Below are 130,172 nucleotides of genomic sequence, written 5' to 3' on the forward strand. Positions count from 1 at the left end.
CCTCATCTGGGTCCAGTGACAAGATACAGATCAGGACAACTGGAGATGGCCCCTTGCTAGCTGTATGAGCCTGCACAAATCACCTAATCTTGCCTCAGTTTCCTCAACTGTAAAATGGAGCTAATAACAGCACTTACTTTATAGGGTTATTTTGAGGGTTAAATGAGATAAAGTTTGCAAAATACTTACCACTTAATAGATGATTGTTTCCTTCCTATGGTCAAGACACGCTAAGAGAAAAAAACAAATAGACTGGTCTATCTATCTGTTGGTTTCCACAGTGAGACAGTGGATTCTCCATCACGGGAGTTCTTCCAGCAGAGGCATTAAAGAAGGTCAGTTTCACTGTGATGGAAAGAGTACTACATTTGGAGTTTAAGGATCTGAGTTTGAATTGTGGCTCTACCACTGACTAGCTATGTGACCTTGGGCAAGTCACTTACATCTCTCTGTGCCTCGGTTTCCTGAATTGTAAATAAGGCAGTTGGATTAGATAACCTCAAAGGTCCCTTCTAGGGCTAAATACTATTAATCATATCATCCCATCTCTCTCTCTCTCTCTCTCTCTCTCTCTCTCTATATATATATATATATATATATATATATATATATATATATATATAAAACTATTCAATAGCATTATAGGCAAATGCCCAATACCCTCCTTCTAAAGGAATAAATCATATAAAATCAGAAAGAATTCAGAGTAAAGGAAAATCACTATGGGGTAGGATTAGTCAAGAAAGGCTTCATGGAGGAGATGGATCTAGAACTGAATCTTAAATGAAGTATAGAATTGGAATAGAGAGGAGAGGCTATCAGGAAGACTTTTAATTTTATTACAGGCAAAAAGAGAAACAATGAAGACTCACAAAGAAGAAAAACCAATAGGCTCATGTAGGCAGAAGATAAGGAGACCAACCAGTCTAGAATGGAGAGTTTGTCCTATAGTGAGATAGGAAAAGGGAGAGTAGTTAATAAAGATTCTCAGCTAAAGTTTCACGGTGGACTCTACAGGAACTAGGAGCTCTGTCGGCTCTTGAGCAGACGAGGGTTAGGAAGAAAGTCTTTTAGGAAGGCTATTTGACTTTGTTTGCTTGCTTGCTTGGGGCTTTCTTCAACAATGTGCAGAAGTTCACATTGTAGCATGGAAGTGATCCTTGACCCTCAAAAGCTTAACAGAAGAAGAGATCAAGGTCTTGAATATTTTGGCAAAGTAAAAATACTGAGGACAAACCTGGTACTAGACTGCAAGTCTGTTGTCCCAGGCCCAGCCTGAACTTGGAGAGGCTATCCTCAAAGAGCTGGCCACGTGAGAATGAATTTGTCAGCCACCAAAATTCAAGAAGACCATGAGGAAGCATTTGTAATCAGCAGGGCCAGATAGGAGACAAGAAGAACAGAGGAGAAACTGGAAACAAGACCAAGGCAATGTCAAGAGCTCTGGATCAGGGGCCAAAGTAACTTTTAATCCAACAGCAGGATTGGCACTGAGGACGGTCAGAAAGGCTTGATTCTGATTAATGATGGGGAAGAACAATGACTGAATGGCTGATAAGAGGGGACTTGGTACAGTAGCAAAGAGCACTAGCCCTGGGATTGAGGAGCTGAATTCCAATCTCACCTCTGCTTACTAACTTGGGTAAATCACTTAATCTTTCTTGAACTCAGTTTCCCTATCTGTAAGATGAAGATGTTGGACAAATGACCTGGGAGGTACCTTTTAGCCAGGAATGTGCTGGAACTGACTTTGGAGGGCCTGTTGCTGAATTTTCTGTGTGTGCATTTATACCTCAGAAATCAGCAAATGCTACAAATCAGGGCTTAATTTATTGTTTCATTAATCATCTAGATTTAAGAAATAATGTTGTTCAGTCATTTCCATTGTGTCTGACTTTTCATGACCCCATCTGGGATTTTCTTGGCAGAGATACTAGAGTGGTTTGCCATTTCCTTCTCTAACTCATTTTACAAATGAGGAAACTGAGGCAAGCAGGGTTAAGTGACTTGCTCAGGGTCACACAGTTGGTGAGTGTCTGAAGCCAGATTTGAACTCAGAAAAATGAGTCTTCCTGACTCCAGGCCTAGCATTTTATTCACTCCACCAACTAGAAATAATGGAAAAAACATTAATAATGCAAACTAAATTTAAGAGTGTGTGGTGCATTTCCCCCGGAGAGCCAATTGTTAAACATTTACCAGCATATTGCTCCTCCTAGTTATAAATTTGTGATACCATGATCCTATGAGATGTGGGAGAGAGGTCAAGAAGAAAGAGGGCCCAGAGTCCAAAGAAGAGTCTGGAGCTAATTCCCTACCCTAGCCTGTCTCCTCCCTCCCCCTACTCCCTCTCCCACTCCTCTCCAGCTCTCCAAATCCTACCTAACCTTCAAGACTCAGATCAAGTCCTCACATTAAGCACAGAGCATCTCCTCTAACTATTTCAGCTCCCCTCTTCCTCTGTCTCTGACCTCCTGCTACAGAACTGACACATGCAAGGTTACAGCTGGAAAAGACCTTAAAAAATCACTTGGATTAGGAGTTCTTCACCTTTTTGTGTGTGTCCTGGATTCCTTTGGCAGTCCAGTGAAGCCTATGAACTCTTCTCAGAATAATGTTTTTAAATGCATTAAAATAAAATACCTTAGTTCAAATCTGACCTCTTAACTAGCTGCATGACCTTGGGCAAGTCAATTAAACTCCAATTGCCTCCAAATTAAGATAAAATAAAATACATAGGATTGCGAAGGAAACCAATGATATTGGATTTAAAATTTATTTTGTTTTCATCCAAGTTCTCAGACCTCCTGAAATCTATCCACAGACCCTACTTGAGTCTTAGGTTAAGAACTCTGCTCTAGATCAACTACTCTTATTTTACATATGAGAAAACTGAGACCTAGAGCAAACTAAGTCACCCAAAGTCACCCACTTAATCAGTGGACTACAGGGGGAATAGAAACTAGATCTGATTGTTCATGCCAATAAACCACAGCTGGCCTCCCATACCTACTGGTGTGTTCAATATGGTTTGTCATTGGCCTCTTACTATTTTTTTCTCCTTTACTTTTGTTTCCCCAACTAGAACAGAAATTCTTTGAGAGTACTGAGCATGACTTAGACTTGTAAAATCTTAGAACTGGGGAGAGAATCTGAGAAGCCCACTCATTTAGGTTAAGAATCCCCTTTACAAGATCCCAAATTAGTCATTCAGCCTCAGACTGAACATGTGAAGCCATTTCTGCTTCTTCTTTATTTTCTGTAGTACCTAGACCAGAGCTGAATGGATAGTCTCGTGGTGTTATGGAAAGAATGCTGAACTTGGAGTCAGAACTGGGTTTGATTCTATATTTACTGACCCTGTAAAGTACTTTGGTTCATCCATTCATTCGATACGCATTTAGTAAGGATCTACAGTATACTACGGATGTCTAGGAGGTGTAGTGGATTGAGTTCAGGACCTGGAGTCAGGCAGACTCAGCTTCCTGAGTTCAAATCTGGCCTCAGACACTTACTAGCTATATGACCCAGGGCAAGTCACTGGCAAACTCTGTTTGCCTCAGTTTCCTCATCGGGGAAATAAGCTAGAGAAGGAAATAGCAAACCACCCTAGGATCTTTGCCAAGAAAACCTCAAATGAGGTCATGAAGAATCAAACACAACTAAGTCATTTTCACTCAACAGCAGCACAGACTATTAAGTACTAGGGATGAAGAGGCACTAACGCTAGGCATTAGAAATAAAAACACACACACAGAGAAAAAAAACCAATGGACTTCCTGCCTTGAAGGAGCTTCCATTATAGTAGGGAGAAACATGACCACGGATAAGCCAATATAAGTTATATATGTTTCTCTCTACATAAGATGGGGACAATGCTTATACTCCCTACTCCCTAGTATTGTTGTGAAGGAAACGCTCGGTCATCCTCCTAGGCACTCCACAGAATCATGGACATCAGTGTTAGGAGGAACCTTGTAAATCATGCAAACCACGTCCCTCAATTTACTGAGCAGAAAACCGAGTCCCAGAGAAATGACTTGTCTAAGATCACACAGTGAATTCATGGGCAGGGCCAAGATTTGAACTCCCAATCCAGTTGTGCTGCTGCCTCACTGTTTCCTTTCCACCTCTGATGATTGATTTGGGGGTGTCTGTCTTCTCTCTCTTTCTCTCTCCCTTGCCTCAGATCCAAGAACTCCCCAGAGCTGCAGGAGCTACAGCCTCACTCACATCCTTAATCTCTGTGTCCGTAAAATGAATTCCACAGGGCAGCTAATTCCCCTGAAACCCTTCACACCCGCCTTTGAGCTGCTGGGTGGTCTCTTCCGGGCGGCTGGGGCCAGCCTGCCCTTCCTTCCACTTAGCATTCCCCCGTGAGCTGCGGACTCCCCGGGAACTGCGCGTTTGCTCCCCCAAAACAATATCCAGATAAGACCCAGCTCCCCGCCTCCCGCCCTCCCTTTTAGGACAAGATCATAAAATCCAGCCGAGTGGGCCCTGCACCCCTGGACAGGATCTTTTGTGTGTGCTGGAAGCGGGCTGAAAAGATGAAAGAGGCTTCCACTCTGACCTCTTCACCTCTTGTTATCTAGTACCCACTCCCCTTAGAATTTCCAAATCAGTCAGAAGCATTTTCCCATGGTCACTGGGGTTAACAATGTCTCCTCAGCTAATGGACGGTGGAATGTGAGGAATGTACCTGTCCAAGGGGCAATTATTTTCATCAAGGACAGGCTGCTATGTATAATGAGGTCAAAAGCAAACTCAGTCTTATTCTCAAAGGACTCTCTAAAGGAAGGCTATTAGATATAGTTCATTAGCTGGGGGTGGGGGGATGGGGTAGGAGCAAGGAGAACTACTTTTCAGACTGAAGCATGAAGATAGATGGGAGGGAGGGCATCTCACCAAGTTTAGATTCTCCTCTGGGTCAGTAGGGGGCTAAGTTGTCTCCAATTCAAGACTTTGTACATCTGAGTTCCATTCAGGTACAAGCAACATGTGATTTCCTGGCTCCAAGGAGGGTTTGTAGTATATTTGGAATATACATGAACAGGGGAAGGTGGGCCCGGCTTTAAGCAGATCCATATATGGCATTCAGATTTATAGGACTGATAAACTGGGGGAAGGGAGCTTTCCTTCCTCTTCTTAGCCAAGAGAATCATTTTCCCCGTTACCACAGTGGTTCAGGCCCTCTTGCTCTTCCATCTGAATAATAATATCTAGTACATATGTAGGGCTTTAACATTTGCAAAATGCTTTACGTACAGTAACTGATTTGTTCCTTACAACAATCCCAGTGAGGTAGGTACTATTATCATCCTTATTTACAGATGAGGAAATGGAGGTAGACAGAGGGTAAATGACCTGCCCAGCATCACATAGGTAGCAAGTGTCTGAGGCAGGATTGGAACTCAGGTCTGTCTTCCTGAATACATCATAGTACTCTCTCTGCTCTCAGCTTCTACCCTCCTCCTATACATCCTACGCACTGGTGCTAGACAGATCTTCCTAAGGCACTGCTTGTGATCCCCACCAGCAGATCCTTGCTAAAAATCCTTCAGTGCCTCCCAGATACCCAGAGAAGAGAGTTCGAACTCCCTAAACCTAACCCAAAAAGCAGTCAAAAATCTTAGCTATATTTGCTGACACTAGCAAACTAACTGTAATCCTAGCTTCCAAGCCCTCTACTATCTGACCCCTATCAACTTTTCTGGAATTATCTTCCCCTACTTTTCCAAATCCTATACTTCAGCTAATCTAGAATTTGCCAGAAAAAGTGTGTGCTTCCTGCCTCCATGCTTTTGCTCACACTGCTCCCCTAGCCTGGTATACTTTCCTCTATCCAGAATTGGATCAGCCCATAGAATTAAAGGGTACCTTCATCTACTTTGACCTCTTCTTTAGGCAAGAGAGTTCAGGGACTTTGTTTGCCCAAAGTCAAAGTTTGCCCGAAGTTTGTCCAAAGATAATAATGGCAGAGTAGGAACTAGACGCCTCACTCCAAAGCAGACTCAACTCATCCATCATTCTATCAGCAGAAATCCTACTTGCCCCTCAAGACCCAGTTCAGATACTTCTTTCATGGGACCAAGAGGCAAAGTACTGGATTTGCAATCAGAGCACCTAGAATTGAATCCGGATTCTGTTACTGCTACCTTTGTGACCTTAAACAAATTCCTTCACTTCTCAAGGCCTGTTTCCTTTAAAAAAAATTTGTGGGGACTTAGAGTAAAAAGATTCCACAATTCCAATTCCACAGCTTGTCATCCTTCTCTGTTCAACCCTTAAGGAAGCAATCCTCCCTACTCTCTTGGCAATCTAAAAGCCCTTAATTGCCCACCCCCACCCCCACCAACAGGAGCCATTAATGATGTACTGCCTTGTATTATCCAAATCTAGGTATGTCTATGTACCTTGCTAGACTTTAGGAGGGCAGGGTAGCTTATACAACTTGATAAATCCTTCAGTGCCTAGAGGACTTCCTTCCGGGTAGGAGGAAGAAAGAATCAAGGAAGGAAGGAAGGAAGGAAGGAAGGAAGGAAGGAAGGAAGGAAGGAAGGAAGGAAGGAAGGAAGGAAGGAAGGAAGGAAGGAAGGAAGGAAGGAAACACATTAATTATCTGCTATGGGCCAGTCATCGTGCTAAAGGCTTTACAATTATTAACTCATTAGATTCACACAACAACCCCGGGACATAGGCACTATTACATCCATTTTACAGATGGGGAAATTGAGATAAACAGAGATTAAGTGACTTGCCCACAGTCACACACAGATAGTGTCTGAGATCACATTTGAACTAACTGCAGGCCCAGCCTCCTACCCACTGTGCCTAGCTACCTCCTATACAATGTTGTATTGCAATACAGTCCTAAAAGTGTATTTACAATGCTAATAGCTCACATGTAAATAACATAATATTCCTATGACTAAGCCAGTTACATATGATTGTCCCCATTTGACAGATGGCAAAACTAAGATTCAGCATGGTGATTGAGTATACCTGGATAGTGAAGTAGAGAATCCAGATAACCGGCCCTGTAATTACAATTACCTCTGTGCTAACCCGAGTGAGTCTCTCAGATTGCTTCTCTGTCAATGAGGAGGCTGGGCAAGATGACCTTTAAGGGCCCTTCTAGCTTTGACATTCTATGATTCTATGATCTTTAATCCATGGCAACCCTGAGGAACAAAGTGTTAACCATGCACTTGGGCTTGTTTGTGCAGGCCTGGTGATAGATTTGCCAGGCTCCATCCACATGTCCTTGCCTCTTCCCCTCCCCCACTCTCACCTTGTGACTCAGAGCACACATTTTCGAGACAGCTGGCCAGGGTTAGGGGCACAGTCTGTGGCCATGCAACGGAGGGAATTGAACTGGCCTACGCAGGGATCTGGAGCTTCACCTTGACCTCCTTAGCACCTGCTCTGGCCAACTGAACTAATCATCCACAGGCAAGAACTGAGGGGGGATGCTGGAGAAATAACAGCCCACTGGGCAGGATGAAAATAAGGGAGCAGAGTCCATGGAGAGAGAAGAGGGGCATTTGCATTAGTAACAGCCATGAAAGGACAGGCATGAGCTAGGTGGAGGGGGGCTTCTGTTTCCCTGTCCCTCACCACCAACATTATACTTTGTTAACAAGGAATAAGGAAAAGGAACAAACATTTATTACTATGTGTCAGGCACTATGCTTACAAGTAAAAGTTCATTTGATCTTCATGACAACCCTGTGGGGTAGGTGCTGTTATAACCAATGAACTGGCCAAGTTGTTTGAAAGCTAAAGGTATATTTGCCTATAAGACGTTTTTATGGAGAACTCACACAAGGCAGGCACTTACATGGAGGACAGAAGAAGCAATACAAGGACACTCTCAAAGTCTCTCTGAAGAACTTTGGAATCAATTGTGAGACATAGGAGGCATTGGCAAAGGACTGCCCTTCATGGCATCCCTGCATCAAAGAAGGTGCTGTCCTCTACAAGTAAAGTAGAATTGCAGTAGCTCAAAAGAAATATAAGACATGCCCATTAAGAGACATTTCTACTCTAAATGTTCATATGAACTATTTATGCCTCACCTGGGGTAGAACCCTCTGAACTCATATTGGTCTGATGGACACACACCATGACCCTAATGTAGTGACATCATGTTGATCCTCTTCAAGAATGGAAGACAAGGACCAATTGTGATCCCCACTTTATAGTTAAGGAAACTGAAGTAGACAAAAGTTGTGACTTGCCCAGGATCACACAGTTAGTATTCATGTGGATTTGAACTCAAGTCCACTTGACTCCAGACCTTCTGTTCTATCCATTACTGCCTAATGAGACAGAACTACAAAGTAGATGGGTAGATGTAATGACATCATCATTCCAGGTTTCCTGGTAAGCACCATCTCCTCTACCTTTTCCCTGTCTCATATCATCTCCCATGAATAGGGATAAAACAGAAGTTGCCAAATTGATCTTAGAACTGAGAGAGCCATGCACTTTTATGAGATTATGAAGCCACAGGGGTTCAGAACAGACATGCAAGAGGAAGTTAAAAGAGCACAAAGTTACCTGGAGTGGAAAATGAAATAGAAATCCATGTAGTCAGGATCTATTTAGTCAAGGCAAAGCATATAGGTCAAGAACTCAGTCAATATGCAGACAAAAGGCAGGCAAGATGTTTGAAATCTAGGCAAAGAGAAAAGTTAGGTGGGGGTTCCAGCAATCAAAGTCCTTGTTATAATGCTCCCTATCAAGAGAGGGACTGATCTCTAGAGACTGGTGCATCACTGTCCCTGAGGAGTGGTAGAAGGGTCTGACACCAAGCTTGTCCTTGGTACACCCATGGAACTCCACCATAGATAAGACATTAGTCTCAAGAAGAGTTTGAAGGAAGAGACGGACAATTAGATGTTGAGAAAGGGGTTCCATGCTGAAAGATTAACCTTGGGGATAGGAGAGGCAAGTAGCTCAGTTTTGCTAAAGACAAGAGTCTGAAACTGGGAGTAATTAGGAATAAAGGAAGTTAGATAAACAGGAAGGCAACTGAAACACCTTGAAACCTATGTGAAAATAATATAATCAAAAAGAGCCTGTACCAGGAATCAGGTCTCTGACTAGAACTTCCCTAACGTCTTCAGGTTGCTTCCTCTGTAAAATAAGGTAGTCACACTAGAAAGATTTCTAAGGTCCTTTCCAACTTTAAGATTCTATGATTGAGGGAACTGGGTACAACTATAGATTTTTGTGATATTGACTGTCTAATAAAGCCCTTACCCACAGGAAGCTCCCATTCTGATAGAGGAGACACAGTACTCACACTCAAGAGAACTTTCAGTCTAATGAGAGAAACAAAACACAGCCCACATACACACTCAGAACCCTGGCTAGGGGCAACTATAAGCTGAATCAGCACTTTGCAAGGGACAGCACCCAGTAGCAGACCTTTTTGGGGGGGTTGTGGGGAGGTGGAATTTAAGGAAGAGGGAAGGTGGATCATACCACCATTATTGTGGAGCTTTGCAATGGTGCCAACACAATTCAAATAGGGCTTTCAAGGTTTACAATGATGCATCTTAGAATTCTGTGAGAAGTGTTTATTACTATTGCCATTTTGCATAGCAGCCAGCTGAGACTCAGGAAGAAGTGAAGTCACTGTGACCACCCTGCTAGTAAGGATCTGAGCTGGGATTCTAACTCAGATCTTGTAGCAGTTTGGGTTATCTTCAGAAAATAGCCAGAACCTTTGTGGGGAGAGGGGAGAGATAGTAGGGATAATGGGCAAGAAACTCAGGAATGGCAGAGCATCTTTGCTAGGATTTCAAGGAGACTTCCCTGATATGGGTGTAGATCTCCCCTAGGAAGCCAACTCCTGGGAAGGTAGCCAAAGAAGCTTTGTGTATGCCTGCAATTTCTCTTCCTGCTGAGAATCTTGTGTGCCATAGCTTCACTTGATATGTCTTCCTTGGCTGAGGGTCAATCTTCCTGTATTAGGCAAACCTATAATAAGGTATTCCTGAAACATCCTAGCCATGCATCTTTGATACATCTCTGATAGTGTCTGAGAGCCCCAGATATAACATACTCACACAAGGAATACACAAAGAAGGGAGAAGATTCATAAACAAGTGTAGATTAACATAGATTAATCATGCTTGTAGCTTCTACTCAAATAACACCTTTAATGCTTGGGAGGCCCAAAAGGGGAAGTTACACCCTCTCCCACCCTAGAATATTACTGACAGCACTAGACTAGAGAGCAGTGATTTTGAAAAGTTGGATTTGTGAGATACAAAATTTGCTTTAAATATGTGTGGTTCTAGGTTTGAGAAGTAGCTCAAAGGAACAAGGAAACTCAATCTTTCTGGAATTCCTCCCCTCCTCTCCTCGGCTTTAGATGAAGGCTGGGACCATTCATCATCCCCGTGATGTCCAACTACTGGGGAATGGGAAAACAAATCATTGTACATTAATGTAATGTGATATTACCTTGCTGTAAGAAACAAGGAATAATATGGAGAATTCAAAGATATGAACTGAAACAGATGAAGTAAGCCAAACCAGGAAAACAGTATTTATAGTGACTACAGTAATATAAACAGAAACAACTCTCCCTCCCCCCAAAATTAAAAATTAATTCTATAGAATCATAATGGTCAAGGTGGATCCTCAAGAAATCAGTCAGTCAATAAAGAGCCTACTATGTGCCAGACACTGTGCTAAGCTCAGGAACACATAGAAACGTAAAAGACAAATAAATCCCTGCCATGAAGAAGCTCATAGTCTAATAAGGGAAACATCATGCAAACAACTATGCACAACAAGCTATATGCAGGATAAATTAGAAATAAATCAATAGAGGGAAGGCATTAGTCTTAAGGGGAAATTGGAAAGGCATCCTGCAGAAGGTGGGATCTAAACTGGGACTTGAAGGAAGCCAAAGTAAGCCAGGAGATGGAAAGGAGGAAGAACATTCCAGGGATGAGACACAACCAATGAAAATGTTCTGAGTTGGGATATGGAGTGAGAAAATGTTCCTCCCTTTGTTCTTTGCAGAGGTGGGGGACTATGAGTACAGAACATTGCATGACATTACATGCACTATCAGATTTATTGTGTTGGCTAGTTTTGCTGACCTTTTTTTCCTTTTGTTTTTATTCTTTTTTAAAGGTATGACTTTTTGTTTTTTATTCTTTTTTTAAGGTATGGCTTGCTGTGAGGGGGGGTATATTCAGAAATTAAGGTGAATATAAAAAAAAAATCAAGAAAAATTAAGAAAAAAATGAAAGAAGCATGTACTTGAGTATCTAGGGCCTACAAGGTTTAGTGCTAAGGCAAAGGTAGAAGTAAAGAGGGGACAGAGAACAAGATGGAGGGATCATGGTACAGAGGTAACAGGACTAGATTTGGAATCAAAGGTTTAAATCCTAGCTCTGACACTTGCTAGCTGTGTGACCTTAGACATGTTGATTTCCCTCTCTGGGTCTCAATTTCCTCCTCTGTAAAAAGATGATGGACCAAATGACCTGTAATGTCCCTTCCTGCTCTAAATCTACAATTTTATGATCCTTTCACCTCCCTGTCCTATGATCTGTGACCACTTCCTATCAGAGACTCTCCCTGTCCTTGAGAAATTGACAGCCTCGTTGAAGGACTGAAGGGTTTAAACACATGAAAAAGTATCCATAATATCAAGCCATATATAGATTAAGTGCTCAATTGGGCATCCATACCGTAAGTGCTCATGAAGCTCTGAAGCAGGAATGATTACTATGGTCTGGGATGGAGCCAGGACTTGAAGGATGGGAAGGTTTTTTTATTTTATGTCTTTTTAATATTTTGTGGTTTTCATACAAAGGTTTTCTATAGAGCAGGCAAAATAGGCAGCAGCCTCTGAGTGTGGTGTGTGATTTCAGTGGGAAGGGAAGGCCTCTCAGTCCCCTATATTTGTTCCCTGAATTTTTTTAGCTTGGGATGTCAACTTTCATTTTCCAGTGAAAGATAAGCCTTAAAAATAATAGCTGACATTTACGTAATGTTTTAAGATTTAGGAAGTGCTTTATATATATTATATTCCTTGATAAAAATATAACTAAGATATTATGAAGGGGGAGGTACTCATAGGGTGAGTTAAGTGGGGAGGGGGGAATATATCCTGAAAGCATCATAATGTGCAAATGGCAAAAATAAAACTTTTTGTTAAATTAAAAAAAAAGATATATGACAGATCTGAAAGGGACCTTAAAACATGAAATGTTAGAATAGAAAACATAAAACATCAGGAGAAGGGACTATAGGAATCACATAAATCAGTTCATTCTTTTATAGAGAAGGAAACTGAGGCCCACAAAAGGAAAATTATTTACCTGCCCAAGGTTACATGACTAATTAGAGGCAGAACCAGGACTGGAATGAAGATCCTCTCCTCACAAGTTTGTGAGGTACGTAGTGTAAGTATTACTAGTCTCATTTTACAGATAAAGAAACTGAGTCTCAGAAAAGTAAGAGCACTTGTAACTCAAGGGTCATCAAGCTAATATGGGTTATAGCTGGGTCTTAATCTGGGTCTTTGTATTTAAAGACCACTGAGTGATCTTTCCATGATAACCACACAAACACACCTGGAAGAAATTGCACTGAATTATATTTCCTCTAAGGGGATAATAAACTCTTTCCTCAGATTATACCAAAATAAGGGATCAGAGAGAAAAGATTGGGAATGCCCTTGGCACTGGACAACGGAGAGAAAGGGTGCCATGGGTAGTGGGAAAGGATGCAGAAGGAAATGGCTGGAAGTGTTGAAAGCAAACTATCTTTCTCACAACTTTGCCTGGCACTAGCCCTGACTTTCTCCAAGAACTGGAAACTAGGGAAAGTCCATTCATGTTGTGGTAATTTCCAATTATTTCTTGGATAATGGAATGATGGGGGGAGATGGTAATAAACCTACTCCTGGGCTGAGAAGGTTAGGGGACAGGGGATTTCTCTCAATTTCAGTTTATAAGGAAAGACACCAATTTAATCAACTTCCCATCAATCCTTTGAGAGCAAAATGAGGATTATTCTCTCTGGTTTACAAATGAAACCAGAGCCGAAAAAAGGCAAATAATTTACTAAAGAACACACACAGTGAAGTACTGGCAGAATGAGAAAAGACCCATTATCTTCTTTACTTTTTATTATAATTTTTATATTTTTTTCTTTTTCCAATTACATATAATAACAATTTTTAACATGTCTTTTTAAAAAATTTGAGTTCCAAATTTCCTCCCTCCCTGTCTCCCCTTCCGGCACCCCGAGAAGAAAAAGTAATTTGATATAGATTATACATGTGCAGTCATGTAAAACATATTTCTATATTAGCTATGTTGCAAAAGAATGAAGACCAAAAAGAAAAAGAAGGTAAAAAAGTATGCTTTGATTTGCCTTCAGACTTCATTGGTTCTTTCTTTGGAGATGGATATCATTTTCATCCGAAGTCCTTCAGTATTGTCTTGGGTCATTATATGGCCGAGAATAGGTCCAAGTCATTCACAGTTGATCAACCTTACAATGTTAAAATGTTATTGTGAACAATGTTCTTCTCGTTCTGCTCGCTTTACTTTCTATCGGTTCACGTTAGTCTTCCCAGGGTTTTTTGAAACCAGGAATCCTGCTCATCATTTCTTATAGCTCTATGGTATTCCATCACAATCATACATCACAGCTTGTTTAGTCATTACCCAATTAATAGTAATCCCTTTAATTTCCAATTCTTTACCACCATAAAAAGAGCTACTATAAATATTTCTGTACATACAGGTCCTTTTCTTTTTTTTCCCTTTAAATCTCTTTGGGATACAGACTTAGTAGTGGCAGTGTTGTTCAAAGAGCCTAGTTCAAAATTGCTCTCCAAAATGGTTGGATCAGTTCACGACTCTACCAACAGTGCATTAATGTCACAATTTTCCCATATCCCCTCCAACATTTGCCATTTTCCTTTTCTATCATATTATCTCTTTTTTCAAATATACGTGCATATGTAAAATATATGTGTATATATCTATGTATATATGTATTGATAAAATTTAACTTCCATGACCAGTAAACATTGAAATATGCAAACATGAGAAATAGCTAAACAAATTCTGGTGTATGGATGTAATAGGATATTATTAGGCCTTAAGAAATTATGAAAATGACAGATTTGAAGAAACCTAGAAATATTCATGTGAATTGCTACCAAGAGAAGCAAAACCAGGAGAATAAATTCTACATTGACTTCAAAAATGCTAAAGAAACAAATTTGAAAGACAAGAATTTTGATCACTGTTGTTGTTGAGTCGTGTCCAATTCTTTTTGACCCCATTATGGGATTTTTCTTAACAAAGTTACTGGAGTGGTTTGCCATTTCCTTCTCCAGTAGATTAAGGAGAATAAAGGTTAAGTGACTTGCCCAGGGTCACACAGCTAGTAAGTGTCTTGAGGTCTGATTTGAACTCAGGTCTTTCTGACTCCAAGCTCAGTGCCTTCAGAAGATGGATGATAAAATTTGTCTGTTACTTCCTGGCAGAGAAGTGAGGAACAAGAAGAGTAATAAGAATCATGCATTCCCAGAAGTGGGCAAGATGTGTATTTGTTTTTGTTAAGCCTACCTATTTGGTACAGGAAGGACTTCTACTGGGGAGCAGGGGAAGAGATGTGAATAGTGACAATGATGAAAAAAGGAAAATTAAAAGATAAAAAAAATTGATACAGACATGCATATCTACACATACATATGAAGAGACAGAGAGAAAGACACACACACAGAGAAGAGAACGGAAGACCACATACAAGGACACAAAACAGGGCAGTTTTCTTCTATCATAAAATTTAATATGCACTTTTTAAAAAACAACGCATATAATAGAAGTTCACAGTTTCATATATTGTGACAATTTTCTTTCTATTCTCTGTATGTTTATGTCTTGATATTTGTTAAGCTCATGATAAAAAGAACATTAAAAAACAAATTTAATGGCAACAAAGTACAAATTAAGGCAAAAAAATGTAAAGTATTCAAAAAATGTAAAGCATTCAAAAAATGATGCAAAAAATGATTTGTAAATGATGGTATCCGAATACTCCTGCTCTGATTAGAAATGGAAACAAGGTCAGCTAGGCCACACAGTGCCAGGTCTGTATGGTCCTGGGCAAGTCACTTCACCCTGTCTGCCTCAGTTTCCTCACCTGTAAAATGAGTTGGAGAAGGAAATGGCAAATCACTGCAGTGTCTTTGCCAAGAAAACCCCAGTGAGGTCACAAAGAGTTGCACAGGACTGAAAAAATGCCTTCCACAACAAACGGAATCAAGATGAGTATGCTAACTTTAACAAGATAGTAACAAAGTCTTCCATAGCATTTAATACGGATTTCGTTGTTGTTTCATGTCATCTTTATCGATGTAGTTGTAATCTATGGGTGTATATTACTCCTTGGATTTTACTTTTCTCATGAAGTATCTCTTCTTACATCCTTCATCTTCTTTGCCCTATAATAATGGTCAACACCCTTCCCAGGGTGGTCCTGGGAAGGGCACTGGGCTTGGGATCAGAAGACACCCAGCTTCACATCCCATTTCTGACACATACTACATGTGTAACCCCCAAGCATGTCACTCTCCCTTTCTCCCTCTGTAAAATAAAGATGACAATAAGACTCGTATAACCTGCCTCACAAAAGTACTGTAAGGAGAGTGTTCTATCAGTCTTAAAACTCTCTATAAAACTGCGTTATCAAAGTACCAGAGAGATAGCAATCAATCAGTCAACAAGTATTTACTAAGCTTCCCACTAACTTAACCATCCCTTCTTGCTCTCTCATTCCCATTCACATCAATGCCCATCCCTTTGGTGTCCCCCGTCCACTCTCCCTACCTTTCTGCTGTGCCTCTGGAACTCGTGTTCTGTTTAACAAACTACCGTTCATGTTAAACCGGTACACTAATAGCTAAGATGGTAGGGAAAGTTCTCAGGACGTAACTTTTGAGCTAAGCAGAAAAGAAGCAATAAATTGGATTTGAAATTAGAGGACTTGGGTTTGAATATCAGCTCTTCCACTTTTTACCTAACTTTGGACAAAATCATTTAACCTCCTTGTGCTTCAATTCATCTGTAAAATATGAGGATTAGGTAGATGGTCTCTGAAGTCCCTTCTAGCACTAAATCTATGATTCTATAGTGGACAGAGTCCATCAATGGGAGTCAGTAGACAAGGGCATTAGCCTTAGCTTTGTCTCTAGACCTAACAGTGTGATTTTAAGCAAACTCAATTATTTTCTTTCTCTTGGCCTTGATTTCTTCCTTTGCCTTCAGCAAAACTCCCAAGTACAAGGGAACCAGATTAAACAGTAATTGGGCAATGTTTAAGAAAATTAATAAAAACATGCTACAACATAAATAATGTTAATTTATGGTTTTCTAAGTCACTGTGTGACCTCCTAAGGAATCTGTTTCTCCTTGAGTTTGACACCAAATAGACCAGTTCTTGCATTCTATGCTTCAGGATATACTTATAGATAGTATAGTATACTTATAGTCCTTACTTCCAAAATAAAAATCTTCAGGTCTCTGTTTTGATGTCACAGTTTCCAAATTATTTTTCTTATTCACCAGGAGCAATAAAATGAAAACAAAAAATTTCCTAAGTAGAGGAGCCAAAGATGTGCCTATAAAAAAAAAAGAATGAAGAGTCCTCACATCACACACACACACACACACACACACACACACACACACACACACACACACACACACACACACACACACACACAATCCCTGGGGGGTGGGGTGAGGAGGAAGGGTGTTACTGGATCACAGAAGGTCTCACAGCTCCTTTCCCTCTAGGGAATTCTCTCTGGCTAGCACTGTTACTGATGGCACAGCAAGGATAAATAAGGCCCGAGGAGATCCCCGGGCAGCACCTTAAATGGCCATCCCCTCAGACGCCTGGAATTCCACTGCTAGCACTGAGTTCTGTACAGCTCATAGCAAGTGTAGGTCACCTGCTCACCAGCCACACAAGTGTGCTTGTGCCCCCCTGGGATCCTGGCTGTGACTGGGGGATTTTTAAATAGAAGGACAGAGCTCACAAAGAAGAAAATGTTTCCCTGATGTCACACTTGCTAACAATTCATCAGCTAGGGTTAAAGGTCAGAGAGAGGGAAGCCATGGTGCTGGGGACCTTCCCTCTCCCTCTCCACCCAGCTAAGCAGCCAGATCTATTATGCTGGGTTTCCTTTATATTAGGCTCCAGGCCAATCAACCAGAGAATCCACAGTCTAAATTTCGGAAGCTGGGACTTGATTGTATTTCCAAAGAATTCTACTTTGCTCAGGTCTTTGTTTATCTTTTTTTTTTTCTCCTCCCCTCTGAAAACATTAATTAATTTACCCTCAAAACACTCTCCCCTTCTATTGCAGAAGCCCACGTTGGATGGGACACATAGGGATCACTCCTTCCAAGGGTTAAGTTTTTTGTGTTGTAGATTCCTTCGACAATCTGATGAACCCTATAGATTCCTTCTCAGAATAAGGTTTTTAAATGTATGAAATAATGTTAATAGGATTACTAAGGAAACAGGTTATATTGTTAAAATAAGTTCATGGACCCCAGGTCAAGAACTCCTGATTCTAGTCTGAACCCTTCCCAGGCACCACTATAATTCCCCCGAAAGCAGAGTCTTTCAGGCCAGGCTGGGACTCCTTTCCCCATGTAGGTTATTCTTATAATAAATGTGACCTAGGTGGGCTATAAAGACCCTTCAAGCTCTAAGATTCTATGAGGTTAAAATAGCTGAGCAGTGAAGTGATTACTGACATGCCTCAGATTACACTGAGGCAGTCATTGAAATCTGAGTCCCTAGGTGGGTACCTACCACTCCCTGAACCTTCTTCCCCTTTGGTCTCATCTTGGACAGTTCCCTGTCACTAGCTCACATAACATCTAGGATAGGAAGATTGCCTCATTTTCCTTCCTTTATGCAGTTTCCCCTTCACTACAGGTAACACCAGGATTTTGCCCTACCTTGACAGAGGCAGTTCGGTTTTAATCTGATGTGTACATTTTTCCTATAAATCTGTTAACAACAGGGACCATGCCTTAACCAACTGTAAATACCACAGCTTTTGACTGGACCAAACTTGTTATTTCACTGAGGGAATTCACAGTGAGGAAATGACCAATCAACACAGGTAGGTACCTCATCCATAAGTCTTAGGGGGTTAAGTAAACTAAGAGGTTAAGTGGCACAAAGCCCAGGCTTCCTAACTGAAGGCCACCTCTTCAGATCCATTATACCACACTGTCTCTCAAATAGTATTTAGGTCAAAATAGGAGGGGCTAATGACTTAATATGTTATTTCTAAAGTGTCATTTATATTTCAACTGAGGAATCTACTTAAAGAGAGTTTTTAATGGTAGAATTTGAGTGACTGGGAACCAGCCTAAGAAAATGAGAATTTTAGGAAGGAAGTCTTCCTGCTACCTTCATCCCTGAAACCACAAGACAGAGGCAACTGTCTTCCAAAGTATATACTAGGCCTTTAGACTAATCTTGATTAGATCTAGAGATCCTTCCCAAATCTACTGTACTTAGTGATATGGGGAAGAAACTTTAACCTCTCCTATCTTCAACTATCATTCCACTAGGTAATTATTAAATCTAGACTTGTTTTGTGAACTTGACTGATGTAATATTCCTACTGGATTTCTGCACTTGGCTATATAACCATCTCAAATGAAACATTCCTAAAACTAGATTTGACACCTTTAATAATAGCTTACATTTTATTCTTTATGGTTACAAAGTATTTTAAATGCCTTCCTTCATTTACTCCTCAGTACAATGCTGCCAAGGTAAAGGGATATATAGAGGGAATTATAATTCCCATTTTACAGATTTGGAAAACTGAGACTTGGAGAACATCTAACCTCTTTGCCCTTGAATCAGCTCCCTCTCCAGATAATTTCTGTTGATCATTCTCCCAATCAACCACAATGGAAAATTGAGAGTTATGACTTGGATCTTCCTCCTCATTTTCCCTTTCCCCCAGTTATCTAGTTAGTCCTTTTTATTCTTTTTTTTTAATAGTCTCTCTTCAATCTATCCTTTCTTTTCCATTCCCCTACATCTTTGGTTCATGCATGCCATGTGTTGAAGGAACTACGGGTGCTTAGCTTGGAAAAGAGAAGACTCAGGGGGAATATGATAGCTATCTGTATTCACTGTCAAGTGGAAGAAAGTTTTAGACTTCCTGACCCCAGAGGTCAGAACTGGGATTGGAGTGAGTAGAAGTTGAAGAGACATATTTATACTTTACATAAGGACAAACTTCCTTAACAATTAGACTAAAGTGGAATGGGCTGCCTTGGGATTTAGTGGGTTACCTTTCACTGGACAGCTTCAGTCAAAGGTAAGATCACTACTTACTAACTATATTATCAAAGGAATTCTTGTTCAGGTAGACATTGGACTTAATGACTTTCCTTTCTACCTCTGATTCTGTGATACTGAATTCCTATGAACACTGAAGTATCTAGCACTATAATTTGCCTGTAGTAGGCATTTAATAAAGATTTGTTGAATTTAATTGAAACCCAGCCTCAACTCTCACCTGTGGCTCCAAGAAGCTGTAGCAGGCCCAATGGCCACACCCCACTAAAACTGTCTGGGCATATGAGCTAAACCAGGTTAAAGGTAACCATCAGACTTCAGTTCCTTTGGTGAGTCAGGGGATGTCTACCCCAAGCATATGAAGACTTTCCCTGGCAGAATAGGTGGATGAAAACAATTTGTTCCAATGGCCATAAAGGTGGCTAGAGCAGGTGCTGCAGACACACAGACCTTAGTTAGACACTGAAGATGCCAAAGTCATCCACTGTATCCCAGGCCTTTACCAGTGGTCCTGACTTTTGTTCTGCCACCAGACTTCCATGACTGGGAGAGAGAGTGAGGCTGATGACTGTGACAGCATTGGCCTCTTCATGAAAGAAGAACAACAGTAGGCACTTAATCAAAATTTGTTGAATTGAAGTGAAACCAAGCCTCCACTGTCTTCTACTAGGTTATAAGCTTCATGAGGGCAGGGATCATGTCTGACCATATCTCAGTCCTTATCTTTCTTGACCTTTCTGTAGTACTTGACAATGACAATGGTACTCTCCTCTCAGACAGTCTCTCCTCTCTGGCTTTTCACTGCTGTCTCTTTTTTTACCTTCATGATTCAACCTTCTCAGTCTCCTTTGCTGGATCATCATATATAACCTCTCCTCTAAATGTAGATGTACCACAAGACTAGGGTACTGGGCCCACTTCTGTTCTCTCTATACATTTTCTCTCCCAGTGATCTCATCAGCTCCCACAGGGTCAATCATCTTTACAAAGTTAACTCCCACATCTGAATATTCAGCCCTAGTCTCTCCCTGAGCTCCAGTTCCAAATCAATCTACTGGACATTTCCAACTGGATGCCCTGTATTTCAAACTGAACATGTTCAAAATAGAATTCACTATTTTTCCTCTCTTGTGAACTTTCCTATTTATATTAAGTACTCTTATTCTTTCAGTCACCCAAGCTTATAACTCCGCACACCCTCATAAGTCTACTATAATAACAAGTCTCATATCCATACCCTTCTCTCCACTCACTGGCCATCTTAATTCAGGTTCTTTATCACTTCTCACCAAAACTATTACAATAGCTTCCAAATTAGTTTCCCTGCCTCCAGTTTTTCCCTTCTCAATCCATCTGCCATACCACTGCCATATAGATACACCTAAAACATAGATCTCTGCATTTCACTCAAGAAACATCCATGGCTCCCTATTGCTTACAGGATAAACTACAACCTCCTCTGTTTTGCATTTAATGTCTTTTACTATCAAGATCCAGCCAATATTTCCAGGTTTATTAACTAACACAGATACTCTCCATTCTAGTCAAATCAACCTCCTCCACCTCACTGCCTTTGTACAGTCTTATCTTCAGTGCTTGGAATGCTCTTCCTCTTCACCTCCGCCTCCTAAAATTCTTACATATTTTCAAGCTTCATCTCACATGCTACCTTCTCCAAGAGGCCTCTCATAATTTCCCCAGTTATTAATATTGCCCCCACCCAAAAATGCTCTGCCTTTCTTCTCACATCTATCTGCCCTTTGACCACCAGACTAATGAATCTCCTATATTATATATAAATCTGGTCCTATAGCTGCTCTTGTCAAGAATCTTCACTGGCTCCCTATTGCCTAAAGTTCAAACTCTTTTGCCTAGTATTCAAGGTCTTCTACAATCTGGCACTTCCTTACTCTTCCAGCTCTATCATAAGCTTTATCTTATGCACTCTAAACTCTGGCCAAACTAGATAACTCTCAATCCTCTTAAACATTCCCTGTGCTTTCCCAACTCCATATCTTTATTGACCCTGGGTCTAGAATGTCTTTCCTAGCCCTCTTCACCAGTTGAATTCTTAACCATCCTTTGAAGTCTTTAAAGCATGTTGTCCTCCAGAAAGCATTTCCTGACATAAACCTTCAGACCTAACAAAGAACTTTGTTTTTTGCTTCTCAAATGCGCACATCAGGGAATACTATGTATTATGTTCATCAGCACTGGTGTCCTCCCCACTCCATCCTTCACTGTAAATTCCCTACCCTACGAATAGTGACTTATCTTCACCTCACAGTTTAGCTCATAGTACTCAACACGAAGTGGGTATTCAAAAGCAATGAATTTGGAACCAAGGTATCATGATTCTGGCACTTAATTGGGCAAGTCATTTAACACTTAACCATTCTAAGCTTTATTTCCTGGCTATAAAAATTAGAGAGTAAGACAAAGTGAACTCTGAGGCCACTTCTGGCCTTCTACGGAATAAAGAAAATGAAAACGATTCATATAGTATTCTATCAAAGAAACCTTTGCATACAGTAGGGACTAAATATTTTAAAATTTTAATTGAGTAGAGTCAGGAAGACCTGGACTCAAATCCAGCCTCAGACACTGACTAGCTGTGTGACCCTGGGCAAATCATTTAACCCCAATTGCCTCAAAAAATTTTTTTAATTGAGTAAGGGAACTAAAGTTCAAATAGAAGCTTTGACACTTACTGGTTTATTTGACCCCAGGCAATTTTTAAAAACCATAAGCCAGTCTTCATTGATAGAGGAAGTTCCTCACAGTAAATTCCTTGAATGGTTGAAATCACAGGTCAAAAAAACCAACAAAAAATGCAGTTGAGTCTCCTATATGTCAAGTGCTATGTACACATGTGTACTTTGAAATGACAATTGTCAGATCCTGTCAAATCCTGAAAAGTCATCTAAATAATCAACAACTGAATTATGTTCATTATGTTTTTAATGTTGAATCTATTGTATTACAGTTCTTTGACCCTTAGGAATCTCTGTTGTACTTAGCATTTATAGATACGTTTGGCCTCAGTTTCCCTTTCTGTAAAATAAGGGAGTTGTACGTGTTCATGTTTAAGGTTCTTTCCAGATCTAAGATTGTATCATTTTATAATACATAGTGACTTTCCATGATAACAGAAAACTCTCTTGTCCAATTGCTGTAGGAATATGGGATTCAGAATTGGGAGAGACCTAAAAAGGAGCCTTTAGTCCAATTCCCTCATTCCTCCCAGAAGAGGAAACAAAAGCCCCGTCAGGTTGAATGATTTGTCCACTGCCACACAAATAGCTAAGTCTATATATGCCCTTCGATTCTCAATCCCAAGCTCTTTCCACCTCACCTTGAGACCACCTGCCTGCAAGAGCTATTTAATAGCTACTTACTGAACTTCCACCCTCTGCAGGTTGAGGGAGGATAAATTGCATTTCTTTGCCCCTTGCTGAGTCATCCACCCATCTTCATCTCCCAGGTTGCACCTCACTACGCTATCAACTCCAAGATCAAATATAAAATCCTCTGTTTGGCTTTTAAAGCCCTTCACAGGGCAGCTAGGTGTTATAATGGATAGAACACTGGTCCTGGAGTCAGGAGGCTCTGAGTTCAAATCTGATTTCAGACACTGAACCACAATCACCTCAAAAAAATAAAGCCCTTCATAAACTGACCCCTTCCTACCTTTCCAGTCTTCTTACAGCTTACTCCCTACCTCATAACATCCAGGGACACTGACTCTTTGTTATTCTTCACAGAAGATACTCCCCATCTCCTCACTCTGGACATTTTCATGGGTTGTTCCCCATTCCTGGAATGCCCTCCCTCCTCATCTTCATCCCCTTAGTTTCCCTGAATCCCTTCAAGTCCCATCTTTTGCAAGGCCTTTCCCAATCCTACTGAATATTATTATCTCCAATTTATCCTGTATATCTTCTTTGTTCATACAGTAACTGTCTGCATGTTGTCCTTGCTCTCCCCTCTTCTCTGCCCACCTCCCTGTGAGCTCCTTGAGGGCAGGGACTTCATCCAGTACCTGGTGAATAGTAGGTACTTAAGAAATGCTAGTTGACTTGATGTGACTGGACACATTTTTATAAGCCTTTCCAGGCAATGGGTATTCCATTTGGAGGCCGAACCTAATGTAGCTGTCCTGTAGAGTGTCCACCCTTCTCTGAGAAAGATCAACCACGTTTGGCCAGACCCTTAAGAAGTCATACAAGTAAGCCAACAATACTTGCTTATATACTGAGCAGTCAGTATATGTACGTACCTGCCTCCCAACTAGAAAAAAAAGGATCCAGGAAAGCAAAGAGAATTTGGAGGCACCAGGCCAAAAAGTCCTGATTCTGATGGAGAAGGGCCTTGACTCACATTCAACCATATTTGAGGTTCTTCCTTCCCTCCTTCCCCTTATTTTCACTCACCCAAAAGCATGCTTTGCATGCCCCGGGAGTCAGACCAAAATAAAATCCAGGCAGGGCCCAGCTCCCTCTGGGAGGCCAGAATTTGGGGAACGACTCATCCACCAGAGATATCTCACCTCCCCACCCCTTTTTCCCCTCACCCCAGGAGGGTGTTCTGGTACACAGCAGTCACTTAGTAACACTCTTTAATCAGTCGCCTTTGGGCTATTATTCATCACAGACTAACCTTAAAACCAACTCCATCTTCACAGGCCTCCCCCTACTCTCTCCTCCCCCCCCCCACCCCAGAAGAGAGGAAATTCCACAGCTCTGATGTTATGTGAAACCTGATCTGCCATCCCCAGCAACCTCTCTCTCCCTTTCTCTCTCTCTTTCTGTCTCCCTCAGTACCAGTTCCCAAACTGTTTCCTTGCTCCCTCCCGGAGCTGTCTTGCCCTCCCCCTCCTCTTTTCCCTCCCTCCCCCTCTACATTCCCTCTGTTTTATACATTGTAACCTGATAGGCTGGAAATACAGTTTCTTTCATCTTCCATTTCCCACATCCTGAAAGTCTGGAGAGAAAGAGCCCACCCAGATAAAGGAATTCCAAGTATGTGTGCCCCCCTCCCCCTCTAACTCCATTCACAAAGCAGATTAGAAATGGCCCATGACTCCAAGGAAGCTGCCTTCTCCCTAACTCTACCCCCCAAAGAGCCTTCTCTTGCCATAGCTTCTCTACACGTTACACACACAAAAAAATCTTTGGTCCACAAATGTTGGGGGTGGGAAGGGGAGACCCAGGATTAACTCATCTTTTGGTTCCAAACCCAAGAAAAGAATTTGGACCTCAGTTCAATTCTACCTGCAATGGCTAGGAGACTTTGGTTTCACACACACACACACACACACACACACACACACACACACACACACACACACACACACACTGTTCTCACCCAGAATCATTTCTTTTCACCATAAATTCTAACTGTTTCCCAGCTAGAGAAAAAAAGATGCTTGTTTCTGGGACCAGTGACCGGGAGGAAGGGTAAAAGGGGTGCAGCCAGGTACTAATTACAATCCTAGATTATCAGGGCTGGAAGGGGCCTTAGGGATCTAGTTCAAGCCCCTCATTACACAGAGGAGAAAACTGGGACCCGCAGCAAGCATCTTGCCCAAAATCATTTGGCTAAGAATTTCTTTAAAAAATATATTTCTTGCATCAAAATAAACAGACAGAATACCCAATTCCGCCATTTGGCTCCTTGCTACCTATAAATAAGCGCCTAAGTTATTAATATAATTTGGATAGATCAGTGCTCTATACAGTGTTTGGTCTCCCTTGGATTCACCAAGGGACAAAGGCAGTATGTGTCACACAGTGGAATGAGCACCAGTCTTGGAGCCTGGAAACCTGGATTCCAGTTCTGGCTTAGCCAGTTTTTAGCTCTGTGACCTTAAGCAAGTCACCTAACTCCTCTATACTTGTGCCATATATAAAATATGGGAGTTGGAATAGTTCATTCTTGTGGATATGTGAGAGCTAGGGTGAGAATTTTCCATGCCACCAACCAAATGTACAACTTAGGTACTGAGACAGAGTACACAATTACATAATTGTGACCATAAAAGTGGCCATAAAAGATCATCTCTAATCCTTACCAGCTCAAATGCTCTATAATTGAAGAGAGTTTCCCCATTCCATGCCCCCAACCCCGTGACCATTCAAGATAAATTCTCACCTGTCTAGAAAACGTAGTGTTTTAGGTGTGGTCATGCCAGAGGACAGCAGTCTGCCTTAGATTACTTTTTCAAGGCCTTTCTAGTCAGAGATTCTTTGACAGATGGAGAAATAGAGGCACAGCATGCTGTGTTAAATGAAGTGAGAACAGAAAATTTCAGAAGTAGTGATTTATACCCCCCCCCCATGGTATTTATAAGTTTGAAAACACTTTTCTTTTCATGTTAAAAGAAGGGAGAGATGGGGATGGAGAGGTGTTTATGGCCTTTGTGTGTGGGTAGATCTACACACCCACCCACATACAAACACATTCTGTAGATAGAGATAGATATAAAAATAGACCTAATAATGGATCTAACAAGATTCCCAGTGGCATTCAGTGGACTCTTTACATTGCAACGTCACTGAGAAAGGAATTCCAGGTACTTGTGGACTGAAATTACTGAAGCCATAGAGGCAAATACCAACCATTTTCACCTATCTGTTCATCAAAGTGGCTAAAACTCAGAGGTTGAAAGCATCTTAGGAACTCATGCCAGGAAAAGGGAAGGCAAGACTGAAGCTAAGAAATAGACTCTGCAGTTCAGAATATCCAGCACAACAATCAAGGGATAAAGCGGTAATTAGGCCTGATTATCATGCAAGGCAGCCCCAGTTAGATTGGAATGCAGTCAGAGAGACTAAAGACTGGATGGGGCTTTGGCTACGCTGGAGACATCCTTTGATGTCTGCAGGGAAGGTTGTGATCCATTCAGCCAACCAACCAACCAAAAAAATGTTGCAAGGGCAATACGAAACCCTTATGAAGCCCTCTGAAATGCAACATACGGCAAGCAGAAGTGGGAGAGATGGGGGCTGGATCCCAGTTGGGTGTGTTTGTACGTGTATGCTGTCTCTTTGAGATTTACTGGCCCAGTTTGGACTGTCAGAGGAGAAATATGAATAGAGAGGGCAGACAGGCAGTAAACTGTAGTCATACAATCAGAGACCAGCAAAGGGACTTCTTTAGATGCCCTGGTCCGATCCCCCTAATTTTACCGAAAAGAAAATTGAGGCCCAGGGAAGTAACTTGCCTCCAAGGTCACACACAGTGAGCAGAACACACATGTGAGTGCTTCCCCGTCTCAATGCACAAGGGACTGGCTCTCTGGGGCTCAGTTTCCTCTTCCTTGGGAAGGGCTTGGATGGGGGTGTGGGGGGTGGTAAGAGATGGACTACATAATCTCTGAGGTGCTTTCTTTCCCCCCCAAACCCTCCCCTCCCCCCCCCAAATTTCCTTCCCTCTGTGCCCCCTGGCATCCTCCAGTTTGGTAAGTCTCTTTGCTCAGGGCAGGTCTTCATACCTGCTGTGAAGAGGATGCGGGAGATGTGGACAGTAAATTGCACTGTGTACCCCTGAGACGCAATGAACTGCAGTAACAATTGCTGATGGAGTCAGGAGGCTGCGAGCCACCTCAGCTTTTACTCCAGGTGGTGTAGGATGGGGAGGAAAACCAACCAGAAAAGTAGGTTAATCTTCCAGACAAGCCCCAAACAGGTAGCAAGTGGGACTTTTACATCTTACACATTTTAACTGCTCCAAGCAGGGAGCTGTGAAGCGGAGGAATACAGTATATATTAAGGCAACCTCTAGTCCGTCCCCCCCCCCTCCCCCCCCGGCCCTTTTTCTCCCCTCCCCCACCTCCATCACACACAGCAAAACAAGCCATTTCTCAGAAAGGGACTTTCACATACAACTCAGTGAATTTGGGACAGACATATACTTTCCATTGAATGTCAAAAAGGGAACCACTGACTGTCAAAGGAGTAAAATGTTGTGATTTGATGTTTTAGGCGGAGAGAAAAGAATTTGATAGAGCATATAAAAGCAGAGATGCTCACTTAAGCCCTGCTTTGCAATAAGAAAGTTTATAAACGTACATAAATCTTACATGGGACGCTAAATGCAATTTAGATTCTTTAGGGACCACCAAAATAAGGTCCAGTCGCCATTTTGCTATACCACCCATGAACATGTTTCCACACTTCTTTTCACAAGTGATGAAATGAATTGGTCAATAAATTGGACTCCCATGATCCCTGAGGAACTGGATCCCATACTCTCTCCATCCTTTCCTCCTCATGTCTGGGATGTCCTCTTTGCCATGGACTTGGCATGCCCAAAGACTTTATTCCTTCACTGATTCCTTCTACTATTCTGGTATCCATTTAGGACCCTGTATGAAAAAATAATGATCCTTATCTGCTCTGGGGAAAGAAGAGGTAGAGTGATTACTGATGCAGGGCTTTCGTTACACTGATCGTTACTAATATTGTTAACGCACTTGCAGAAATGATTCGATGGAAGGATATCTTTCCCTTGTTCCTTCTCCCAGAGTCCCTTGATTTAGAAGAAAACATACTTAATCCTGGCTATAAAATTTCCTGAAATTACTCCTGCAGTGTGCAGCCTGAATTCAGGATAAATAGGTTGCACAAGATTGAAAATGCCCTTTCAGCTATCTTATTCTGCAAAAAATCTTTGAAAATCAATCTTGGGGTTTTGTTTTCACTCAGCAGAAAAAGGGGGAAAAAAGGCCTAACAGCTGTGTATTTGAAAAAAATAATTTAAGAAAACAGCACTCCCCAGAATTTCCAGTAAAACCCGTATGATTTAGGCAATTCATTCCTAAAGTATGTGTGGGATGCTGGGAGCTCCCTGGTCTTTCCAGGCAGGCTCTTCTCCCTCCCCCCCCCCCAAAAAAAACCCACACAAAAAAACAAAAACAGATGGACTGCATCTGAACTAATCAAACTCCCCAGAGGCTTAAGCTCTTTGCTCTAAATGCTAATAGAGTGAGTGAGTAATCAGAAACCTACATCTCGTAAATTATTTATCTTATCTCTGGAATTCAGCAAAGCATCTAAGACAGCAACTTCTGTAGAAAGATGTTGTTGGTCAAGAACTCCAGCTGGAATTTGCACTTTTACTAGAAAAGGGAAAAGTTCAGACATCAGTGTGGCTCATGGAGTAAGGATTTAAAAAAAAAACCCCACAGGCAAAGCCAAGGAAAACTGACTTCACAGTTCCCTAGAACAGGTCTGGCTCATGTTATTGATGATGCTGCTGTCTAGCTGAAGTTCCAACCCTATTAGGGCAGTGTTACAGCAAACTAGCACTGGGGATCCCTAAAGAGTTGAAGAGGGAGGGATCCCTCATTCCCTATCCCCACCCTCCTTGGCTAAGGGCAGCCAATTAGGTTGTAGGATGAGCTCTTTCTTCCATTAGTGCACTTTCCAAGGAAATCAGGGTCTCCAGCCTCAGGATGAGGTATGGGACAATACAAACATGCTGATGACTGTATTTCCTTGAGGAATGGGCCAATTTAGGAATTAGATGCTTGGAATCCCTAAGAAGGGTATAAAGTAGCAGTCCTTCTCCCTTTGTTTACAGGCAGGGAGAGAAATGGATGGATGGATAGATAGATAGATAGATAGATAGATAGATAGATAGATAGATAGATAGATGGGTGGGTGGGTGGGTGGATGGATGGATGGATGGATGGATGGATGGATGGATGGATAGATGGGTGGATGGATGGATGGATGGATGGATGGATGGAAAGGTAGACAGACATTAGATAGATAGATGGGATATAGATAGATGTACATAGATAGAGATAAAATAAAACTCAGCCCATGAAAAAATTCAACAAAGGTATCAGTGATTTTTTAAAAAGTATGTATGTCTATCAGCTTCCCAGTTAAACTATAAATTCTAGGTGGCCAGGGATCCATGTAGTACATAGAGGGAAAAGTACACTGTACTAGGCAACAGGATTCCTCCATGCCCTAGTCCTGGCTGAGCCACCCCACTTTCACTTTTCCTGCCTCAGCTTCCTCACTTGTAAAATAAGGGAAATAGACTCTTTTAAGGCCCATTCTGATTCTAAAAACCCTTCTGGATGGTCTCTTCTGTAAGGCCCCTTCCACGTTTAAAAGGTCTCTAACTATACACTTAATTTATATCTCCAAAGACCTAGCACAGTAGTAACCACATAGTTAATAGGCTTCAATTTCATTCAAATCAAGTATTTACTATGGGCAACATGCTGTGCTAAATAAATCCTGGGAATTCAAAGATGAATAAGACAGAATTCTTGCTTTCAAAGCACTTACAATCTAATATTCAACTTCATTAAAGAATCTAAAAAGTGGAGGGTTTGGGGACACAACCTGCGAGTTCTCTGGAAAAGGGAACTCCTGACCAAGGAAACTCCCTGCAATTTATAGGTTTAGAGATTTTGCCTGAGGGTACTAAGAGGTTTTAAATTACAGCTGGCTTGAGGCAGTGAATTAAGTAGCATTGATATGGCACTTCAAGATTTACAAAGTTCATTACAAATATTATCTCATGTAATCCTCATAATGACTGGAAGATAGGTACTATTATTATCATCATCCCTATTTTATAAATGAGAAGACTGAGGGTGAAGGAGATTGTGACTTGACTAGAGTTACACAGCTAGTATCTGAGGCAGAATTTGAACTTGCATCTTTCTGACTCTAGGTAAGCAATCTAGTCACTTCACCACTTTGTTGTCCATCCCTACAGAAGGGATATTATAGAGAGGATTTTCTAGAAACTTCCCTCCAGTCCTAAAATCCTGTGATTCCAGATCCCTGTTCTTTTAACTTACTGCCTGTGTGTCTTTAGGGAAGTCAATTCTCAGTTTTCTCTTCTCTCTTTTTAATACTTTATTTTTCTTCAATTACTTGTAAAGACAATTTTTAACATTCCTTTTTTAAATTTTGAGTTCCAAATTTTCTCTTTCCCTCTTTCTCCTCCCCCCTCCTTGAGACAGTAAGCAATTTGATATGTTCTACATGTTCAATCATGCAAAAGATATCCCCATATTAGTCATATTGTGAAAGAAACAGACCCAAAGGGAAAAATAATCATGAAAAAGTAAAAAACAGCATGCTTCAGTCTGCATTCAAACTACATCGATATTTTCTCTGAATGTGAATAGCATTTTTCATCATGAGTACTTTGGAATTATCCTGGATCATTATACTGCTGAGAAGAGCTAAATTTGTCAACGTTGATCATTGTACAGTGTTACTGCTACCATGTGGAATATTCTCCTGATTCACTCACTTCATTTTGCATCAGTTCATATAAGTTTTTCCAGATGTTTCAGAAACCATCCTGTTTGTCATTTTGTATAGCTCAGTTTTCTCCTCTCTAAAATGATGCTAACATCATCCCTATATTTTTTCTAAGGGCATTTTTTTTTTCCAACACTAAAAACTACATCCCTAACAAACTCGCAAGGTTAGATTCTTTGCTCATGGTCCTTCAGATTCATCAGCATTATTTATTACAATCACATAAGTGATTGAATTGGGAAAGAAAAAGAATCAGATTAGTTGGTAGCCTCTCCTTTCCATGTTCCTTTCTGCCTTTCTTTCTCCCCTTCCTTTCCTGTTTGCCTACGATCTACCTTCCCCTCCCATGTCTGGAGTACATGTCCTCCTCACCCCCAAGTCTTAGAAGCCCTGCCTTCAGGTTCAGTTCAAGTGGTATCCACGCAAAATGCTTTCTCATTCCTGACACTCACTTTGTCAGTTTTGTGCCTCTTAAATTCACTAATATTGGTATATATGATCTCCCTTCAGTTAAAAAGTAAATTCCTTGAGGGCAGAAATGATCCTGATTTGTTTTTTGGCTTTGTTTTGTTTTTCTGTCTGTCATATGCCCAGTTGATTGCACATAGCAGTCACTCAATTAATTTGGTCACTTGAGTTAGTAAAGAAATGGCAAAACATTTGCCAAGCACCTTCTGCATCTAAGATGCAGTTTCTTTTCCTCTAGGATCCACAGTCTAATTGAGGGAGTGAGGAAACGACAAAAATCTGGATAGCCACAATACATATCTTATGAATGATATATATCTTCAAAGGAGAGATCATTTCCAGCTGGCTGGCTGAGCTTTAAGGGAGAGGTAGCACTTTCTAGGCCTTGAAGGATTTCTATAAGCAGAGAAGGGGGTGGGAGTTTGGGGGGGGGGGCGGTGTTGAAGAGAAGCTGTTTTGGGTTAACTTGGAGGAAGGTTCAGATGCAGATAAACACAAGATGTGTTCCAGAAGTGGTGAGTTTCAAAACTGCCCTCACCTTTTCTCACACACAGAAAGCCTGAAACTCACACACTTTTAAACAGGAGAAACTGAGACCGAGAGTGTGGGTGTCACGTATCTATTCCAGTGCCTTTTTTGGGTATTGACTCAAAATCATCCTCATTAATAAAAGCATAATGTGACTCGTGTGCCAACTGGGGATCCTCTAACCGATGAACTATGTTCAATCTTGAGAACTTTTCTCTAAAAATGTAACAATCCACAATGTTCTTATTTGTTCCAGTTCCTGGGATCATTTGACTTGGGGTCATGCCTAACTCTTCTAGGTATATTTTCTCCCTCTTACAAGGGATGAGTTCCCAATAAGCATTTAATACAGACCAAATTTCTCATAAAGGTGTGGAAAAGACAGAAAAGAGGTTCACATCAGAGCCTAATTAGCAAGGGAACAGTAACATTTCCTTCCTCTTTCTCTGGAACTTGTTCCTCTGGAGACAAACTCACAAATTCACTACTAGGGGAAGTCCCAGTCAAGCGCGGAGGCTGGAATCCTGTGAGATCAGATTTTCTGCTACCCTGTCATAACTTCCTCTCTGGGGTTTGCACTCCTTTTGCTCTGGTCTTGCCTGACTTTATCCTGGTTCCCAGTCACAGATGCCATCTTTCATCATGGTCCTACAGCTTCCAGCTTGTCTTAAGAGTCAGCTTGGCTACCACCAACTGCTGCTGCTGGCTCCAGTTATAAGAGACTCAGGTTGCTCAAAAATGGCCTCGGAGACCCTATTATTCTGTAAAATCAATATTTTATTGGTCCTACCAAGCTGAAAAGGTTTAGGGTCTAGCCAGGGGTGGGGAACCTGTGACTTGGAGGCCAAATGTGGCCCTCTAGGTCCTCACAGGTGAAATTTGGATTGGGTCAAAGGACCACACAGGTTCTCAACCCTTGATGTAGGCTGTGCCTACTCCTAACCATCCTCTCCACAGCCTTACAAGCTGCCTTGTATCCTCTTCCCTCTCACTCCATGATCAAATCAACTTGGTAACTAAGAGCGTGTCAATCTACTTATTTTAACTAATCTCATCATCTTTATGCTTGTTCAAGTCCATACTTTCTCAGGCCACCATTTTCCTATTGTGTATTATTTCCCCTTGTCAGAATGGAAGCTCCCTGAGGGTAGGAGTTATCTTGGCTTTTATAATTTTATTTCCATCACTTAGTACAGGATTTGACAAGCACATTGGTTCTTCCTTTGGGCTTTCAGATCCACTCTTCTCCAAAGAAGTTGTTAATCATTCAGTATAGCTTACTAGGAACTCTATCCTTTAGTACAAAACTAAAAGCAAACAATTAGGATGCCAACAATCCTTTTTGAGCTGTAAATGTTTATACCACTTCTTCCACAGTGATGTATTTATGCTGGCATTATATACTCTCCGAAGATCCCAGATTTAGAGCTGAAAGGGCCCTTTAGAGGTCATCAGTGCAAATTTCCTTATGTGACATACGAAGCAAGTTGTTAAGTCATTTCTAGTGGTATCTGACCCTTTTTGAGGGGTTTTCTTGGCAAAGATAAAAGTGGTTTGCTTCCTTCTCCAGTTCATCTTACAAATGAGAAAACTAAGTCAGAGTTAAGTAACTTGCTCAGGGTCACATAGCTAGTAAGTATCTGAGACTGGATTTGAATTCAGGTCTTCCTGCCTCCAGACCCCAAAATCCATTCATTGTACCACCTAGCTGCCCATACCAAAGGATACACAAGTAGTAAGTGACAGGGACAGGTTTGAACCCCAGACCTCTATGTCCAAAGCAATGGAAAGGTCTTAAACTTTGAATCAAGAAACCGAGGTACTATTCCTGGGTTTCTCCTTAAAGACCTATGGGATTGTCAGCAAGTCACTTTGACCTTGAGCCCTTGCTATATATAAAATGTTGGAGTTTGATAAGGTTTCCAAAAGTTTCTCTCAGCCTCTAAGGGCCTATGAAAGCTTCTTCCTTCGTCAGAGAACGCTATCCCTGGGCAGAGAGACTTTGGACCTGGCAAATAAGTCAATCAAATAATCAACCTATCCACCTATAATCATTTCTTAAATACTGGCTGTATGCCAGTGCCAAGGGCTAAGGACACAAAAATAAAATCAACTGTCCTTCAGGCAAGAATTGCAACAGGGCCCTGCCCTGACTCCACAATCCCATCAGGTACTGATAAGAGAAATAAAATTTGTAGTGCTGCTCAGGTAGAGCAGACAGCTGTTAATTTATAGGGTTCAGTCACCCTCTACCCCTAAATACCTCCCTGGCACTTCCAACCAGGTGGGTGAAATTCTCCCATTTCTTATTCTTTCAAGGTAAGGCTCTGTTAAAAATGCAAATGTTATCCAAGGGGAATAATGCATTAGAGCATGACCACCAGCAAAACAACTAAGTCCAAATTAGTTTTTCAGATTAACTAGCAGAAAGCAAAAATCATGGGAAGGGGGATCACAATTCAGATAAGTAATGATGGTAGAATCCAGGGAACAGGTACAACTAGAACTATGGGAAGGAAGGCTAGGCAGTATTAGGGGAAAGGGCAGCATGGGGCCTTCTCACCAGCATCCTGAGAACTCTGTATAACTGGAGGAGGGCCTCTAAAAAGGAGGAGGAAAACACAGAAAATGGAAAGATGTGTGTAGAAAATAAATTACTGGCTTACTTCACAATTATGATTAGACTAGAGGTTGCCCAGGTCTTCCCTTCCCCTACTTTCTCCTCTGAATGGTAGAAAAGATGACCATCCTGGATCCCAGTAGTCTCTTCCACTGATTTGATTCCAGATGGCTATCGGAGAGCAAAATTATCCTGACTATGAAGTCAGGCTTGCTGACTTACAAGTTCTTCCAGTATTCTGAACTTGAACCAGATTAATCATTTCCCAACCAAACCAAATGGTAATCAGTCTTCAATTTTTTCATCAACTATGGGTATACCATATTCTCCTGTATCCTATATTCCCCTATTCTGACTTTTATCCTCACACTTTGATTATTAGAGGCTATTGATTTATTAACAAGATTGAAGAAACTCATTGAGAGTCTACTATGTACAATCAACTGGGCACATGACAGACTAAAAAAAAAAAAAAAACAAACCCAACCAAACCAGAAATAAACTGCCTTCGAAGAATTTACTTTTTAACTGCAGGGATATCATGTACCCATATTAGTAAATGCCAGGTGAACTAAGAGAGACAGAATTGTGACTAATGGAGAGTGGGGAATGAGAAAGGGTTTTGCACAGGGGATGCCACCTGGAAGGAGGGCAGGGCTTCCAAGAACTGGAGGTGAGGAGGACATGTACCCCAGGCATGGGAGGGAAAATCACATACTGAGGAGTATTCAGGGTGTAGCTAGTTTTCTACTTTGGCTAGAATTTAGAGGTCATGAAAGGGATTAATAAAAAACATCTTGAACGGTAGGTGGGCATCAGATTACAGAGGGTTTTTAATGCCAGGCTAAGGAATTTCTAGTTTATCATAGAGAGCTGCTAAAGATTTTTTTGCCCAGGGAATGACGTGGCTGGTTAGACTTGTGCCTTACCAAGATAGTGGTTGTGGAAGGATAGATTGAAGAAATAGGAATCAAGGAGAAAAGTTGGAAAGCTAGTTTGTCAATAGTTTAGGTATGAGGTGAAAGACTGAAAAAGACCCCAAAGAGATCAGAGAAAGAGGAAAATGTATAATGTATATGTACAATTATATGTATATTATATGTATATAAAAATACTTACAGCACTTCTTTTTGCAATGGCAAAAAATTAGAAACTAAAGGATAGCCCATGAATTAGGAAATGATTACACAATTCCATAAATGTAATGAAATGTTATTGTGCCATAAAAAGGGGGTGGTTTCAGAGAACTCTGGAAAGACTTTTATGAATTGATGAAGTATGAAGTGAGCAGGACCAAGGAGGACAAATTTATACAATAATTATATTGTAAAGACAAGCAACCATGACCAATGAGCAACCATGCTAACAGGGGCCCCAAACTAAAGCATGGTACCTACCTCCTCACAGAGATGCTAGGGACTCAAGACATATATTTTGAATATAACCAGCATGAGAATTGTTTTTGCTTGACTGTGCATTTTTTTTCACCAAAGATTTTCTTTTCAATGTTGGTGGGAGCATGGGGGAGTTAGAAAGGAGAGAAAATAAATGCCTGTAAATTTAAAGAATTAAAACTTTAGAAGTAAAAAGTTTAAAAGAAAAACCAAAAAGACTATTATGAGAAATGCCATAGAAATAAAATCCACAGAGCTTGAGAACATGGAATTTGAGAGGTTACAGAAAAGGAAGACTCAAGGCTGACTAAAGTTAGGAACCTTGGTAACTGGGACAATGGCAATGCCCTCCACAGCTACTGGGAAATCTGAAGAAGGGGGGAGGGTTAAGTTCTGCTTTAGATACACTGAGTTTGAGATGCTGGTCACACATCCAGGTGGAGGTATCTGCCAGGACACGGAACTCATGAGAAAGATCAGGGCTGGATGCGTAGATCTGAAGGTTCATCTGTATAGCCAAAGAGCATGATAATTAAACCCATGGGAAGTGATGAAATCCCCAAGGAGTGGAGTGAAGATCATAGGAGCATGAACTTAGAGCTAGAAGTAGCCTTAGAACTTAATGTATTAGTCTAACTTTATTTTGCAAATAATGAAAATGACAACCAGAGTAATTAAATAACTTGCCAAAAGTAATATAGGTAGCAAGTAACTGGGTAAGGCTTTGAACCTAAATCTCCTAACTTCAAAATCAGCACTCTTTCTAATGATCAATCTATCTCTAGAAGGGAAGGAGAAAAGGCAGAGCCTTGGGGGCCACCTATATTTAGAGGAAAGAATGCAACAAAAGAGACAGAAAGAGTAGTCATAATACTACTATCGTATAATATAAAATAAGTATAGTATAATAATAGCAATAATAAGAGTAATATGTGCCAGGTACTTTACAAATATTATTTCATTGGATTCTCATAACAATGCTGGGGGGTAGGAGCTGTCATTATCCATATTTTATAGTTGAGGAAATTGAGGCAAAGAGAAGTTAATGACTTGTCCAAGGTCACACAGCTAGTAAGTATCTGAGGCTAGATTTGAACTCAGATCTTCCTGACTCCAAGATCGATAAATCTATATACTATACCATCTGGAAAAAGCAATGTCTAATTCCATCACCTCCACTAGCCTCATTCCTGGTAATAGAGGGAGAAGAAATGGAAATCATGTCAAATTTTATATTCTTGGACTCAAAGATCACTGCAGATGGTGACTGCAGCCATAAAGTTAAAAGACACTTGCTCCTTCAGGGTAAGCTATGGCAAATCTGGACAGCATACTAAAAAGCAGAGACTTCACCTTGCCAACAAAGGTCCATATAGTCAAACCTCTGTTTTTTCCAGTAGCAATGTGTGGTTATGAGAGGTGGCTCATAAGGAAAACCGAGTGCTGCAGAACTGACACTTTCAAATTGTGGTACTTTTCCCTTGGATATCTTGGAGACCAAATCAGTCAATACTTAAAGAAAGTAACAGACACTGAAAGCATAAAGACTAAAACCGAAGCTTAAATATTTTGGCCACGTAATGAGAAGATGGAGCTCATTGGAGAAGACCAAAGGGATGGCAGAATGGATAGTGTCATAAAAACAATAAACATAAAAAGAAATTTTATTAGATTTATTAGATTGGAAGAAGACATGACTCCTCATCTTTGACTCATCAACCCTGTATGATAGAGACATGATCTCAGATTTTGGAAGACTTCGAGAGAGTCATTCTCAGACTTTTGAATGATGGAGAGAAGATCTCTTTGAAGCCAAAGACACTTGGGAAGCTGGCCCTAAATAGGTTCCTTGACTTATAGCAGTTGCAACCCTAGAGACTGAGAGTGGACTCCCCTTGGAGGAGACAGGAGCTAGCAGAGCTTGGTAGTCTCTAGGGTCATAAGCTCTCGAAGTCAAAGCACAGGTTTACTGACCAGCTCCCCATGTTTGCAGCTAAAGGAGGATCTCCCATCCTTCTCTTAGTGTTACATATTAAGCAAGACCTATAGCTATCCCTGGGATATCTGATTATTTATACTTTTCCATCTAGAAAAGTTCTCATCTATCTCTACCCTTTACTTCCTGTATTTAGTCTCCTTTCATAACAAAATATTTTTGTCTCTATTGTACAACCTAGTCAGAATTTTTTTTGAAAGTGTAAATAAATAAATGTCCACTGGATTTCCCCATTTATGTGCTTGTTATATATGCCCTTAGGGAACTCTAAAAGGTTAGGGAAGTATTATTTCCCCTTTCAGAAACTATATTGCCTTTTATTTCCATTGGTTATACTTGCATCTGTGTCCAGAGACTGTTTACTATAGATTCAACCAACTTGTTAAGGAGGGAAATGGGATTTTTAGTTATAAGGGTCATTTCAGGAGTCAGAAAATTATACAGTGTCAGAACTCAAGTAGGCACTAACCTCCCAACCTCTACATTTTACAGATGAGAATACTGATGCCAAAATAGGAGAGTGACTTGACCTAGTGACAGAGCCAGGAGTACTAGCTCCCAGCCTAACGCTCTTTTACCCACACCACACTGTCTTCTAATCCTCATGAACAAGTGAGATTTTGACAACCTGATCCCTTAATACAAGGCTAGCTTTTAAAGGCAACATCAAATCCATATTCTAGCCAGCATTTCCACAATTTCAACCTTCCATTTCTTTTTTTAGTAGTATTTTACTTTTTCCAATTACATGTAAATACAAAATTTAACATTCTTTTTTTTATTTTGAGTTCTAAATTTTTTCCTCTCTCATCTCCTCCCTTCCTAAGACAGTAAGCAATTTGACATAGGTTATACATGTGCAATCTCAACCTTCAGTTTCATGAAAATTCTAGAGTGAATGTCATATAATGCCTTTTAGGGGTCACTATAATTTGATTTCAGATCTACACAGAGAGGCCAATTGACTTGCTCAGAGTCACAAAAACAATATAGGTCAGAGACAGCACTTGAACCCTGGCCTTCCTGGCTTAGAGGCTGGCTCTCTTTACCTGCTCTACCACCTGCCTTTGGTATTACAGGTAATACTGATGCCCAGTTTGTCAATTAAATCTAGAACATCCTGTGTACTGTAACAACTCTGATCTAATATCTCCAACTTATCTGACTCAAAAATAATTTGGGTGTATGAATGTTCCTTAATGACTTCCTCAATAAAGAATAAAACAAAGTCTATGCCATTTTCGTTTCATGCAAGACTTTTATACCATGGTTATCTTTCCTTTCAATTGGTCCCCAGGAAAAGGCAGAGCACCAGGAATTGAGGACAAAGGGCAGTGAACTGTGTGATGAGCCATGAACTGAGTGATTGAACAGTTAGCATAACTCAGGTTAGGAAGGTGGGAGCTTTCCCAAGGGCCTAAGAAGGGAGGGGGAGAGCAGGGCACTCAGTGAACTACCCAAGAGACAGCAGTGGAGGTGAGAAATGAAACCAATTCTTCAGTGAGAAGGCACTTTCCCTTGGGAAATTCAGAAATCAGACCTGCCCCTTTAAAGTCCCAAGTGAAGGAGAATTATAAAAGAGAGTGCTAAGATAAATCCTCCCCTCCCTCCCACCCCCACCCTTTTCTGGGAAACCTTTCCCCACCTCCCTTCCCTGAAGTCTTTCCCTTCTTCCCTCCCTCCCCTCCCCCCAGGACCTCTCCCTCTAGTTGGTCATGGACTTGTTGGCCACTTTTTCACCCAAGAAAAGGGCCACTGAAGGTGAGGGACTGGAGAGGAGGAACTGTCCCCAATTTAATGTAAAGATGGTCAATATAGCAAATAAACCCTGCATTTTTCTTTTGGAGATGGAAGAGATGGGGGTGCAGGGTGCTGGGTATGGGGACAGTAATCTGTCAGCCCTCCTGAGGGCCTGCCTTCTACTGGATTCTCTTGTTTAACAAACAGGAGATCTAGAACACCCACTCAGGCTAGGGTGACAAGACAAAATTACACACAAAATTACTGCACAAAATTACAGACAGCTAGTCTGGATTAGGGGTATGAGAAGCAAAATGTGAACCCTTTACCCAGCAGTGAAATACAGAGGCGTCCATTTTAGGGAAGCAGGTTTGGTAGTGGTGAATCAAACTGATCCTCTTCCAGAGTCTTCAGAATAAAGCCATCCCAGACTACTAATATTCAAATTGCTTCAGGAGCTAGTCTAGTCCTGGCTCTCCTTCTATCATCAGAGGGGATAGCTAGCACACAGGACCTAGAATCAGGAAGACCTGAGTTCAAATATGGCTTCATACACTTCCTAGTCATGTGTCCTACAAGTCACATAACTTCTGTCTGCCTTCTACCTCCCAGGGTAGCTGTGGAGATTAAATAAGATAATGTTTGTAAAGCACTTTGCAAACGTTAAGGCACTGAAAAATGACCAGTATTGGTATTATCTCCCCTCCCCACCCCTCAATGCTGTGAGGCATCTCTCCTCAACCGACCCCATACCTAGCTAGTTAGATACCTTGCATACAGTAGGCAATTAAGAAATTTTTGAGCTGCATTTTAAATTAAATCAGTACCCTAAGGATAGAGATGAGTGGGTATCTGTGGGCTTGACAGAGGGGAAACTGGCTCCACCTGGAAAACATTAAGAGGTGTTAGGGGTTATAGTAATTTGAATAAATTCCTTCTATTAGAAAGTCAACTCGAAGGATGTGACTGTGGCTGATTTCCTTATTATTTGCCCCAGAGCTGAGCTCAGAGCCCAGTACTTAGTAGGTGCTTAATCAAGGCTAGTTAATAAGAATTGTGTTGCATATCAATGAATCCTCAGGTGATCTTACTCAAGTTTTTTTTTCCATTTTTATTAACATTAGGGGTTTATAACCCTGGGGCTGAAAATGTGTGTGTGTGTGTGTGTGTGTGTGTGTGTGTGTGTGTGGAAAAAAAAGGTGTGTATGTATGCTATACCTAGCTGTATATGTACATGTCGATACTTATGTATTACATGTATACATACGCAGATATGTATTTCAATATAATTGATTTCTTTTGCAACTCAATATATTTTCCTTTATGCCTTTTAAAAACATTATCCTGAGAAGGGGGCCATAGGCTTTACCGGGCTGCCAAAGGGGTTCAAAAAAGACCAAGAAATCCTGGTTGAAGAATCTTGTATTCAATCAGTCAGTTAAGTAGTATTTATAAAACTATTGGCACAGCTTACTGGGCTCTGGAGTCAGGAGGACCTGAGTTCAAATTCGACCTCAGATACTTGACACTTACTAGCTGTGTGACCTTGTTAATCCCAATTGCCTTGCTTTCCCCCCTCCAAAAAAAAAATCACAAACAAACAAAGAAAACACCTATTGTTTTCTGGGCACTAGAAGGGTCTGAAACTTGAGGCCCCAAGCTTCCCACCCTGGTAGGGATAAAGAGAAAGGCAAAAAACAGTCCCTGCTCTCAAGGAGTTCATCGCCTAAAGAATGAAACCAGGTAAAAGCAAATACTTGCAAACAGTATTTATGCAGGATAAATAAATTGGGTATCTTCAGATTGGGAAAGGCATCTTATAGAAGGTGAAACTGACTGGAAAAAAGAGGAAAAAAAGAAAAGAACAAGGAGAAGAAACAGAGGCAGGAGAAGGAAAAGGAGGAGGAGGAGGGCATGTATAGCAGTGCTTTAAGGTGCACATGGCACCTTATAAAAGTGTTTGATTCCCACAAACAGCCCTGAGAGGTAGATGATCTTATCAGCCTCATTTTGCCAATATGGAAACTGAGAATGAGACACTCGCTCAAAAGTCAGATGACTAGAAAGAATCTGAGACTGGATTTGAATTCAGGATCTCCTGAGCCTAGGTCCAACACAGGAGAGCCATTATACTACCAGCTAACTGGGACTGAAAGAAGCTAGAGAAATTTGGAGGCAGAGATAAGGAGGGAGAGAGTTTCAGGAATGGAGGACAGCCTTTGGAAAAGATTAGAGTTAGAAGACAGGATAGAAAAGTCCTGATACCAGATCTGGGGTTTAGAATAGATGAGTTCAAATCTGGCATTGGACACATACTAGTTGTATGACTGCTGGGCAAGTTACTTAATGTCTGTATAGCTTGGTTTCCTCATCTGTAGAACAGAGACGATATCACCTACTTGGCACAGTTGTGAAAATCAAAGAAGTTAATATTTGTAAAGCACTTAGTAGCATAGTGCCTTGAACATATTAAATTCTGTATGTTTATTATTATTACTATATAGATGGTCCTGTTCATGGAACAGCAAGGAGGTCAGTATCACTGAACTGCAGAGTGAGAAAATAAGGTATAACAAGACTGAATAGATAGAAAGGGATCAGGTTATAAAGAACTTTAAAAATCCAAACATGGGATTTTATATTTGATTCTGAAGGTAAATAGGGAGCCACTAGAGTTTACCAAGTAAGGGAGGAGAGGTGCTGACAGGGTTAGATCTGTACTTTAAAGATCAACTTGACAGCTGAGTGAAGGATGGACTAGAGGAGGAACAGACTTGAGGCAGGGAGACCAACAAGAAGTCTAGGAGTGAGGTAATATGGGCCTGAATCAGCCAGCATTGTGATGGTGTCAGAGGAAAGAAGCAGGTATATACATGGTGTCCCAAAAGTCTTAATTGGAAACTCCACTAAGTTATGAGAATCAGAATACTGCAAACTTTAACTTTGCACAATGACTAATTTTGATAGACTCAGCTCTTCTCAGCAATGCAAGGTTCTAAGACAAGTCCAAAAGATTCATAATGGAGAATGCTATCCACATCCAGAGAAAGAACTATGGAATCTGAAGGCAGATGGAAACAGACTATTTGCTCTCTTTTTTGTTTTTTTCTTTCTTCTTTCTTGTGGTTCCTCCCATTGGTTCTAATTCTTCTTTACAACATGACTAATGTGAAAAATGTGTTTAATATAAATGTATATGGAGAGCCTATATCAGATTACACGACATCTTGGGGAGGCGTAGAAAATTTAGAACTCAAAATCTCATGGAAGTCAATTTCAGTTGAAAACTAAAAATAAATTAATTGAAAAAAACTACAGTAAGACTTTTGTGGTACCTGTATGAAAGATGTTAGGAAGGGGGAAATGACAGGCTTGACAACTGATTGGATATGGATATGAGGGGGAGGAGAACGAAAGTGGCAATTCAAGAATAATGCATAGCTTTCAAGCTATGACTAAGAAGATGGTGGTACCCTGGATAGTGATATAGAAAGTAGGAAGAGGGGAAGGGTTAAGGAGAAAGATAATGAGATCAGTCTTGGATATATTCCATTTATTGATTTTTTTGAACAGGTATTTATAAAGGACTCATTATGCATAAAGGTTTGTGTTAGTCACCTGAAGGTGATATGACATATACATCATATATTTGATATAAAATAATAAGTTACATGGTGTCTTTGTTCACCCCATTCTCTCTGGGATAATAACACCCAGCATACAATAAAACATTTTATGTGTGTAATGTTTTACAATTTATAAAACTAAAATTTCCATGGAATTTCTCCTTTGTGGTGTCTGCCTCTGCCTCTCCCCATCCAAAGGGAAAGGGAAAGAAGAATGGATGGTAGAGAGCATTTATTTAGGACCTATTATGTGCCACGGGCTATTCTCAACACTTTTTACAAATATTATCTCATTAGACACTCATTCATCAACTCTTCTATTTGTACATGTTTTCTCCTTGCAGGCAGGGATTTTTTCATTTTGATCTTTGTATCCTTAACACTCAAAACCAAGTTCTTCCTATCTTTCAAAGGTCAGTTGAAGTCCCACCTCCTCCATGAAGGCAGTAGAACATAGTGAAAATCACAACTGAATGGAGTTAGGAAACATGGGTTCTGATTTCAGCTTTGCCACTAACTAACACTGTGGCAGCTAAATGTCAAAATGTAAAGGGCCTGGGCCTGGAGTCTGGGAGACCTGAGTTCAAATCAGACCTTAGACATTAGCTGTGTGATCCTGTCTCAGTTTCCTCATCTGTAAAATAAGATGGAGAAGGAAATGGTAACCACTGCAGTCTTTGCCAAGAAAACCCCAAATGGAGTCACGAAGAATGGGACACAACAGAACAACAACATTTTGACATTTAACTTCTCTACAAACTCCTTCTGTGTAAAATAAACGGACTTGGGGAGTTGACCTTAAAATCAAGGATTCTTAACCATTTTTATGTCATGGACTCCTTTATCAGTCTGGTGAAGGCTTTAGATAACTTCTCGGAATAATGCTTTTAAGTTCATTATTTAAGTGCACAGGATTACAAAGAAAATTATTTTATAATATGGTTATCAAAATATATTAAAAGTTCACAGATCCCAGTTAAGAACCTCTGCCTTACAGTTTTCAGAGAAAGAAATTAAAGATATGTATACTCATATGAAAAAATGCTCTAAATCACTATTAACTAGAGAAATGCAAATCAAAACACTTTTTAGGTACCACATTATACCTGTCAGGCTGGCTAAAATGACAAAACAGTAAAACTACAAATGCTGGAGAAGATGTGGGAAAATTGGAACACTAAAGCATTATTGGTGGAATTGTGAACTAATCCAACCATTTTGGAGAGCAATTTGGAATTGTACCCAAAGGGCTATAAAATTGTGTATACACTTTGACCCAGCAATACCACTTCTAGGGCTGTATTCTAAAGAGATCACACAAATGGGAAAAGGATCCACATGTACAAAAATATTTATAGTAGCTCTTTTTGTGGTGGCAAAGAATTGATGGGAATACCCATCAATTGGGGAATGGCTGAACAAGTTGAGGTATATGAATGTAATGCAATACTACTGTACTCTAAGGAATGATGAACAAGAGGACTTCAGAAAAACCTGCAAAAAACTGATGCTGAGTGAAATGAACAGAACCAGGAAAACATTGTACACAGTTACAGCCACGTTGTGTGATGACTAACTTCGATAGACTTGACTCTTCTCAGCAATGCAAGGTTCTAGGACAACTCCAAGAGGATCATGATGGAAAGTGCTATCCCATCCAGGGAAAGAATTACAGAGTTTGAATGGAGATCAAAGCATACTATTTGCTTCATTCCATTGGTTATAATTCTTCTTTACAATATGACTAATGTGAAAATATATTTAACATGAATGTATATGTAGAGACTATATTAAGACTGCACGCTATCTTGGGGGAGGAGAAGGAGGGGGAACAATTTAAAATTCAAAAGCTTGTGGAACTGAATGTTGTAAACTAAAATAAATAAATATATTTTTAAAAGAACCTCTGCCTTAGAAGGTCTTTAAGATCAATTAATCAATCAATAAGCAATTATATAGGGAGACAAGCATAAAACACCAAACCTGGAGTCAAGAAGTTGTTATTGTTGCTTTTCAGTCTTTTCAGCTGTGTCTGATCCTTTGTGATCATTTGGGGTTTTCTTGGCAAAGAGACTGGAGTAGTTTGCCACTTCCTTCTCCATCCAGTTCATTTTAGAAAAGATGAAACTGATGCAAACAGGGGTAAGTGACTTGCCATGAGTTACAGAGCTAGTAAGTGTCTTAGGTCACATTTGAACTCAGGTCTTCCTGACTCCAAGCCCAGCACTCTATCCCCTACAGCATCTACCTGCCTGAATTTATGAAGAAGTATATACTAAATAAAAATCCAGTTAATTGGGGAGGACGCCCCAGCAACGGGAGGGATAAAGAAAGGTATCATGTAGGGGATAGACCTTGAGTCAGACCATCATCATGCATTTATTAAGAACTGTGCCAAGTGAAGCTGAAACTAAGAAAGGCAAAAACAGTTCCTGCTCTGAAGGAGCCTACTTTCTGATGGAGGAGATCAAGTTTTAAAGAAAACTGGGAATTCAAAGGGGCAGAAGTAAGAAGGGAATCTCTCCCACCCAGGGTGGTCAGCCCTATGCAAAGGCTGTGTCAGCAGATAAGAGAAGGAATGTTGTATACAAGGAAGGCCATCTTGGCTAGACTCAAGAATTCATGAAAGGGAAAAATGCAAAATAAACTTGTAAAGGTAGTTTGAAGCCAGTTGGTAAAGGGCTCCAAATGACAAACAGAGGAGTCTATATTTTTGTGTTAGAAGTATTAGGAAGCCACTGTACTTTACTGAGAAGGAGAGTGACATGGGCAGACCTTTTCTTTAGGAGTATTTTTCTTTAGGTAGCTTTGTGAAGAATGGATTGAATTGTGGACAAACAAGACAGAGAGACAAATTAAGAGGATATTGAAAGAAAAAAATAGAGATGTAATGAAAGCCTGAACTAGGGTGTTGGCCTTGTGACTGGGAAGAAGGGGATAAATGTGACTCATATCCTGGTAAACATTTAGCAACCAGCTCTCAAAAAAAAAAAAAGAATGTTAAATTTAAACTGCATTATTAATATTTTTTCCATCACTTCCTTAAAACTAAACAACCAACAAAACAATAAACCAAAGATTGACTCGTAGAGTTTGCTCATTTCCAGTCGGCTCTCTCTAGAGCAGGTTCAAGCACCCCTCCAGCAAAGGAGAAGAAGGAGGAGACAGATCATAGCAAAATCTAGAATGGGAGAGTGTTCAGGATGCATGGGAAGGTGATCCAATAGGGCTCTAAAATAATCTGATTCCAACCTTTCCTTGACCACTTTAGGTCACATTCCTTTCTCCCTCTCCCGAACTCACAAGCACATATCATCTGCATTATTCATCTAGATCTTAATCATATGTATTTGTTTAGAGACCTGTAATTTTATCAGCGTGGGGAAACGCTCTCTTTTAATACAAATAAGTAACTCATCTCTAGCCGAAGGTCTTAGAAGTCCTATGTGATATATATGAATATGACTAGCCAAACTGATAAATATTACCTAAATAAATGAATACCCATTCTCCAACAGAATTTATACTTTAGCTGAACAGAGGAGAAAAACTCAAGAAAAAATTAAAGTAATGTGAAATGTAGCACCAAGCGAGTCAAATGGACAATAAGTGCTTTTTTTCTCTTTTAAAACTGACTTTGTAGTGGTTTAAAAGATGCTCTATGAAATCTTTTTGCCTTTTTTTCTTTCTCTTTTGCACCTGGATATACTTTGTGGCTTTTCCTGTTCTCACATGGGTAATTTTTTTCCATTTTAAAAAAGATGGCTTTTTTCCCTATGATAGCCCCTTTCTCTTTGTCAGTTAGACATGCAGCGTTTTTGTTCACACACTTGGTCTTTTTGATCTGTGGCACATGTTTCTCCTGGGCTTCCAATAAGGTGTTTTCAAAAAGTCCAGGTTTCCTGTGGGCTTTTACTTTTTAAATCACTCCTTTCAATTTTTTCCCCCTAAGCAGCAGTAAAGCTTTGCAACCTTGTCTTCTCTGTGTTCTGTACAATAAATAGTCATTATTCAAACTGAAACAAGATAACAAAAGGTGACTTTTTTTATCTAGCCCCTTCCTTCAGAGTTTGCAAAACAATTTACCTATATGAATTACACATATGCATGCAAGCATATAGCTCTTTGCATCCATTTTCTCATTTGGGTCTCACAACAATACCAGTAAGGTATTACAGATAACATCTCTGTTTTATAGATGAGGAAACTGAGGCTTAGAAACTCACCAATGGTCAAGCAGCTAGTAGTTGTCAATGGCAGTTTTTGAACCCAGGTTTTTCAGACAGGTTCTGGAATTCAAGCTACTATGCTTCCTACATATGACTGAATGTTTAAAAAAAAAACAACAAACCAAGTTAGTCATGCTTCATTAAGGAAAATAAAAGAGTTGGTAATGGAAAAATATATATTCCTGGTTGTAGCAGCAAATATACTGAAAACATACTCTAATAGGCTGGGGGAAAAACAATTTTTTGCTTTTCCAGTCATGATCGGGGAACTAGACGTTGTCCAAAGGGGACATTTGAAATAAGTTTTATATTTGATCAAAGAGATAAAATTGGTGAGTTCTTTCCTGATCTCTAGTATACTGATTCCCAATCATCTTATTATAGGTGTGACCATACCTACTCTTCCTCAAGAAGGCAGATTTTTATAAATGACTTCAGTACTGGATTTGCAATTAGACCTAGGTTCACACCCCAGTCCTAGTAAGTATTAGCTAGGTGACAATGGGTAAATTCCTAAGCCTCAGTTTCCTTATCTGAAAAAATGAGAATGGTAATAACCACTGAACATTTATGTGCCTCATAGGGTGGTTGGGAGGCCAAAATGAGATAATGGATGTAAAGAGTTATATGAATGTCAGAGATTCCTATTATTATTCCTTACTATCCTGCTCCGAAAGAAGTGCTCCAGGGTGACCCTGTTTTCTGAACCAAAAATTAGAACACATTGTCTGAGAAACGATCTTGCTTTTGCAAAGCCTGATTAACAGGCATACTTCCTTTTCTTGAAATTGAGACCATCTCCAAAAGAAAAGCTAGTACCTATGTGCATGTGTGTGTGTGAGTGTGTGTGTGATTTAAACTTTAAGATGGTGAAATAAGTGATTTAAAATTAATTAGGGGAAGGGGAACTTTTGTGGAATTTCAGGATATCTTTTGAGAGTATTGAAGGAAAATTGCAAAAGTGGAGATTAGGAGTGTGCTCCATTTGAATTTCCCTTCTTCCCCTTGCTTCATCAGATTTCAAGATGAAACTTTATACTTGAAAAAAGAAATCCTTCTTTTGTGGGAGAGAAATGCTTGACTGCGGAATAAGATTGGGTAGCCATTTGTTTTCAAGTATACTTATTCTCCAAAGTATAGGTATTCTTTATTGTATGAATATAAGTCTTGCTGAAGGTTTTTTGGCTAATCACCTGGTCAATTACAACTCAGTTTAAAAGTAGAAGGAATGGTTTGGCAAGTTGTTCACTATCTTTTATTATCACCAAGGATTCTTCTTTTGCCAAAATGATTAGTATTACCTTCTTCCTCTATCTTCAGGCAAGTTTAGAGGGCTACCAAATCACCTAAGCAGTTGTCATCTTACTATCATTAGAGAAATTGTCTTTGAAATGTATCTTTTTTAAACATTCCAGATTCAGATGTTCTAATGATTAAAACTGCATGAGAGACAATTGGAGTACAAGAAATATCAGAAAGATCATTCCCCTAGCCCACAAAGAGTTAATTCTGAATATCTAGATATAGAACAGGTATCCTTGAAAGCACTTTTATATAACAGGTCCTTTTCAAATAAGGTCTGATTTTGTAGCCTCCTACTTGGAGTGGCTTTATTAAACATTCATCATTTTAATTCTAATTGATGACATTCCTAGCATCTTCAAGAGAAAAAAAAAGTGAGGTTGAAGTTGATTTTATATGTATTAGCTATTTTGAATCATTCTCATAGGACATATTTAAACTAAAGTGTGAAAATAGTGCAACAAAATTTGGACCACTTTTAGAAAGACGGCTCACATCTCTATAAGGCACCACAGATAGTACTTTCCCCACAGAAAAACAACAACAACAAAAACCCCATTATTTCATAGGTAGTGCAGGTATTGAGGTAGACAAGTTGCACAGTAGATAGAGTGCTGGGCCTGGACTCAGGAAGGAACTCATTTTCCTGAGTTTAAATCTGGCCTCAGACATTTACTAGCTATGTGACCTCTGGGCAAGTCACTTAACCACGTTTGCCTCAGTTTCCTCATCTGTAAAATGAACTGAAGAAGGAAATAGCAAACCACTCTATCATCTTCGCTAAGTGGGACACACCTGAAAACAACGAAGGTACAGGTATTAGGGTCAGGACTAAGGTTTGTGATTTCGTTGACATAGAAAACTCTCAAGAAGGAATCTCCATCTTCCAAAGTAGATGAACACCTTTACTGAAACTTGGAGTCTAAGAGGAAAACTGAGAGTGACATGTCTAAGGTCAAACAGCCACCATGTGTCAGAGGAGTCACTTGAGCTAAGGGAGGTCTTCTAGGCTTCAAGGCTGGCTCTCTACGTACTACTCTATGATGCCTCTCCTACAAGCACAGTTAGTACTCCATTTTTGATGCTGGGGAAACTGCAGCTCAGGAAGTTGAAAGGAGTTAGAGAGTAATTGATCATGAAGCTGGTAAAGACTCATGCAAAAGGGCTTACTCAGACAGTAGGATCTGCATAATACACACAACACTGCAACAAGGTTTAATATTGATCCTAAGATTTCTCTTAAAAGTCATCCTGTAAAGCTTCACTTTCTCCTTTCAATGAAAATAGGCAGCTTTAGTGAGCAGGGCTTTTAAAGGGTCTAAAAATCTTAGCTTCAAGCTCAGCTTTGATACAGGCTGGCTGTAAACCTGGATGAAGCCCTAAACCTCAGTGCTCCAGGCTACTCTCAATCAAGGAATATTTACTAAGAGCCTACTGCCTTCAAGGTATTGTGCTTATATGCTATTGAAAATGTAAAATAACAATAAAATGTAGCTATATACGCAAGGACAAATGGCTCATGTTTATATAATCTTTATAATTTACAAAGTTTACGGTCGCACACTTGGCAAAATACAGTGAGAACTCAAATCTTTATCATTTGAAGAGCAGTGCACTTAATATCAAAATCATACTGCCTCTGAGGCGGTTATGCTGGAGGTTAGGCAGACAATGGATAAAAAGTAAAACAGCAATAAATAACACAACAGTACAAGACATGCCACAAGGTTTATTTTTTATTATTATTTTATCACCAAATATGTAGAATAGGCAATAGGAGAGTAGAGTAGGCTAGGAAGGCTCCATGAAGGAGCTCAGAGCTGAATTTTTAAGGAGTAATTGTTTGGAGCAGCTAGTTTGCTCGGTGAATAGAGCACTGGTACTGGAGTCAGAAAGACCAGAGTTCAAATCCGGTCTCAGACACACTTACTTAGCTGTGCCCCTGGGCAAGTCACTTAACCTCCGTTTGCCTTAATACCCTGGCGGGGGAAATAGCAAACCACTCCAGGATCTTTGTCAAGAAAATTCCATAGACAGTATTGGTGTGTTATGGCCCACAGGGTAGAGAAGTCCCGACAAAACTCAACAATAACAGTACTTGATTAGGATAGAGGAAGCGATGAGGTTGAAAAATGCAAAGCATATTTAGGAATATAATAGGATCCTAGGAGATAGAACAAATCCAATTTAGATTGAAGTGATAGGCCCTGAGATCAAGGTTCCTGAGAAATAAGGCCTGTCTGGAAGGCTGGGCCAAGTTAAAGAGTTTGGAGTCAGTTAGTCTTTTAGTGTATTCATTCATCATCCATTTTAATAATATGTACAAAGGCAATGAATGTTGGGACAAACTATGTCTCATTGTCTTAACATCAAACATTAGATTTCAGCACCAGTGTGGTGGATTGGGAGTCGAAAGACCTGGATTTTAAAATTCTATTTCAGACACTTACTATCTGAGTGCTAACAGACAAATGAGAACCTCTCAGAGTTTGGTTGGATACTATTTGTACTTAAGTCAAGGGATTGTTCTGAGGAAATGATACAAATGTGAGTTATTCTTAATTAATCCATAACACACAAACAAGAAAATGAAAGGAAATTGACTAACAAATGTGCTACATAAATAACATGAGCAAATAACAGCGCCAGGTTTTTAGTAAAATATGTAAACGTTACAGTTGACAGTGGTTGTCCGTCATTCAGACACTTCCCTATTTTTCCTTTCAAGCAGCAGCAACCTAAGCATGAAGTATTTAAAATAAAATCCTGCTCACTAAACAGTTTTATTTTCAAACCTACTATGTTCAAGATATGTGAAGGAGGAATTAAGGAAAAAGTGATAGTGCTATGCATTTAGACCATACAAAGACAAAACAGCTCCTACCCTCAAGCAGCTTACTAACGTAAGTACTGAAGGGATAAAACACCTGTGCCCACAAATGAAAATACAAAGAAATTTCAGAATGGACTAGAGGAATGGGATCTGAACTTTTGAAGGAAACCTGGAATTCCAGAAAGAAATAAGGGGAGAAGTGCATTCCAAGCCCAGCAGGGCAACCTCTGCAAAGGAGATGCAGATTATACTAACAGAGGTAATAAAAGGGAACAATATGAAATAAATTCAGAATCATAGGTGGGAGCCTGATTTTGGAGGTGCTCTTTCATTGGAAAATCCCTGCCAGATGGAGGAATTTGTATTTTGTCCTGGAGGCAGCAGGGAGCTACGGAAGACTTTGGAAGAGAGGAATGGGGAAACTTAGATCAGCAGGATGGAGGCTGGATTGGAGAAGGGTGACTGGAAGTTGAGGAACGAATTAGAAGGGATGTGACTGGGTGATAATGAAGGATGCTGAAAGCACCAGGTGGAGGGGAGCAAAGGGAGGGAGGTGAGTCCACGACGTCTGGAGCGAGGTGGGAACCCGGACGCCTTCAGCAGAAGTAGAGAAGTTTGCGGGATGCTTCGGGGCGGTGGCACGCTTAGTGAATTCCGTTTCGGACCTGTGGAGTCCGGGTGGAGGTGCTCCGTTCTCATCCGCGCTCCCCCCCGTCATCTTAACTCAGTGTGTTTCATGGTTAGACATCCTCTTAAAGGAAGGAGGGAAAATTCAGTGGCTCCTTTCGCACTTTGTTAGCAGTTAGTGCACGGTTAGGAAGGTGGGGCCGGAGCAGGCTCGGGACGAGCAACATAGTAGCAACAAAGCTGGGTGTGGCCAGGGTGGGGGAGGGAGGTGAAAACTGTGAATGAAACCGGGAGCTTCCGATCCAGATGGGCTGGGACTCCGCTCGCAGGAGCGGGATGTCCCCGTGCCACCGCACCCTGCGCAGGACCCGGGCTGAACCGCGTCTGGAGCGGAGGCGGGGATGACGGCTACCCTGGCCCTCTTTTCTTCTTTTTAATTGTACAAAGTATCTAAATGCCACCTCTTGTAGAAAGGCTGAAATCATCCGGATGGATAAATAACCCTTCCCTTGGTTTTTGAGAGTTCGGAGCCCACTTTTGTTCCAAAGACCTATGAGACATCCCCATTCCTTTGGTGACTCACAGCCCTGCAGTGCCACCCTCCACCCCCTCACCCGCACCGATGGGCGCTTGCCCTTCAACCGCGGGCTCCCCGGGAGCGAAGCCCGCGTCCACTGAGCCAGGCAGAGCGGGCATGGAGGTCACGCACACACAAACGCACACACACAAAGACACTCACCCCCCGTCCCCGACCACCCTGCTCGACATACACACCCAACCCCCTCCGCTGCCACCAATCGTCCCCGAACTTGGTCTACGGCAAGCCTGACCCCAAGGCTCTACCGCATAGAGAAAGAGAACGGGGCAGAGGAGAAGAAGAGACAGAGAAAGGGAAAGAAAGGAGAGAGGGGAGAGGGGGGAAGGTGGGGGAGAGAGGGAGGAGATGGAGAGAGAGAGGGAGGGAGAAAGAGGGAGAGAGAGGGAGAGGTGGGCAGACCCCAAGCTTCCTTTGATGGCTTTTGTTATTGTTTGGGTTTGAATTGATAAGCCCCTCCCCATCCTTCCTCCCCGTGGCCCTGCACCCGGCTCCCGCCTCCTCCTCTCGGAGCCCGCACTTCTCTCGCCCCTCCCCCTCCATTTTGGCGCCTTTTCCTTCCCGCCACGTCGAGGCGGCGTAGCTACCATTCTGACGGTGGGGGGAGGGGGCCTCTGGGGGCGGGGCATTTGCTTTATGCAGATCCGCTGGGCTCTGGTTGGCTGGGGGCGGCCTTGCGGGGGCGGGGTTTGGTCGTGCCGGCCGTGCGGTGGGGAATTCTCCTTCCCAGCTGCTTTCCCCACCCTCCACCCCCCCTTGTCTTCCCACCAGCGACTCGGCAGCCGGGCGCCCCGCCCCCGACCGCCCCGCCCAGCCTCCCGGAGAGGCCCCGCCCGTCCGCTCGCGCGCCCGCCCCCCGCCCCCCCGCTCCCGCGCGCTACGCCCCCTTTACTCCTGGCTGCCGGGCGAGCCGGGCGTCTGCGGCGGCGGCGGCAGAAGCGGCGGCGGTGGCGGTGGCGGTGGCGGCGGCGGAAGAAGTCTAAGAAACAGCAGGGACGGCGGCGGCGGCTCCCGGGGCAGAGGCGGCGGCAGCAGCAGCGGCAGCCCGAGCAGCCCCAGCCCGAGCAGCCCCAGCCCGAGCAGCCGCAGCACCAGCCGCAGCAGCAGCAGCAGCAGCGGCAGCGGCGGCGGCGGCGGAGGCAGCGGCGGCGGCAGCAGCGACGGGCCGGCTTCTGCAGCGGCGAGCTCGGCACCGCAGCGCCGCGGGCTCCGCTGCGGCACACTGATCCCGCCAAGCCGCCCCGGCAGCGCCCCCACCCCAATCCCCGCCTGCCCCCCCACGCTCCGCCCGGCCCCAGCGGCGTCCGCCCCATCGCCCTGTCACCCCTGTACCCTGGGATGCTGCTGTCCAAGATCAACTCCCTGGCCCACCTGTGCTCCGGGCCCTGCGTGGAGCTGCACCCGGCCAAGCTGCCTCCCGGTGAGGACCCACCCCGGGGTGGAGGGCGGGGACCCGCACCGGACCGCACCGGACCTACGGGGCAGGGAGGACGGCGGGGTCAGGGGCGGGGAGCCGGGGCAGGGTGCCCGCCGGCAGGGCAGAGCCGGCGAGGACGAGGACGCTTGGGGAAGGGGCGTCCCGGGAGGAAAGGAGATGCGGGCACTGACGGGGGGGTGCCGGGATGGGCAGGGGGCCGCTTCCAACAGTCCCTGACGGGGCTTTTTCCTCCGTAGGGAAAGAAAAGGAGCCCCTGGAGAAGCAGTACCAGGTGGGCCCGCTGCTGGGCAGCGGTGGCTTTGGGTCGGTCTACTCGGGCACCCGGCTGGCAGATGGCGCGCCGGTAAGCGGGCTCCGAAAACGCCGGGGAGCCCTCCCTCGACTCCGCCTGGCCCCGGGTCCGGCTCGGAGTGGAGGGGGAGGCGGAGGGAGAGCTGTGCGGGGGCGGGCCTGGGGAGGGGGCTCGGCGCTAACCTCCGACCTTCCCCTTGGGGGCTTTGCAGGTTGCTATCAAGCACGTGGACCGGGACAGGATCTCGGACTGGGGGGAGCTGGTAAGTGCCTGGGACCCGTGTCTTTGGGGGTGGGGGCGTGAGCCTGGCTGTGTCCCCGCGTGTCTCCTGACCCCCGTGACTCTTGTCCGCAGCCCAATGGCAGCCGAGTGCCCATGGAAATTCTCCTGTTGAAGAAAGTGAGTTCGGGGTTCCCGGGGGTCATCCGACTTCTGGACTGGTTCGAGAGGCCCGACAGCTTCATCCTGGTGCTGGAGCGCCCGGAGCCGGTCCAGGACCTCTTCGACTTCATCACGGAGAGGGGAGCCCTGCAGGAGGAGCTGGCCCGGAGCTTCTTCTGGCAGGTGCTGGAGGCTGTCAGACACTGCCACAGTTGTGGGGTGCTGCACCGAGACATCAAGGACGAAAACATTCTCATCGACCTCAACCGGGGGGAGCTCAAGCTGATTGACTTCGGGTCCGGGGCGCTGCTCAAGGACACCGTCTACACCGACTTTGACGGTGAGTGGAGACCCCGGGAAAAGGCAGGTGCTGCCCTGACCTACAACTGTCCCCCTCCTCAGGGGCCTTCTTCGCCGACCTTTTTCCAAAGGTCATCTTGCCTGGCTGGAAGAAGCGGGGCCGCTTCCAGAGGGTGGGGCGGGAGACAGCAGACCTTGGAAGTTGTGCTGTGCGCTTAGAGGAGACCCCCGACCTAGCCTTTAGGGCTTTGATAGGCTCAGAAAGGAGCGAGCTTCTGCTGTCTGTATCGAGAACCTGAGTTGTGGCGTTCCCCTCCTAACCTGCCCGCTTAGTTCACGGGGAGACCGGCTTCCACCAAACCTGACTTGTCATAGCCCAGATTTTAAAATCCTGACCCACTTTCCCGAGCACTGAGGGGGTGTTGAGGACAGAGTGATGAGGGGAGGGAGAAAGGGCTTTGGAAAGGGAATTTGCTGGTAGTTTCTTGTGGGTGGTCTCGGTTTATTTTTCTTTTGAACTAGCTGAGTCAGTCAGGAAGGAGAAACTGTTCTCTTGTCTTTTCACTAAATTATTCATTCTGCTGGTAAAGGTGGTAGTGGTTTGTTTTTGTTTTTCAGTTCAGGGATGAATGTTGTGAAATAAGATCTGTAGATTTTAAAATGAGTTCATTCTGCCCCCACCCCCTCCCGCTTGATCTCACCACTCTCCCCTCGCCCGGTGCCAAACAGAGGCATTAGGGTAAGGGGAGGGGTTTGGGGCTGGTCCTTTCTGCAGCAGGGAGGAATGTGGGAGCTTCCCTGCACTTGACATCAAAGAATAGGAGGGGTGGGGAATGATCTGAGAGGTTGAGGCGAGCAAACTGCTGACTTTCAAAACCTGTGACTCGGGCTTGCGGTTTGTGTTTATTTGCCCTTGGAAGATGCTGGGCCTGGGCTGCATTTTTTGTATTTCACAGTTAATGGCTGGCAGGACCCTCCCACCTTTCCAGGCCTCTGCTGCCCCCTGGTGAGCGAGAAGCAGGGGTGTGCCTTTTTTTTTTTTACAACCCAAAGTTTGTAAACAGGAATCACGTGGCCTAGAAACCAGCCCTACTGCTCTGACCTCAGCCTACTCTTCCTGCCTGGGGAAGAGGAGGTGGTGGCCAGGAGAAGAGGGCGTGGGCTTGGGCTAAGCACATGCTCTGGGCATAATAGCATTTACTAGGGCATGGGAGCCCAATTTCTGATGTCATGGAAGTGTACCAATTTGGATGAGAGTCAAGTGTTGGCAACATTTGAATTTACTTTTAAGAATAGTTGGTTGTAAGTATGTCAGATTTCCTTAAGACCTACTCTGATTTTTATTATGGGTGGTCTCCTGAAAGGTGGGGGGGCAGGTTCGACCTTGGCATTTAGATTTGAAAAATGGGCTTAAGAGATCTAGTCCAAATCTCCTTTTTTACCAAAGAGGAAACGTGAGACTCAGAAGAATCCCTCATTTACCAGTTCTCCGAATGTGGTCAGATGCTTTCTGAGCATCAGTTTCCCTGTCTGTAAAATGGAGCTTTTATTTGTACATCTGCTTCAGCACAAGGATATTTTAAAAGTTTTTTTAAATTATTGAAATCTGAAATCACATTCTAGATTACTTGAAAGTTTTAAATTCTTATATTTAAACATAAGCTTAATGTTTTCAGTTCTGGATATGGTGCCAAAGAAGAAAGGAACCTAAAAGCAGTGATAGCTTTTTTAATTGTTTATTTTTAGCATTTTTTTAAAAATTTTGAGTCCTGCATTTTTTCCTCCTCTCCCACCCATTGAGAAGACAAGCAAAAGGTAGCAGTTATACTTAAGAAGTCAAGTCATAGATATTCCAAGTGGTAGTCCAGGTTGTCTCTTGGAAATTATTAATTGTTCATAATAAGTGTTTCTGTCATAATAGGTTCTGTACCCCCAAAAGGAAAAAAGTTGGGATTCAAACTCTATTCCCTATATATTCTAGCATATAAATTTGGTGATCTGTTTGTGTTTGGTGTCTATCTTCTTTACCAAAAAAAAAAAAAGTCCTATTTCTTGAAGCAAATTTTTACAGAACTTAAGTTTATTGTTAGACATCCAGGAAATATCATGAGCCACCTACTATTCCCTTATTAATCCTTAACAAACACTTAGCACTCGCAGTATGAAATACTTGGGTTAGAAAACTGTATACCATTTTTTTTTCTCTTTGGTTAGAAAAATAGCATGTTTTCCCCTACTAATCTCCCATGATGTATTTTGCAGGGACGCGGGTGTATAGCCCACCAGAGTGGATCCGTTACCACCGATACCATGGCAGGTCTGCGGCAGTGTGGTCCCTGGGGATCTTGTTGTATGATATGGTCTGTGGTGATATTCCCTTTGAACATGATGAGGAAATTATCCGGGGCCAGGTGTTCTTCAGGCAAAGAATCTCTTCAGGTAACTTAATAAATAAAGCATAAAACCAGAACAAAACTCAAATTTTGTGTAGACAATTTGTATATGTGTGTATGTCTTATCTCTAGCTAGGTATTATTTAGATATAGGTTCATAAAAGGACTTGTTCCATTTTGAACTGGTGGAATTTTTGAGTAGAATCCAGGAAGTCAAATGGATATATTGTCAGGCTTCTTGTATTAGATGGTTCAAAACAGGCCTGGGACCTCAGGGATGGTGCAACACTAGACTTATGATTCATATTTCATACCTGGGCCCAGGAAGAAACTAGTCTGTTTTGCTTTCTTTTGGAACTGAAAGGAATAGTCCATGTGGTTTGTTCATTAGCACCAATGAGTCACCTTAACACCAATGAGCGTGTCAAGAAGAAAAAAAAAAACGCATAACAATATCATAGATTATTTGAAAGTTTAAATTCTTATATTTAAACGTAAGCCTAATATTTTCAGTTGTTGATACAGTGCCAGAGTAAAGGAACTTAGAGGCAGTTATAGATTTTTAAAGTGATCTGGGTTGTCTTTTGAAATTATTAACTGTTTATAATATAGCAGTGTTTCCACCATGAATGATTAATTTCATCTTATTGGTGCTTGATCTAAAGTCCTTCCTGTGGGGGTAGAATTGTGGGCTCAATGATCTTTTGATTAGCTATATCGATAAAAATTTGGAAATGGTTGACTTAAGGGAAGATGCTGTTCCCCCCCCCCCCCCCCCCCCCCCCAACTAAGGCATCTGTAGGATGCAGGTGTTAATTAATACCTTTTAAGTAAAGAACAAACAGGGGTAATCATCCAGTAAGGGTAGCCTCAGCAACAAGGCTGAGGGGGTCACCACACCCAGATTTGCCTTTTTATACCTGTCCTCTTATAACAAAGTGGGCAGACTGCATTGCTAAGCTAAGTTGTCACTCCTATTAATCACCACCTGCCTCCCTTTGCCTTATGCAGAATGTCAGCATCTCATTAAGTGGTGCTTGGCTCTGAGACCATCAGATCGCCCATCCTTTGAAGAGATCCAGAGCCATCCATGGATGCAAGATGTACTGATGCCCCAGGAGACAGCAGAGATCCACCTACACAGCCTGATGCCAGAGTCCAGCAAATAATAGCTTCTCTTCAGGCTCCCCCACCCCTCCACCTCCTCACTTGATGATGTTCAAGGGGCAAAGAAGCTTCCTCCCTTCTCCCACTTCCCAAGTACCAATGACTCTTGGAATCAAGCAGGGCCTTGCTTGTTACAGGAACAACAATTCATAACTCATTCCAGACCCAAGCTCCCTGGAGGCTACCTCCTAACTAGGAGAAACTTCTCCACCCTAGGTGGTCTGGGCCTCCACTTCTTAGGATTTTCCCCTTACCACTTCCCCCCCAGGTTACCAGTGTTTCTCAACACTGCAGAATCCTGGAGGCTTCAGCCCTGGGCTGACTGATTTCCTAATCTATAGAGTTCTGTTGAATGCTGGGAGGGTTGGAGAAAAAAAAAGGGGGGGAGGGGGTTGGGGGGGAGGGTTGGAGAGGGGGGAAAAATAGGATAGGACTGAATTGAATAACATTGTATTTCATCACTGTCACCCCTTCCAACTCCTCAGAGTGCCTTTTGTGGTGACTCCGGCTGTGCTGGGAGAAATACTGGAATTTGCCCTCTACCTGCTGCTTCTCCAAAAATCTGCCTGGGCTTGGTTCCCTTCTCACTTTTCTTCACCCTCCTCCCAAATTCCCCTCTCCCTTCTCAATTCATAAGAAAGGTGCCATGGAAGAAGCTGTGGCCAAACACTGAGCCACCTCACCTGCCCAATTTCTGCCTCCTGTGTAGTAAAACTTTAGAACTGGTCTTCCTCCTCGCTTGTTAACTTTCATGTTTCAAAGCCAAGACCTCAAGAGAAAAAAAAAAAGCAAAATGCACAGACAATGCAACTCAGCAGGAAAAGAAAAAACTGTAAATGTGTGTGTACATTGGGCACGTTAGTGTAAAAAAGATTGTAGTTGTTTGGAATTTTTTTTGTTGAATTTTGCCTTTTTAAGTTATTAATTTTTTTCCTTTTTTTTTTTTTTTTTGGTTTAAAAAAAAGAAAAGAGAAGCGCATCCTAACCTGGAGGTCAATGTTATGTATTTATTTATTTATTTATTTGGTTCCTGGCCTGTCACCCTCTGTTCCCTTCCCCTCTCCCTGGGCTTTCCACGGCTGTCAGTCCTGGTCTTTTTCCCTCCTTTTCTCTCCTCCAACTTGGGGACCTTCTGGGGATAGGGATTGGTGTGTATATTTGGGGGGCAGGAAGAGGGGGACAGCCAATACTTGAGCTCTGTATGTGCCTCCACACTGCATGGAGTAGCAGGACCCTGGCCAGACAGCTGTCTGCAGCCTCTGGAAGGGTTGCCTTTGTTCCCCTCACCTGCACACATGTGTCTAGTTTCCATGGGTAATGGGGGAGGGGAATTGCTTGTGTATATAACCTTTCTGGATGATGGTGTATGTGGTGTTGTGTGCACGTGCTCGCCTTCCAGATTCGGGGGCTGTTTTCAAACAGCACGTAGCCTGCGGGTTTTATCAAGTGTAATACTGTACAGGGGGATTAAAGAAGATCTTATTTTTTTTTTATACATGCTGTTTTTAAATAAAAAAAGATCCTTTTGTCTTAACCTATGGCTCTCACCGTTCATCCATTCCATGCCCAAGCCAGCAGAGTTCATTATGATCCATCCCAAACCCACAAAGTTCATTAAGTGATCTTGGACTAGTTTCCAAGGCTGAAGAAAGTACATTTTATCTATACAGGATGGAGCAGACAATTTAAACACAGTATGGTAGTTGTGGGACCTTGGCAGCCAGGCCAGGAGTTGGGCAAAGGGAAGACAGACTAAGGGTGATAAAGATGTAGCAGCAGCTATAGGGTGGTAGGGAACCTGCTGCCTTGAGGCCACACATGGCCTAGGTCCTTAAGCGCAGCCTTTTGAGTGAGTACAGGTTTTACAGAACAGATCTTTATTAAGGAGATTGGTTCTGTGAAGTTTGGAAGGGCTGAACTTGATTCAGGGTCACAGCTTCCCCACCCTTGCCCTAGCCTCAAAGTTTGGTTGCTTGGGGAGGAGAAGGGCAGGAATGAAATCCATGGGGATAATCCAGAATAATTTGTCACTCCTGGTATGTTGGATTGGAATTTGACAAAATGGATCGCTAGAATTCACAAGTTCATTGAAACCTTCAGCATCATGGTGCTGGTGTAGTGTCAGACTGGAGATACAAAAAAGGGTTTAGGATTTTTAAACCTCCCTCTTTGGTCTAGAAACTCTCGTTAGGTTGCTTGGGAATCCAACCTGGGATATTCTGGGGTTCAATATCTTCATCTTCCCCTCCTTTTGATTCTAGGGTTTACCTACCTGTAAGCTTGGGCCATGATGCAACAACCCTGCCCCTTAATGTGGTTTTAATAGAGGAAGGAAGTAAAGTTAATCTGGAATTCTATATCACTTCTTTCCTGAGCCCTTTGGGTCCAGGAATCTTGGACCTTCTCAATGGAAACAGTTTTTCCAAGTTTGCCTGTCTCCTGGGGTACGTGTTCCCTGTTCTAGGTGATGCAACAGTCTCATAGATCCAGGTGGAGGTAGCTTTTGACTATCAACGGCTTCTCAGAATTAAAAACATTTCATTTGGCTTGTTTCCTCTCTCACCTCACTTCTCGGTCAGTAATAATGTGATAGGCTGCTAGGGGGCGCTGCAGTGGATAGAGTGCTGGGCCTGGAGGCAGGAAGTCTCCCCAAGTTCAAATCTGGCTTCAGACATTAGCTGTGGGTCCCTGGCCAAGTCACTTCACCCTGTTTGCCTCAGTTTCCTCATCTGTAAAAATAAGCTGGAGGAGGAAATGGCAAACTACTCCACTATCTTTACCAAGAAAACCTTAAATGAGGTCACAGAGTTGGAACAATAACAATAACAGGACATTTACATAACATTGTAAAGTCTGAAGAGTCCTTTTAATATGTTACCTAGTTTGAGCCTTGGCCCTGAAAGGGAAGTGCTACTGCTTGAGAGTTAGGTGATCTGCCAGTGCTCACAGGCTGAGCCAGGAAATGAACTCCAATCTTGACTCCCAAGTCTCAAGAGTCAGGGACTGATGCACTAGCCATTTCCCACATTGCTGACAAATTGATATTCCCAGATCACACGTCTGATCCTAGCATTCTCCATTGCCTTTAGGAAAAAAATACAACATGATTTTACCATTTAAAACTCTTCATAATATGGCTGCAGACTCTAGTTCCAGACTAATTAGACATGAGTCCCTTTCAGACTAATCTATATTTTAGCTAAATTGACCTTATCAGTACCTTCATCTCCCACCTCCATGCCTTTGCAAAGGCTATACGTCTCTATATCTATACCCTTCCTATCTATCTATGCCATTGGTCCTCTTGAGAATGATAACAACCCCATGTTGGAACTCCTAACCTCTTTCTAGGCTCAGCTCTGTTGCTACCTTCTAGAGGTCTTTCTTGATTCCCCCAGTTATTTTATTCATTCCCTCCCCAATATTTTTATTTTGTTTATATCCTGTATTCAGTTCTCTAAATATGTGTGTCTCCTACCTCCAGCAGAACGCAAGCAGGGAAGGTCTCATTTCTTTAATCCCCAGTACCAAGAACAGTGCCTGAGTCTTAATAAATATTCATTAATCAGTTGATTTGCTGCAGGAGCAACTCCCACAGCCTGCATTTACATTAGGGATTCTCAGTGATTTCAAGTATCAGGACCCCTTTTGAACATCAAAAAAAGTCACATCCCCTTGTGCCAAATATTTGTGGTTGTCATGTCTGATTCTATGTGACCCCATGGACTCCACCACCTTCGAAAAGATATTGGACCATTCCATTTCCTACTCCAGTGTGTTTGTATTTTACAGATGAGGAGCTGAGGCAAATAGGGATTAAATTAATTATCTAGGACTACGAAGCTAAGTGTCTAAAACTAGATTTGAACTCAGATCCTCCTGACTCCAAACTAGGTGCTCTATCCACTGCATTATCAAGTGCCAGATATATTGTCCTATTAATATTTGTAGATTCAGTAATGCTTTTAACTTAATTTGCATTTTATTAATTAGAATAACTTCAATTTTTTTTATTATTTTTGACCAGACCTGTGATTTCATCAGTGCATGGAGCTCTTAATGAAGAAATTCCACTACCAATGTCAGTTGGCACCTGCTTCTCCACTAGAACTCTTAAAACAGATTCCTAGCGCACTGAGAGGTTAATTCAGGCAGTTAACAAGCAATTATTGAGCACCTACTATGTGCCAGACACTATGCTAAGTGATGGGGGCTACAAAGAAAGGAAAAAGACAATCTCTGCCCTCAAGGAGTTCCCAGTCTAAAGGAGGAGATAACATGCAAACAAGCTGTAGGCAGGATGAATTGGTTAAATGACTTGACCTTGAGCACATAAGCATAATAGCATCCATGTACCTGTGTGTGTGAGGCAGTCTAGGGCTGGCATGATTTCTTATCTGTGGCTTGGCCTGTGGTTTCTTGAGCCTTTTGCAAATATTGCCACTACAGCCCATGATTAAGATCGGTGAAGGAGCAGGTTCAAGCATTCCACAAGACTGAGTACTAATTTGCTCTAGGCTTTTGTTAGGGTCCATGTAACAGATCGCACTTAGTTTTCAAGGACCAGTCTAGCTAAGTAGCAAGAGAGTTTCTTGCCACTGAGTTAGCCACCAGCTGATGAAGTTTGGGGCCCTGACAACCTATGCAACCTAGGTATGAGACAGCAGGCCTTGGAGCTTTAGAAGAACAATGAATAAATCTCCAAAATCTCTTTTGTAACTTAATGGTAGACAGAAGACCATTACCCAAATGCCTAGAGTATGTGACAATGGGTCCTGAGTAAGACTTGGCTGATCAGCAAAGACTCCAAGAAGGAGAAGGTATTTATTCTGGTTTGATTTTTGAGGCAGTCAGACCCCAGGGTCACACAGCTAGTAAGTGTCTAAGGCTGGATTTGAACTCAGGCCTTCTTGACTCCAGGGCCAGTGCTCTATTCACGGCGTCACCTAATTGCCCCTCACATAGTTATTCTTGATCTGGGCCTTAAATGATGGACTTCTATTTTCTCAACTCTAAAATGAGAGGTTTGGATTAGATGTTCCCTGAGGTCCCTGTTACCATATAAAGAGCGGTAGTCATAGAGTGAGAGATCCTGAGGTTAATTCTTATCTCTCTGATGTTTATTAGCCGTGTGACCTTGGGTAGGGACAGCTGGATGGTGAAGTGGATATAGTGCCAGGCCTGGAGTCAGGAAGACTCATCTTCCTGAATTCAAATCTGGCCTCAGACACTTACTAGCTGTGTGACCCTGGGCAAGTCACTTCACCCTGTTTGCCTCAGTTACCTCATCTGTAAAACAAACTGGAGAAGGAAACGGCAGATTACTCTAGTATCTCTGCCAAGAAAGTCCCAGATGGTGTCACAAAGCATCGGACACAACTGAACAACAAAGACCTTGGGTAATTCAACTTCTCTGGGTTGTAGTTTTCTCTTCTGTAAAATGAAAGGGTAGCTCTACATAGCTTCCTGAATTTCCTTCCAGGTCTAGTCCAATACAGAGGAAGTCAAGGCAGGGGTGACGGTCCTAGTGAGCAGTGGGATAAATGGAGACAGGTCATATTTCCTTGGAGTCACTTATCTTGTTAGATTTGGGCTTAACTTGGTTCTCCAAAGGGTAGAGGAGGGACCGGGGGAGAGGAAGGCGGGGGGGAGCATTTCTTGTAAATGTTGCTCATCTATTTCAACTGCTCCTCTACTTCTTGGAAAGCCCCACCACAAAGGACCTATCGAGACCAGAGTGTTAGAGCAGATAGGGCCTCATCTCCCCAATTCATTTCCTGCTCAAACTCGTATTGCTGAAAGCAAAGGCTGCACTGGCCTCCTAGCTCCGCTGAGCCCTAAAGGAAATGAATGCAAGGAGCTAAGGGTCCCCTTGGCAGGGAGGAGGGGGAACCCACCTAGGCAGTCACCCAGGATGCCAGTTTACAGAGCAAGGCTTGGGCCAAGTTCCTCAAACCTCATTTCTGGGGGAAAAGAGGCCCGGCAACCAAGATAGGGAAGGAGAGAAAGCTCCTGTTTCTCTAAGAGTGAACACAACTGGTCAGGGCCCCATCTGGAATGCAGGATTCTGCAAATGGCAAAACAAAGAAAAAGGCGGGAAGACCAGAGAATAGGGGTAGGGCTGAAGCACCATGTGTGGGCCAGTCCAGGCAACCTCTACCTGTCTCTGGATCCCTCAGCCTCCCTGAAGCAGCTCCCTCTGACCCCAGCCTGCTTTCCTCTGTTTTCTCACCATCCCATCCTCCCATAAGCCCTTACAATTTGATCAGTGCTTTATAGTTCACAGAGCACTAAAGAAGAACTTGCATTTATGTAGTGCATTCATTTTAGTAAAATGCTTTTTTTTAACGTATTGCTTAATTGACGCTTATTTATTTAATTGAGCCTCATGGAAATTCTTCAAGGGAGGGACTCAGGGAAGATTATCCTCATTTTATAGATGAAGAAACTGCGACTCATGGGATCCTAGAAGCGCAGATTTAGAACTGCAGGGCAGCTTCTGTTCAGTCATTTTTCATTTGTGGTCTCTTTGTGACCCCACTTGGGGTTTTCTTGGCAAAAACGCTGGAGTGGTTTGCCATTTACCTTCTCCAGCTCATTTTTCAGATGAGGAAACTGAGGCAAGTAGATTTATGTGACTTGCCCAAGGTTACACAGCTAGTAAGTATCTGAAGCCAAATTTGGACTCAGGAAGATGAGTCTTCCTGACTCCAGGTCCGGTACTCTTAACTATTGTATCACCTAGCTGTCCCAAGGGAGCTTAAAGGCCCCTAAATGCAATCTCTTTTTATTACAGATGAAGAAACTGAGGCAATTAAGACTTATGGTTAAGTTGACCCAGTCTTCATAGCTAATAAGTGTCAGAGGGAGCCTTTGAACCCCAGGCTTCCTTAACTACAACTGAGGCAATCTACCCAGTATAGTTCAGTACATCATATTGCCTTTCACATACATAAGTTCACTTGGTTCTCACAGCAGTCCTGTGAGATAGGTTAAGTCAACAAGCATTTATTAAGCACCTACTGTGTACCTGAAAACACTGTGGTGATATAAAGAAAGGCAAAAGAAAAATAACTAGGTGCTTACAAGATAAAGTAGAGATAACCAACTGAGGGAAAGCACTAGCTGCCTTTGGTTGGGTAGATATTGAACCTATTTTATAAAAATTGCTAAGGAGCATCTAGGTGGTGTAGGACATGGAGCACCGGCCCTGAAATGTGGAGAAGCCGAGCTCAAATCCAGCCTCAGACACTGACTAGCTGTATGACCCTGGGCAAGTCACTTAACTCTGATAATAATTCACATTTATCCAGTGTCACTGGCCTCTTTGCTGTTCCCTGAACAAGAAGTTTCATTCCCAACTCCAGGCATTTTCATTGGCTGCCCCCCATTTAAGGAATGCTCCCCTTCCTTATCTGTATCTCCTGGCTTCTCTGGCTTCCTTCCAGGCCAGCTAAAATCCCACCTTCTATAAGAAACCATAACTGATCTCTCTTAATTCTAGCGCCTTAGCTCCATTAATTATCTCCAATTTATCCTGTGAATGAGCAGAGTCTGTTTTATGCCTTTTTTGTACGCTCAGAGATTTGAACAGTGCCTGGCATATAGTAGGTGCTTAATAAATGTTTATTGTCTGGCTGACTGCTTTACATTTATGAAGTACAACATTCCCTCACTTCATCCTTACAACAACTGTAGATTTTGTTTTAGCCATCAGTTTATGAATGAGGAAACTGAAGGGAAGAGAGATGGAGCAACTTCCTCAGTCCCCTCTCTAGTGAGTGACAAAGACAAGGCTAAAATCCAGGTCTTCTGGGCTCTGGGCTCTTTCTGTAGCCTATGCTGTCTCTCCTAACCCTTTGCTTGCCTAGTCTCTGTCTTAGTACCAAAGACAAGTAAGGACAATAAACATTCGTAGATGTAGAGAAAGGAAAGGCTGCTGTAGGCTAGTGTGGCCAGGGAAGGCTTTCTGGAAAAGGTAGGATCGCAGCAGAGAGGCTGCTGGCAGAGGGAACAAAGACAAAGAAAGGAGAGATGAGAAGGAATGGTCAGAAGAAAGAAAGGAAACTATATTGTAAAGTCAAGTAATCCTCAAATGGCATAGTCTGGAATGCCCTTACCACCCTGATCATTCTCCTCTGGATGGAATCCAACTTGTCTACATCCTTTTTCAAATGAGACATACAGAAGAGAAAACAGTAATCCACCTGTGGATTAATAAATGGTTAATTCAATACTGTGGCAGCTAGGTGATGCAGTGGATAAAGTGCTAAGCCTAGAGTCAAAAAGACTTATCTTCCTGAGTTCAAATCTAGCCTCAGACACTTACTAGCTGTGTGACCCTGAGCAAGTCACTTCACTCTGTTTGCCTCAGTTTGCTCATCTGAAAAATGAATTGTAGAAGAAATGGCAAAATACTCCAGTACCAGAGTCTTTGCCAAGAAAACCCTAAAGGGGGTCAGGAAAAGTCAGGCAGGATTGACGATGACTGAACAACAACAAATTAAAATTAATTCTGTCAGGAATCGAGGGCTCAGAAAGATGATCAATGAAAGCTAAGCTTGGAAGCTTAGAGATCTCCTATGTAGTGGGTCTCCAAGAAATATCAATTGAAAAGAGTTTGACTCCAGAAAGGACCAAGGCATGTTAACTAGTCAAAGAGAATATCAAAAGCCTGGTTTGAATTCTAAAGCTCCCATTCTAACAGTTATTCATGACTGGAAGCTTAGAAAATTCCTTCCTGCACCCCTGAGGAAATTATCTGAGCACCACTGGCTCCTAGTGAATTGGTTACAACTAAAGAAAAGATGGGGGGGGGGGGGCATCACATGTGTGTGGGCATGGATTGGGGAGGGAGAGGAGAGAATGGGGCCTCAGGGAAGTCTCCTTAGTTTCACCAGTACACAAGGATCTTGGTCTAGGGACCAAGTCCCCTTCTTTTTGCTCATCACCATCCCTGTGAACATATGTAGTAGTATTTTGATTTCTATTTGGCTTCTCCCAATTAGACCTGGGTAGCTTGAGAGTTTAGGAGACTGAATCTGGAATGTATAGCTTTTCTCACCCAATCATGACCTATGCGCGCGCACACACACACACACACACACACACACACACACACACACACAAGATTTTTTTTCTAAACATTCATTTTTAAAAATTTTGAGTTTCAAATGCTCTCCCTTCCTCCAGCTCTTCCCTCACCCATTGAGAAGGCAAGCATTATGATAGTCATTATACATACACATGAGATTTTTGACCCACTGTTGAAAAGCAGCAGTAAGACTTTGTGAATTGTGACTTTGTATACCTTGGACATCAATTCTTGGATTGAGGGCAGAAAGCTGGGAGATAAGGAGGAAATATTTCATTTGATCTCCCCAAGGGGAAACATCCTATTGACCTCCATATTGATATGGGATCCTCATTAACTTTCACTTTAAAGGAAAGGATAGGGACTAGATCTGTGATTTCATTGACCTAGGGAATACCAGGGAAGTCACTGCAGGCCAGAGTCTTCTCTGCAGCATCTAGTCTTAGAGAGTTGTCTAGAGCAGCTAGTGACTTGCCCAGGGTCAGCCCGTCAATCTGTGTTAGAAGAGCAGCCCAGATCCAGTTCTTCTCGGCTCCCTAGTCACTACATCATGCCACCACTGTCCTCTTCTTTCTGCTTTCACCACACTTCATCTTCATTCATAAATTGCTTTCATCTTGAGTTACAGAATCTCAGGCCCTTTAATGCAATTGATAACTGAGAAGGAATGCCCTTTGTAACATCCCTGTCTGGTGCTCATCCACCCTTCCCTGAAGACCTCTAGTGATAAAAAAAAAAAAGTCATTGCCTTCAGAGGGAGGGCATTCTTCTTTTTACTAATTACTAAGCTTTTCCTCCTATGGATCCCAACACTGTCTCTGCAGCTTTCACCTGTTGCTTCTAATTCTGTCCCTCTAAGGTCAAGCAGAGCAAGCCTTTTTCTACACAAAAGCCCTTTAAAAACTTTAAGACAGGGGGCAGCTAGGTGGCGCTGTGGATAGAGCTTGCTCTGGAATCAGAAGGGTCTGAGTTCAAATCCAACCCCAGACATTTATTAACTATGTGACCCTGGGCAAGTCACTTAATTCTGATTGCCTGCAAAAGAAAATAACAAAACTTTAAGATAGCTATCCTGAGCCCTACTCAACCAGGTTTGATATCATTGAGTTCTTGCATCTCATCCTCCAGTGGCATGGTCTCGCCATCCTAGTCCTCCCCCTCAGGTTGCAGTTGGTTTGTCAATATCTTTTATAAAATGAGGCATCCTGAAGGGAATACAATACTTCACCCGAGAGTGCAAAAACCCCCAGCCAAACTTTTGCTTTTTGTAATGTGCACTAGTATTACATTAACTTTTGCGGGATGTCACATCATACAATTGATTCTTATTATCCTTGACTCCTATCTCTCCTTCACTCTCTATACCATCAGTCCCCCAGTCCCTGCCATCCTTCCTCTGCAGTGTCTGCTACCCTCTTACTTTAGGTGTTCATTCCCTCAGACCTAGACCTCTGGAGGGGTATTCAAAAGGTCCTGTCACCTTCAGCTACTGAAGTAGACTTTGATAGACTTAGCTTTCCTCAGCAATGCAAGAACCTAAAACAACTCCGAAAGACTAGCCTCCCCCACAGGGAAACACCACTGAAGGGGGCTTGAGCTGATGCCATTAGAGAAGAGAGATCCTCTAATGCCCTCTAGGGTCCTAGAGGGGATGATATGATGGTCTGGCTCTAAGAGAGTGGGACCAGAGCACATCCACTACATATAGATTTCACAAATTCTGTGACTTCATCAGTATAGAGAGTTCTAGGACTTCTACCAATAAGATTTAACCCTTTCTCTGAAACTTATAGTCTTAGAGAGTTGCCTCTAGTTAAGTGATCTTGCCCAACAACAGTCAGAATGTGTCAGAGGCAGAAGCTAAATGTGTATTTTCCTAACTCTGAGACCAGTCCTCTAGCCACTATACTATATCTTGTCATTACAATTATATTTTATATTACATTGCAGTATAATATGGCATAGCATAATATAATGTGGAATACAAGAAGTATGTTATTTTGCCAAGGCAGAGACTTCCTAGCATTGGGAGCTTCACCGCTGAAGCATCTTATAGTTGTCTGTGACTTAGTGGAAGAATCCTAAGGAGTAGTCTGAGGCTCACAGAGGTTAAGTGACTGACTGCTGGTCATACAGCTAGTGTCAGAGGTGAGATTTGAACCTAGGTTCAAACCTACCTTGAGCCTTATACATTTGCCTTTTAACTAGATCACTTTTTTTAAAGTTCTCTTTGTATTACCCATGGTCTCTACTAGAATTCTATGACCATAGAATATACTTAGCATAACAGGAACTAGTCCTGGAAGAATATAGTTCAGCCCCATACTTTATGGAGGAAGAAATGGAGACAACTTGTGCTAAAACAAGTAGCAGTTAAGACTGGATTTGAAACCAGGTTGTCGAAGCTCTATGCCATCTCTACAACACCAAGTTTAACAAATGCTTGTTAGTTTTGAATCCTGCTATAGGTTCTTGGGTAAGGACTTTGTTAAAAGTTAGGTCACTTATCATCCCAATGTGTTTTCTTCTGATAAGCACTCCTGTTCTTTTCTTTAGGCCTTTAAATTATTGCGTCAAGTGCAAATGTAACTGGGTATTTTGTAATTGCATTTGGTGATTCATTTTTAGTATGATTACTAATAATTCATTAAAATTCATATGTTAAGATCATAAAAATGGGAAAAGAACCCATGTGTATAAAAATATTTATAGCAGCTCTTTTTGTGGTGGCAATGAACTGAAAATTAATGGATTCCTATCAATTGGGGAATGGCTGAACAAGTTGTGGTATATGACTGTAATGCAATATTATTGTGCTATAAGAAATGATGGGCAGGTGAACTTCAGAAAAACCTGGAAAGAGTTATATGAACAGATGCTGAGAGAAATGAGCAGAACCAGGAGAACATTGTGCACAGTAACAGCAACATTGAACAATGACTGACTTTGATAGACTTAGCCCTTCTCAGCAAAGCGAGGACTCAGTAATCCAAAAGACTCATAATGGAAAATAACATCCACATCCAGAAAAAGAAATATGGAGTCTGAATGCAGATTGAAATATACTATTTGCTCTCTTTTTAAATTTTGTTTTGTTTTCTCTTTCTCATGGCTTCTTTCATTCATTTTAATTCTTCTACACAACATGATTAATGTGAAAATATGCTTAATAAGAATGCATATGTAGAGCCTATATTGGATTGAACACCATCTGGGGGAGGTGGAGAAAATTTAAAACTTATGGAAGTGAATGTTGAAAACTATAAATAAATTAATTTGTAAAAATAACATTCACATTTTTTAAAATCTGTGATTTTCAAAGCTTTTCTTTATCCTTAGGTGTTACATGTTGGGATCAAAGTTTTTTTATTTTATTTTCCATCAAGGGAATACATCTCTAGTTTTATCTTAAAAGTCAATTACAAAGTAGGATTTGATATATAGTCACCTCTCAATTACTCATACTAATGGAGGGAGAAGGGATAGCAATGATTTAGAATGGCAAATAATAAAAACAATTTATATTTGGATTTTGGATTTCCTTTTTCAGCTATTTAATGATTGATTACCTGCTATGTGCCTAATACTACGGAAGGTCCTCTGAGGATATATAAAGGAGAATATGACATAGTCTCTATTATTAGGAAGTTTAGAATCTTTGGGGAGATAAAGTTTACACAGAGAAGATGAGTAAAACAGCAGAATTCTTTTCATGGTAGCAAATAAACAAAACTGGGGGAGACCTGTCAGTTGGGGAATGGCTGAACAAATTGTAGTATATAAACATTTATATAGAATATATAATAAAATAATATAATAGATAATATATAATGATAATTATATACAATACATATTATAATATATAATAATAGTATGTAATAGACACAATAGAATGAGACTGTGTCATAAGAAGTGATAAAGGGGACAATTTCAGAGAAATCTGGGATGACTTGTATAAACTGATGCAGAGTGAAATGAGCAGAACCACAAGATAATTTCTCCCTTAATAACACCATAAAATTTAAGGAAAGTGAAAACTTTGAAAGACTTAAAAACACTGATCAAAGCAATGATCAACCATGGTTCCAACAGGAAAAATCTTGCTCATCTTCTGACAGACAAGTGTTGTACTAAATACACAGAATGAGATACACATATTGGACTAGGCCAATGTGAACTTGTTTTGGTTAACTATGAATATTTGTTTAAATGGGTTTTGTTTGTATTTTTCCCCTAACGGAAGGGGAAAGAAAATAAATGCCTGTTAATTGAATGTATATGTGCATATATAAACACATATACACATATGTACACACAAACATACATGTACATATATGTACATAATATTTGTAGAAGAATATCACAAAATACCAAGTCAATAATAACCAAATTACCTCTAAGGTGGATTTGGGGGTCAGAAGACCTGAGTTCAAAATCTGATTCTGCAAATTGCTAACTTTGTGTCCTTGGGCAAGTCACAATCTGGTCCTCAGATTCTTTATCTATAAAATGAGGGGGTTGGAATAGATGATTTCTGAAGTAACTTCCAGCTCTAAATCTATAATGTTATGAATATGACAAGCAGTCCTTCCAATTCTAAGTCTATATAATTCTGAGGGTTAACATATGTGGTACAGACTATAAGTACTATGGGCATTTAGGAAGGGGAAGGATGTTTGTTTGGTAGAGTCATTGTGGGGTAGTCTTGTGTGTGTGTGTATGTGTGTGTGTGTGTGTGTGTGTGTGTGTGTGTGTGTGTGAAGTTCTCAGAATTCATATCAACCCGAATAATGAAGATCAATTGTAGAAACCCAATTTGAAAGGAAGGGTCAGGACCCAGGGGATAGCCTCCTAACTGCTCAAGGACTTCTTTCAAGTTTCTTCCAAGATGAGGAGCTTATAGACTTAAGAAGTATGGCCTATCAAAAGTGAAACAAAGATTTGTTGACCAGACCCCATGAACCTGACCCAGGGTGCCAATTCTTGAAGCTTCATGGAGTTAAGGAAAAATAAAGGGAGATACAGTCCACGTCCAATTTATAGCCAGGTTGGGTTAGAATATCAGGTTGAGGTTTCATCTCACATCTCCGAATTGGCAACTATGTCAAAATACAAGAATGTAAACAACAACTACACAATTTTTGTCCTCAAGAGTTTATAGTCTAGTGGGGGAGAGGGAAGACCCCACATATCATGATATGTAAATAAATAAGCATAATACAAGAGAGAATGTGATGGATCAAAGGAGAGATACACACAAAGTACTCTAGGAATATGTGAGGAGAGAGGTGACTTTCAACTAGGAGGATAGAGCATCTGAGCTGAATATTGAAGGCAGAGGTTTTCAACAAGGGAGAATAAAAAAGGGGTTCATTACAGATATGAAGGAAGGATGGGCCAATAAAGATCAGAGAGCAGCAAGCAGTCCATCTTGACTGGAATATATATTGCCTGAAGGGTGTTAAGATGTTAAAGAAGGCTGGTCTGGTTGGTTGGAACCAGACTATAAATAATCTTAAATGCCAAGTTGAGTCGTCTTTATTTTACCCTATAGGCTATAGTGAGCTTCTGGTAGTTTTAGAGTAGGATAGTGATTTTAGTGCATTAGGAAGATTATTTTGGCAAATATTTTAAGGAGGTACCTGAGAGAGATAAACAGACAGAAAGAAAGACTCAGAGACAGTAACTAAGATGGAGAGAGAGAGAGAGAGAGAGAGAGAGAGAGAGAGAGAGAGAGGAGAAAGGGAGGGAGACAGAGACTGATAGAGAGAAAAGGAGGAAGAAGGCAAGGAGAGAGACACAGAGAAAGAGGGAGAAGAGAGAGGAGGAAGAGGAAGGGAAGGAGACAGAGAGAAAAGAAGAAGGAAGAGGAGAGAGATATAGAGAAAGAGGGAGAGAGAAAAAGAGAAAGGGAAGGAAAAAGAGAGAAAAGGAGGAAAAAGAGGGAGAAAAGAGGAGAGAGAGGGGAGGAGAGAGAGAGGAAAGGAGAGAGAGAAGAAGAGAGGGGGAGAGGAAGAAAAAGATTGAAATAGAGGGAGAGACAAAGGGAGAAAGGGAAAGAGAGGTAGAAAAAAAGGGAGAGAGAGGAGAGAAAAAAAGAAAGAGGTGGAAGCAAAAAAGGGAGGGAGAGAGAGGAACAGAGGGGGAGAGGAGGAGAAAGAGGGCAAAAGAAAAGGAGAGAGAGACACACACACACAGAAACAGAGAGAGAGAGAGAGAGAGAGAGAGAGAGAGAGAGAGAGAAATCCCTATTTAACCTACACCAGAGCAGTAGAGTTTAGCCCTGAACATGGAAAGACAAATAGCCACCACGAGGTAGATGATTTTTTTTTTCACAGAGGGATCACACTCTATAAGTGATTGCTGGCTACCTGACTGGCTTAGCCTGTTCACAGGTTCATAAAGTCATAGGATCATACACTTAGAAATGGAAGGGATTTTAGAGGTCATAAAATCATAACCCCTTCTCTTACATACAAAGAAACCAAGGGTCACAACAATTAAGCACCTTGCTCATTGTCCTACAGCCAGTGTGTGAAGGAGGTGTCTGAGGACTTCAGACTTTGTTCAGTAGTACTGCTCTTTAACTCCAGCCTGGGAGAGAGAAGCAGTGTGGTATGACGTACTGTTATGAGAATCACATCTTGCTTGACATCTGAAGACCTAGACTGAGTTCATAATGTTGCTTATTACTGGAAGTGAGTCACCAGGTCCAAGATATAGTGAGGAGAGTACTGGATTTAGAATCAGAGTACCTGGGTTCAGATTCTGTCTGTTACTATGTAGGTGACACTTGACCACTCAAGCACAGGTTTTCCTCCTCTATGAAATAAGAGGGTTTCATTAGATTATCTCAAGGTCCTGACAATTCTACATCCTACAAGCTTCCCTGAATCTATTTTCTTCCCCAAAAATGTCTTAAAATTAAGTCATGAGATTAAAATGAGATAATGAGGGGCAGCTAGGTGATTCAGTAGACAGTGTCAGCCCTGAGTCAGGAGGATCTGAGTCCAACTCTGACCTCAGACACTTGCTAGCTATGTGATCCTGGGTAAGTCACTTAACCCCAGCTGCCTCCAAAACAAAATAAAACAAAATGAGACAGTGTATGAGAATGTACTTTTAAAAAAATGTCACCAAAATATAAGGCCCTATTATTACTCCTAATTAATTTTAAAATAATATTTTGTTTTCCCCAGTTACATATAGACATATTTTAATATTCACTTAAATTTTTTTGAGATCCAAATTTTCTCTCTCCACTCTCCTCCTCCCTCCATGAGATAGTAATTTGATATGGTTTACACATACCTAATTAATTTTTAAAAATACATTTCATTAACATATTTTTGCATCACCTACATTTCCCTCTATACTTTGCTTCTACCTCCCCTAAGAGAGCCATACAATATAGCAAAGAATTTTTTTTCTATGAAAAAGAGGAAAAAGAGAACAAAACAAAAGCAATCAATATATTGAAAAAATCTGACCCTAGATTGCTGTGGTTTCTCACATCTTTTCTCCTAATTAACTTTTTTAATTTAAAAAAATTTTTATTATAAATTTGATAATCGTCAACAAATATTTCAATAAACAAGGAACAAAACCAAAAATTGCATATAAAATGACATTCTATTATGTACTATTTAAAATACATATTCAATTTTAAAAAGTTATAGCAAAATTCAGCCTTCCTTCCCTTTTCTTGTATGTGTCCTCTTCTGAACTTTGTTTTCCATGTATTTTTAACGTTTTCCCATAAACTCATTCTCCTCAAGCCATTTTCTTCTTGGTCTACACCATCTTTTTTTTTCCCTTTGGGTTTTCATATCCCTCACCAAAATAGATAAATTAAATGTTTTAATGTTTATTTAAGGAGAAATCTGTAGCTGACCAACATAGACAAATGGTTTCTCCTGTCAGTCTGTCCAGATAACAGCTTGCCCCTTGCAGTAAACTTGCCCAGGGATGGATTCGGGGAAAGGTAGATGATGCTCTTTACCCCTGAGTGACAAGCTCTCTAACCTGACTTTCTAGAAAGGCTCTCATTTTCACAGAACCAGACCCATGCAAAACGATAGAGTAGGAGGAAGATAGGATGCCTAGAGCTGTCCAGGCTCTGCCGTTTACTCGTTATATGACTTGGGCCAAGTCACTTAATGTCGATGGGCCTCCGAGTGGGGATAATAATGGCACCTGCTTCCCAAGGATATCATGAGGATCAGAGGAGCCAACACACGGAAAGCACTTTGCAAATTATAAAGTGCTATATAAATGCTGGCTATTGTTTTTGCTATTATTATATTATTACCACTCTTGTTGTTAGGACTAAAGCCCTAGGCAGAATGGTTAATGCTGTGATGGAATTTTAGGCCTCCAGTAAGTAAGCAGGATTTTCCAAAGAGGGTAGGGAGATGGAAAGGCTTAAATCTTGTCCCTTAGACCACTCAATCCTGTTAGCATCTTTACATCCATGCCTAGCTCTACTCTTCCTTAGATTCCTGGAGCTATCAAGGACTGGGGACGTCCTCCGTCCTGGTCCCTCACGTTACCCCCCTCACAGCTTGTGATTTCAGTGACAGCTTTGGCCCTGGAGTAAGAAGGACCTGAGTCAAATCCAGCTTCAGACACTTACTAGCTGTGTGACCCTGGGCAAGTCACTTAACTGTGATAGTCTCCCCTCCAAAAAAAGGGTAATTTCTCCTTTTAAATCTAAATAACAACACAGTACAGCAGAAATAGCGGTCCTTTTGGCTTGGGTTCAAATGCTTTCTCTGCAATTTATTATCTATACCAAGCCTGCACAGCGTATGGCCCACAGTCTGCCAAAGAATTTTGGGTGGCCAAGAAAATGTAGAGGATACAAAAGAAAGCAAAGATGTAACAAGGAGTTTGTCTGTGCCTCATTCAACTTACCTTCCACTAGTTACTATTGTGGCCAGCATGTAACTCGGTCAGTGGGTTGCCACTGCACACTCTCTCCTGTTTGTTACATGACCTGCGGCAACTAAGCATCTTCAGCCTGTCTCTAGTCTGAGAGCAGCGAAAGTCGTATCTTTTCGCTATGCTTTCGCTTGTTACTGTGTTCAACAGGGACAGAGGAATGCAGCCACAAGCCAACACAGTTAAAGCCCACTCTTCTATGAGTGGCAACAACATAAGGGATGCTTTCCCTCCCTTGCCACGTGGCCATCCTCCACGTTACAGGAGTATCTGGCACTCTCTCCAAGGTCGGACCCTCTCAGTTCAAGAAATGGAAGATCGAATCAGAACATAGAGTGTTTAATCTGGAGTGGACAAATAGATACTTGTTTACTTACATGAGAGACAAAATATTGTGCCTTGTTTGCCCCGAAGTAATAGCTTTTTCCAAAGGATACAATCTTTGTCATTATTTCGAATCAAAACATCCTGACTTAAGCAAATTGGACACCAATGAAAAACAAATTAAGGTGTCCAAATTGTTGAAAAATCTCAGTGGGGAACAACAGTTTTTCAAGAAAGTAAACAGAGAAAAAGAGGCAGCTACCAGGGTTAGTTTGCAGATCTCTAAAGAAATTGATTTCAAACATGATTCTGGAGTACCATAAACTGATGGCTGACATGAGGTGTAATGGGTCCTATTAATTAAATGTGAACAGTAAGAAAACCTGAAAAATATATTAAAACTTGTACTGCTTAGCAAAGCAATTTTTAATATTAATGTGATTTCATGATAAATGAAAATCTTAATAAGTGTAATGAGTTGATATTAATTGAAATTTCTATTTTTAAAATTTTGATTTATTTGCAAAATAGTTTAATCATTAATTATATCTTTACTTGGAAAGGGAGTCCCTAAAAACCTATCTGTGGCCTATTTAATTTTGACCTCTACCTAGTTCCAAGTTATGTGGGTCTTATCTATATCCTAGAAAGTCACTTATACCCTCTGAGCCTCAGTTTCCTCAACTGAAAATGAGGGGTTGAATTGTAAAGTAAAGGGACTGGCTCTAAATTTGTGATCTGTAACTTTTTATATTAAAATCATGTGGGGGGCAAAAAAGAATGGATTGTCTTTGGGAAATTGTGCAAGTGCTTTTAACGACCTCAGATATTTTGCAGAAACAAAGACCCAACTTCTAACCATTGGTATTCCTCAGGTGAGGTGTATATGTGCGGCCAATCATTTAATATCATAGTTTCTGAAGAATTAAAGAGCAGCTGGAGAGTCAAATAGTTACAGGGAGTCCGGAAGGTTCAAGTTCAAATTTTACCCCTGACACACGTTAGCTTAACTTAGTGAAAGGAAGGAAATAAGTGCACAGTACCTGTGCTTTTGTACAAATATCTCATTTGATTGTCAGGATCCTGCAAAGTAGGTGCTATTATTATCCCCATTTTGAAGTTGGGGAAACTGAGGCACACAGAGGTTAACTGATTTGCCCAGAGTCACATAGCTAGTAAGTGTGTGAGGCTGGAGTTGAACTCGGGTCTTCTTGACTACAGGCTCAACACTCTCTACACTGTACTGAATGCTTGCCTCTTACAAGATTAGTGACCAAGCCCCTTACCTTCTTAGAGCCCTCAGGCAACAATTTAAGATCTTAAGCTAGCAGAGGAGTCCTCCCTCTGCACCCCTGAAGGGAGTTTCTAAACTCAGAAGTTCCCTACACTTAATGAGAGGTCTAGAACAAAACAAAATCACAATGTGCAAGAAATTGAGCTTAGGCTCACAGGCCCAAGATGAATAAACCCTCAAAGTCTATTCACATGTGGTTCTCTGTACCTAGGACAGCTAAGTGGTGCGGTAGATAGAGTGCTGGGCCAGGAGTCAAGAAGACTCTTCTTCTCAAATTCAAATGTGACCTCAGACATTTACTAGCTGTGTGACCCTGGGTAAGTCACTGTTTGTTTCAGCTTTCCTCATCTGTAAAACGAGCTGGAGAAGAATATGGCAAATCACGTCAGTTTCTCTGCCAAGAAAACCCAAATGGCATCAAAAAGACTGAACGATTGAAGAACATCTCTGCACCACCTTGTGCCGTGATGTTCAAGGATTTTCATCAAAGGGGCACATGATTAGATATTCCTATACGTATTTAGTCCAAATGAATTTTTTATTACTAACAATGGGGAAGTTCAGTCTGTGAACCCTCCAAAAGTCCCTTTATAATCCTGTTTCTAGGTTTGTATCACTGATAGTAACCCTTAGTTTCATTTTTAGCTGTTTCATGAAAAAAATAGTCATCTACAGAGCCAGGTGAACCCAAAAAATCTCATTGTTTGACCACATAAACAGAATTTCCTGGCTATCAGGTGCTACATATTGAGGGGTTTTTGGTTTGGTTTGGTTTTGGTTTGTTTGGTTTTTTTGCTGAGAGTTTCCCAGGGAGAATTTAAAAACTCTAAAGTAAGGGGTTGCCTACCTATTAAAGAATGTCTAAATAAAAGATGTATATGAATATAATGGAATAAGAGTTCAACAAAAGAAATGACAAGATGGACAGTTTCAAGGAAACCTGGGAAGACCTCTATGCAGAGTAAACTGAACAGAAATAGAAAAATTATATATATATGTATGTATGTGTGTATATACACACACATACACACAATATACATATGCATGCATACATACATACATACATATATAAAATTTAACATCATAAAAAAATAAACTTTGAAAGACTTGAGAACTTGAATCAATGTGGTGGCCAACCAAAATTCTAGAGGACCGATGGAGAATGAAGCACACGAGCCCATTTCCTAACAGAGTGGTGATGGACTCAAGATGCTGAATGAGATATATATTTTTTCAGAAAGTGCCAATGAGAGGATTTTTTTTCTCAACTATGCATATTTGTTACAAGGGCTTTTGAAATTTGAAATCAGAAATCTCAAAGGTTATTTTCTCTCTGCCTGCTTTTCTGGCATCTCCTCCGCCTCTTCTGGTAGGTTCCCTTCATATGCCTGTTATCCTTTCTCATCATCCTTTCACCCTCCCTAACCTCCAACTCATTCCTTAAGATGAAGCGACCTCTAGAACGAAAAAAAAAAAAAAAAAAATGAGATTGAGACAAATTCTATTCCTGGACTGCCACCTTGTGTCCACTAAGAGAACTGCAGCACCCTCCAATTCCTTCTCTCCCTTTATCATAGCCTCATAGGTTTAAGCTAAGACACCTCATTAGACCGGGGTTCGAAAGCCAGCTTACTACTTCCTATCTCCGTGACCTTGGGCATGTGACTTTCTAGACCTCAATTTCCTCCTCCACTGCCTCCCAATGATCTTTGAAGGGACCAAGAGGAATTTTCATGGTAAAGCATTGTAGGGGTGAATTTGAACACTGCCTGTACACTAATATTCCTTAATGTTTCAGGAAAAGAAGATACAGACTCTGGACAAGGAGGTAATGCTGGATTTGAAGCAAAAGGACCTGAGTTCCTTTCCTGGCTTTGCTATTTACCATGTAGAATTTGTTGTTGTTCAATTGTGTCTCACTCTTCATGACCCCATTTGGAGTTTTCTTTGCAAAGATACTAGAGTGGTTGACCATTCCCTTTGCCAGCTCATTTTGCAGATGAGTAAACTGAGGCAAACTGGTGAAGTGACTTGCCCAGGGTCACACAGTTAGAAAATGTCTGAAGCTGGATTTGAAATCAGATCTATCTGACTCCAGGCCTGGCACTCTACCCACTGTGCCACCTAGCTGCCCCCAAACTTACCAAGACACGTTCTCTCTGAGTTTCAGTTTTCTCACTCATAAAAAATATAAGGTTAGACTAGAGGGCTTCTAAGGTCTCTTCAAACTCGAAATCAATGATCCTCTGATGGTAGTCTGTTGAACTCTAGGCTCTTTGAGTCGAGATGGTTGAGTTTTCCCTCTGAGAACCACCCAGCCTCTCCTCCCACCAGTGACATACCTACTTGAATGGCTTATAGACTCCGTTTTTGCTCAGCCAGAAGGCTGGCTGGCTGGTATAGTGACCAAAACACCAAAAAACCTGGGTTTGATTCCTGATTCTGTCTCTTTCTAGTAGTGTGACCTTGGGGAAGACAATTCCCCAGTCTGAACTTCAGTTTTCTTATTTGCAAAATGAAGAAATTTGGCTGATGATTTCATACTCTAAATGACACGATCAAATGAGATATTTGTAAAGTATTAGAGCCTGGCACATAGTAGGTGTTGAATAAATTATAGTAGGTATTAAATAAATGCTTATTCCTTCTTGCTTTCTATTAACAAACATTTATTAAGCTCCTACTACGTGCCAGGCATGTGCTAAGTGTTATTATTCAGTCTTGTCCGACTGTTCCTGGCCACATTTGACATTTTCTTGCCAAAGATACTGGAGTGGTTTGCCATTTCCTTCTCCAGCTCATTTTACAGATGAGGAACTAAGGCCAACGAGGTGAAGTGATTTGCCCAGGATTTTCCCACAGTTAGTAAGTGTCTGAGGCTAGATTCGAACTCAAGAGGATGAGTCTTCCTGATTCTAAGCACAAGACTCTAACCACAGCACCACCTGGCTGTGCTCTAGGCATAGAAATACGAAGAATGAAATTACCTTAGGACAGGAAGTGCATCTTGTCAAAACTATGAAAAAAATCTAGCCTCATATTTTACATACCATAGGTTCTTAGTATTTATTGAATTGACTTCAATGGACTACGACGCCTTGATCTTCTAATTGATTTCCTTTAACTTTTTGGCACTCAAGTGGGGCAAGATCCAATTCAACAGACACTATTAAGCAACTAGCACTCATAAGGCACCTTGCTAGCATGGGCTACGAAGACAGGTGAGATGAAAGCCCTGCTCACAAGAAGCTAGAAAACTAGCAGGGGGCAGGGGCATCACAATTGATTTTCACCCTTCACTTTAAGTATAAGAACTTGCTGAGGTTTTAATGTGTCTACTCCAGATACTTTATCAGGTGTGAAAGCTTCTTTCACTGAGTCAAAGAATCAATCTCTAAATTAAATTAGGTTTTATTGTAATCACTGATCCCTTTATTGGGTGTAAACTCCTCCTTAGTTGGGTCAAGAAAGCAAAAACATGATTGGTCAAGAGAATCAGTTACATTCCTTGAACTGTCAGGTCTCTAATGGACCAGTTCAGATGAAACAGTGTTCCAATTTGGAGTGGCTAATTTTGGGATTTGGAGCTGTAAGCCAAAAGCAGATCCCTGAAAGAGAATCACATTTGGGGTAGAGGAGAGGGAACTTTCTCTCCTCCTACATCGTGGGAGATACTAGAACAAAGAGAGGTGTCAAGGATAGATGGATGTAGAAAAGACAAGGAAGGAGTTAGCTTCAGGACGCTTGACCCCCTCCCCCATGGCAACTAGAAGCTGCTGGCTTTAGACTATAGAAAATACTTATAAGTCCTGAAGTAACAGAGGTTATGATTAGTCCTTTGCCATATGTATATCCTGGACATCCGCGTCACTACCGTCATGCAGTTCCTACGGACATTGCACATATTTGTGAGAATTTGTGAGTACCCCAAGTTTGGGGGGGAATGTTTTGTACCAACTCCTTTAGCTATATCGCTTTAGTAAATGCTTTTGTTAAAGCTAAGTCTGCTAGCTGAGTTTTGATGAGGAAGATGCTGATGGGGTCTCGGGATCTACAGTGTTAAAAGTCTAACCTTATACAATTATCCTTTGAACCTGAAAGTAGCAGTCTGAGCATCCAACCCAATGTTTGAGTGCATGTTGGGGATACCCAAGAGGGTACACAAGGAAGAAGTCTTGACAAAGTATTCTTAAAAACTTAAGGAAGGAGCATCAACAGCACAGGAGAGAGAAGTATGGCAGGGGAGGCATGATGAAAAAAGTAGCATCAGAATTGAAAACAAGGAGGGACTTGAGAGATTGACATGGTTGGGGTAGCATAGCATTCCAGGGATAAGAGAAGGAGTGAATAAAGGCAAATAGGGGACAGAGCAAAATGAGAATAGGATGAACATCTGGTATCTAGTTTGGCTAGAAGACAGAAGATGTGAATAGGACCAATATAGGGAAAGACTGGGCAGGCACTTTGGAATCAGATTGTGGAGGACCTTGAATGGATTGTACTTTTTTGGATAGGCAATGGGGCATCACTGAAGTGTTTGAATAAAAGAATGACATGGTCACAGCCATGCACTAATAGATTACTCAGTCAGTAGTGTCTTAAAAATGAATGAAAAGAGGATGAACTGGAAAGAGGAAGACCAGGTAAGCCACTATTACAATAGGATAATAGGTCAGAAGAAATGAGGGTTTGAACCAGAATGGTCATAATAGGAGAGGAAAGGAGAGGATGGCTAGTAGAGATATAGTGAAAGGGGAGCCCTCCCCAACAAACCAGGAGCTAGCAACTGATTGGATATATGGGAGAGGGAGAGCTGAGCCCATTGGTTCTGTATTATTTCCCTCTGTCCTCCTCAACATTCTTAGGGAGAGTGATGTCAAGTTAAAATTAACATCACAAGTCCTCTTGAAGAAGAAAAAGGGGAGCTATCACCAAAAAATCTAGGAAATAATGGCAGCCAGAGGTGTTTATATAAAAGAGGGGGCTCAGGGAGCAGCCCTCCCTCCCTTAATAATTGTGGGATATTATGGGATAAGTGTATGGATACAAAGCCTTTATTCATTCCTTTTGGAGGGCCCAATTTTGGAGCTGGAACCATAAGTGGAGGGAAAAATAAGTCCCTGAAAGAGGATCTTCTTTGGGGTAGAGGAAAGGGGACTTTCTCTTCTCCTATATTATGGGAGATACTGGAACAAAGGCACACAGAAAGGACAGATGGATGCAGAAAAAACAAAATAGCTGAGGAAGGGGCTTGCTTCAGGAAGCCTGATCCCTCATGGGAGATAGCAGCTGTCGGCTTTGAACTAGAGGAACTAGAGACACATTAACACTTGAGCAAGTCCTTATGCTTAAGGAAAATCATTTGTGTGTATCTGCCCTGCTGCCTCTTAATTCTCTAGCTCCTTGTGAGCACGGCTTGTGTGTCACTTGTCTTTGTAGCCCATCTTGTCATTCCTTTGTCCAACAATCTTCAGTGGTATCCCATTTTGCTTTTGTTCAGTCGTTTCAGGTGTCTCTGCCTCTTTGTGATCCTATTTGGGGTTTTCTTGGTAAAGATATTGGAGTAGTTTGCCATTTCCTTCTCCAGCTCATTTTACAGATGAGGAAACTGAGGCAAATAGGATGAAATGATTAGCCCAGGGTCACACAGCTAGTAAGTGTTTGAGATCAGATTTGAGCTCAGGAAGATGAGTCTTCCTGGTTCCAGGCCTGATGCTCTATTCATCGTATGCCTTAGTTGCCCACATCCTATCGCTTACTCAAAAACCAATGTGGATTCAAGCCCCATGTTTTGTTTATATTTTTCGGTTATTGTTGTTAGCAGTAGCTAACATTGACGGTGAGTGCAAGAACAGCGCGAAGATCATTGACTTAGAAGTCAGAGGACCTGCATTCAGATCCCATTTCTGATATGACTGAGGTACCATTAGCAAGTCACTTATCTCTCTGGCTTCAGTTTCCTCATTTGTTGAATGAGGGGGTTGGACTGGATGTTTGCTTCTCCATCCTTTGAAGCTTCCCCCTCCCCCATCTTGCCCAACCACAAGGACCTGGGCCCATTTACTTACAGGCACACTGTCATTGGGAGCAGACTCTTGCTCTAGTTAATGGGGTTTTCTGGTTGAGTGAGGAAAAGGCAAGGGGACAACTTTCCACTGATCTAATTCCATTCCAATCTCTCCTTCTTTCTTTCCATCTCTAAACAATTAAGGAAGGAAAACTTTGTTAACCTATCCAGAATGATTCTTCCAATAAAAGTGTCTTCTAGCCCCCCACATGAAAGAAATCTAGGCCTGACTTTTTGGGGAGAGTTGCAGTGGAGAACTTGCGGCCTCGAGGCCATGTGTCCCTCTAGGTCCTCAAGTGGGACCCTTTGACTGAATCCAAACTTCACAGATCAAATCCCCTTAATAAAACAATTTGTTTTGTAAAACTTGGACTCAGTCAAAAGGCCGCATGTGACTTAGAACTTAGAAGACCACATGTGACCTCAAGGCCACAGGTTCCCCTCCCCTAGTTCAGAAAAAGAGATCTCTGGGAAATTCCAGAGAGCTTGAGACGCAAAAGGAGAAGAGTCAGTTAGAGCTGGGAATGAAATGTCTTTGAGACTTACTGGGCCTGAGACACAAAGGGGTGAGCCTTGAGAGGAGCCAGAGTTTCTGGTGGATTCCCATTCCCTGGACCCTTGCCATACTCTCAGCTGATGACCCTGCCAACACATATCACTCTCAGGAGGAGGCTGCCTCAAAGAGCAGCTCCCTCTTACAAGCTACTCTTAGTCCTTCTCGCTTGCAAATCTCCCAGGAGTCTTTCTCCCGTTCTCTCTTCCACCCCTCTTGCCTCAGGAAGTGGTGGCTCTCCTGAGGGCCAAGGTCCTCTCAATTCTTAGGACTTTATCCTCACCCATTTCCTCTGGCAGTTGGCGTCATTAATTATCTCCACTTGCTCATCTTCATTATTCCTCTCTTTCCTGGCTCATTCCTCTCTACCTGCAAACATTCAGAGTGACATCATGTTTGTAAAGTATAGTGCCTGGCAAGTAGTCGGCACCATAAAAGTGCTTGTTCTGTTTCTCCCTCCACCCTAAAACAAAAATAGTCAAAACTCCCCAAATCCAACAACAACAAAACTTTAAAATTTTTTTCCCTTGACCCTACAATCCCCTCAAGCTATCATCCCATTTCTTTTCTCCCTTTGAACACCAAACACTTTCAACCAAAGACATGGCCTCTTTTTTCTCATCGCACTCCTCAAACCCTCTCAGTCTGTTTTCTATCTCCATCGCTGCACTAAAAGCACTCTCTAAAACCAAAACAAAACCATCAATTACCTTCTGAGAGCCAAAAATCCAATGGTCTTTTCTCAGTCTTTATCTCCTGGACGTTCTACAATGCCTTACGCTGTTGCCAGGGTCAGTGATGAGTCCCACATAGTGTACTAGAGAGAGTGCTGGACTTGGAGTCAGGAAGATTTGGGTTCAAATTCTGCCTCTGAGGCTTACTAGCTGCATGAGCAAGCCACTAAATCTCTCTAGTCCTCAGTTTGCTCATCTGTAAAGTGATGGGGTGGATGCTGACCTCAAAGGTCTTTTCTAGCTTTAAATCTACAATGTTATGACTATCCCCTCCACATGAACTCCATGAGTCTGACCAGAATCTCTGAGTTGGAACCAATCTCAAAGGCTATTGACTTGACCAAGAATCCCATCCTTAACAAGCCAGTCATCTCTTCTTTGCTCATCGTTCCATGAGTGGGAACCTACTCTCTCTCAAGCAGCCCTATTCAGTAAGAAGTCTTTCCTCTGCTTCAGACCTAAACCTGCTTTTCTTCAATTTTCATCTATTTTTCCCAGTTCTTTCTGGGCCAAAAAAAAAAAATTCCCTCTTCTGAAGAATGGTCTGTCAAATACATGAAAACTGCTATCATGTCACCCCAAGTCTTCTTACCTCTTCATTACGCATGCAGCAGCCACCAGGAGATCAGTGAGTAAACAGTAGAAAGAATCAGTCCTTAGATATCGGAGGTGTAAGTTGCTTTTCCAAGAATGTGCTCTGGTCCTTACACGTGGGCCACCTCTGTGTGACCTTCACAGGTGTCCACTCCTCCCCTTGATGGCATATGTGTTTGTGGGACTACAGTATGACCCTCTGTTATGATGAGGGAAATGCTCAATTACTACTTTCCTTACTACTGCCTTTCATTAAATGCAGTTCCTTTGAACTGTGTCCTCTGGCTGGCTGGAAGTTAGGGTTTTGACTTTAAACTTGGGGGACCTATGGTCCATATGTGGGAGTCGGGGGAGAAAGGAGCCCGAGGTGCCACCCATGTTTATTTCATTTGATCTTGTAATAAACACCACCATTGCCCCCAGTACCCATGCTTGTAACTGAAGAACCATTTCTGGCACTTTTATCTCCCTCTTTGCATACATTCAATCAGTAATCAAGGCCTCAGTAATATCTCTCACATTATCTGGATTCACTTCTTTGTAATCATGGCCCTGCTCTACTTCAGGATCTCATTGCCCTTCACAAGCTTTTAAGTTCTGGCCCCTATATTTCCTAACTGTAGGAAGGTGGACAAATCATTTAAACTCTTTGAATCTCAGTTTCCTCATCTGTAAAATGGGGATTTTATTGATTCCCTTTCTTTAAAAAATAGGGCAGCTAGATTTCACAGTGGATACAGCACCAGGCCTGAAGTCAGGAAGACCTGAGTTGAAATCTGACCTCAGACACTTACTAGCTATGTGACCCTGGGCAAGTTCCTTACCCCTGTTTACCTCAGTTTCCTTATCTGTAAAAAAGAGTTGGAGAATGAAATGGCAAACCACGCCAGTATTTTTGCCAAGAAAACTTCAAATGGGATAACAAAGAGCCAGACACAAGTGAATTTTTAAAAAATCAGTACTCTTCTTTGTTGTGAGGAAAGTATCTTCACTAACCTTAAAGTACTCTATATGAACTATTATTGTTCCACTGAAGTATGACCTTGATATCACATTGGGGTGAGGAAATGATCCTGAGTTTGTGGAAGTTCTGCCAGGGCAGTACAACATCTGGAGGTCTTGCTAATTTGAGAGAGTTTTCAATAGGAGCCCAGTGTTGGCCACTCTTTCAAGGCCTTGCCTGGGTAAGTTTTGAGAGGCCCATCACTAGCAGGTGATGAATTGGTTTTGGTCAACTTATGAAACTGTCTGCCAAGGGATAGAGGAACTACAATGGGCAATATTGGAGGGAACCTCCTCCCCCATACAAATGAAATCATACATTTTTAGGAGGCAATATCATTACGTTGCCTAGAATACTGCAGTGATTACTGAAGGGTATTCCTGACAACACCCTTCTCTGCATCCCCAAACTAGCCTATATACTATTTCTTCATTAATCTTCTTAATGTGGAAGTCTAATAACATGCCATAGCAGCTATTCAAAACCCTTCAATGACCCCCTCCACCCCCAATGTTTTTTTTTCCCTTTCCGCAATCAGGGGTAAGTGACTTGTCCAGGGTCACACAGCTAGTAAATGTCTGAGGTCAAATTTTAACTCAGGTCCTCCTGCCTCCAGGGCTGATTCTCTATCCACTGTACCACTTAACAGTTCCTTACTTTCCAAATAAAGTTCAAACACCCAATCCTTTGGCATTTAACATGCCACCTCTTCCCCCTCTAATCTGCCTCCAACCTACCTTCTTACCATATCTACATTCTCACATGCTCTAAACACCAACTCTAAACGCATCCTACCTCCACACCTTTATTCATGCTGTTTCCTACACTTGGAATGCCCTCCTCCATGATCACCTTTAGCTGCAGATATTCTATCCATTTTTCAGACCCCAACTCAGATGTTACTAACCTCTCTGCATACTTCTGATCTCAATCTCCATTTGCTTTCAGATATCTCCAACTGGATGTCCAGTTGGTATCTTAAACTCAACATGTTCAAAATAGACCTCATTATCTTTTCCCCTAAACCCTGCCCTCCTATTACATTTCCTATTTCCATAGAGGGCAACATCTTTCTCCTAGGCCCTCAGGCTCACAATCTAGAGGTCATGCTCACCTCACTGTCTCTCATCCCTCATATCTAAATTCTTGCCATGGTATGTCAATTTACCTTTTCAAAATCTCTTAAATACACCCTTTTCTCTCCTCTGACATCACCACCATTCTGGTGAGGGCCTTCATCTCCTCCCACCTGGACCACTGCAATAGCCTGCTAGTGGCTCTGCCTACCTCAAGGCTCTTCTCACTCCAATCCATTCTCCATTCAGCCACCAGTGATTTTCCCAAATCACAGGTCTGATCATATCACCTGCCTACTCAATAAACACCCATGGCTCCCTATGGCCTCCAAGATCAAATACAAAATACTCTATTGGACATTCAAAGCCCTTCACAACCTAGCTCCCTCCTGCTTTTCCAGTCTTCCTATACCCTGCTCCCAGACATGTAGTGACACTGGTCTCTTGGCTGTTCTACAAACAGGACTCTCTATCTCTTGGCTTTGGACATTTTCTGTGGCTGCCTCCCTCCATGCCTGGAATGTTCACCCTCCCCAATTCCACTTTCAGACTTCCCTGGCTTACTTTAAATCCCAACTAAAATCTCATCTTTTACAGAAAGCCTTCCTCAACTCCCTCTTCATTCCAGTGCCTTCCCTCTGTTAATTATTTCCTATTTATCTTCTATATAGCTTGTTTTGTATATGTTTGTTTGCATGTTGTCTCTCCCATTAGATTATAAGCTTTTTGAGGGCAAGGACTGTCTTTTGCCTCTTTTTGCATCCCAGAACTTAGCACAGTGTCTGGCACATAGTAGGCACTTAATAAATGTTTATTGATTAATGGATTGAGGAAGTCTTTCCTGAATCTGTTCTCAGCTAGAAGGGATCTCTACCTCCCCTAATCTCAGAGCAGTTTGTACCCTGAATATCTATTCAAATTTAAATTATTTTTATCTGTGTATCTATCTCATTAATTGAACTAGACTATAAATTCTTCAAGGTCAAGAACTTCTTCTTCTTAATCTTTTTTTTAAATTTCTCCCATCACCTAGTATAGTGCATTGTGCACAGCAGATTGCTTAAGAAGTGTTTGTTGACTGAGTGAATGAATGAATGATTACATTACATTGCCTGGCAAGAGATTCCAGGAGAACTGACCTCTTATGAGGTTGAGGCGGCTTCCTGAGGAAATAAAAATGAAGAGGGAAAAGGAGAACCCAGACGACAAACACAGCCAAAAGGTAAAGAACAATGCAAGACAATTTATTACTAAGCACCAAAATTTAACAAACGGTCCAAGTGAACTCTTCCTCTCCACATTTCCCTCCTTCCCCTCACATTTTGCCTCCAGAACAACCTCTTGCTTGGGGAAAAAAAAAAAGGATCCTCAATAATTGTTACATGAATCAGCATCAATGGAAGGCATCAGGTTTAGGGATTAGCAGGCAGGAAATAGGGAGCCCTAGAAATACAGGATTGGATACTTTCTCTCTCTTCCTTCCTCCTAACCAAGATCAGGTGAACTTTCTGTCACGTGTGGTTATACCCATATGGGACCAGGATTCTGGTACGACGAGAGAGTGCTTTTTGGTACGTGGACTCTTATTGGTCAAGTGGATTGGGCCCTTAAAGAGACTGTGGGCATATGTTATGACAAAAGGTAGCCAGAAGGCATGGATGAACATGTGGGAAATCTGGTTAATCCACAGGTAGTACTTTATTGGCTGAAAGGAAGGGTGGATGATATGAGAGATCAGCACAATTAGGGAGAAACAGGCAATTTCATAAGTGACGATCCAGAGGACGTAGACGAAGAGACCCAAGTAGAGTTCCATCTGCACAGAGTAGAGGAGGAAGCAACTCACCAGGAGTGTAGTGATGGACAGGAAGATGATGATGTGATTCTTGTGAGTGGAAGTCCAGAGCATCACTCCATGGAGCTCCTTGTAGATGCTGAATTTGTGGGAATCCTTACCAAAGGAAAATGTCTGGTTCAAGTCAAGAATGAGAGACTGGATGGTGAAGAGGATGGAGAAAATGCCCGCCATGAAGGAGCCCTTCTCGGGGCTCAGTTTGCATTTTTGTTGCCAAAACGTCCACTGCAAAGAGAGAAAGTTTGGAAAAAAAAACTGCCATGGAGACCAGATGTCAGAGCCCGCTGTGGTATCAATCAGTTTAACTAGTCTGCCAAGACTCAAAAGTGATCAAAGGCAGTGTGAGGTGGTGGAAAGAACATTGAGATGAAGAGTCAGGAGAACTGGATCCTAAACTTGGCTTTTTCATTATTTAAAATAAACATATTAAATGTTCTCAAAATTTTGGGTCTTAGGACTTCTAAATGGGGGTCTCAAAAATTAAATTAAAAATTATTGAGCACCCCTTTATACTCTTACAGATCATTGAAGATCTTTATACATTAAAAAATTATTTAGGATCCCTTTATACATTTAAAAATTGAAGACCTCCAAAAAGCTTTTATGTGGGATATGTGTTATATAGCCCACAAATATATTTGTGTGTGTACATATACAAGCATAACAGAAATTAAAAATGAAAAAATTTAAATGTATTTACCTTTAAATTACAATAGATTATCACATAATATATTATAATAATCATTTTAAAATAGCAAAGCTAAATTAATAATAAATTTAATAATAATAATAAATCTGCTACAAGTTAACATAAACAACTTTTTTTATAAAAAATAACTACATTTTCGAAAACAAAAAAAGTAAGGAGAAGAATGGCATTGATTTACATTTTTGGTTTTTTGTTTTTTTCCCAAATCTCTTTAATGTCTAACTTAACAGAAGACAGCTGTATTCTCACATCTGCTTCTGCATTCAATCTGTTGTGATACGTTGTTTTGACTGAAGTATATGAAGAAAATCTGGCCTTACACAGCTATGGAGCTGGAGAGGGGAAAGGGGGAAATATTTTAAGGGGCAATGTATTACTATGAAAATAGTTTGGCCTCATGAAGGGTTTCCAAGAATCCAAAGACCATGCTTTGAGACTGCATTATTCTATGGAGTAGAGGGAAGAAAGAGGGCAAGTCATTTCCTCCACCTGGACTTCAGCCTCCTCACTGATAAAATGGGAATACTAATTATATTTGAACAATCCATCTCCCTGAATTGTTGTGAGATAAGTGTTTTGGCTGTTGGGTATAGAAAGCACCAAACTTGGAGTTAGGGAGATCTGAGTTTCAATCCTAAGGGACTTACTACTACTCCTATTATTCTACAATGACTACTACCACTGCTACCACTACTATTACTACTTCTCTACTATTCCTATTCTACAGTGACTACTACTACTACTATTATACTATTCCAATAACTACTACTACTATTGCCACCACCACCACTACTACTACTACTACTACTACTACTACTATTCTTCTACTACTATTACCACCACCACTACTACTATTACCACTACTATTACTATCACTACTACTACTACCACTACTACCATTACTACTATTACTACTACTACTATTCTTCTACTACTACTATTACCACTACTACTACTACTATTACCACTACTACTACTACTATTACACCTCCTACCACTACTACTACTATTACCACTACTACTACTACTATTGCTACTTCTACTACTACCACCACTACTACTATTACCACTACTACTACTACCACCACTACTACTATTACCACTTCTACTACTACCACCACTACTACTATTACCACTTCTACTACTACCACCACTACTACTATTACCACTTCTACTACTACCACCACTACTACTATTACCACTTCTACTACTACCACCACTACTACTATTACCACTTCTACTACTACTACCCCTACTACTATTACCACTTCTACTACTACCACCACTACTACTATTACCACTTCTACTACTACCACCCCTACTACTATTACCACTTCTACTACTACCACCCCTACTACTATTACCACTTCTACTACTACCACCCCTACTACTATTACCACTTCTACTACTACCACCCCTACTACTATTACCACTTCTACTACTACCACCCCTACTACTATTACCACTTCTACTACTACCACCCCTACTACTATTACCACTTCTACTACTACCACCCCTACTACTATTACCACTTCTACTACTACCACCACTACTACTATTACCACTTCTACTACTACCACCACTACTACTATTACCACTTCTACTACTACCACCACTACTACTATTACCACTTCTACTACTACCACCACTACTACTATTACCACTTCTACTACTACCACCACTACTACTATTACCACTTCTACTACTACCACCACTACTACTATTACCACTTCTACTACTACCACCACTACTACTATTACCACTACTACTACTACCACCACTACTACTATTACCACTTCTACTACTACCACTACTACTGATGATGATGAGAGCTAGCATTTATGTAGCACTTTATAAATTTTGTCTCAGTCACTCAGGATCCTAGGAAGTTTTGGTTTCTTCTGGACTTCTCTTCTGTAAGACTTGAGTTATACTAGGATGATTCACCTAGGGAGGCCTTTGGGAGCCTGGACTCAGCCAAGAGCTGATTATTAAATTTTCAGTGTGAGCATTTACCTCAGAAATCAGGGTTTAAGTTATTTGTTGTTTTGTTGATTGTCTAGACTTAAGAATATGGTGGAGAAAATGTTAATAATGCTTATTAAACTTTAAAGTGTGTCCTGCATATTTTATTCTTATTTATTATTAAACATTTACCAGAATGCCACTGCCTGGACCCTCACCTTCAACCCCATCTACCCTAGTGTAACAGTTAAAGAAAAAGTCATTCAGGGTCTTAAACTAACCCTTGTTTTCTCCTCCCATTCAAAGCAATGCAGTCTTCTCTGCCCCAGGTTAATCCCCTATTTCTGGCCAGAACTCAGTGAGACACAAGTGGAAAGGATAAGGTAGAGAGTGTTTAACAGGTGAGAGGTGAGACATGACTGAGTTGAGCCTTGTGATTTATTCTCTGTGAGTGAGTTAGCACTACAAGGAAGCTTAGATATCATTTAGTCCAAACTTTTCATCTTACAGAGAAGGAAACTGGGCCCAGAGGGATTGACTGGCATAGATTCACACAACTAGCGAGACAGCACCAGGACAGGAAGTACAAATTATAAAAAATATATAGCATAAATATAATCAGCCAAATCACATATGTACCTCAGCATATTGTACAGGTGTGTATATGTTCGTGTACATGTATATGTACACATACCTGTGTGTATATATGTATGTGTATATGTGTATACATTTGTTGGCAACTAGGTGTCAGAGTGAATAGAAAGTTGAAGTTAGGAGTTAGGAAGACCCAAGTTCAAATCTAACCTCTAACACTTACTAGCTGTATGACCCTGGGCAAGTCACTTACCCTTTTTTTACCTCAGTTTCCTTATCTATAAAATGAAGGTAATAATAACGGTTACTTCCAAGGGTAGTTGAGAGATAATAAAATACAATAAATGATAATAAATGAGATAATATTTGTAAGACACATACTGGAGTGGTCTGCCATTTCCTTCTTCAATTCATTTTACAGATGAGAAAATTCAGGCAGACAGGGTAAATCCAGGGTTACACAGACAGTAAGTGTCTGGGGCCAGATTTGAACTCAGGAAGATGAATCTTCCTATCCCCAGGCCTGGCACTCTATCCACCATGCCACCTTTCTGCCCTATATGCATATATATAGATATACATGCACGTGTACATACATTAAAACATATAACAAGTGTATACGTACTTGTACATTAATACATGTGTGTGCACACACACACACATATATACATATATGTACACACGTAGTAGTTAAACACAAGGTAGTTTGGGAAGGAGAGAGGGAGGTATCAAAGTTCCTATTGCCACTTCCTAAAATATGTTTTGGAGAATGACACAATTACAGGGTTGGGCAAGATGAGAGGGGGATGCTCACAGTCATATAAAGACTTTTCTTCTACCCATAGGTGCTCAAAATATGATTCTAAATCTGGCATATGTGAGGACAATCTGGAGACTGGAAGCCTAGGAAGACTCCCCTTGTCTCCTTCCTCCCCTCCTTTCACTTCCAGGAGAATGGAGCCCACTTCCCTCAACCCTGCTCTGGGGTGACACCTACTCTGATGGCCTGCCAACCTAGAGGGGGCCAGCTGTCCGGCCACTGACTGCCACACAGACTGTCCACAACCTCTGAGAGAGTCCTACAGCTAGCCTTCATCCTAGTATCACCCCCTCATCACCCCTGATCTTCCCGGGAGCTTTGGGATGCTTCCCTCAGCCTCCCCTCCCCCCAGTTATTAGGCCTCCTGGACTGTCCCCCATTATCACCCCCATGAGCCTCCTGACCGTTCCCCCAGCCTCCCCGCCCCCCAGTTATTAGGCCTCCCGGACCGTCCTCCATTATCGTCCCCCCAATCTCCCATGAGCCTCCGAACCTTTCCTGGACCCCGCTTGGTGACTAGGACTGGTACTGGACTGTCCCCTCTGTCCTGTTCCTCTCCCCTAGGTCCCTGCCAGGCGGGTCTGGACCCCGGGGGTCCTTTCAGAAGCCAGGGCCTTGCTCCCCACTTTCCTCACCAGTCCCCTGACTAGAGTCGCTTCTGCCATCTGTATCAGCTGGAAGCCTGAGGGTGTTGGGGGATCCCCTCCTCCCTCCTCAGGACTCAAAGCGCCTTCAGTCCGGCTCTCCCAGCAGGGGGCAGTCTCAGGTGGGGCGGCAGGCGGCAGGGAGGGACCTCGGCTCAGCCCTTCTGCCTCTGGCTCCGTCTGCTGGAGAGCCTGAGCAGCACCGGGGCAGGAAGGATGCGCATGCTCTTTTCCCCCTCCCCCATCTCCCCTCTAGTGGTCTGGTGGCACTGCTGCCAACCCCCGTCCTGTTCAGGAGTCACAGGGGTGGCACGGAGCCTTGCACCAGCAATCTGGAAGACGGATTCAGTTCCAGCCTCAGACACTTATTTTCGGTGTGGCTCAGTGCCAGTCCTTTAAACTCCCTATGCCTGTTTCCTCATCTGTATTAGGGGATAAAAATTGTATCCACATCCCAGAGTTAATGGAGTGCCAGGCCTGGCGTCAGGAAGACCTCGTTTAAGCCTGATCTTCAGACACTTACCGGTTGTGTGACCCTAGTCAAGTCACTTACCTTCTGTCCGTGTCAGTTTCCTCCTCTGTAAAATGGGTAAATCTGTAAAATCCACTAAATACAATAGTAATAGTAGCACTTACTGCCCAAGAATATTGTGAAAATCAGCTGAGATAATAATTGTAAATAAAGCCCATAGAACAGTGCCCGGCACAGAGTGGTTGCTATATAAATATTAATTATTATTATTTATTAATTATTTTAATATTTTAATGATTAATATCTCAGTTCAACTGAGATAAAATGATTGTAAAGCACTCAGCACGTGCCTGACACATAGTAGATCCTATAGAAATGTTAGCTATCATTATTAGAGTTGTCCAGAGGATTAAACTGAAATAACAGTTTTAAAGTACTTTGTAAAACTTAAAATGATATATTACCGCTGCTGCTGTTTAGGCGTTTCAGCTGTGTTGGACTCTTCAAGACCCCATTTGGGCTTTTCTTGGTAGAGGTGCTAGAGTAGTTTGCCATTTCCTTCTCTAGGTTATTTTACAGATGAGGAAACTGAGGCAGGCAGGCTTAAGTGACTTGCCCAAGGCCAAGGGTCTGAGTCCAGATTTGAAGATCAAGGAGATGAGTCTTCCTGACTCTAGGCCTGGCCCTCTATCCACTTTGCCACTTTGCTGGGCATACAATTGCTAGTTACTGTTATTATTATGGTTAGTACTATTGGCTGGCAGAGAAGCTCTGGGCAAAAGCAGCACCAACCTCTCTGAACAAAGTCTATACCATTTGACCTACCTCTTCCTCCCCACTGTTCAGTTGGTACACCGTAACTACTCAATGCTTGCTGATTGACTGACCTTATTTCCTATCATATCCTGATTTTCCTCTTGGTTTCATCCAAGAAAACTGGTTTTGGATCCTTTACAGGCTTTTTTATCTCGTTCGTCTTTATCCCTCCTAGAAAGATCCTCCCCCTCCTCTACCCACTAGGTGCCCTTCCCCAATGCCCTCCCCTGAGGCTTTGATATCTGCAAGACTGACTCCTGGCTTTCTCTTAACAAGTACGAAGATATTCATTGAATGGGTGTATCTTACTCAAAGTAAGATTGTGAAAAGACCTAAGCCTGAAAGGGCCAAGGTCCTACACTGCCTCCTGGGCCATTTCCAGTCATCCTGATGAATATCAGACAACTGGACCCAGATGGCTCAGGAGAAGAGAGTGAGGTTGGTGACCTTGCACAGCTCTCCCACATTCAAATCAGTCAACTGCAAGTCATGTCATCATCTTGATGCCATGGTCCTCTTCAAGACCGAAGGACAAACACAACAACAAGTTGTCTCTAGTCACTCAAACAATCTCATAGACCTCATGTACAGACCTATCTTTATATAAGTAAAGTCTGGTTTTTAGATTTTTAGGTTGTTTTTTTTTTAATTTGTGTTCCTTCTCTATTTTTGAACTACAAATGTCTCAAGGACAAGGATTAATCTCTTTTTTCCTCAGCATCTCTCCATTGTGACCAGTGTAAATGTCTACATATCTGAAATACTTAATGATGACGAAGATGAGATGATCCTGAACATTAAAATAAGTAAATATTATTATAATTTACGTTCACAGAACACTAATCCTAGTGGTTCCATGATCCTTTGTGTTTGGCTTGATATAAATAAGGATTCATATGACCAACTACCCCTTATTCTTAAATGATCATTTACCCCACTTCTCTCATCAGTAATTTGCTAAAAGACTACTTATGCCCATTACAGCTAACCTTATAGTATCAATTACCTTTTTCTACATCTAAAATGATACGACTGCAGAAACCTTGTGGGAATCAGGGACTTACCTGCTGGTCAGGCACATTAACTTGGGAGAGACTACCTAGAGTTCCCAGGTGCCTACTAGCTCTGTGACCAAGGACAGGTCATTTAATTACTGCTTGCCTCAGTTTCCTCATCTGTAAATGGAGATAACAGCACTTATCACCTAGGGTTGTTGAGAAGATTAAGTGAGATAATATTTGTAAAATGTTTTACAAATCAAAGTACTATATCATTGCTAGTTGTAAATATTATTATTAACTATAGAATGCTGGCTTGGACACAAGGTAGCAGTGAAACATCTCTCCATTACTTCACAGAAAGGCAGCACCCATGGAATGGCTATAGAGAGTTGATAAAGGATCAGACTAGATTATTCAAGTATAGCACAGAAAAAATGGTCAAGAGTAGGGGACTGTAAAAGCATTCAGAATATGAAATCTGGAAAAAGGCTGAACTAGCATTGAGGACCAGAGAGTCCTTAGATTATAAACTCTTTAAGGGCAGGGATTGTCTTTTGCCTCTTTCTGCATCCTCAGGCACAATGCCTGGCACACAGTAGGATCTTAATAAATGTTTATTGATTCACTGATTGATTAATTGAGGTAAGCCTGGAAGAACAGAGACAGTAAACCCTCTTTTCTCCTCATCTCCACTTTATGCAGGGGCTCCTAAACTTATTTGACCTACTGTCCCCTCTTCAAAAAAAAATTTCTCAGTGCCCCCTTAGAAATCTACTTTCTTTAGCCCTTTAACAGTTTTTTTTTAAAAAAAATTTGCATCATTTCAAAAATATATGTAATTTTTTAAAATGAAGCATCTTAAATTTATTAATCTGTTGTAAATTTGTGGGGTTTTTCCTGCACTGAAATTTTGTTGATGGCGATATTGCATCATGTAACTGTACAGTATTGCATGGTAAACAACTCACCACATGCACATATTCCTGCCCATGTATACTGGACTTCCTGACAAGGCACTACGTGATTGCCTGCCAACACTTGCTTGTTAAGACCTGTCAGCAGATTTGACCACTGATCAGTTATAACTTGCATTCTATGTATTTATTTGGAAAATAATGTTATCACTATGACTTCAACTCTGTTTTACAACAGGTGAAACATGTATGAACAGTTTTTCAAAATTTTCTTCTCCTTTTTCCTTATGCTTCCCCAACCCCCCATATTTTTATTCAACACACTCCCAGTTGCACCTGAGGCTACTATGGCCCCACTGGATCATCCCAGCACCCTCCAGGGGGTGGTATCACCCACTTTGGGAATCCATGAATGGTTTCTTTGGCTTCCTTCAAATCTTGGCTAAAATCCCATCTTCTATGACAATCCTTTCCTGATCCCCCTTAATGTTAGTACCTTACCTCTGTTCATTATCTCCAATTTATCCTCTCTATTTTTTGTTTGTACATACTTGTTGCCATGTTGTTTCCATCAAAAGACTCTAAGCTCATTAAGAACAGGGACTCTCTTTCCCCTTACTTTGTACAGGCAGCATTTACTTCAGTGTCTGGAACATAGTAGGCACTTAATAAATGCTTGTTGACTGACTGATTCTTTTTTCTCCCTCCAAGTAGAAGCAAAGTTTTCTGCTTGCCAGTCAATCCTTTCATTTCCGTTTTCAAAAACCTTATTGCCTCTTCTTGGCTGTTTGAGGTAACATTTAGAGTTTCCGTTCATTTTATTTTATGCTTATGATATGCAAGCAGTCGTTACTGACATCAGAAAATTTGTTGGCCAGCAATTGAATGACTAAGAATAGTGTGGGGTGAAGGTGGGTTTGGGGAAAAACCCAACAAAATCCCTTAAAAGGGAAGGACATTATTTTATCCACAGCACAAATTGGGTTATTGGGGTATATAAAGCCACTTGAAATTCTGATGAAGCCTCCTGAAGAGGGAGAGAATGAACTTGGTGAAATTTTGAGTCAGGGGCTACAAGTCCCAAAGAATCTCTTTCTGCTTTCTGAAGACCAACTTACCAAAGTATGCAGAAAGACGGGTCAATGGTAGGTTGCCTACTAATTAATGAATTATCCAGCCAAAGCAACCCATGAAATAAAATAAGTCCGAATACCCAAAAAAACCCCCCAAAATCCCACCAACACAATAACAAAAACCTCACCACATCCAGAGCTATCTGTGAACTGACCCCAACTTCTTTATCTTCCCTCCATGTTGTTGCTGTTCAATTGTGTCCAATTCTACATGATGCCCAAAGGACAAAGTTCATGGCGGGGGCAGTTCTGGGCAAAGATACAGGAGTAGTTATTCTTTTCTTTTTCTAGTATGTCCTCATTTTACAGATGAAAAACTAAGGCAAACAAGGATTTAGTGTCTTGCCTAGTGTCTTGCTAGTAAGTGTCTGAGGCTAGATTTGAACTCAAATCTTTCTAACTCCAGACCTGGTGCTCTAGCCACTGCTAGAGCCATAGTACCATATTAACTGTAGAGAAATTCCCACTTCATACACTCCACTAAAACTGGACCATCCATCATCACCCAGACATACCATGAACCTTACCCACTCTGACTGCTCAAAAACATTCCTTCAATTGCTCGTACCCTGCCACAGGTTAGCTCTCATCACCTGAGCTATTGCAATAGTCTTCTGATGGGTCGCCCTGTCTCATCTCTTCCAATTCCAGTTTACCCTTTATTCAACTGCCAAAGTGATCTTGCTAAAGTTCATGTCTGACCATGTCACCCCTCCCCTATTCAATAAACACTATTGGCTCCCTATCACCTCTGGGATCAAATATCAAATCACCCTTTTCGTCTTCAGTCTCTTTCATAACCTGACCCTCTCCAATCTTTCTAGTCCTATTCTGTTATCCAGTGACAATGACTATTTCTCCCACAAGACACTCTATCTCCTGATTCTGTACATTTTCATTGGCTATCCTCCCGTGCTTGAAATTGTCTGGATTCTCATCTCCACTTCCAGATTTCTTTGTTCAAATCTCAGTTAAAATGCCACCTACAAGAAACATTTTGTGGTCCTCCTTAATGTTAATACCTTCCATCTGTTAATTATCTCCAATTTATTCAGCATATATCATATTAGTACAGTCTTTTGCAAGTTGTCTACCCCATTAATATTTTATCCTCAGAACTTAGCACAGTGCCTGGCACATTTTTCATTGTCATGCAATTGCTTTTGACTCTTTATGACCACATGGACCATAGCATGTCAGTATTGTTCATGGAGTTTTCTTGGCAAAGATACTAGAGTAGTTTACCATTTCCTTTTCTGGTGGATTGAAACAAACAGAGGTTAAGTGACTTGACCAGGTTCACGCAACTAGTAAGTGTCAGAGGCAGGATGTGAACTCAGGTCTTCCTGACTCCAGGCACAGTATTCTATCCACTGCATCCCCTGGCACCACATCAGCTGTAGACAATTCCCATTTCACAAACCCCACTAAAACTGGACCTTTCAGCCTTACCTCTGGCTCCCTATACACTGAACCACCTAGCTGCCTGCCTGGCAAACAGTGGGCACTTAATAAGTGCTCATTGACTTGGACTGGAATGTCTTTTTTTTCCTTCTCCCCTTCACCCTCCACCCCCCATGCTCCCATTGCAACCAGCTAAATCACTGATAAGTTTTGACGTCTTTCAACCTTGTTTTATTTTACGTTATTGTGGTCATTATGTAAATTGATATTTTGGTTCTCTTTTGCTCTGCTTTAATATAGAAATCTTTTCAAATTTTTCTGAGTTCTTCATATGTTCATTCCTTATAGCATGAAAATATTTCATTACACTCATAGATCCCAATTTGTTCAGCGATTTGCCAACTGATGGATGGACACCTACTCTGATTACTTCCACAAAAAGTGAGGTTTTAAATATTTTTATGCATGTGAGATCTTTGACATCTTTGGGCATTCAGACATATTAAATACTGATACTACTGGGACAAATTTTGATCCATTTTCTAGGATTTTTTTTGTCAAATATAGAAATGCTAATAATTTTCTTTTGTCAATTTACACTGAATTTTTTTACTTTGATCAAACTATTTCTTGTCTTAACGAATGTTTTTGCTGATTCTTCCAAGTTTAACTATCATGTCAGCTGCAGGAAAATTTTAACATCTCCTCATCAGTGTATGCTCCCTTGATTTCTTTTTCTTTCATTATTGCTATACCTAGCTTTCCTAAAATTGTGTAAAATAATAAGTGAGAGAAAGCATTCTTGTTTTACCCTTGTTCTTAGCATGGAAAATGTTTAAATTTTCCCCATTACAAAGAATTCCACTTCTTAGTTTCAGATAAACGGTTTTAACTATGTTAGAGAAAAATCCTACAATTCCTGTTTTCGAGTGTTTTTAATGTAAAGGTGAGTGTTGTATTTCCCAAAGGGGCTTTTTTTCTGAGCATATTCTATGACTATATAGCACTTAGTGTTTCCATTGTTAATACAATATATTGTGCTGGTTATCTTCTGAATTTCAGATTATGCATACCTAATAGCCATTATTAATAACTTTGGAATATGTGACGGTAACCTACTTTCCAACATTTTAGTTGGTATCTTTGTACTGATATTGACTGATGCTACTGGTGTATGGTTTTCTCTGTATGACGTCCTTTTCTTTGGGTTTGGGTATCAGGACCATGTTTGTCTCAAAGAACTGAGGAGAGAGGATTGATTCCCCACTTGTGAAAAGGTTTATAGTATGATTATTTTGTTCTTTAGTGTTTGATTGAATTTACCTTTGAACTCATCGTATCCTCATGCTTTTTTTTTCCTGTGGCAGTTCAGTTATTGCCTGCAAGTGCAATTGTTCTTTCAAAGATCGAATTGTTTAGATTTTTTACTTCCCATCTGATAAACTGATCAACTGTTTTATATTCTTTAGAGATCTTCATTCATGTCATTTATATTTTCACTTTTGTTAACATATAACCAAATATCTTATACTTTAATAGATATTCATCCATTTCACTTAGATTTTCACTTTCGTTGGCATAGCAGCCAATTTTGATTGTTTATTATTTTTATTATTATTATTTTTATTTTTATGTTCATTATGATTGGACTTTTTACTTTTTATTTTGGTAATCCTATTTCTTCTTTTTCTCTCTCTGTCTCTCTGTCTCTCTTTTGATTAATTTGACTAATGGCATATTGAATTTATTAGTCCTTAAAAAATCAAATCTTTGTTTTGTTCATTCTTTAAATTATGGGGCTTTTTGGTCTATAGTTCTGTAAATTTTCCCATTACTTTTCAAAGTGACCTCTTTTGTTCTTGTTTTGTGTTTATTAATTTTATTTCCTAATTTTTTAAATTGCAAATTCGTTTCATTCATCTTTTGTTGACATACATGTTGAGGGATATAAATTTGCCTCTGAGTGACAGGCTATAAATTTTAGTATATTTATCACCATCACAATTATCTTTTAATTAATTTTAGTTTGTCCCACTCATTATAATTTTTGGTCCCCATTTAGATCTGATTCTTTTGATCAGACCTTGGAAAAAAGAATCAGACCTTGGAAATAGAGCAACTCTACATTGTGATTTGCTCATTCCTACATCAGGATTTTACAATTTCAAATGGTTAGGGTAGGACTGTTGAAAATTTGAGGGTTCAATTCCAGAACTTTACTATATAACTCATTTTTGTTTTCTTCTCTTTGAACAAACCACCACTAGTCAATTTATTTTTTAAAAGTTCATCAAAAAATTCACTTTAACCTGATTAAATTTTATTTCTATTTGCAAAAGAAACTTTGTTGAAAAACAAAACAAAAAAAAATCACTTTCTATACACACAATATGATTAGAAATCTTTAAAAAAAATTCTAAATAAAAACTATTTTTAACTAGTGGCATAGTCAAAATTAATATTATGACAACAACTTAAAGTTCTTTTTATATTTAGCAATTGCTTTGTAATTTTCAATTTTCTTGGCATATATATGTATAAATATGCACTGTGGTTTCTAAAAGTATTCTTGATTTCTTTTGCATTCAGTGTGATTTTTCCTGTTGTTTTTCTAATTTGGGTGATGTGGTTTTCTCTTTTTGCTAAATATTTTAGTGCTTTACTGGTTTTTCAAAGCAGATTTAGGTTTTGTTTTTAATTCGTTTTTTTCCTTAATTAGCAAGTACTTATTCTTCCTCTCCCACTCTCTTTCCTCTTCCAATTAAACAAAAAGAAAAAAGAAAAAGAGAAACCAAAATCCTCTCAACAAATATTCATACTCAAAATGAAGCAAATTTCCACATTGGCAATGTCCAAAAATGCATGTCTCATTCTGCATTTTGAGCTCCCCATTCCTGTGTCAGGGACTGGCTAGTGTCAATACATCTTTTCTGGTCCTCTGGAATCATAGTTTGTTATTGTACTGATCAGGGTTCTAAAGTCTTTCAAAGTTTTTTTCTTTATTATACTGTCACCGTTCTTCTCTTTGTTCTGTTCACTTCATTGTACATCTGTTCATAAAGGTCTTTCTAATTTTCTCTGAAACTGACCATTTCATCGTTTATTACATGTCATTACATCCACATCCATAATTTGTTTAACTATGCCCCAATAGATGGGTAGCCATTTACTTTCCATTTTTTCTTTGTTTCATTTTGCTACTATGGAAAGGGCTGCCATAAATATTTTTGCATGTATAAGTCCTTTTCCTCTTTCCTTAATTTTATCGTGGTACAGCACGTAGGCTTTAGTAATTGTGATGCTGGAGTCACAGTTCCAAATTTCTTTTCAGAATTACTAGACTAAGTCACAGATACACTGAGAGTACAGTAGTTTCCCTGAACTCCCTCCAACATTTGTCATTCCTTTGATCATCTTTGCCTATCTAATGAGCATAAGGCAGAATCTTAGAGGTATTTTAATTTACATTTCTCTAGTTATTAATGATTTGGGGAATTCTTTTGTTGATAGCATGGATCTTTCTTTGAAAACTGCTTGTTCATATCCTTTGACTATTTAGTAGAGTTGGTTCTTATTTTTATAACTTTGAATAAATTCCTTATATAGCTTGGGTATGAGACCTTTATTAGAATTTACTGTAAATATCTACCCCCAAAAAAGTTATTTATTTCTAGTCTGTTCTAATTTTAACTTATTGTTTTGTTTGTGCAAAAAAAAACTATTTTAATTTCATATAATCAAAATTATCCATTTTATCTTCTGTGATTATCTCTAAATCTTCTTTGGTCATGAATTCTTTCCCTCTTCATATATATGGTAAGTAATTTCTTCCCTGCTCTTCTGATTTATGATATGACCTATCTTGGTATATAGTGTAAGATGTTTATCTAATTTCTGCCAAACTAATTTTTGGTTTTCCCAGCAATTTTTGTCAAAAAGCTGAGTCCTTATTACTCTCCCTAAGTGGGGTCTTTTAATTTATGGAATATTATGCTATTGAGTTCATTTGCCTCCATGATGTTCCAATGATCTATTTTTCTACTTTTTAAATAGTTTTGATGATTACTGTATTGTAGAATAGTTTGAGATCTGATACTACTAGAACTCCTTCTTTTTCTCTATTTTTCATTATTTCCCTTGAAAGTCTTGACCTTTTGTTTCTCCAAGTAAATTTCATTATAATTTATTCCACCTCTATAAAATGATCTATCAGAAGTTTTATCAATATGGCACTGAATAAGTCAATCAACTAAGGTACTATCATCAGTTTTATTATATTTACACATGCTACCTGATAGGCAATTAATTCTCTCCAATTATTTAAATTTTTCTTTATATCTGTGAAGAGTATTTTGTAATTATATTCATATAAGTGCCTAAGTGTGCCAAGACTCCCAAAATGACTCCCTAAAGACTCCTAAAAATTTTATACATTCTGGAGCTATTTTGAATAGAATCTCTCTTTCCAGCCCCTCCTGTGGGATTTTATTGATAATATACTAAAATGTTAATGATTTAGGTGGATTTATTTGATGTCATAAAACTTTGTTAAATTTTAAAATTAAGTCAATTATTTTAGTTGACTATGGTTCTCTAGATGGTCATATAATCTACAAAAACTGATAATTTCTCCCTCTGGCTATATTTATATTCCTTTGATCTTCTTTTCTTATCTAATTGCTATAGCTAGCATCTCTAGCTCCATATTAAATAGTGGTAATTATAATGGACATCTTTCCTTTACCCCTTATCTCACTGATAAGGTAGCTAACTTTTCTCCATTATATATAATATTTACTCTTGCTTTTTGTTGCTTTGTTGTTGTACCGTTATGTCTGACTCTTCATGAACCTATTTGGGGTTTTCTTAGCAAAGAGACTGGAGTGGTTTACCATTTCCTCCTCCAGTTTTATATACATACATATACACACACATATTTTATAGATAAGGAAACTGAGGCAAACAAGGTGAAGTGACTTGCTCACTATCACACAGCTAATGAGTGTCTGAGGCCAGTACTGAACTCACAAAAAGGAGTCCTTTCCATATTAAGGAAAAAAATCCATTTATTCCTATATTTTCTAGTGCTTTTTTTCATAGAAATGGGTGTCAGATTTCATTAAAAGTCTTTTCAGAACATATTGACATAATTCAGTCAGTCAATAAGCATTCCTTAAACACTTACTATTTGCCAGGCACTGTCCCAAGAGATATGGATACAAAAAGAGACAAAAAAAAACTTGCCTTTCACAAGCTTAGGATCTAATGGAGGATACAAATAAATATTTACAGAGAAGCTGTAAATAAGAAATAATTAATGGAGGAAAGGCACTAGAATTAAAAGAGGCTGACAAAGGCTTCCTATAGAAGATGGGATTTTAACTGGTTCTTGAAGGAAATCAGGAGAGAGAGATAAGGAAGATGATCATTCCAAGGCTTAGGGGACAGCCAGAGAAAATACCTAGAGCTAAGAGATGGAGTGTCTTGTTCCTGTAAAAGAAGCACAAAAATTCACTGAAGAAAAGAGCTCCTTAAAAAGTAGAATTGGACAAATGGAGAAAGGAGGTACAAAAGTTTACTAAAGAGAACTCCTTAAAAAGTGGAATTGGCCAAATGGGAAAAGATGTACAAGGACTTTGGTAGGAAGAATTTTCTTTTCTTGGTCTTCAGCAGCTGTTGAAGCACCCACAGAAGTAATTGTCAGGCTACTGACAAGTTGGATGCTATTTGAGATGATAGCTATGGAGTTTGGGATGGAAATAGGACCAGTGGTCTAGGAGGTGCTGACACTGTTAGGAGTCTTGGGCTTATCTGTCTACAAATGGCAACTAGATGACAGTTGGTGTTGATGATAAAGAGGAAAGTAGATACCTTTTTCCATAATGATTGCTCCCCTGAATGTTGGCTGAGGGTCTCTGCCTAGAAGCAGGGCCAGTCATCTGGAGAGCCCTGCTGTTACCAATGCTCTTGAGTTCAGGGATCTGGGCCATCTCCTATATAGCTTTAGTGTATTGGTATAGTAATAAAATAACAACAACAACAAAAAAACCTGTAACAGTCAATTATTTGCCACCACAAAAGCATATATGGTTTTATAAGTTAATATCTGGCCCTCAGGTTTCTCTTAGTGATCCCTCTTTTTATTGGCATTTGACATCACTGATATAGGCAATCTGAGCTCAAATATGATCACTGAGTTGGCCGTCTTCATTTCCATTTCTTGTCTACCCATTCGCTTCTCAATCCCTTGCAATCTGGTTTCTGACACCATTACTCTACTGAAGCTGCCCCCTCCCAAAGCTTACTTATCATCTCTAATCTGTAAAATTTGATCACCTTTTCTCAGTCCTCATCCTCCTTTGTGGTGGGAAGGAGCAGCTTTTGACACTATTGATCCCTTCTAGATACTCTCTCTTCACTCAGTTTCCACTTTTCCATTCTCAGTTGTTTTTCCTTCTATCTGTCTGGAAGGTCCTTTTCTTCTTCCTCTGTATCCTGCTCACTAAACATAAGTCAGAATTGAAAATTTTAAATCATAATTCTCTCCCCCCTCTAAAAGTCACTCTTCCTCCAAGCCTTCTTGTCTCTATTGAAGGCATTACCATTTTTTCAGTCACCTCAGTTGTACTCCTCACCACAAATACAATGTGAGCTGCTGGAGGGCAAGAAGAGTTTCCATTCCCACTCCCCACTGTAACCCCATAGTAGAACCATGCAAAAATTGTTGAATTAAATTTGCTAAAAAAAACACTTTGGGGTATCATTTAGTTTAGTCATTACTGAGCTTATATTTTGCTGTGTTTTGAGAAACTTCTAGCATTGTTGCAAGTGCTGTGCTACTAGTGTTCATTTTGATTTGTTCCATTCATTCGTTTGTTTTTACTGTCAGACCTGATTGATATATTTTTTGGATTTTTAAAGCTTTAAATATTTTATCTATTTATTTTTATTTATCCATTTATTTTAAATATTATTTTTTTACAATTACATGTAAACAATTTTAACCTTTTCTTTTTAAATTTTTGAGTTCTAAATTCTTTCTCCTTCCTTGCTCCCTTCTTTGAAAAGGCACACAATTTGATATAGGTTATAAATGTGTTGTTGTTCAGTTGTTTGGTTGTGTCTGACTCTTCATGATTCCAATTGGGGTTTTCTTGGCAATGATACTGGAGTAGTTTGCTATTTCTTCCTCCAGCTCATTTTTTTCAGGTGAGGAAACTAAGGCAAACAGGGTTAAGGGACTTGCCCAGGGTCACATAGTTATTAAGTGTCTGAGGCCAGATTTGAACTCAGGAAGATAAGTCTTCCTGACCTCAGGTCTGGCATTCTATTCACTTTGTCACCTGACTGACCCAGGTTATACATACGTAGTCATGTAAAACATATTTCCATATTAATCATGTTGTGACAGAAAACATGCACTAAAATTTTTTAAATGTATATTATTGGAATGGAATATTTTTGTGCTATAAAAAATTATAGGCAGGAAGATTTCAAAAAAATCTAGAAAGATTTACATAAATGGGTGCATAGTGAAATGAACGGAATCAGGAGGAGGATGTCATGTATGGTAAGAGCAATATATTGTATGATGAAGAACTATGAATGACTTAGTTATTCTTAGCAGTACAATGATCCAAGCAATACCAAAGGGCTAATGATGAAGTATACTATCCACCTCCAGAGAAAGAACTCATGTTGTTTGAATATTGATTGAAGTGTGCTATTTTCCACTTTTTTCTTTCTTTCATTTTCTTTCTTTCATCTTTTATTCAACTCTTCTTGTACAAAATGATTAATATGGAAATGTTTTACATAATTGCACATGTATAATGCATATCTGATTATTTACCATTTCTGGGAAGAGGAAAAAGGGAGGGAGGGATAGAATTTGCAACTCAAACTTTTAATAAAAATGTTAAATAATTGAAAAATGTATGCTTCAATCTGCATTCAGACTCCATCAGTTCTTTCTCTGGAGGTGGGAAACATTTTTCAAAAGTTCTTCAGACTTCTTAGATCACTGTATTGCTGAGAATAGCTAAGTCTTTCCCAGTTGATCATTGTACAATATTGCTCTTACTGTGTATAGTGTTCTCCTGGCTGCTCACTTCACTTTGCATCAGTTCATACAAGTCTTTCCAGGTTTTTCTGTAATCATCCTGCTCATCATTTCTTACAACCCAATAGAATTCCCTCACAATCATATACTACAACTTGTTCAGCCATTCCCCAGTTGATGGACATCCACTGAATTTCCAATTCTTTGTCACCACAAAAAAAGCTGCTATAAATATTTTTGTACATGTGGCTCCTTTTCCCATTTTTATAATCTCTTTGGGATACAACTCTAGAAGAGGTATTGCTGGGTCAATGGGTATACACAATTTTATAGCCTTTTGGGCATAGTTCCAAATTGCTCTCCAAAATGGTTGGATCAGTTCACAACTCCATCAACAATTTGTTAGTGTTTCAATTTCCCCATATTCTCTCTAAAATGTATAATTTTTCTATTTTGTTATGTTAGTCAATCTGATAGATGTGATGTGTTACCTCAGAGTTGTTTTGATTTTCATTTCTCTAATAAATAGTTAATTTAGAGCATTTTTTCATATGACTATAGATAGCTTTGATTTCTTCGTCTGAGAACTGCCTGTTCATATCCTTTGACCAGTTGTCAATTGGAAAAATGGCTCCTTTTTTATACTTGACTCAATTCTTTATATATTTTAGAAGTGAGACCTTTATCAGAGAAACTTGCTGTAAACACATTTTCCAAGTTTTCTGCTTTCCTTCTGATACTAGTTGCATTTGGTTTTATTTGTTTTTAATTTAAGGTAACCAAAATTATCCATTTCAGCTGGGAACTAATTTGGCAGAGTAAGCAGTAAATCACCATAACTTTCCCATATTCACCTCCAAAAAACATAAAACACCCCAAAACAAATCCTGGAACAGCAGAACCAGCAAAAAGATGGGGTGAAACAACCTTTTAATCCACGAAGTTTGGAAGATTGACAAGAAAGGTCTGTCTCACTTGTCTAAAAGGGAAAGCAGGTCGGGACAGGAAGCATCCCAACAAGTCAGCAGAAAGCCCCTTCTCAGCTCCTGAGCTCCTGAGGTGGAGTGGGCAAACATCAACATCAGGACCCCCTACATGCTTCAGTATAGTCAGGGAAACTGGCGGATGCCAGCTCTGAGAACCTCCACCTATTTCAGCATAGTCCTGGGCAAACAGACAGCTCACCATGATTTTTAGTGTAGCTCTTGGGAAATGAAGAAATACTCCACCAGCCTCAGCACATACCATGCACAAACACTAGGACTCCAACTCAGCATGAGGAAGGCTGCCAGACTCCTACAGTCTCCAACAGTGCCAACCATATCACACCCTCTCAGTACAGCACCAGAAATGACGGTTCCCTCCAGCCCTCAGAGCAACATCAATGCAGCACCAGGTAAACAGCCAGGGTCTTCAGCCCCTGGCAGCAGGCTGAGACAGTGCCCCTTACATCTGAGCAGCAGAGCTCAGATTTAAAAGGAAAAAGGACCAAAAAAGATGAGCAAAAAATAGCAAAGAAAGAATCTGACCATAGAAGTTATTATTGTGACAGGGAAAATCAAGACACAAACTCAGAAGAGGACATATATTAAAACAACTGTGAGCCAACCCCCAAAGAAAAACAGGAAGTGGTCTCAAGACTAGAAGGAACTTATATGAGAGCTCAAAAAGGAGCTTAAAAATCATATAAGAGAGGTAGAAGAAAAATTGGAAAAAGAAATGAGTGATGCAAGAGAATTATGAAAAAAGAGTAAACAGCCTGGAAAAAGAAAACAACTGTTAAAAAGCAGAATTGGACAAATGGAAAAAAAATACAAAAATCTTCTGAAGAAAAAGCTCCTTGAACAATTTGGAACTATGCCCAAAGGGTTATAAAAATGTGCATACCCTTTGACCCAGCAACACTACTTCTAGGGCTGTGTCCCAAAGAAATCATAAAAATGGGAAAAGGACCCACATGTATGAAAATATTTATAGCAGCTCTTTTTGTAGTGGCCAAAAACTGGAAATTGAGGGGACACCCATCAATTGGGGAATGGCTGAACAAGTTGTGGTATGAATGTAATGGAATACTATTGTGCTGTAAGAAATGACGAACAGGCAGACTTCAGAAAAACCTGAAGACTTATATGAATTGATGCTGAGAGAAGTGAGCAGAACTAGGAGAACATTATACACAGTAACAGCCACAGTGTGCAAAGATTGTATCTGATAAACTTAACCCTTCACAGCAACGCAAGGACCTAAAACATTTCCAAAGGACTCATGATGCAAAATGCCATCCACATGCAGAATGCAGAATGAAGCAGACTATCTTCGATTTTGTTATGATAAATTATGTTTTGTTTATTTCTCATGGTTTCTCCCATTCGTTTCAATTTCTATGCAACATAACTAATGTGAAAATGTGTTTAATAAGAATGAATGTGTAGCATCCATATAAGGTTGCATGCCATCGTGGGAAGGGAGGAAGAAAGAAGGGGAAAAAAATTAAAACTTATGGAAATGATTGTTGAAAACTGAAAACAAATTAATTATTAAAAAAAAGAAAAGAAAATAACTCCTTAAAAAGTAGAATTGGTCAAATGAAAAAAGAAGTACAAAAGCTAACTGAGGAGAACATTTCCTTAAAAGTTAGAATTGGGTAAGTGAAAGCTATGACTCTATGAGACATCAAGAATCAATCAAAGAAATTCAAAAGAATGAAAAAATAGAAGAAAATGTAAAATACCACATTGGAAAAACAACTGACCTGGAAAATAGATTTGGGAGAGACAATATCAGAATCATTGGGCTACCTGAAAGCCATAATCAAAAGGAGGACCCGGACAGCATCTTTCAAGAAATTATCAAGGAAAAGTGCCTTGATATTCTGGAACCAGAGGGCAAAATAGGCATTGAAAGAATCTACTGATCACCTCAGGAAAAGAATCCAAAAATAAAAACTTCAAGGAACATTATAGTTAAATTTCAGAATTATCAGGTCAAGAAAAAAATAGAGCAAGTGGCATAAAGAAACAGTTCAACTATCAGGGAGACACAATCAGGATTACACAGGACCTAGCAGCTGCAACATTAAAGGATCAGAGGTCATAGAACATGATATTCCAAAAGGCAAAGGAGCTATGACTACAACCAAGAAACATCTTCCCAGCAAAATTAAACATAATACTTTAAGGGAAAAAAATGGTCATTCAATGAAATAGAAGGATTTCAAGCTTTCATATGGAGAAGGTCACAACTGAACAAAAAAAGTGATCTCCAATATCAAGACCCAACAGAAGCTACAAAGGGAAAAAGAGAAAAGAAAACATAAGAGATTCAATGGAGATGAACTGTTTACATCCCTACTTAGGAAGATGATACTTAGAATTTTTAAAAATTGTACCTCAAATAGTACAGCTAGAAGCAATATACATGGACATAGGACATGGGTACAAGGTGAATTTGAGAGAATAGTATAAAAAAATGAAGGGATGAGAAAGAAGAGTACATTGGATGCAGAAGGAAGGGAAAGGTAGAATGAAGCAATTATTTTTCATGAAGAGGTAGAATGGAATAAATTATTTCTCATGAAGAGATGGGAAAAACCTACTACAGTGGAGGGAAAGATGGGAAGGTGGGCAATGGGCATTGCTTGAACCTGACTCACATCACTATTGGCCCAAAGAGAGAGTAATATGCACAATCAGTTGAGTATAGAAATCTATCTTACTCAACAGCAAAGTAGGAGGGGAGGAGGTTAAGTAAAGAGGGAAGGGACTAACAGAAGAGAAAGCAGACCAGGGGAGTCAGTAGACAGAAGCAAAACACTGGTGAAGAGTAAAAGCATGAAAGGAGAGAGAGGACAAACAGGAAGAAAAATAGGATAGAGTGAAATACTCAGTAATCATAACTGTGAATGTGAATGGGATGAACTCTCCCACAAGACAGAAGCAGATGGCAGAATGGATCAAAAAATAGAATCCTACAACATTTTGTTTACACACTTGAAGCAGAGAGATACACACACACATACAGAGTAAAGGTAAAGGAATGCAGCAGAATCTATTATGCTTCAGTTGAAGTAAAAAAAGAAAAAGCAGAGATAGCAATACTAGTCTCAGACAAAGCAAAAGCAAAAATAAACCTAATTAAAAGAAATAAGGAGGAAAGTACATCTTAATAAAAGGTGCCATAAACAATGGAGTAATATTAATACTAAACATATATGTACCAAGTGGCATAACATCCAAATTCTTAAAAGAGAAATTAAGTGAGTTATAGGTTCATTAGAAGAGAAAGAGAGCATTATAAAATGTAAAACAGATCATTTTGATTACATTAAATTAAAAAAGTTTTTACACAAACAAAATCAATGAAACCAAAATTAGAAGGAAAGCAGAAAGTGGGGACACAATCTTTATAGTAAGTGTCTCTGTTAAAGGCCTCATTTCTCAAATATATAGAGAACTGAGTCAAATTTATAAGAATATAAGCCATTTCCCAATTGATAAATTGTCAAAGAATATGAACAGGCAGTTTTCAGCTGAAGAAATCAAAACTATCTATAGGCATATGAAGAAATGCTCTAAATCACTTGATTAGAAAAATGAATATTAAAACAACTCTGAGGTACCAGGTATTAATCTATCAGATTGACTAATATGACAAAAAAGGAAATACGACAAAAAAGGAAAATTAAAAATATTGGAGAAGATGTGGGAAAATTAAGACCCTAATGTACTGTTGGTGGAACTGTGAATGGATCCAATCATTCTGGAGAGCAATTTGGAAATATGCCCAAAGATCAACTAAGTTGTGCGTACCCTTTGACCCAACAATACCACTACTAGGTCTGTATCCCAAAGAGATCAGAAAAAAGGGTAAAGGACCTATATGTACAAAAATATTTATAGCAGCTCTTTTTTGTGGTAGCAAGAAATTGGATATTGAGAGGATGCCCATCAATTGGGGAATGGCTAAACAAGTTGTGGTATATGAATGTAATGGAATGCTATTGAGTAATAAGAAATGATGAGCAGGATACCTTCAGAAAAACCTGGAAAGACTCATATGAGCTGATGCAAAGTGAAATGAGCAGAACCAAAAAACATTATACACAGTATCAGTAACACTGTGTGACCGACTGTGAATGACTTGACTCTTCTTAGTAACAGAATGATCCAAGACAAGTACAAACAACTCATGAAGAAAAATACTATCCACATCCAGATAAAGAACTGATGAACTTTGAAAGCAAAAAGAAGCATACTTTTTCACTTACTTCATTCTTTCTCGTGTTTTTTTCTTTTGATCTGTTTCTCCTTTCACAGCTGTGACTAATATGGAAATATGTTTTATATTATGTATTACATGTTTTATAGATATATATTTTATAGATATGTAACATATCATATTGCCTATCATTTTTGGAAGAGGAGAGGGAAGGGAGGTAGGGAGAAAAATTTGGAACTCAAAATCTTGTAAAAATGAATGCTAAAAATTGTCTTGATGTGTAATTGTAAAAAAATAAAATAAAATACTATTGAAATTATCCACTTTACATCCATAATGTTCTCTTGTCTCTTGTCTGGCCATAAATTCTTCCCTTTTCCATAGATCTAACAGGTAAACTATTCCATGCTGCCCTAATTTGCTTATGGTTATCACCCTTTATGTTTAAATCACATACCCATTTTGAACTTACGTTGGTATACAGTGTAAGATGTTGCTCTGTGCTTAGTTTCTGCCAAAATACTTTCCAATTTTCCCAACAATTTTTGTCAAATTGTGAGTTCTTGTCCCAAAAGCTTGGATCTTTGGGTTTATCAAACACTAGATTACTATAGTTCTTAACTACTGTGTGTTGCACCTATTCCAATTGCATCTATTGCAATCTGTTCCACTGATCCACCACTCTATTTCTTAGCCAATATCAGATTGTTTTGATGATAACCACTTTGTAATACTATGTAGTATTAGTCATACTACTACTACTACTACATAGTACTACTTTGTAGTCCTATGACTAAGTCACCTTCTTTCACAATTTTTTCCATTGACTCCCTTGACATTGTCGATCTTTTGTTCTTCCAGATGAATTTTGTTACTATTTTTTCTAACCCCTCCAAAATTATTTTTGGTAGTTTGATTGGTATGGCACTGAACAAGTAAATTAATTTAGGTAGAATTACTTTTATTGTATTGACTCAGACTACCCACGAGTAATTAATATTTTCCAGTTGTTTAGATCTGACTTTATTTGTGTGAAAACTGTTTTGTAATTATGTTCATATAGTCCCTGAGTTTTCCTTGGCAAATAGACTCCCAAGTATTTTATGTTATCTATAATTATTTTAAATGAAATTTCTTTTCTATCTCTTGCTACCAGACTTTCTTAGTAATACATATGTATATATAGTATATATCTATCAATAGTAACATAAATGCTGATGATTTCTGTTGGTTTATTTTATATCCTGCAACTTTGCTAAGGTTGTTAATTATTTCTACTAGTTTTTTTAAGTTGATTCTCTAGGATTCTCCAAATATACCATCATATCATCTTCAAAGAGGGATGGTTTTGTATTCTCATTACCTATTCTAATTCCTTCAATTTCTTTTTCTTTTATTGCTAAAGTCAACATTTCTAGTATAATGTTGAATAATAGTGGTGATAATGGGCAACTTTGTTTCACCCCTGATCTGTTGGGAAGGCTTCTCGCTTTTCCCAATTACATATAATGCTTGCTGGTAGTTTTAGATAGATACTACTTATTATTTTAAGAAAAGCTCCATTTATTTATATGCTTTCATTTTTAATAGGAATGAGTGTTATATTTTGTCAAATACTTTTTTCTGCATTTATTGAAACAATCAGATGACTTCTGTTGTTTTTGTTATTGATATGACCTAACAGTTTTCTTAATACTGAACCAGCCCTGCATTCCTGGTATAAATCCCACCTGGTCATAGTATATGATCTTTATGATATCTTGGTGTAATATCCTTGAAAATATTTTATTTAAAATTTCTGCATCAATATTCCAAGCTCTATTCATTGGTTCACTTAGCTTTCCCTCCAACCCCCATATTCTGGTTACCTAAGTACAAATCTGACAACAGCCAGGAGATGGTCCAAGCACTTTCTGATGCTTGATGGGTCATGACAGACAGCTAAAGCAAGAAAGCTTCAGTGAGGTGAATCAACCTGAAGCACCCTCAGTGTGTATCTTTGTTGAATGTCCTTCTCCTTCCATGGCTCAATAAATCTCCTTCTGTTATCTATTGAATGATTATCTCATTTTGTTCCAATACTGCTCCTAAACTACTGGGAGACTGACCTCAATTAGACTCAGTTTAGAACAACCCTCAATACATTTTTCTTCTGGCATTTTTGCTTTGGTTTCTTTTAATCTAGAAAATCATTTTCGTTGTGTTGAATTTTTTTTGTTTTGCTCATTTATTCGAATGCTGTTCTTCCCTATTTTTTCTTTTAAGGATTTAAAGTAATTTTGCTCCCTTTCTGGTGCTATTTTTGAGGTAGATAGAAAGAGAGCTGGAATTCCTTGTGACACCTCATTCTTCTATCATCCCATGCCTCTCTGCTCATGAATTCGATTCAACAAATATTCCTTAACTATTGTTGAATTAAACTGGTCCCCTCATATGAATAATAGTCCTTTCTATAACTTCTAGTCTATTGGGACATAGATGATTCTGCCCCTGGTATTTGGAGACTAAAATAAAATCAATGAGAAGGACAATAGCCCTGAGGTGATTTTACTGGTCAAATGTGGACATATAAAAATATAGAGGCAGTTATCTTGTAATAGTCCTTATTTCACTTTTTTTTTTTACTTATCACATTCTCTAAACAGGAGCCAATAGGAAACAGTTATAAACCAAACTGAGACAATCTAAATATGAACTTATTTACTATTTCCTTCCTTTGCCCACCCAATGATACTCCTTTACACACAACTTCCCCCCCAAAAAAACCTACAACTCTACCCAAATTGAGTGACTTCAGTTGCAGCAGAACCATCGAGAAACTGAAGATTCCAGAAAATTCAAGATTCAAATTCAAGAAAATTGAAAGAGAGTAAGAATTAGAGATAAGAGAGTTGGATCCTGGAATTCTGACTCTTGCAGAAAAGATTGCTTTATTTTATATTAATATGAGATGGGTAATGGAGCTTTGGGAAACTTGGATAGTCAAGCTTTGGGATATTTGAGTAGTGTGGCCTGTCTTCATTTGATTCCACATAGGTAAAGAGACGGCGGGTGTAGGAAGTGATATTACTTTGCATCTTGTTTCTGTACACGATGTGAGCATACTTGATCACAAAAAACATCCAGAATCCATACATGAAAATACGGGAGAACAAACCAAACCAGCGTAAATACCTCACTTCTTCTGGAATCACATTGTTTCTGGTATTGGTCAGGGACTGCAGCAGGGAGTTGACTGCTTCATAGAAGACAATCCAAACGACATAGATCACCATGCCTTGATAGATTTTTGCATATACAGAATATAAGAGGAAACAGCTGATGAGGATGGTGATTATGGACAAGCAGAAGGTGATCCAATAGCTCCAGCAGGCGATCAAGCTATTCACAAAGTTAGTCTTCACTTGCTTATTTTCAGTGGAACAGTTGATATTCTTCATGTACTTCTCTTCAAACACAATATACATGTTGGTGACAAAGATGGTGAAGACACCAGAGAGAAAAGTGCCTAGTTGGGCATTCAGTCCAAACCAGTGTTGCTCTCTCATACTAAAGCCTTCTACAAAAGATATTAGACAGAGCCTTGTGCCAGAAATGTTTCATTTCCCAAACCCAAACTTGAGGCAGGCTGCCAATTGTCCTCTTTCATTTGCTACAACACCTTGTTAAATCCTTCTCTCTCAGTTATCTCTAAACCTGTCCTTGTTGCTGTCCAGCCTGATGCTGGCAGTTGGAGATGGTTGAGAATAGAATCCAGAACTTTCTCCTGCATCCTTCTTTCTTTCCTTCTCTCTGATTCCCTCTTTCCATATTTCTCTCTGTTTATTCTTTAATAGAATATAAACTTCTGGAGCAAATGCCTTTGCATTCCCAAAACCTAGCACAGTACCTGGCCTATAGTGAGCACTTTAAAAATACTTGCTGAATTTAACTGACAAGGTCATAGATCTAGATTAGAAGGCATTTCTGTGGTCATCTATTCCAACTCCTTTGTTTTTACAGATGAGGAAACTGAGATCCAAGTAAATAAAGTGAATTGAATTGCATCTTCTTGTTGCTTTTTACATGTGTCTTTCTGTCTATTAAGTTCTTGACCCCACCTTTCCAACGTGAGTTCTCCTGCTTCTGAACTTCTCCTCTAGCAATTATCATTTGAATAATCCATTTGATATTAAATCATGGAATGCTCCATTAAATATCTTCTACTATCATCTTGAACATTATTTCAAACTTTTGTTGTGGCTTAACTTTTTACATGTTTATGTCCTTTCTCCCCACCTAGATTGGAAACAGCTTGAGATGAGACACCGTCACTGTTGGGTACTAGAAAAAGTACTGGAATTTGAGTCAAGTAATTCTGGTTCCCATCTTGTCTCTGAAGCTGGCTAGATAAATGACCATGTGCAAGTCATTCAACCTTTGCAGTTTCTACATCTTTCAAATGGATAATAATGCCTATCTATTCTGACAGAGGAACATCTACTCTCCAGTTGTAGGAGAAGACTGGTGAGTAGGACAAGCTGCCTCAATTTGGTCCTGGGACAGCCCTGTCAGATCTCTCCACATGAGTCAGCTCACATCTGCAGCTGGAGAAGTGGGGGAAATCAAAAGGAAGAGGATAACCTCAGCTCAGTTCTTTTGCCCCTTGTTCTCTCCACTGGAGAGGAAGGATGCTTTCCCCCATGTCCCTTCTAGTTGTCTACTGGAAGAAACCAGCTAGGAAGAAACCATTAATTCCCTGTCCTGTTCGAGTCACAAGGAATTCTTTTCACTCCACATCTGGCAGGGAGGCCCCCAACAACAGCTGCTTCTCTGAGCACAGACTACACATACTACTTGACCTACCTCTGGAAAGTACACATAGTACTTTCCAGCTTAGTACACAGTAGCCATTCAGTGCTTGTTGACTGATTGCCCTTGTTTCCTGTTTCAGCCTGATTGTCTTCTTGTCTTCTTCCAAGAAAACTGCTTTCAGACAAGGTGTATGACCTACATGCTCCCTTTAGAGCCTTCATCCTTGCATCTTTATCCCTTCTAGAAAGATTTTCCCTCCAGACCTCCTCCCTCTGCACCCTCTCCTCTAACAGGGATTCTTTCCTTTCTCCATGTCGCCTTCTCTGCAAGATTTCCTCAGCCTGGAAAAAAAATCTCTGCACCAAGTTTCTCTGATAAAGGTTTCATATCAAAAATATAGAAAGAAGTAATTTAAATTTTAAAAACACAATTCACTCCCCAATAAACAGATCAAAGGAGATGCCCAGACAGTTTTCAAAAGAAAAAAAATATCAACAACAATAGAAATAAAGCTCCAAATCACTACTAATTACATAAATGCAAATTATTTGACAAAAATAACAAAAAATAAAAATTACAATTAGAGGGGCTACTAGGAAACAGGTACACAAATGCATCATTGTTAGAGCTGCTTTGAATTGGTCCAGACCTTCTGGAAAGCAATTTGGATCCATGTCCCCAAAACCAGTAAACCAAGGGTTCTTAACTTGGGGGTTTATGAGCTTGTTTTTTAAAAAAATATTGTGATATTTGTATTTCGATATAATTCAGGTCTTTTGTAATTCTATATGCTTTATTTTACATATTTAAAATGTTATTCTGAGAAGGGGTCCATGTCACAGGAAGGTTAAGAATCCCTGCTCTAAATTGTGTAAAAAAATTAATAAAAGAAAAAGAGAAAGAATCCATATTTACAAAATTATTTATACCAGCCTTTTTTGTAGCAATAGTAGCAAAGAACTGGAAGCTGGAAACTAAGTGGCTGTTTAAAACTAAGAGTTTAAACAAATTTTATATTATAGGTATGTAATAGAATGTTATGCTATAGGAAATGATGAAATGGACTATTTCAGAGAAACTTGAGAAGACCTCTATGAACTGATGCAGAATGAAGTGAACAGAAACACAACAATGTATATAATAATAATATTGTAAAGAAAAACAACTTTGAAAGAAATAAGAATTCTGATTGATGATTCAATGATCAACCACATTTCAGAGGACTGATGAAGAAGTATGATGCACTTCTCAACAGAGAGGTGATGGACTCAGGGTGCAGAATAAGGTCTACATTTTTGAACACTGCCAAATTGGAAATTTATTTTGTTTGATTATGCATATTTGTTACAAGGGCTTTGTTTTTCTTTTCTTTCTTTTTTTTTTTTTTGCCAATGGTAAGGCAAGGATGGGAGATAGGGGAAGAAAGAAAGAGAAGAAGGAAGGAAGTAAGGAAAGAAGGAAGGGGGGAAAGAAGGGAGGAAGGAAAGAAGGGAGGAAGGAAAAAAGGAAAGGAGGAAGGAAGGTAGAAAAGAAGAAAAGAAGTTGGAAGAAAGAAAGGAAGAAGGGAGAAAGAGAGAGTAATGGAGGGAAAGAAGAAGGAAGAAAGAAAATAAAAAAGAAAAAAGGTCCTTGAGGCCTTTCTAATTTTAATTTTAATATTTAAATTTATCATTTGTTATTATTATTAAAATTTGTTTTTATTTTATTTTTTAATACAGAAAAGGAAACAGAAGGTAAAGAAGAATCACAAATATTACAGGTTGATTTTATTATATACTGAAAAAGAAAAACAAGCTGTACATAATAGATATCCGTGGTTTCATAAACAATTGTCTTTTTTTTCCCCCTGTTGAACTATGTGTATGGAAATATCCATTCTATTTGGTGTTGGTCAAGTTCAGAATGAAAATTAAAATTTAAAACAAAACAAAAAGACTTTCATAGTCTCAGTCCTGGGTCCCAGCTTTCTGTAAATAAATGTAAGTTGTTTTCAATCATTCAACCCCATTAGGGTACACATATATCTTTGTCTGGTTGTAATCAATTAAGTCTTTGTGAGTTTTTAGAACATTTTTGTTTTTAAAATTTAAACGCTAAAACATATAAAATATTTTTGAAGTGTGTTTTCTTTTCTTTCTTTTGACCTATAGGTACTTCCAAGGCCAAGGAGTTCTCTCTTTCTGTCTCTGCACCTCTCTACTATGACTAGTCCAGAGATCTGTATATGAATGACAGCTGAAGTAGTAAGAATTTATTGATACTTCAAGAACTATTGAAAAATAGCTGATCTTATGTTGACTCCCATTTATATTGTCTCAACTAGAGTAGAACTTCTCAAAACTGCTCTCCTATAAACTCTAGATTCTCTGTCTGAAAAGACATCTCAAGACAAAATTCTAATCTTAGTAGTATTTTCCTATCTCGCTTTATTAAATATGAATTTGTATTTATTAATATTAAATGTTAAAATATTTATTAAATATGAAATCACATTTGTACCAAATTTCTTATCATGTGCAAAAAATTTTTTAATATGAAAATAGGCTAATTTACTCTATTTTATGCTAATATTTACAAGATCCCCCTTTGGAGTAGGAGTGGGCAACTGGGTCTTTGCAGGAAAAGGGAGCAAACTTCCTCCTCTCAGCAGTTCAGAAATTACCATTCTTGTGCTTTAAAATCCTTTGTCAGCCTAGGACTTATGAGGGAAGGCAGGTGTGGGGAGAATAACTGCCGTTACAGTCTGATAGAATTTGGGGAAGGAGACGGGAATGGGCCACTTACTTCTGGAATAACTGCACCCATATTCAGGCACACTGTCTCTCCCATGGACCACCTGCATCTTTATTTTTTTAAAAATCTGTCCAAATAGACTAGTGGTCCAGGGACTGATCGTATCGATCATGTTATTTACAAAGTCCTTTACTATGTTGTTCGTACTTGTGCCTTCTACTTCTTTTAATTCCTTTACTGGCTCCCCTATAATGGGATGCCTGACTCTTTTTGCTCTACTTGGCTTTGATGAACAAAGTCACCAATGATGTTTTTGTAGTGTGGATCAAAGATTTTAAAAATTATTATTTTATATCCACCCCCATGAATACTTCAGGTTTATAATTACTTTCTTCCTATTATCCTTCAGGTCAGCTCTTTCCTTTTCCTGTTATATTTCCCTTCAATGTTTAATCTTCCCCTGAAATCCTCCCAAAGTGTGGGAGAACAGTCAACAGTCAACCCAAGACTTTAAATCAAGTTCATTTCCTGATATTCCAAGGTTGTTCTCCCATTGTTGTGACCAAAGATGAAGAGCGGATGTGAATGGGAAAATGATAAAAGATGGAAAGAGTTAAGAAAGGTAGTTTCAAGGGTAATTTCTAGAGTTTCTAAATAATAGAAACTTTGGAAAAAGTCATGAATAATAGACGGTTATAACACAAATGGTTATTAGAAGAAAGTTAAGGATATTCAGGGCAGTTAAGTGGCACAGTGGATAGAGTGCTGGACCTGGGTTAGGAAGATCTGAGTTCAAATCCAACGTCAGATATGTACTAGCTGTGTGACCCTGGGCAAGTTACTTATCCCTGTTTGCCTCAGTTTCCTCATGTGTAAAATGAGCTGGAGAAGGAAATGACAAATCACTCCAATATCTGCCCCCAAATCCCAAAATGGTGTCATGAAGACCAATTTTTCATGAGCGAACTATCACAACAACAAGGGATATCCAGAATATATATCCTTTACCTTTTGGAGGACAAATACATGCACTATCATTAAATGTCAAGTGCCTGAGGTGAGATTTGAACTCAGGTCTTCCTGATTCCTGTACTGGTGCTCTATCCACTGCACCATTTAGCCGCCCCTGTTGGGTGGCATCTATTCCACTAAACTGTAGCCTTTCCCAATGAAGTGTGATTGTGGGTCCCCAAGAATTTGTATCTGGTCAGGGTTAGCTAGGTGGTACAGGTGATAGAGTGGTGGGCCTGGAGTCAGGAAGATCTGAGTTCAAATCCAACGTCAGATATGTACTAGCTGTGTGACCCTGGGCAAATCATTTAACTCCGTTTGCCTCAGTTTCATCATCTGTAGAAGGGAGAAGGCAATGGCATGCCATTCCAATATCTTTGCCAAACAAAAAGTTAGACGTGACTGAAAAACAGCAACATCTGGTCATAAACATCTTGACTCCAATAAAAATGGAGCTGGCACAGTTAACTCACAAGCCATTTTCTACACCAGAGATATCAAATTCTGCAGCATGTAGCCTTGCAAAACTAGATTAAAACAGAATTGGGAATGTTTAACAAAATAAGTAAAAATATAATAATGTTATTCTGTGGTCTTCTAAGTCAAAATGTAGCCAAAGTTATCCATTTCTATTTGAATTTGACCTCACTGGTCCCTACTGAGCTTTGGAAGCCCTTTGGCAGCTTTTGATGATTTTCATGGTTACCACTATGTGTTCAAATAGGATGCCACGAAGCTCCTGAAGCTTTTGTGGTTCAGTTGCGTCCGACTCTTTGTGATCCCATTTGGAGTTTACTTGGCAGAGATAACTTAGGTCATCTTGACTCCAGGCCCAGTACTCTATCCACTGCTCCTTCCACTATCTAGCTGTGTCAAGGCATCAAAATCTCTTCTCTACTGCTCCCTCATGGACTGCAATTTGCCTGTCCCCACAGTAACTATTCTTACTTAAGCCTCCTCGTTTCCATGACTGGGGGGGCAGGAAACTCCTGCACTCAGTCTACAGAATAAAGTCGAAATCATCCCATGTTGCTTTTCCTTCACTTTCATCTTGAAAATTCTCATATGTGGGAACCTGAGAAATCTCTCTTTTGACATCAACTTGATGTATAAGCACTATTTATCCTTCTCTATCTCATTCCAATTAAGGAATGCAACTTTTCCCTTCCTTTCCTCCCTCAATTCTCTCCCCTCACCCCCATTCCTGCTCTCACTGATGAGAAAATCTACAGAAGAGACACTGGAAGCTAAAAGCCAGTGAATATTGTTCCTATACATGGAGCTCACTGAAAAATGGTCATTGAAATGCATTTCAACAAATATAACTTCTTTAAGTAAGGACCATGTGGTTTCTGTAGGTGAAATCATCAAGCCTATCATGCAAGAGTGTTTGAAGGAAGTAAGCAAGTGGACTATATTTCCCAGCTTAGGCTCCAGTTTTTCCATGACACGTACTTTTACTGTGTAAATAACACTGTTCTGTGTTTTGAGGCCGTGTTCCTTCCAGGTGAAGGAACTTCTCTTCTCCAGTTTCTGGTACCATTTTGCTTGGACCTCTCCTTTGCATTTCTCTCTCTCTCTTTCTCCCCTTTGATTATGTACTTGCCTTAAATCTCATTAAATTATAAATTGTAAGTCCTCATTATATTTATTTGTATCCCCTGTGCTCAGCACAGTGCCTTGCACATGGTATATACAATGAAATTTGTCAAATGAACGAGTATTAAGCAAGAAATCCAGACAAGGTCAATTCTTTAGATTTACAAAAATAAAATAAGATCAAAATTTTAAAAAAACCTCTAACAGTTTCTCACCAAATATAATTTTTAAAATATGTTTTATTGATGCTTTTTAAAACATTAGTATCACTTCCTAATGCTTCTCTGTCCTTATAACACACACACACATTTTGTAGCTAGAGCTCACCACTTCACTACAGAGGATCAATCACTTAGTGATTATAGAAGATTATAGTTCTCTCTAACCATGAGTGATCACTGCATTTATCAGAATTCTTAAGTCTTTCCATGTTATTTTACTTTAATAGTGTTGTGGTCATTGGGCATATTGTTCTCCTGGGTCTCTTCATATCGTCTGCATCAGTTCATATAAGCTTCTCTGAATTCTTTGTATTTACCGTTTCCTACGGTGCAATAACATCTAATTACATTCCCAGATCAAAATTTGTTCAATCATTCCCCAATCTATGGGCATCCCCTTTGCTTTTAGTTCTTCATCATGCAGAGAGAAAAGCACGTGGGTTGAACAGGCTTTCCAACCTTTGGGTACTAGCTTCGATGCTTTTTCTTCTGGGCCCTATGAAGAAAAAGACAGTAGGTACTGGATGCACAGAACACTCCCCTTCACCCCTAAATGATGAGTGCATATGGCTGAGTTAGTGTTAGTTGGAACCATATTTCCCTTGCCATCCACTTGTCAATTTGTTCTTGATTTTTAAAGTGGACCAGGGACATCAGAGGGTGATGTTTTGACCCTACCGTGGGAATTGGATTTAAGTAAGGAAGAGTCATTGAAGTCCAGTGGCAAGAAAAAAATCAAGATAGCCTAGGATGTAGTGGATAACCTTGGTGTCTTTGATGTCTGACCAAGCTCTAAGACTTCTACAGAGCCTTTGTGGCCACTGAAACAAATTGTTTTTATCTGCCCATTCCTCTGGGGGAAGTCTTCATATACTTGGGGTAGACACCCCCCTAACTCACTGACAGGTTTGAGGCCCATCAATTACCCTCAACCTGGCTTAGCCTGTCTGCTGAGATGGTTTACTGAGGTGTGGCCACTGCATGCTATAGTTTCTTGGAGCCCCAGGTGACAACTGAGTGCCAGGTAGACACCAAAGGTGGATAAGCAGCCCTGAAAAGGGCTCAGCAAGCCCTCACACCAGAGGTGTTAGTCCTCCCTCACTTGTCAATTAAAAGAAAACTGGCTCAATATTCCTACCTCTGTAAATTGGGGAATGATTTCTTTTCCCTTTGGGAAAAGGTTGAACTCAAAGGAAGAAACTGATGCTGCCTCTTCAACCAAGGGTGTAAGCATTGGCTGCTTTCTATCTAAGGAACAATTCCCCTGTCTTTTCTTTGCTATTGTTTCACTCCTTACTAAACACACACACACACACACACACACACACACACACACACTACTGTATAAAATATGGTAGCTTTGAATTCTTATTATGGGATTAAACTAGAGTTTCTTGAGTTGTGGGGGCATGACTTGGTTAAACCTGCATTTTAGGAAAATCACTTTGGTGGCTGTTTGGAAGACAGTGGGAAGAGATTTGAGATAGGGAGATCCGTTAGAAGGCTATTTATTACAACAGACCAGTCAAATTTTGTTTTTGCTTGACTATACATGTTTGTAAAAGAAATTCTGTTTTTCTTGATTCCTCAATGGGGAGAAAGGGAAGAGAGGCAGTGGGAGATTGTTCACTTAAAGTATAATTTTAAAAAGGAGTCCTTTAAAAAATAGGGTTATGAAGGCCTAAATCAGGGTAGTGGCTGTGAGAGTTGAGATAAGGGGGATGTAGGAGAGATGTTGTAGATTCAGAAATAATAAAATTTAGCAACTTCAGTCCAACCATTCTAGAAAATAATTTGGAATCAAATTATTGATTTGAAGAAAAATAACTAAAACTAAAAATAACTAAATTCTTTACACCCTTTGATCATGACATCCCATTGTTGGACCCCATCATATTCAGGGAAGTCAAAGACCAAAAGAAAGATCCCTTATAGAGAGACCAGAATATTAATAACAGCACTTTTGAGGACAGCGAAAACCTAGTGGGTACCTACCAACTGGGAAATGGTTAAACAAACTGTGCTCCACAAATGTAATGGAATATTATTGTACATAAGGAACAATGAATATGAGAAATTCCAGGAAACAGAAGACTTGAATGAACTGATATGGAGCAATGAAAGTATAAATTAGAAAACAATAAATAAGTGATCACAACAATGTCATTTGAAAGCAACGCTGAAAGATATTGAAATTTAGATAAATGGATAATTGATCTTAGCTCCAAATATCTGATAGTGATGTATACTTGCATTGTCTCCTTAGGGAAGTGTATATGGCTACAGTTGTGGAATGTCAGCTGTAAAGACTTCACTACTCAACGTATTGTTGCCCCAACAAAACTCTCAACATTATCAGGAAAGTAATCAGAAATAAATAGAAATCTTTATCCCATTCCAGCAAGGACCTTCAAATTCTTTTTTCTTCCTTACTGCCTTTGCTGGAAAGAACTGGTTCGCAAATGCAAAGGGATTCCCAGTACCCTCTGAATCCCACTGATAATAAATGGAAGGTGCTAATTGAACAGAAGACACACAACTCAGGTACTGGGGAAGGGAAGAGATAAAAGGAAGAGATTCATTGTGAACTGATTCAAAGTGGACAATGGAAAGAAATGGGAGAATTTAATGGATACCTAAGTGCTTTGAGTTACAGTAGGGGTTCTTAATCTGGGACTTTTTTCTTTTTCAGGATAACCTGCTAACATTTATTTTAAAAAATATAAAATTTTCCCCAAATACATATTAAAACAATTTTTAAATTTTTTTTAGAGTTTTGAGTTTGAAATTCTATCCCTCCCTTCCTCTATCCCTCCCCTCATTCTTCCCTGAGGTGGTAAGCAATCTGATATAGTTTATACATGTGCAATCATGTAAAACATGTCCATATTAGTCATTTTATATAAAAAGATAAATAAAAAAAAGAAGGAAAGAAAGAAGAGAAAAATAGCATGCTTCAGTCTGTATTCAGACAGTATCAGTTTTTTCTTTGGAAGTGGAGAATATGCTTCATCATTAGTGGATTGTCTTGGGCTATTGTATTGCTGAGAAGAGCTAAGTCATTCATAGCTCTTTGTTGTACAATATTATGATTATTGTGTGTAACATTCTCCTGGTTCTGCTCACTTTGTATCAGTGCATGTAAGTCTTTCCAGGTGTTTCTGAAATAATCCTGCTTGTCATTCATTTCTTAAAACATAATTAATATTCCATTATAATCATATGCTACAGCTTATTTAGCCATTCCCCAATTGATGGATATCCTCTCGATTTCAAAAAAAAAAAAAAAGGAGCTGCTATAAATATTTTTGTACAAAGGTTTTCACGTCTTTGGAATATAGACCTACTAGTGCACAGTTTTATAACCCTTTGGGCATAATTCCAAATTGCTTCCCAGAATGGTTGGATCAGTTCACAACTCTATTAGCAATGCATTAGAGTCCCAGTTTTCCCATATCCCCTCAACATTTTCCTCCTTTGTCATGTTAGCCAGTCTGGTAGGTGTGAGATGTTACCTCAGAGTTGTTTATATGTGCATTTCTCTGATTAATAGTGATTTAGAACTACTTTTTAAATTAAAAAAATTATATTTTGATATAATTGGCTGCCTTTGTAATCATATATATATATATATATATATATATATATTTAAATTAATTTTAAAGCATTGTTCTAAGAAGGTTGTTGGTAAGTTTCAGATTGCCAAAGGGGTCCATGACACAAAATAGTGTAAGAGCCCTTAGTGTACCGAGTAGTGCTCTGAGACTCCTGAGACTAAGGTGTTAAAAACAACAGAAGGTATAAGTAGCCTAGAGACATTCTGGCCCCAGAGGAGAGAAATAGTTGCCTGTTATACAGGCAACTAAGGCTCCTCTAATGCAATTACTTTACAGACTGAAGAGCTAAAGATTATGGAAGTAGCAAATATCAACAGCCAGTAAGCAGATTAAAAGAGAGGATGGTGAGACAGCAAGTACTGGAGAACATCAGTGGTAAAAAAGGTGGCAGGAACAGAACACCAAAGTGTGGACACAGATCCAGAGGCATTCCTACTTTCTGGAGCACCATTCAAGGTAGTATTGTAAGTCATAAGGACTGTACAGGTTCCTGGGAGGCAAGGTTGGATGATAGGTAGTGATGAGGTGGGGGGAGGGGGTTTGATTCTTTTGAGTTTGGATGTAATGTCTTTCTATGTTCCCCATATATAGAACTGTTCTGTGTTTTGAAACCCAGTGAACCTGATGGTTGTAAAGATTGCCCTGATGGTTGCCCTTAAGGGAGTATCAGATACTAAAGTTTTCTAGATACTACCTGGTGGAGATAATGAAAGAAATAAATGAGAAGCATACCCAGGCCCATTTCAAGAGGAATTCTCTTTTTGGTCTACTTTGTTGTTATGAATAAGGTTAACTAAGTTCTCTTAGCCCAGAGATTTTTTTATACCCTGCACAAAACCATGGTATATCCATATATGGAATATTGTGTACAGCTCTGATCACAACATTTCATGAGAGACATAATTAGAAAATATCTGTTAACAATGATCAAAGGGATAGATGCAGCAGCTTCTGTTTGAGTATAACAGCTCAGGAATATAAGAGATCTGGTGGGAGTATGCGGGGAAGAGGTAAGAGGACATGATCAAAGTCTATAAAAGCATGAGTTGAGTGATCTCTATCTCAAATCTCAATACTGAGGTCATGGGACAAAAGTATCTTAAAGAAAGGTACAAAAGTTAGTTTGAAAGAAAGTCATGCCTGAGTAGTAAGCATGAGAAACTCATCCCAATAGATAGTACAGTTTGAAAATAGAAATGGAGTCAGGGAGGTTTTTCTAAATACAACGATTTTTGGAGGGTACTTCTCTAACTTTAGTGACTGAATCCATGGAGAGCAATCATGCCCTCCCACAAAATAGTTTTTGGCACTCTGTTTTCAATGAATTCTTGACTGAAATCACTATGCAACTTCTTACACCATTATACAGATGTGCCAACATCTGGGTTGTCATCAAGAGGTAATGACTTTCCCTCTCGTTATTGAAAAAACACTTTTATCTATTTCCAGTACACTTACATAATACTGTCTATTATAGTCAACTGTTCATGGTTTTCGCCTTTCCTAGAGAGGGCTCTTTCCATAATATGATTCAATATCAACATTATCTTTCTGTACACTGATAGTAGGTCATTCAACCTGTGTAATTCTTGTCTATATGGTAGAAGCTTAATGTATGTTGGTTGAATGAATAGGGACCTTCCTCTACCAATAAAGGTCAGTGTCTTTTCTACAGTTTTACAACTTTAGATAACAGCCTGCAGCAGTGACTATAACACTATATAGTCAGTAGTGTCAGAAGTGAGACTTGAACCTAAATCTTTTTGCTTGGGGCCCCAGCTCCCTATCCGCTAAACCAGGTTGCCTCCCCAAAGTAATAGAAAGAACGTGGACTATCTAGTATGTGAACTTCCATGGGACAAAGATTACTTCTTTTATGTGGTACACCTCACCAGTTCTCTAAGTGCTTAATGGGATTCTCATCAACTAACCGCTCTTTTGTTGCAGAAGTGGTAGCCCTGAGTCAAAGGCATTTTCTTTGCTTTGTGGGTAAGGAAGTTGTGGTTCAGAAGGAGAAAGTTTTTCACTGTGTGTATAGAGCAGTGACAATTAGCTGGTGATGAGAGCTAGGACATTGGAATACTAACTTCCTAACTTTTATTTCATTTTTAAAAATATTTTTTATTTATTTTTGAAATTTTCTTTTTAAATTTTGAGTTCCAAATTCTTTCTCTCCCTCCCACCACTCTCCCACCCACTTAGGCAAACAAATGATATCCATTATATTTGTGAAATCATGCAAAATATTTCCATATTAGCCATATAGAAAA

General features: G+C 40.3%; 3 protein-coding genes and 2 long non-coding RNA genes across 5 annotated transcripts; 1 reads left to right on the forward strand and 4 right to left on the reverse strand.

The window, feature by feature from the left end:
• Nucleotides 1-13,325: 13,325 nt before the first annotated feature.
• On the reverse strand, nt 13,326-17,059 carry LOC140526042 (uncharacterized). The gene is made up of 3 exons (XR_011974218.1): nt 16,937-17,059; nt 16,559-16,681; nt 13,326-13,539 (listed from the first exon to the last, which is right to left on the reverse strand). It is a non-coding gene; the product is annotated as an uncharacterized lncRNA (long non-coding RNA).
• A 36,947-nt stretch (nt 17,060-54,006) lies between these two features.
• PIM1 (Pim-1 proto-oncogene, serine/threonine kinase) lies at nt 54,007-60,173 on the forward strand. Its single transcript, XM_072641965.1, has 6 exons — nt 54,007-54,088; nt 54,343-54,449; nt 54,610-54,660; nt 54,753-55,119; nt 57,342-57,518; nt 58,484-60,173. Exons 1-6 carry the CDS (start codon nt 54,007-54,009, stop codon nt 58,639-58,641), a joined length of 942 nt encoding a protein of 313 aa, XP_072498066.1. The 3' UTR covers nt 58,642-60,173.
• An 818-nt stretch (nt 60,174-60,991) lies between these two features.
• On the reverse strand, nt 60,992-88,906 carry LOC140526046 (uncharacterized). Its single transcript, XR_011974219.1, has 4 exons — nt 86,241-88,906; nt 85,198-85,283; nt 84,363-84,492; nt 60,992-61,722 (listed from the first exon to the last, which is right to left on the reverse strand). It is a non-coding gene; the product is annotated as an uncharacterized lncRNA (long non-coding RNA).
• Nucleotides 88,907-89,544: 638 nt separating this feature from the next.
• Nucleotides 89,545-95,152, reverse strand: TMEM217B (transmembrane protein 217B). The gene is made up of 2 exons (XM_072641966.1): nt 94,900-95,152; nt 89,545-90,401 (listed from the first exon to the last, which is right to left on the reverse strand). The coding sequence occupies exons 1-2, from the start codon at nt 94,927-94,929 to the stop codon at nt 89,817-89,819; spliced, it is 615 nt and encodes a 204-aa protein (XP_072498067.1). The 5' UTR covers nt 94,930-95,152; the 3' UTR covers nt 89,545-89,816.
• Nucleotides 95,153-116,823: 21,671 nt separating this feature from the next.
• Nucleotides 116,824-117,683, reverse strand: TMEM217 (transmembrane protein 217). The gene has a single exon (XM_072638420.1). It carries the CDS (start codon nt 117,473-117,475, stop codon nt 116,858-116,860), a length of 618 nt encoding a protein of 205 aa, XP_072494521.1. The 5' UTR covers nt 117,476-117,683; the 3' UTR covers nt 116,824-116,857.
• Between the last annotated feature and the right edge of the window lie 12,489 nt (nt 117,684-130,172).

The sequence above is a fragment of the Notamacropus eugenii genome, chromosome 2 (genome assembly GCF_028372415.1).
Source record: "Notamacropus eugenii isolate mMacEug1 chromosome 2, mMacEug1.pri_v2, whole genome shotgun sequence".
Lineage (NCBI taxonomy): Eukaryota > Metazoa > Chordata > Mammalia > Diprotodontia > Macropodidae > Notamacropus > Notamacropus eugenii.

Coding starts and splice junctions, on each gene's coding strand:
- PIM1 (XM_072641965.1), top strand. CDS start 54,007: ATGCTGCTGTCCAAGATCAACTCCCTGGCCCACCTGTGCTCCGGGCCC. Junction 54,089..54,342: donor CCCGGCCAAGCTGCCTCCCG/GTGAGGACCCAC, acceptor TTTCCTCCGTAG/GGAAAGAAAAGGAGCCCCTG. Junction 55,120..57,341: donor CGTCTACACCGACTTTGACG/GTGAGTGGAGAC, acceptor TGTATTTTGCAG/GGACGCGGGTGTATAGCCCA.
- TMEM217B (XM_072641966.1), bottom strand. CDS start 94,929: ATGGCAGAAGCGACTCTAGTCAGGGGACTG. Junction 90,402..94,899: donor CGACTCTAGTCAGGGGACTG/GTGAGGAAAGTG, acceptor CTCTCTTTGCAG/TGGACGTTTTGGCAACAAAA.
- TMEM217 (XM_072638420.1), bottom strand. CDS start 117,475: ATGAGAGAGCAACACTGGTTTGGACTGAATGCCCAACTAGGCACTTTT.